Source organism: Schistocerca piceifrons, chromosome 2 (genome assembly GCF_021461385.2).
Source record: "Schistocerca piceifrons isolate TAMUIC-IGC-003096 chromosome 2, iqSchPice1.1, whole genome shotgun sequence".
Classification (NCBI taxonomy): domain Eukaryota; kingdom Metazoa; phylum Arthropoda; class Insecta; order Orthoptera; family Acrididae; genus Schistocerca; species Schistocerca piceifrons.
In genome coordinates, this window is record NC_060139.1 from 1,008,119,969 (window position 1) to 1,008,264,147 (window position 144,179).

The following is a 144,179-nucleotide window of genomic DNA, read 5'->3' on the forward strand; positions in this document are numbered from 1 at the left end:
TAATAGTTAATGGGCTGAGTAATTATTTATTGTTATGTATGTTTAAAGGCTGAAAGGAACAAATGTGAGTGACTGCGATTGTGAGTTGTTGATTTGTGACAGCGGGCTGGTATTTGTATTCTTCCGTATCGCATTGCTAGAGGTCCTGGTAGCACACCCTAACCTAACTGAGTTGTCGTTATTTTGTGGCTGTGTATAGACGGAATTTTGGCCTTGAGCGAAGTAATGTCACAGGTGCACTGAATTGAAGGTAACTCACCCCAGCATTAGATACCGGAACCTCATCTTGCTCTAAGAATGAAAATTCACCCTTGTCTAATAACTTCCTAAACGAATGTAAAATAGGGTGGCTCTATTATTTTACCTGTGCCAAGTGTTTAATGTTTTGTTGGTCAAATACCAAACCAAAGGAATGAAAGAATTATGAACGAATGAGTTTTCGTGTCTTTTGGACACGTAACTTTTAGTGTGTAAGAAATAATTGAAAAGGATTTCGAAAAATTTTATCAGAGTGAACTGGGTAAATTTTGTTGTATTCCAAAGATGTAGGGAAAGTAGTGAGTATGTGGTCTTCAAGTATCTGCAGGAGATATCGTTTAACAATATTACGAAGAGTTGAGCTTTATGGTTAGCTGAGAAGCAATGTATTGTGAAAGGGCAGGTGAGTGTAATGGCCCATGTATTCTGTAACTTTTAGATGAGTATCTGAAATCTTCACCATAACCCTATGCGAAAGTGCTTGGTTTATGAAAGTAAAATGTTTCACTAGTATTTTATACTCAGTGGAAACGAAAGTTACCCAGAAATTTGAATACCGTTGGAAAGTGGGGGAGGCTGAGTTAAGTAACAGCAGGGAAAGATATTTAAAGTTACGCAAGAAGCTCTAATCCTTGAAACAGGTAGGGCTTTATGGAGTATAAAAATTAACAAACATCAGTTCACTTTTCAAGGAGAAATTTTTATCTTCTCACACTATAGTTTACAAGTTTTAATTGAAATAGAGAAAAAGAAATAAAAATAGTTATGTATTTATGAGAGGTGTAGCGTTTAACTGTTAAGTCTTATACCTTAGAAGTTGGTGCACTCATCGCTTTCGGCAAGTTTAGTCGAGAAGGTGGCTAAGTGCTGTGCCAGGTCGCAAACACAAAATTGTTTTTTATTTATTCATCAGCTGGAACTTTGTTCCCTATGCAAGGAAACGAAAGAAATACTTTCAAAAGTTTTCCTACAGACTGAAGAGCCAAAGGAACTGGTATACCTATCTCTAATATCGTGTAGAGCCACCGCGAGCACACAGAAGTGCCGCAACGCGACGTGGCATGGGCTCGACTAATGTCAGAAGTAGTAGTGGAGGGAATTGACACCATGAAACCTGCAGGGCAGTGCATAAATCCGTAAGAGTGCGAGGGGGTGGAGATCTCATCTGAACAGCACGTTGCAAGGCATCCCATATATGCGCAACAATGTTCATGTCTGGAAAGTTTGGTGGCCAGCGAAGTGTTTAGGCTCAGAAGAGTGTTCCCGGAGCCAATCTTTAGCAATTCTGGGCGTGTGGGGTATCACATTGTCCTGCTGGAATTTCCCAAGTCCGTCGGAATGCCAAACGGACATGAACGGATGCAGGTGACAGACAGGAAACTTTCGTACTTGTCACCTGTCAGAGTCGTATCTAGACGTATCAGGGGCCCTATATCACTCTAAATGCACACGCCCCTCATCATTACAGAGCTTACACCAGCTTGAACAGTCCCATGCTGACATGCGGGGCCCATGGATTCATGAAGTTGCCTCCATATCCGTACACGTACATCCGCTCGATACAATCTCAACCGGCCGGAGTGGCCGAGCCGTTCTAGGGGCTTCAGTCTGGAACCGCGCGACAGCTACGGTCGCAGCTTCGAAACCTGCCTCGGGCACGGATGTCCGTGATGTCCTTAGGTTAGTTCGGTTTAAGTAGTTCTAAGTTCTAGGGGACTGATGACCTCAGATGTTAAGTCCCATAGTGCTCAAAGCCATTTGAACCATACAATCTGAAACGAAACTCCCCCGACCAGACAATATGTTACCAGTAATCAACAGTCCAATGTCGGTGCTGACGGGCTCAGCCGCGGCGTAAAGCTGTGTATCGTGCAGTCATCAAGTGTACACGAGTGGTTCTTCGGCTCCGAAAACCCAAATCGATGATGTTTCGTTGAATGGTTCGCACGCTGAAACTTGTTGATGGCCATCATTGAAATCTGCATCAACTTGCGGAAGATTGCACTTCTGTCACGTTGATCGATTCTCTTCAGTCGTCATTGGCCCCGTTCTTGCAGGAACTTTTCCTGGCCGCAGCGATGTCAGAGATTTGATGTTTTACCGGATTCTTGATATTCGCGGTACACTTCTGAAGTAGTCGTACGGGAAAATCCCCACTTCATCGCTACCTCGGAGATGCTGTGTCCCATCGCTCTTGAGCCACGTTAAAACTCTCTTAAATCGTGATAATCTGCCATTGTAGCTGCAGTAACCGATCTAACAACTGCGCCAGACACTTCTTGTCTTACATAGACGTTGCCGACCGTAGCGTCGTATTCTGCCTGTTTACGTATCTCTGAATCTGAATAGCAAACAGCGAAAATTGAGAAATTTAATTCGTTTTATTTAATTGATGACCGTTTTCGGGTAAGGTGGTTTAATGATATCACGGCGGCACCAAATTTCACCACAATTCCGCCCAATGCTAATGTGGACGCGTCACGTGATGGGATGGTCGTCTTCGAAACAGTGGTGTTCATTCCGCCCCTGTCTCGGATCTCGAGCCAGGCACAGAAACTGTATCGTTGTTTCAAAATAAGATTGTTTCAGTCCACCTGTGCCTGGAACGGACTAATTGTATCGAAACAGTGATGTTTCATTCCGCTCTGTGTCGGACGAGATTCGGGCTCGGCACAGGTACTGGTTCAAATGGCTCTGAGCACTATGGGACTCAACTGCTGTGGTCATAGGTCCCCTAGAACTTAGCACTACTTAAACCTAACTAACCTAATGACATCACACACATCCATGCCCGAGGCAGGATTCGAACCTGCGACCGTAGCGGTCGTGCGGTTCCAGACTGTAGCGCCTTTAACCGCTCGGCCACTCCGGCCGGCGGCACAGGTACTGAAACACAACATACCACTTCATGAAACACTTTCAAGAGTGTCGAAATCTTTTGACAAGCAATAGCATGAAGCTTAAGATATCCGAAAATAAAGCTTCGTTTCTAGCTGACTGTCCTATTCCGAAATGGCGTAACATCTGCTTTATAAACACTAACCAAACAATAAAACAACACATACTATTCACATTCAAAATAATAAATATGTGAAAATCATTCAGTTAAATTACACTCTTTTGATAACATACGCTTCTCTGTTCATGTACAGAAATCATATTAAGAAACGCAAGTAAGACTACAACATTTTAAATAAAAAAGGCGTAGAGTGACAGTTATTAGACATGTACATAAATTTGATGTAGGTGTAATTGCAAGCAATCTGTTTGACATATCACTGATAGTGTAATGGTGAACGGGAAGCATCGTAAATTTATAGTAACGGATCCAAACACGTTGAAACACAAAAAATTTTTCTGTTATATTTTGTTATTTATTCGAATTATTTGGTGTTATTTGTGAGTCTATAGTCGCTGTGTCTATTATCCACAATTTGTGTGCATGGAAATTAGAAGGATGGGTATATTAGCCATACTAATGGAATGTGGGAATCCCAGTAGCATATCCGTTGTTTCTGCGGTTTGCTCCCACCTCCAGTTCCGTTCGTGGTGGTTCTTCTGTCTTCAGCTATGGCTGTCCCCAGCCAATTGAAAAGTATGAAGGTCACACGACACGAAAGCAGCGCATTTGCTGAAGAAAATACTGCCAAGACGCCTAAGTGATAGTTTCATACTTTCTACGATATGATTAGCTCTCTCGCACCTCATTTATGTTTATGTGGACATACTTATACAGTAGACATTCAAGATGGTAAAATGTGTAGATTTATTAGATCACAAAACACAAACTGTTTCGAAACAGTTTATCGAAACATTACAACGTACTGTTTCATTACTTTCGAAACAGTTACATGTTTCAGTTTGCCCATCTCTAGCAGCGATGAATACTTGAGCTTTTCCAACCCTCCCCTGTTTCGCGCCTTTCTGAGGCATGATCACCGGGAGGTACGCCAGTGACACATGCATGATTAAAGTTACACATATGCCGGTTACAGTGGATATTAAGTGGTAAAACACACCAACTAATGTGCGGCGAATCATTAATGCCAAGCGTAGTATAAAATGCCTGCGAGAATTGGACGTTCCCTGCTACGGACGCATCTCTCTAGAATAAGTAACCAAAGATGTATATTTGAGGACTTGTGTGAAGTGATTACGGAGATCGGACGTGTTTTATGTTCAAGAGATTTTGCTATTGTTGTGTGACGCTATCAAGCTCCATTGTGAATGTTTAGTTAGTCGATGGAACAATAAACAAATTCAAGAAAATAATACGCATTTAGGGCGTGTATTTATCAATTTATAAAAGGTTTGACAAACATTCTTCAGATAACACGTGACGTAGATCGATCGAAAGTGCAGTGTGGAATGATAGAGCGAGCTTACATCTTTTCACGGTCAATATTCTTCCAGAGAACATCTCAGAAGCAATAAACTTTTCATTGATAAAAAAGTTGGACACATCAATCCATACGCATCATACAACATAGCACCTAGTTGTGCTGGACGATCTTCGTAGCGAAATAAGCATTTTAGAGATTTCAGGTGGAGCAGTTCCGACGAGGAGTACCAGCGAGATCGACGATGCGGGACATAATCTAGCTCTCCTGTGGTATTTAAAACCAAAGATTTACATTCTTTAGCTTTTAAAAGACTGAAGCTAAAACCTAAATAAAGTCCCGTGAAATCAATATTTTCTATACATCTAATGTAAGCTATGATGTTCATTGTCCATAGGTTACCTTCTGAAGAAGACAAATTTATATTTGTCGAAACCTTGGTAAAGAATTTCTTTATCCACTGCAACTGGTCGGCTGTTTATAATTACAATCCCTGGAAAAATATAAAAAAAATATCAAAAATAAATAAGAAACAGAGAATTTCTTTAACAAATTTCTTAAGTAAATAAATGAATTAAATAAAAATATAATAAACTGTTAAGACCTTCTAGTGTGCCAGCGTACTCCCTGCCATCTACCAGCTTTTGTTGAGCACTGAAGAGAGAATGTCCCGACGTTATAGGCGCTTGCAGACAGCAACCCCTTCGACACTCCTCCGGCTCCTGCTGCAGGCACAAGAACAGTAGCGTAGCCTGCCTGCAGACGCGTAGGACTCTCCTCACAGTTTGGTTCTGTACAGGTATATTTTTAAAGTGCTCAACGAAGGTAGGCGGGCGGCACTAAGGTTGGTACAGGACTACGTGGTCTTAGAGGGACAATTTTCCGTTCTTTTCACGCAAGTGTCAATTTCGTACCCCTCTGTGAACACCCCAGGGGAAGGCACGAAACAGAGGGTCTGGAAAAGTATAAACACTCTTTGCTGATTCGGATCACGTTCAGATGTCGTCGAATGGTTTTAAACGCACCTTAGAGGTTGGTTGGTTGGTTTTGGGGAAGGAGACCAGACAGCGTGGTCATCGGTCTCATCGGATTAGGGAAGGATGGGGAAGGAACTCGGCCGTGCCCTTTCAGAGGAACCATCCCGGCATTTGCCTGGAGTGATTTAGGGAAATCACGGAAAACCTAAATCAGGATGGCCGGACGCGGGATTGAACCGTCGTCCTCCCGAATGCGAGTCCAGTGTGCACCTTAGAGGTTCCACCCTGTACAGCACAGTAAAAATGGCAGCCGCAAAGTGCAATGAAGTTCTGTGTGGACTACTAATTATTAAAAAGAGATCAAGACATGACAATCAAATATAAAGTCAGGGACAAAACGTGACAGCATTCACTAGAGTCTAGTTCAGCTCCCACACTACAGTGTAATGCCAGATCAAAAATTTCTCCCTTAAAAATGCTAAAAAAAGGCAACAGCAGTTACGTAGATGTGTTCACATGTTATTAATGGATACAATAAAATTTGACAGAAATCAATTGCCTGCTAACAAACCTCCAAACTCGATAAAAATTTCGAAGCAAATAATACACCAGTCTTGTGCTTTCATTACTGAACGTTCTAGTTAAATCATTCGGTGCTATGGAAACTGGTTGACAATATTCCATACAATCTCACTTCCTAATGTGAAATTTTATATAGAACACTTTTGTCACATAACAATAAAAGGCGCAATAACATCTTATTATCTTAGTAACCTGCAAAATACTAACACGAATTCTTTCCAGACGAATGGAAAAACTAGTAGAAGCCGACCTCGGGGAAGATCAGTTTGGATTCCATAGAAACACTGGAACACGTGAGGCAATACTCACCTTACGACTAATCTTAGAAGAAAGATTAAGGAAAGGCAAACCTACGTTTCTAGCATTTGTAGACTTAGAGAAAGCTTTTGACAATGTTGACTGGAATACTCTCTTTCAAATTCTAAAGGTGGCAGGGGTAAAATACAGGGAGCGAAAGGCTATTTACAATTTGTACACAAACCAGATGGCAGTTATAAGAGTCGAGGGGCATGAAAGGGAAGCAGTGGTTGGGAAGGGAGTAAAACAGGGTTGTAGCCTCTCCCCGTTGTTGTTCAATCTGTATATTGAGCAAGCAGTAAAGGAAACAAAAGAAAAATTTGGAGTAAGTATTAAAATTCATGGAGAAGAAATTAAAACTTTGAGGTTCGCCGATGACATTGTAATTCTGTCAGAGACAGCAAAGGACTTGCAAGAGCAGTTGAATGGAATGGACAGTGTCTTGAAAGGAGGATATAAGATGAACATTAACAAAAGCAAAACAAGGATAATGGAATGTAATCTAATTAAGTCGGGTGATGCTGAGGGAATTAGATTAGGAAATGAGACACTTTAAGTAGTAAAGGAGTTTTGCTATTTGGGGAGCAAAATAACTGATGATGGTCGAAGTAGAGAGGATATAAAATGTAGACTGGCAATGGCAAGGAAAGCGTTTCTGAAGAAGAGAAATTTGTTAACATCGAGTATAGATTTAAGTGTCAGGAAGTAATTTCTGAAAGTATTTGTATGGAGTGTAGCCATGTATGGAAGTGAAACATGGACGATAAATAGTTTGGACAAGAAGAGAATAGAAGCTTTCGAAATGTGGTGCTACAGAAGAATGCTGAAGATTAGATGGGTAGATCACATAACTAATGAGGAAGTATTGAATAGGATTGGGGAGAAGAGAAGTTTGTGGCACAACTTGACCAGAAGAAGGGATCGGTTGGTAGGACATGTTCTGAGGCATCAAGGGATCACCAATTTAGTATTGGAGGGCAGCGTGGAGGGTAAAAATCGTAGAGGGAGACCAAGAGATGAATACACCAAGCAGATTCAGAAGGATGTAGGTTGCAGTAGGTACTGGGAGATGAAAAAGCTTGCACAGGATAGAGTAGCATGGAGAGCTGCATCAAACCAGTCTCAGGACTGAAGACCACAACAACAACATCTTAGTAACATTACAAAGCACTTTCAGTGGCAAGAAACAACACCATTCAAAGCAGTTCTACATACCGGTGCTCATTTTGTGATAAGATTAATAAGGTTGAACATCGATGATGTCAAAAGTTCTAACGTGGAACTCTCCATTACATAAGAGAGAGTATGAAAAATGGATGTAAACAAAAGTAAAGTAGAATCGGGCTACATAAGTTATTGTGCCTCCATGCTCGTCTTCAAATATATGGAGTCTAGGAATCCTACGTACTCGCTTCGGTAGACAAGCAATTCAAACAAATGGTATTAATGAGTTTTATTACAAAATGAAAAGATACAATACTTAACTTTGCAGTTACACACATGTGTCACAAGCAAAGGGTGACATACAAAATAAGGAATCTCATCAGTATAACAATTCCCAAGACTGTGTTACATAGAGTGTACAAGCGAAGTAACTGGGGCGTCGCCATTCGGTCGCGGCACTTACGTCCTCTCCACATAGGGGCCGCTGCTGCCTCGTTGTCGTCCTGGACAGGGGCCGGTCAGCGCGCTATTGGCTGACGGCTTTTCACAGCCATCTCTTCTCTATCGTTCCCGACTGACATGCCGGCGCTTGACTTTACGCCATAACATACATGACAAAACAATCGAGTCGAGCGGTAGACACACGGATTTCTAAGCAGGAACAAACATACATGAGTGCCGGCCGAAGTGGCCGTGCGGTTAAAGGCGCTGCAGTCTGGAACCGCAAAACCGTTACGGTCGCAGGTTCGAATCCTGCCTCGGGCATGGATGTGTGTGATGTCCTTAGGTTAGTTAGGTTTAACTAGTTCTAAGTTCTAGGGGACTAATGACCTCAGCAGTTGAGTCCCATAGTGCTCAGAGCCATTTGAACCATTTTTGAACCAAACGTACATGAGTCCACAGAACGCCATGCTGTGAGCTCAGGTTCTGTTTTGTGTCAAAGAAAAAATAAATGTGGAATGATTTACGCTTTAAATAATGAAAACTGCACCAGTTACTTATTTTTTGTTGCTTATCACAACGCTTTTCCAGAACTAATTAATTATCGAAACGCGTTGTGCCAAGCAGCAAAAAATATGTAGCTGCAGGCCTTCCCGTAACTTCTAATATGATGAACGAAATTAAGGAATCATTTACACCACCCAACATTACAGATGTGAGCAAAAATCAAGCATAATACGACCTAAATACTGACATTGAAATTCAAAGGGTTCAGTACACTTGCGGATTCCTAATCAGGAACACAACGATGTGAAACCGGCTTCTGTTTTGAACGAAGCAATTTCAAATACGAAAGACTAAATCATCCGATAAGAAAACGGAATGGTTAAGGTTTCTGCTGTCTAGCTGGCCGGTAACGAACCAAGTTTGTGTTATCGGAAATCCACATACAAGTTTCCGTCCCTTACTAACTACTATACATTGTTTCAAAATCAACCCGCCGATGTGCACAAAACCTGCCCGAACGCTGGTTGGTCAATAAGCCGGGAACTCATGTCCATAAGATTCCGCCCAACATCTCGGAGAGACGCCTTAAATATATATACGGTATATGTAGATACTGATCAGAGAAATATCTTTGCAAAGTGTCAGCCCATTAGTTTGCAAGAAAACGAAAGAATATTATAGAAAAACTGAAATCGGTTGTTTGACAGGAAACTTCCAGCGTCAACATACAAGAAAGGAAACAGAAGTAATCGACCAGTTTGCAGTAGGAAACGAAATACGTCGAAGAAAATTATCTGTTGACACATAGCCAGCAGGGTTTCAGAAAATATCGACCTTGTAAAGTCAACTGGGTTTTCATTCGTACAAGTTAATGAGTGCTAACGACAGTGGATCTCAAGCTGATTCAATATTTCTACATTGACAGAAGGCTTTTGCTACCTTTCCTCACAAGCGGCATTTAATCAGTTGTGTCACTGCAATCGTGAATCCTACCGGAAAGATGATAGTTCGTGGAAATTGTTGCGAAGTCACTGAGCGAGATCGAAGCGATATGTGGGATTTCTCTAGGTAGTATAGTTTGTCCTCCGTCTTTCTTCATTTAGAAAACTTCGCTGACTATCTGAGCCCCAGACACGATATCTAAATGGTGTGAAATGTGGTAGTTGATCCTAAGCAATAAAATGCATGAGGTCCCCCACGTAAGTACAAAAAACTGTAAAATTTCAGTCAAACGATAATTCATCTAAATACTTTTGGATTACAAATGCAAATACCTTAAATTGGAAACATCACAAAGAAAATTTTGTTGGGGGAAGCGAACCAAAGATGGAGTTTTACTGGTACAATATTTGGAAGGTACAACACATCTGCTAAAGAGACAGCCTACACTGCGCTTGTGATACTCTTCTGGAGTATTGTTGCGCAGTTCGGCATCGTTACATGTTATTATTGACGGAGGACATGGAAAAAGTTAGAAGAAGGGTAACTAGTTTTGCATTATCCCGAAACTGGGAAGAGGGTGTCCGGGAATGATAAATAAAGGTGTTTCCCTCTCTGTAGATATCTTTTTACGAGAATTCAACCACAAACTTTCTCCTCTGAGTACCAAAATATAGGAAGACAAGACCATCGTAATAAAATAAGAGAAATCAGAGCTCGCACGGAATAATTCAGTCATTCATTTTTCACACGTGCCATTCGACAGTGGACCTATTGACAGATAGTCTGGCACACACTTAAGCGAGAACTGTAGAGTAATCCTGTGCATGAAGTCTGTTTCATCCTTGCGATGAAGTGTTATTCTCTGCAGCTGATGCAGAGACGAAATCCATGGAAAATTAAACACTGGACCATTAAAGCGGATGACGGCGAAAAACAAGCGAGAAGCATTAATTACGCTGCTTGGTACAATCGGTGCGCTTCGTTAATTACAAGCTAGGCATGCCGATGTGAGGTGGGGATGGGGAGAGGGGTGGCTGCGGGGACTGGATGGAGGTGGTAGACGGGCAGGGGTTGGGGTAGGGGGGCGGGGCGGAGAGTGGGGGTGGCCTGGCACTACCGCTGGGGAGGCAACGCTAAACGCGGAGCGCGTAAATTGTTACGACCAAATTTTAATGACGCGCCCGCCTGCGCCTCATGGCTGATAAATATTTGAGGTGCTGCATAAACGGCGGTTGCAGCCGGCGCTTTTATACGTCGCGGCCCATCAGTCAGCAGTCGGGGCTGGAGTGAAGTTCTCGCAGAGACGGTCTGATCGGAACAGATTTATACGTCTGTCGAGTGTCAGCTTCAGGTGCCTCTCGAAATGCGCGCGAGCCGCCATCGTTATGTAAACAAACTCGTGAATGCAATCAAGAGGAGCAGAGTGTAGTGAAATCGCGTGGGTGCTTGGAGTGTTTCTCCAGCGGCCTACGCTGCAGAGAAGAGGTGTTTCGCTAACAATCCTCCGCAGGAGCTGGAACACGTTTGTTACTGGGACTGGATTAATAATGTATTGTGGAGGGTAAAGAGTTCAGACAGCCCCGACACAACCATTACGCCGGCCGCGGTGGTCTAGCGGTTCTAGGCGCTCAGTCTCGAACCGCGCTGCTGCTACGGTCGCAGGTTCGAATCCTGCCTCGGGCATGGATGTGTGTGATGTCCTTAGGTTAGTTAGGTGTAAGTAGTTCTAAGTTCTAGGGGACTGATGACCACAGTTGTCAAGTCCCATAGTGCTCAGAGCCATTTGAACCATTTTGAACCACAACCATTACGACGACTCGCAGTACTTGTTACGGCGACAATTTTCAGTAAAATACAGGCTGTTTCCAAAGAGTCGTCGGATTTTACAAGACCATACTTTCTATCTGTATGACGATAGAAATTAGAGACACAATGGCCATTCAAAAAGTTTTGCACAGTCCACTCTAATTTTTTTTTTTTTTTTTTTTTTCAGGAGGAGAATGATATTTTTGTGAACATACTTGGAACATTTAGCTACAAGTTGGAATATAAAAGTGTTTTTTTCTTTTTTTTTCTTTATTTACAGGTGAGCCATAATGGGCCGTGAAGTAGATGTCAGGTTACGACAACGGTCGGTGATGGAGTTCCTCTTCAAGCCCGGCGATGACTCCGCCACAATGATTCACAGGAAGTTGTTCCCTTTTTATGGGGAGGATACAGTGGATCGCAACAGTATCCAGCGGTGGTTACAGTGGGTTAAAGAAGGTGATTTCTCTCTACTGGACACTCCATGATGCGGTAGACCATCGACGGCAGTGAGTGATGTGAATAAGGAAACCATTGATCAAATCATCCAAAATGACAGATGTGTGACGACACGATAGCTAGTTGAAATGACTCGTTTATCATTGGTACAGTCACTAGGATATAGAAAAATCTGTGCACGTTGGGTACCTAGATTATTAACAAGAGAAATGAAAAAGATGAGGAAGAATGTGTGCGAGGGTCTCATGAAGACCTTTGCTGAAGAGTGGAAACAGGTTTTTGACGGCGTCGTTAACCAAGATGAAACATGGTTGTTTTTGTCCGAACCCGAGAGCAAAACTTAATCCATGAAGAGGCGTCCTCGGGAGAAGAAACCAAGACTTTCACGAACAGCAGGCCGAAAGGTGATGGCCTCCTTCTTCTGCAATCAGTGTGGTGTCATTTTGATTGACTTTTTGGAACCTGGCTCCACAATTACCCAGGGCTGTTACTGTTTGTCATTAGACAAGCTGCGACGTGCCATCAAGACCCACAGCTTCAGGGTCAGCTCATCAGACTACACCAAAACAATGCCATTCCCCATGCAGCCCTTATGACGCAGGAAAAGTCAGGAAAATGGGTAGGTAAATTGCTCCTCATCCTCCCTACAGTCCGGATTTGGCTTCGTCCGATTTTTACCTCTTTGGTTGGCTGAAGGCCCGCCTGCGCGGTAAAACATTTGATAGAAAGACCTTATTTCCTGTGTCAAGCGATGATGTCAGAGTCAATCCTCAGGATTTTGCCAAAGTGTATTTACATCATGGAAGGAACGTTGAGTGAGATGCATCACAGCTGATGGAGGCTACATTGAGTAGGCTCAATGTATAGCTATTCACAAAAAATTTCATTCTCCTGCTGCAAAAAATACAAAAATTAGAGGCAACTGTGCGAAACTTTTTGAACGCCCTCTGTAATTGTAACTTATGCATTCGATTACGGAGTTCTTATTTTTTTTTTAAAAAAAACCTGTCTCACTTAATGAGAGTATATATTTGACATGCATGAATCTCTATCTCTGAGATACTTTTTGCATACGGTTTAAGGTAATAAGATGGCAACGGCTTGCAAGAAAACTGCAATATTGCCCTGCTCTTTGAGGGTATAAAGTTGGTCATGGCACCTGGTATGCGGGGGAGGGCTAGAGACAACTGGCCGGTCAGAGAAAACTACACCCCTAAGCACACACATTCCGGTTACGATGAGGTGATTTGTTTCCTCGAAGGAGCCGTTGCAAAATGAGTGTCACTTTCCTCCCGACCCCCATCCTCCCTATCCTCATGAGGAACGAGACTTTCAATGAAAAGAACAACTGTGGGAACAGAATGCAGTGGGAAATAGCAAGTCCTCAATTAAGAATTACTAACCGACCAGCGCGAATATTTCCCAACACTATACTGATCAGTCACCGATTGATAATGGAGTATTGGAAAAATAACTGAATGCAAGTATTTATTGATAAAAGCAATTATATTGTGAACAGTAGTAACATCAATATAAAAACTTTGCATCATTATGTACAATATGGTTAATTTTAAGACGTATGAAAGTAGATATTGCCTTTGTCAGTTTAGCTTCATTTTCAAAAATATCTTTGAGAAGACTGTTAGCAGTTATAACATAATCATTGTTTACTTGTTCGCTGTGTTTGTCTTTAGCACAAACGTAAAGATCACTGAATATGCGAACTCGTGAAAAAGACATGTGTAGTTTTTCATGTGAAAAAAGAGGTTGCGGTAGATACAATCCTTGAAAGGAGGCTACACTGAGCCACAGCGCCAGAGATTGCGCCAAAGAGTATTATTCAACCGCCTCCACTGGCAGTGCTTGTCGAGGACTCGTAGTAGGCAGTTCTTGTCGAGATGTGGCAGTAGTCAGTTCTTGTCGAGAGGTCGTAGTAGGGAGTGCTTGTCGAGATGTCGTATTAGTGAGTGCTTGTTCCATGTTTTATGCAGTTGTTTGATGGGCTAGACACCAGATGTTCTAATGGAGATATTGTAATGATCAGAGTGCTTTTCGTCAATATATATGAAGGTAACAAAACTCCTTTTCTTTTTTTTCTCATTATTTCAATGTCCTGAATAATGCGTCATTACAGGTTCAGTCAACAAAGCATCTGGCTTGTGTTCTTGTATTAGAGTGTAATTCTGGTTATCTTGCGCAATTATAGTATTTCTAATTTTTTTTATCACTTCGGTATAAATGGTATTTGAAATTTCTTGTCTTATTGAAGAAGAACCGTGCCAGATGTGTACGTTGAGTCATAGTTCCACACACAGAACAGTTATACTTGTGCTTTGGTTTCGTAGGTTTTATAGTTGCTGGGGACTTAATTAATTAATTGTGTTAACGAAAATTTTCATTTCATTCTTTGTTGTTGTTCTATGCAGTCAGATTGCGTAATAATACTAGTCAGGGCCAACCGTTTACGAGACTTCGTAATCGGACAGACAGCTACCAAGAAAATTAAAAATATTTGCATTTAAAATAATAATTAAGCCCCCATGCATCCTGCCTTTTAAAACGTTTTCCCTTATGCTTTATTAATGGTCATCGCGAAAGCTAGGTTTATTGGGAACTGTGGTCTTACCATTTGCAAAGGCATGGTTGGTTCAGAAGGTGTGAAGTTAATGCTGGGTATGAGCGCAGTACTATCGGCGTCAATCAATTTAGCAGTGATGATGTAGGCCTGCTCGCCTAGGTGAGTAACACTGATCTTACACCAGTAATTAACCCCAGATTAGCGTTAGGTTTGAAAGTAACATAATACAGAATCATCCTATATATATATTATTTCTTAATGGTGTTTTTCCGTCGGCACGCCATATCTCTCGAGTTTCTTCATCCAGATTGAGGACTGAGACATCATTTACAAGATTTCGTTTACCACTAATGACAAAAACACCCAATAAGTTTAATGTTATTGTTTTCGTTAAAAACCTTTATTTTGAGAACATTTTTATGAAGCCAATGTAGAAGATGCCGTCTATTGACAATCTGTTTAGCTTACGTGCACGACAGCTGTTGAAGTTGTTTAGATTCTTTACGCAAGCAAAGTCTCCAGCACGACTTCAGTCGTACATGTCGATGTAAGGAATTCAGCAGGCATGATCTATGAATAACGCTATTTCACTGTTATGCACAACAGTGGTAGGAGTTGCTTACTTTCGTTAAGTAAGCATTGTGTACTGAGGGAATAAACTCAATTACATCAACGTTCATCATCACAGGAAAGTACCCGAGTCGTGCACGGCTCGTGTTCAAGACATTTATTGTTTGTCATCTTCCATTGCAGTACTGCCGCCTCGTTTTCTTATTCCATTTACTGGCGTCACTAACTTCCTGCCTTACTTGCCCGTGAGCGGCAGCAGCAGCACGTATCGATAAGCGCACTGTCGTACCATTCTGGAGCAATAGATAGTATTTCCGGGTCGTTGTGTTTCTGACTAGTCAGTTCGGGACGTACCAGCAGTGCAGTCGGGACGCAGCAGCAGTCAAGTCGGGGGACGGAGCGCCGGTGAGGCGCCGACAGCCAGTGCTCGCCGACTACTGGCGACTCACACGAACTGTCTGACAGAGGGAGATTGGAGCGAGACGACCGTTAGTTGGTCGTTCGGTTGGTCGTCTCATCGACAGACGTATACATGGTCCTTTCACCATTTCCGGGCCAGGGCAGTCGATTGGTTGGCGTGAAGCAGCGAGGAAATATACGCGGCTCGTGGTATGGCCGGGCCCGCTGGTGGCCTCTATGCGGTTTCAGAGTGTGTGTTGCTGTTCCCATTGCTACGAGATTCGTGGCTCACTGATCTTGGACGTGAAAGTTGAGTTTTGACGTAATCTACCAGCAAGTCATGACTGTTCACATTGTGTCGTTTGGAGTTCGTTGTCGGCTGTTGGGTTATTCCCGCGAGCAACAACGTGTGTTTTCAAGTTTGCAAATTTCCACCACCCTCTGGTGGAGTTTAATTGTACATGGTTATTTGAATTGAAGTGCACCAGCGGAATCTTCTGCCTTGTGGGCGTTGATGTTCCGGCTACCTGCCTTGGCCGTAGATGTAAATTCAGGCAGTGTATTTTCCTCATGGTGTTGTCGCTGTCCAGCAAGGTGTTTAACAGCTCAATGTATAACTGGTAATGGGCGCCAATACCTTCTACGTTGTTCCATTGAACTCTCTGTTTTGTGCTGGTCTGGTGAATCGGAGGTTATCTTGTCGGTGGACCCATTGACTGCCTGTCGGTTGGGTTGTCGGCGGATCGACAATGGTTGGGCCGACTGCCTGTCTCACCTAAGCGAGCGTTAGTGTTTGAATTCCAGGCCGACCCTCGGAACTTCTGAGCGCCCTTGGGTGTACTGCATTTTCTTGTTTATTCTTGTTGTTTGTACTTGTATGGCTTCTAGCGAATTTAAGGTTGTTTTGGCATGAAGGCGTCAGATGGTTTGGGGCCTCAGCCTAATTTAAGAACTGTTTTACGTAAAGCCTTTGGGATTTCTAAAATTAATGTTATTGAGTCTTAAGTGTTGGCCTTCAGCCGATTTTGAATTTATGTTGTTTGCTCTTAAAGTGTCAGATTCTTTGGGCCTTCAGCCTAATTAAGGAACTGTTTTAAGATAACGCTTTGCCTTTTAAATTTCTGATTTTGGTTGAGCTTTAAGTTATTGGTTTTCAGCCGTTTTTAAATTAAAGTGGTCTTGCGATTAAGGCATGAAATTGTATGGTGCAATCAGCCGCTAATTAAGTTCCAAAACTAAAACTGTGTGTTTTTGTTTTTTTTTAAAAAAAAATTTCTTGGCTCTTGTATTATTTGATCAAATAAAAGGTTGTATGTTCGAGTGTAACTGACAGCCGCCTATTTTGGGCCCTTTCCACAACTTAAACTACCTGCCCTGTACTGCGGGTTTAACAGGGCGTATCAGTACCATTTACTTTTACAACTTACTTTATAACTTGACTTACGTAACTTTTAATTACTGTTTTTTACAGCGTTTGTAAGTTTGGAACATTACGTTACACTTCTCCTAATCTCAGTACGATTAATCTGCGTCAGATTTCCTAAAAATTTTTATTGTAGCTACGACAGTTTTGTTATCACCACATCCAGCACCGCAGGAATCAAAAAGAAAGGTACCGTCACATCCGAGAAAAAATAGCCACAGCTCTAAAGTGGATTAATAGAGTCACACTGGCTCCGAAAGTTCGTCACAATTCAGCCTAACGCCGCGGTGAACGTGTCACAAGCTGTTAGCCACCTAAGTTGTGTAGAAAGGTTTGCCTGCCCTCAGGCGCCAGAACCACTCACTTGAATGGGTGCCGAAGCTTGACAGGTAGATTTTTAGCGTGTTCAACAAAGGTGCGTGAGTGGCATCGAGGGTGTTGCCGAACTGGAGTTCCTAGACGGACTCTTTGCCATTTTATTCACGCACATATCAATATTTCACCCCTCTGTGATCACGTCACAAGAGGCCGCGAAACACGAGGGCTGAAAAAGCGTAATCACCCATTGCTGATTCGGATCACATTCGTACTTCGTCGAATCATTTCGAAGGGACACTGTTGGTTCCACCCTGTATACCAGAGCAAGAGTTGCGGTGGCACTACACTCCAAAGGGATCAAATCACGTTCTGTGTGATTGCACTCGCCCTCTCCCCTCCCTCCCCCCCTCCCCTCGATGTCATTAGTGTAGGGTTGAATCGTCCAGGGGGTTTCAGCAGTATCGAACGTTGTCATCAACTGATAATTTCTATTTTGGCTGGAGCCACTGTCAAGGTAAACTTTTTTAATGATGCTTCTGCCATTTCACTGTAATAATTTTTGTTTCATTCTTACACACTCCAGATTTCTGTCTTAGGGTATTTTTTAAGTACCAAAACTTATTTATACGTCAAAAGACATAAGACTAGTATGAAATATGAGTCGTTGTTAGAAACGGATATCTGGTCATATAGTACTGATCAATTACTGGCAAAAGTGAGAATATTTGTGAAACGTCTGAATGGGTTGCAGACTTTCATTTCTGGACGCTATAGCGCAGCTGTCAAATGAAACTACTAACCAATAAACAAGTACGGGCCACACTATTGAATCTCAACAACCATATAAATAAGTTTTTGTACTTGATAATGGCCTAAGGCCGAAATCTGGATTGTATAACAATAAAATATAAATTATCACAGTCAAATGGGACCAGTATGCTTTAAAAACGTTGTCAAGAATGTCGGCGGCACTGAGAACTGACCGCGAAATGTGTGGGAATCAACGATCCAAGGAAAGGTGTTGTTTCACTGACGCTCTTTATGCCACCTCTTGTTGGTTTTTCGCGTCGATTCTGAACGGTGATGTATCTGAAATGTTTTTCTCTAAACCCCCCCCCCTCCCCCCAGTAAGAAAACCCTGTAATTTCAACGCTGGATGTCGCGTATATGACCTCCATAGCACAGGTGTCGAAAGAAAGAATGAAGTGTGTGTAATAAAGGATGTGCCAACCATCCCATCGCGTGACACGTCTACCATGGCGTTGGGAAGAATTGTGGTGAAATATGGTGCCAATTTGACGTCATTAACCCACTGAACAACTCGCAAGGCTGAATGAACCCCAAGCCAGTCGTCTCACAAAGGAAAAATTCTTGACAGCGGCGGGAATCAAACCCAGGGGCATGGAAGCCAGATCCTCCGCATGGAAGCCAACTATACTGACGTCTCAGCTACTACCCCTATACTCCTCCCCCCATGGCAAAATCCTCCTTCTCCTCTCTATCTGTTCATCTACTCCTCCCGCTCCTCTCTCCACGTTATCACCTCACCTCTATAGGTGGCTGGCGATTCTCACCGCTACAGTATTTCTTTTCGGATACGTGTACCAAATTTGACTGAAATCGTAACAAATTTGCCTGAAGTTGTTCCATGGATTTAGGATGGACTTCTTACCGTGCCTTTGCACGCGCAAGTTCGTGTCAAATGTATTTCACATATAGTTAAAATATTTCACACATGTCTGTACACATATTTCACATGTATCTGCAGGGAATTTCACCCTGGAGATCCACTTTCACACAGTCCAATGTTTATGACGTCGTATCTCCTGAAATATGCACCGTACAATGATATACTTTTGCAGGTACATCCACTGGTAGATGTCTCTACTGACTGCTAAATTTGTTGCGAATACAATTAGCAGTAAAGAAGTAATAAATTAAAATGTTATACATAATGCGTCGATTTTTCAGGCATCTCAGTATTTGACATCATATCTGCTGAAATATGCGTCGCACACTGATGCATTTTTGTAGGCACATTCGGATGTATATGAGGATCCTGTCTGCGAAATGTGTTGCGAATACAATTAGTGGCAAGGAAATAATACATTTAAGCGTCACGCATGATGAGGCAATTTGTCACGCATCTCAGTGTTCATGATGTCACTTCCCCTGAACTATGAGTCGTCGTCGTCGTTGTTGTTGTTGTTCTGGTCTTCAGTCCAGAGACTGGTTTGATGCAGCCCTCAATGCTACTCTATCCTGTGCAAGCTTCTTCATTTCCAAGTAACTACTATACCCAACAACCCTCTGAATCTGCTTATTGTATTCATTTTTTGGTCTCCCTCTACAATTTTTACCCTCCACATTTCCCTCTAGTACTAAATTGGTGATCGCTTGATGTCTCAGAACATGTCCTACCAACCAATCCCTTCTTCTAAATACACTCCTGGAAATTGAAATAAGAACACCGTGAATTCATTGTCCCAGGAAGGGGAAACATTATTGACACATTCCTGGGGTCAGATACATCACATGATCACACTGACAGAACCACAGGCACATAGACACAGGCAACAGAGCATGCACAATGTCGGCACTAGTACAATGTATATCCACCTTTCGCAGCAATGCAGGCTGCTATGCTCCCATGGAGACGATCCTAGAGATGCTGGATGTAGTCCTGTGGAACGGCTTGCCATGCCATTTCCACCTGGCGCCTCAGTTGGACCAGCGTTCGTGCTGGACGTGCAGACCGCGTGAGACGACGCTTCATCCAGTCCCAAACATGCTCAATGGGGGACAGATCCGGAGATCTTGCTGGCCAGGGTAGTTGACTTACACCTTCTAGAGCACGTTGGGTGGCACGGGATACATGCGGACGTGCATTGTCCTGTTTGAACAGCAAGTTCCCTTGCCGGTCTAGGAATGGTAGAACGATGGGTTCGATGACGTTTGGATGTACCGTGTACTATTCAGTGTCCCCTCGACGATCACCAGTGGTGTACGGCCAGTGTAGGAGATCGCTCCCCACACCATGATGCCGGGTGTTGGCCCTGTGTGCCTCGGTCGTATGCAGTCCTGATTGTGGCGCTCACCTGCACGGCGCCAAACACGCATACGACCATCATTGGCACCAAGGCAGAAGCGACTCTCATCGCTGAAGACGACACGTCTCCATTCGTCCCTCCATTCACGCCTGTCGCGACACCACTGGAGGCGGGCTGCACGATGTTCGGGCGTGAGCGGAAGACGGCCTAACGGTGTGCGGGACCGTAGCCCAGCTTCATGGAGACGGTTGCGAATGGTCCTCGCCGATACCCCAGGAGCAACAGTGTCCCTAATTTGCTGGGAAGTGGCGGTGCGGTCCCCTACGGCACTGCGTAGGATCCTACGGTCTTGGCGTGCATCCGTGCGTCGCTGCGGTCCGGTCCCAGGTCGACGGGCACGTGCACCTTCCGCCGACCACTGGCGACAACATCGATGTACTGTGGAGACCTCACGCCCCACATGTTGAGCAATTCGGCGGTACGTCCACCCGGCCTCCCGCATGCCCACTATACGCCCTCGCTCAAAGTCCGTCAACTGCACATACGGTTCACGTCCACGCTGTCGCGGCATGCTACCAGTGTTAAAGACTGCGATGGAGCTCCGTATGCCACGGCAAACTGGCTGACACTGACGGCGGCGGTGCACAAATGCTGCGCAGCTAGCGCCATTCGACGGCCAACACCGCGGTTCCTGGTGTGTCCGCTGTGCCGTGCGTGTGATCATTGCTTGTACAGCCCTCTCGCAGTGTCCGGAGCAAGTATGGTGGGTCTGACACACCGGTGTCAATGTGTTCTTTTTTCCATTTCCAGGAGTGTATATTCTAGGATAAGTTGTACGGTCAGTATCGCCGTGTTCCAACATTTCTATGGAATCCATACTGATCTTCCCCAAGGTAGGCTTTTACCAATTTTTCGATTCGTCTGTAAAGAATTCGAGTCAGTATTTTGCGCCGTGACTTATTAAACTGATAGTACGGTAATTTTCACATATGTCAACACCTGCTTTCATTGGGATTGGAATTATTATATTCTTCTTGAAGTCTGAGGGTATTTCGCCTGTCTCATACATCTTGCTCACCAGATGGTAGAGTTCTGTCAGGGCTGGCTCTCCCTAGGCTATCAGTAGTTCTAATGGAATGTTGTCTACTCCCGGGGCCTTGTTTCGAATTAGGTCTTCCATTACCCTGTAAAATTCTTCACGTGGTATCATAGCTCCCATTTCATCTTCAGTGACGTCCTCTCTCATTTCCATAATATTGCCCTCAAGCACATCGCCCTTGTATAGACGCTCTATATACTCATTCCACTTTTCTACTTTCCCTTCTTTGCTTAGAATTATTTTCCATCTGTGCTCTTTATATTCATACAAGTGGTTCTCTTTTCTCCAAAGGGCTCTTTAATTTTCCTTTAGACAGTATCTATCTTACCCCTAGTGAGATATGCATCTACATCCTTACATTTTTCCTCTAGCCATCTGTGCTTAACCATTTGCAATTCCAGTCGATCTAATTTTTTGTATTCCTTTTTGCCTGCTCCATTTACAGCATATTTGTATTTTCTCCTTTCATCAATTAAATTCAATATGTCTTCTGTCACCCAAGGATTTCTACTAACCCTCGTCTTTTTATCTACTTGATCCTCTGCTGCCTTCACTACTTCATCTCTCAAAGCTATCTATTCTTCTTCTACTGTATTTCTTTCCCCTGTTCTTGTTAACTGTTCCCTAATGCTCTGTCCGAAACTCTCTACAACCTCTTGTTCTATAAGTTTATGCAAGTTCCATCTGTTTAAATTCCCACCTTTTTGCAGTTTCTTCAGTTTTCATCTGCAGTTCATAACCAATTGATTGTGGTCAGCATCCACATCTGCACCTGGAAATGTCTTACAATTTAAAACCTGGTTCCTAAATCTCTGTCTTACCATTATATAATCTATGTAAAACCTCTCAGTGTCTCCAGGTCTCTTCCATGTATACAACCTTGTTTCATGATTCTTAAAGCAAATTGTTAGCTATGATTAAGATATGCTCTGCGCAAAATCCTACCAGGCGGCTTCCTCTTTCATTCATTACCGCCATTCGACATTCACCTACTACTTTTCCTTCTCTTCCTTTTCCTACTACCGAATTCCCGTCCCTCATGATTATTATATTTTCGTCCCCCTTCACCATGTAAATAATTTATCTTATTTCATCATACATTTCTTCAGTCTCTTCGTCGTCTGCGGAGCTGGTTGGCATATAAACTAGTACATCTGTGATAGGTGTGGGCTTCGTATCTATCTTGGCTGCAGTAATGCGTTCACTATGCTGATCGTAGTAGCTTACCCGCCCTACTATTTTTTTTATTCATTATTAAACCTACTCTTGCATTACACCTATCTGATTTTGTATTTATAACCATGTATTCACCTTACCAGATGTCTTATGTCTCCTGCCGCCGAACTTCACTAATTCCCAGTATATCTTACTTTAACTTATCCATTTCCCTTTTTAAATTTTCTAACCTACCTACCCGGTTACGGGATCTGACATTCCACGCTCCGATCCGTAGAACGTCAATTTTCTTTCTCCTGATAACGACGTCCTCCTGAGTAGGCCCCGCCAGGAGATCCGAATGGGGGACTATTTTACCCAAGAGGTCGACATCATTTAATCATACAGTAAAGCTGCATGACCTCGGCAATAATTAAGGCTGTAGTTTCTTCTTGGTTTCAACCGTTCGCAGTACCAGCACAGCATGACCGTTTTGGTTAGTGTTACAAGGCCAGGTCAATCAATCATCCAGACTGTTGCCCCTGCAACTACGGAAAGGCTGCTGCCCATCTTCAGGAACCACACGTTTGTCTGCCCTCTCAACAGATACCCCTCCGTTGTGATTGCCACCTATGGTACGGCTATTTGTATCGCTTAGGCTCGCAAACCTTCCCACCAACGACAGGGTCTATGGTTCATGGGATGGGGGGCTATGCGTCGTATAGTCGTGTAATTTGGACAGTACATTCAGTTGTAAGTTGAAACCTGCCTGAGAAACATCTCGGGAACAGACTTAGTAATGAAGAAATAGTAAACTGAAACATCATGCTTCAAGCGACAGTTCTAGTGCTTGAACAGCAAAAATGTAGTAAGCGATATACATTTCTGCTAACATTATTTTTGGGGGAGGGATGTCAGCGAAAAACAATGTTTCGCAAAGCTTTGAAGATATGTGTAATGTTTGTTGCAAGACACTAAGTGCTCTCATTCTCAAATAATGTTCGGATAAAATATTGGTAACCACGCGTCGTGTGCTACAATGCTTTTTCTCCCCTACCACCATCCCTTTGATAGATGGATGGTTCTTATACCCACAGTACTTCTTTCTAGATAGTAAATGATATGTGTACCAAGTTTGGTTGAAATTGGTCCAGTGGTTTAGGAGGAGATGTGCAAGATACGTATACGCACATACATACATACAAATATACATAGGTACCTCCATCCATTTTTATATTGTCTACGGACTTCTCGAAGCTTCTCGAAATTTCTTATGTTTGCAATGTTTGTATATTCTGGAATATTCGCTGTTTATACGAGAGCAGTTCAATAAGTAATGCAACACATTTTTTTTCTGAACGGGGGTTGTTTTATTCAGCATTGAAATACACCAGGTTATTCCCCAATCTTTTAGCTACACAACACTATTTTTCAACGTAATCTCCATTCAATGCTACGGCCTTACGCCACCTTGAAATGAGGGCCTGTATGCCTGCACGGTACCATTCCACTGGTCGATGTCGGAGCCAACGTCGTACTGCATCAATAACTTCTTCATCATCCGCGTAGTGCCTCCCACGGATTGCGTCCTTCATTGGGCCAAACATATGGAAATCCTACGGTGCGAAATCGGGGCTGTAGGGTGCATGAGGAAGAACAGTCCACTGAAGTTTTGTGAGCTCCTCTCGGGTGCGAAGACTTGTGTGAGGTCTTGCGTTGTCATGAAGAAGGAGAAGTTCGTTCAGATTTTTGTGCCTACGAACACGCTGAAGTCGTTTCTTCAATTTCTGAAGAGTAGCACAATACACTTCAGAGTTGATCGTTTGACCATGGGGAAGGACATCGAACAGAATAATCCATTCAGCGTCCCAGAAGACTGTAACCATGACTTTACCGGCTGAGGGTATGGCTTTAAACTTTTTCTTGGTAGGGGAGTGGGTGTGGCGCCACTCCATTGATTGCCGTTTTGTTTCAGGTTCGAAGTGATGAACCCATGTTTCATCGCCTGTAACAATCTTTGACAAGAAATTGTCACCCTCAGTCACATGACGAGCAAGCAGTTCCGCACAGATGGTTCTCCTTTGCTCTTTATGGTGTTCGGTTAGACAACGAGGGACCCAGCGGGAACAAACCTTTGAATATCCCAACTGGTGAACAATTGTGACAGCACTACCAACAGAGATGTCAAGTTGAGCACTGAGTTGTTTGATGGTGATCCGTCGATCATCTCGAACGAGTGTGTTCGCACGCTCCGCCATTGCAGGAGTCACAGCTGTGCACGGCCGGCCCGCACGCGGGAAATCAGACAGTCTTGCTTGACCTTGCAGCGATGATGACACACGCTTTGCCCAACGACTCATCGTGCTTTTGTCCACTGCCAGATCACCGTGGACATTCTGCAAGCGCCTATAAATATCTGAGATGCCCTGGTTTTCCGCCAAAAGAAACTCGATCACTGCCCGTTGTTTGCAACGCACATCCGTTACAGACGCCATTTTAACAGCTCCGTACAGCGCTGCCACCTGTCGGAAGTCAATGAAACTATACGAGACGAAGCGGGAATGTTTGAAAATATTCCACAAGAAATTTCCGGTTTTTTCAAGCAAAATTGGCCGAGAAAAAGAATGTGTTGCATTACTTATTGAACTGCCCTCGTACTAAAAGCTGTACTCTTTGTTCAGAAGGCGTAGTTAATAAACGATGTGACAACATCTGTCGTCTTCGACTCTGATCCCATGGGGCCTTGAGATACGACATGGCGGTGAGTATGCGCTTCGTAAACTATTTGATTTCATAAATGGATGAAAATCATGGGATTCCGAGCAACGAAACCATCAATGTCGCGGAACGATAAACCGCAGTCTCCTAGCTCCTTCTTACACGAGAGATAACTCGATCCTCTCACGAGCAAACAACATTCCAGTTCGATCTCTGAGTGAGAAACCACTCCATGATCTTTCCTTACACGCATAACATACGGGACGACCGAAAAGTCAGTTAACATTTGAAGATGCACTAATTCATGGAGTAGTGTAGGCAGAGGGGTAAAAATTGGAACACATACCTGCAATGCCTTGGCGTCTTCCTAAAACCAACGACGTGTGCAAAAAACTGGCCAACAGATGGGGCTGGACAGCAACACGTCAGCGACACCACATGAGAATCGCGTAGGAAATGAGCCGTAGGAGAGAGGAAGTCGGATGCGTCAGTAGTCGCAGCAAGTTGACTTTTACGGAAAAGGCACTGTTAGTAAAGTTTTGTTATCAGAGCGGAGAATCCGCTACTGCAGCTTTACGATCCTATCGCCGTCAGAAGGGTATTCGAACGGGTAAAGGTCCTGTGACAACTGTCGCTGTGAAGGAAATGATCACGAAGCTCGAAGCACCGGGTTGTGTAGACGATACGCCCCGTAGTGGGCGACCAGACACAAGTGCTACTGTTGCTCGGACCCTTCAGGACGAAATGGAGACTGTAATCACCCCACTCCTTCCTACTTCCGTCTATTGTCCACATTAAACAATGTCCACTCCAAGTAGTTAATAAACAATGTTTTTTATGAACCACACACATCAGGTCCTCGCGGTTGATTTAAACAAAATAAATCTGAAGATGGTTGTTGCAGCATTCTTTTACGAAAATATATTTTCTCACATTTTTGCATATCGTACAGTATTATGATTTTTCACGTTAACAAAGCGGAAATTACATTGTTCGCACAAAAATATAAAAATATATCCGATCACTTCAGTGGTGAGGTTACGACTCCCACACTTTGCGGAAATAACCGTATTCCAAAGGGTATACAATTTTTTATTACCAAATTTCTACTAGTTTCCGTTGCATTATTAATTTCGATTATTATTTTATAAATGAATCCATAATCATACAGAAATATAGTAACCGGTACAGTATTGCATAATTAATAATACACACATCAAAAAAGTTTTGCATCACCCCGGTTCCCAGAACTCCTGAAGACAGACGTTGACTGTGGATATTGTATCACAGACACAGTACTTTTGACTGTTCAGAGATGTCACTAAACCCGTCCAAAGATGTAAACAACCATGCATGAGCAGCGCCTATAAGGCGGAGGGGCCCGACAGCCGATCAGTTCCGGTCATTCCACCAGGAATGAGGCACACGCCTCATGCTGTGTGCAGTTCAACCATGCCTAGACGGTCAATACCGCGGTTCGATCGCGTGTGCATTGTTATTTTGTGCCAGGAAGGACCCTCAACAAGGGAAGTGTCCAGGCGTCTCGGACATGGAAGAGATACAGAGAGACAGGAATTGTCGATGACATGCCCCGCTCAGGCCGCCCAAGGGCTACCACTGCAGTGGATGACCGCTACCTACGAATTATGGCTCGGAGGAACCCCGACAGCAACGTCACCATGTGGAATAATGCCTTTCGTGCAGCCACAGGATGTCCTCTTATGACTCAAACTGTGCGATGCTGCCTGACGCGCAAGTTCACTCCCTACGTCCATGGCGAGGTCCATCTTTGCAATCATGACACCATGCAGCGCGATACATATGGGCCCAACAACATGCTCAATGGACCGCTCAGGATTGGCATCACGTTCTCTTCACCGATGAGTGTCCCCTATGCCCTCAACCAGACAATCGTCGGAGGCGTGTTTGGAGGGAGGCAACCGGGTCTGGCTGAACACCTTAGACACACTGTCCAGCGAGTGCAGCAAGGTGGAAGTTGCCTGCTGTTTTGTGGTGGCATTATTTGGGATCGACGTACGCCGCTGGTGGTCATAGAAGGCGTCGTAATGGCTGTACGATACGTGTATGCCATCCTCCGATCGATAGTACAACCATATCGGGAGCATATAGGCGAGGTATTCGTCTTCATGGACGACAATTCGCTCCTCCATCGTGCACATCTTGTGAATGATTTCCTTCAGGATAACAAAATCGCTCGACTAGAGTGGCCAGCATGTTCTCCAGACAAGAACCCTATCGAACATGCCTGGGAGAGACTAAAAAGAGCTGTTTATGGACGACGTGACCCACTGACTACTCCGAGGTATCTACGCTGAATCGCCGTTGAGGAGTGGGACAATCTGGACCAACAGTGCCTTGATGAACTTTTGGATAGTATGCCACGACGAATGCAGGCATGCATCAATGAAAGAGGACGCGTAACTGGGTATTAGCGGTACCGGTGTGTACTGCAATCTGAACCGCCACTCTGAAGGTCTCGCTGTATGTTGGTACAACATACAATATGTGGTTCTGATGAGCAATAAAAATGGCGGAAATGATGTTTATGTTGATCTCTATTCCAGTCTGCTGTACAGGTTCTTGAACTCTCGGAAACGAGGTGATGCAAAACTTTTTTTGATGTGTGTAGAATTTTCATGAGTGCCAGTAATTTTTAATTTCAAAAGTTTCTAAAAAAATAATTTTAACTGGACATTCAGAACAAGTTCTTATCGAAACTAAAGTATTTTATAAAGTAAGTGTTTTTCATCAATTTTAGCTTGAAATATGACATACGTTGTATGAAATTATGTGAAACTTTTCAGAAAAGCAATTGAGATAACACTGACCTGTCCAAAATTCGAAAAATAATACTGGCATCGACAACAACTTTTGAGGAAAAGTATTGCTAGAGGAGGATGTCCCGTTACGAGACATTAGCGAGCTCGTCTCCGCATGGCGAATTCAGCGCTCGTGCAGGCGCACGTAACACTGGCATTCCATACCCTACTGTTTGGAGAGCACAAAGGCGTGCCCCCCCCCCCCCCCCAATCCTATTATTACCAAATCCTGAGTCATCGAAAACTGTTAGCCACCGATTTAGTGAGGTGGAGAGTATTTGGGGTATGGGCACTTCAAAAAACCAGGGGAGAGGACCATCAGTTAGCGTATTGTGCACCGTCGAACCCCATTTCATACTCCAAGGGCCTGTCAACACACACAACTGCAGAATTGGTTACCAAAATCCTAGAACTGTTATGGAAACTCCACTGTATGATTCTAAAGTCACGGTGTGTTGTGGATTTATCACATAAGTCGCGATCGAACCCTTTTTTCTTTTTCAAGGAAATGAGGGGACCTACTTTTCAAATTGTCAGCGTAATGGGTGCGAAGTACGCCGATATGTTACAGAATCACGTCATACCTAGTGTACCTGATAAACACCTGCTGGAAGGTAACGTTTTTATGCAGGATGGTTCAAATGGTTCAAATGGGTCTGAGCACTATGGGACTAAACTACTGTGGTCATCAGTCCCCTAGAACTTAGAACTACTTAAATCTAACTAACCTAAGGACATCACACGCATCCATGCCCGAGGTAGGATTCGAACCTGCGACCGTAGCTGTCGCGCGGTTCCAGATTGTAGCGCCTAGAACCGCTCGGCCACTCTGGACGGCATATGCAGGATGGTGCTCCTCCCCACATTGCTACGTGTGTGAAAGACTAAAATGGGTCTGAGCACTATGGGACTTAACTTCTGAGGTCATCAGTCCCGTAGAACTTAGAACTACTTACACCTAACCAACCTAAGCACATCACACACATCCGAGGCAGGACTCGAACCTGCGACCGTAGCGGTCGCGCGGTTCCAGACTGAAGCGCCTAGAACCGCTCGGCCACTCCGGCCGGCTGTGAAAGACATCTTGGCGCATATTGTGTGGTGAGGATCGTGAGCTGAGCCGCCTCTTCCGTCAGGTCAATTTGGCCTCTCAGGTCCCCAGACCTCAGTCCGTGTGATTATAGGTTGAGGAGTTACCTGAAGTCGCAAGTCTACCGCAATCGTCCGACCTCGTTAGGGATGTTAAAAGACAACATCTGACGGCAGATTCTCACCACACCTACTGGTATGCTGTACACTACTGTTCCCAACATTGCACTTCGACTTCGGGTATTCATGATGAATGACAGCCAACATGTTGAGTATTTGTTATAAAGAACATCGTCTCTGCTAAAAATGAACTGTTATGCTAATTATTGTAATCTGTGGTCACTCTGTGCACTTTTGGTTATAAAATCTCATGTAATTTCAAGCATAAGTATCAATTTTTATCTCTCTGTGTACATTATACTGTGAAGCATATGATTTTAAAATGTTGTACGAATTTTGGATCACGCTATAAATGACATTATTAGTAAGTACGTAATTTGTGCAGCTGCGCTGTAATGCTAATAATTTGTGTATCAAAGTATTAGCCCATTTCAAGTTAATTTGACGGTTGTTGTACGCTATCTTCACAGCACTGCAGTTTGAGCGATAAGCAATATACTTTCACTAACCTCCACGTACTATGTAAGATTTCCATACACTTTCTGCCATTGTTAGTATTTCAGCCTTTTTTTACTGGACACATGCATGAGCGCGCTGCACAAGTATTGGATATGATCATTGACTCTGTTTTTAATGTAATCGCTGATGCACTTGGTCGCTAGTTAGTTGCGCAGCGCTAGGGCATTCTTATTAGAGCCGTAGTCGCGAGCAGTTGACTTCCAGAGAAAGAAATGTGATATTTGTGAATCTGCGGGAAATTATCTGGAGTACTTTATTATAGAGATGAAAATTTGTTTGTAAAAATATTTTCTTGACTGTATGATGGAGGAGGTTATTGGAGGAATATTTCAAGATAACCAAAGTATGCGATAGAATGAAATGTTAATGTATCAGAATTATCATTGAAGGAAATCTTTGTCCCTTAGATAACTAAGAATATTCATGATGAGGGTTAATTTGACCTCTTTCGTTTCATTATGTCACAAATAGTGCAAATGTGTGTAATTTTTGTAATCTCTAATTGTTAGACTTTTCCTATACTGTGCAGTCTTGTTTGACACTAATAAGCGCTTAATTTTTCGAAAACGCTTTTCTTTAGAGATTACTCCATCATTCCCAGTAGTTTTGAATAATTTGTCTTGCATGCATTGCACCTTACGCCACACGCAGCCACGAATTGTTTCTACAAACAAAGAAAAATTTAGTAGTGAGAAGATTATTTTTCTTTAGCTGCTGCATTTGCTGGTTTCAATTTGCTTTCGAGAACATCAGTACACCAGACACAAACCTGCTAGTTGATCAAGAGGTAAGTTACTTTCGTTTAGAGGCAGATCTCACTTTACATTTTACTGAGTAAACAGTATGTAGTCAGAATTTCCAGATGTTGTGCTAAGTTAGCAGATTAATTTATGTTGCACAATGAAACTAATCTTAAACAGTTATTTTCTTCAGACTTGAGAAATATTTTATTTTGTGAATATTTCAAGTCAGACATTGCACTTCACCTTCATCACGTACTTCAGTATTGTTATCATCAAATAGTTTTCACTATACGCAGTTCGTTTATTTTAAGGTTTAATTAGATTCATTTTCATTAATTTAAAATTCAGCATTTCACTGGGATTAAAGTTTTGTTTCGCGACACGGGTTACAAGATCAGCGTAGGGCTGTCCATCAGTCAGTATTGCTCAGCAGTTGAATACAATGTCTTAAGGACAGTTTACATGAGGAGAAATACTGTAGGGTGTATAAAAACGAATCTTACACATATATAATGAATTTTGTTTTTTGATGAACGGGAAACTGAACTTTTTTTTTTTTTTGCACACCGTTTCACAGGTGTTGAATATCCCTCATTGAGATGCACGGCATATGTTAATGCGGCATTCAAATTGTTCCCACATTACCCACATTACAGCGAGCATGTCTTGAGTAACAACTTCCACAGCTGCTGTCATGCGATGTCTAAGTTCATTCACTTTTGTTGGTAACGAAGGCATATAAACACAATCTTTTATAAATCCCCCACAAGAAATAATCACCTACAGTCAGGTCCGGTGACGTTGGAGGCCAGTAATCTAAAGCTGAATCATTTGATCCAGTGCGACCGCTCCATCGTTGAGTAATTCTACGACTTAAACATTCCTGGGCTTCCAGATGCCCCATCCTGTTGGTAAATGTAGTCGTTCGAATCAGTCTCCAACTGTGGGAAAAGAAAGGTCTCAAGCAGATCGAGATATGTGCTTCCTGTAACAATGTTCTCGGCAAAGAAAAATAGACCATAGACATTTTCCCGTGAAACTGCACAAGACACCTTATATTTTAGACAGTCCCTCTCCTGTTGCACAACTTCATGTGGTTGTTGTGTACCCCATGCTCACATATTATGACGGTTCACCTTTCCATTTAAATGGAATGTTGCCTCGTCACTAAACACTAAGTGTGGAAGAAAACTGTCAAACTCCATCTTGCCAAGAACGAAATTACGGAACTCCACACGTTGTTATCTTCTCGAAGAGCTTGCAGTAGCTGAATTTTGTATGGTTTCATGTGTAAACGTCGACGCAACACGCGCCATATGGACTTCGGGGGCATGTTGAGCTGTCGAGCTGCTCAGCGATCGGATTTCCTCGGACTCCTTGTGAAACTATGGCGGATGCGATCGACATCTGTTCAGACACTCGGGGACGGCCCGGTATTTTTCCTTTACGCAACACAACCTGTTTCTCGGAATTGTTCATGGCATCGTCTAATGCTTTATGTTGTAGGAGGATCCACACCATACCTAGCACGAAAATCTCGCTAAACAGTTATTACTGACTCGCATTGCGTAAAAGGTAGAACACAAAACGCTTTCTGTTGTCCCGACGCCATTTTTACTAGAACAGAAGTGAGCGTACACTGCTGCTATCTAGCGGGAACCATATAAAACGCAAGAGTTTGCTCTTTCTAACAGTACGTTGTTCACGCACATGTCTCTAATAACACAATAGTTATAATTTTTTTTAAATCGGATGATTCTTCTTGATATACCCTCTATTTTGAAAAAGAATATTCACTATTTTGCATATATAGGTAAATCACATGCAAAGCTTACATCTGATAGAAACTCACACATACAGTATGCTGCCAAAACTTCGTCAGGCACCTCCATTCGACGATACGGCGCAGAATTCCATTATTCTCGCTGCAGCCTCACCGATGCAGGTCACGGAAGGCAAAAGTGCAAAGTGGATGCGCTGGACGAGAAATTTTAAGGACACCTAATCTCTTGTGCAGCCTGGCCGAAATCTATCAATTTAAGGGTGAAATGCAACCGCCTATGAAAATCTGAGCTGCATAATACGCCACGCTGAAGTAGTGGTAATCCAAATTGAATTGACTCCGGCGGAGCACAAAATTGCGTGTCTAATTGGTTATCGGACGACGACGTATAATGAAACAACTTCTTCCTTTCTTCAGGAATCTGTCAATCTAAATTATTTCGCTCTGGTGTACACCCCTCGTTTTAATCCGCTTGCCTCTGCGCTATGACTAAGCGTCCCCTTTTTCTGATAAATGTATAGTGCAGCAAGATGTTTCAACACGCATGGTGTCGGTCGTGCGAAACGATGCAAACGCAAAGACGCGGATCGGTTCTGAACGGGCGATATTACTTTATATGTTTAGACATTTATTTTGGAAACGGCCAACTACCGACAGCAAGCAATATTCCGATGCCCATTAAATTTATGACCCCTTTCTGAAAGGGATAAACAAATCATTCAGCGAATTCTTCTTAATTTAAATCGTTATCCAATTTGGCAAAAAAAAGGTTTCTCTTTGTTACTCTCCGTACGAAAATGAATATTTCACTCTTTACGCTTGTGCGTTGCGCTGGTGCTCTGATTTACCGCGAGTGTAACTTGACCTTTGTGACGCCGTCATACATATTTTTTGTATTGAAATGTACTGGCGGAGGCGTGACCGCGCCGAGAGGTATAAGCACATTAAATCAGCATCGGAAGCGCGCCGTATATCACTAGCTACAACAATATAACTTTACGAGGTATTTTATGGCGTGTGGACATGGCCTCCTATAAAAATACGACATCGCCTCTTACAAATTTGGTCTGCTGTTCGCACCTACCGACACCGCCAACGCGGGCTTTGCATAAACCACTGCCACAGCAATACTGACACATAGCCCCCTCAGATCTGATATGTCGGCTTTTACTATTCCCTGAAACGTGTTCGTCTCGTAACTGAAGTATATATTCTGTTTTACAGTAGTATTGGAGGGGAAATTACGCCGTGAATTTTGTGGACATTAGAGAGCTTACGGAGATTTAATTTTTCTGATTCATTCGATTTTGGACATCTAGACGACTTGTAACAGTGACTCATTGCACTCATTTTCGTCAATTTGGATCTTCTTTTCTCTCTTCCGAACTGCTTTTATTGTGTCCATTTCCTCCTATCCTCCATTCGCCAGTTCTTTCACATTATTCTTCTCCATCTGGAAGCCACTGATACTTTCTATCGTATTTCTTTAGGTAAATTCACTTCATGTCATGTCTTCTACTCTATTTCATTCTACCGAGATTTTATTTTATTCCTGCGCTAAACTAGTTGCTTCTACAACATGACTAAAAATTGGTTCAGTGACTCTACTGCTGCCCATCCTTACTACACGACCAGTCTTATAATATCACTCACCTTTCTATATTTCTCATTCTTGATAAGATCTTCATATCTTCTGTGTATGAACTCTCTTTTTATCGTCTTTGGTACCGTAGGACTTTTTCAAAGTTCTTTTTCCCATCGTCCTCAAATATAGTATTTCTTCTAACATAATTGAGAACACCCAACCGAGAGCACAATGATCTGCTGATTTGACTGATGTATGGGTGATTATGATGATACTTCCGACATTTTTTTAAAAAAAAACATAGGTAGCTTTGGTCCATTTCCAGTTTTTTCTATTCTTGCTTTTTATCGTGTTTATTTAAATCTTTCATACCCATTAAGCCATCGACATATTCAAACGTGTAAGCATGTTGAATTATTCACGTTGTTCCCAACCATTTTCATGAGTTTCCTGATCATAAATTCGGTTTTCTCAAAAAAATTTTGAAAGTCCGTCCTTATATTTTCGGAAGATATGCTTTCCCAGCTGCTGTCACTAATTTTTCAAAAAAACATAATGGTGTTAACAATGAAGACTAAATCCGTTTGACCTTTGGTCTTGGTCTGAAGTAAGAATATTCCCTATTCTCGGTATTTCTTTTCCCAGACTATTACCTCCTTTCCTGATGCACAAGCTAACCACACGTTCTGTTAAGATCCCTTGAAAATTTCATTTTTAATTTATCATCGATGGGATTTTGTTATATCTCATCAAAGGTTTTTAAATGAATTACAATTTGTTTTATGATGTTATTAACGAAAAAGAATAATCATTTCCAGAAAGCTAAAGCACCAATATTTCAAAGTGGATCACAAAATGCTACTTCCTAGCACTTTTTCACTTTTTAAGTAAAAGTCCTGACGCCATACAAGAACTATTCGTAAGTATACGTGCATTGTTCAAAGACAGCGATGAGTGCCTTACCAATTCAGCTGCCTCCAATTCTTATATCATATTACTTTACACAAATTACGCTATTTAAACCTTGTAGAGAGGGATCTTTACAGTGCGCAAAGATGAGAAAGATTAACACTTTTTATAGGGCAATATGTATATTGTACTGTGGTGCCAATGTTAATGATATTTTAACATGTTACATTAATTTTGAGAGTCTCTGTGAAGATACTCTTCAATATTGTAGAGACAACTGAGTATCAGGAAGTTTTTATTTCACTCTTAAATTTAACTTCATTACCTATAATCATTAATACACTTTCACAAGTGTGTCTAAATAAACGTGTATGTGACTCCTTTTTGTGCTTATGTGAAACTTTTGTTGTTTTTAAGGAGGCTGTTTTCAGTTATAACAGTCATGTGCGCCCTTCTTAGTTAAATAGCGGAAATATTGGTAAAGATCATTAACAAACAAATATATTGTGAAACAAATGTCGAAACGCCAAACTTTTGAAACAGTATGAATAGCATATTCTAGAAGCAAAACGATATTACTGGGTGATTCAGTTGCCCCTATCACTGGGTTTTATGCAACCTGCTACGCCTTCCACTGACATATGCAAGATTTTCGTACTGTCCCGCACAACACCCCCCCCCCCCCCCCAAAAAAAAAAGTGAACCTTCATGTCTCGTTAAATTGTGTACTGGGATACATATTCGATAGACGCCGTAGTTTTCAAATTATTAAAACGAAATCAAGAGAGTACAAAAGAGACCTTCAAATGCATTTTTCTCGAATAACTCGAAAACCATGTCCTCCAGCGGAAACGTATCGCAGTATAAAATTTGACTACATTAATTTCTTGTAGGATCAATAGTTTGCACGTAGTGACCGAGAGACTATGAAAGAAAATTTTGCGTGTGGTATTTGAAGGCACTGCTAGCTGCATAAAACAAAGTGGCACGGACAGCTGAGTCATTCTGTGTTATTCCTACAGGAGTTTCCGTAATCCGCAAATACTGTATCTGTTGGGACCTTCCAGGGATTTTTTTTTTTTTCCTCACTGGAACAAGTTGGCACCGAAGATTTAAAATAGTACACGTGTATTAAATCGCAAAGTAATTATAAAAAATGATTCAAATGGCTCTGACCACAATGGGACTTTACATTGGAGGCCATCAGTCCCCTACAACTTAGAACTACTTAAACCTAACTAACCTAAGGACATCACATACATCCATGCCCGAGGCAGGATTCGAACCTGCGACCGTAGCGGTCGCGCGGTTCCAGACTGAAGCGCCTACAACTGCTCGGCCACACCCGCCGGCAAAGTAATTATATTTCGCCACTGCGCTGTCACCAGTGAAAGTGACAATGGGTGACCAACGAGACGCGATAGACAGGGATGTGTGTGACTGTGTGTGTGTGTGTGTATGTGTGTGTGTGTGTGTGTGTGTGTGTGTGTATGTACAGTATACCCAAGAGAAGCTGAGCTTCGTTCCGAAGCTATGATCGATAAATGTCGCCTTTTGTCTATGACTCTATAATCTAGTAGCATGGCAACGTCAGTGTTATGTGTGTCAATGATAAATAAATAACATTAGAAGCGTCTGAACACAAGCCTCTATATAGAGTACTTTGTCGAAATGTTGTAGTTTTATTGTTTCGATCGTAACAAATTATGATTTAGAAACCTGAACTTCCGAACAGTATTTTGTAAAACATGATTGCTCATTGTACGTTTTATCACGAGCTGTCAAGAATGGGAACTTCGGTGTATTGTGGAAGAGGCGCGTTCCAACACCTAAAACTTTGGGAATTAAGTAGTTCCCGTAGTCAAATATTACTTGAGAATTATGTCAACACCGAACAAGAAGTAAACAAAATAAAAGTTAATAACAGTTCTAAATGTACAATATGCTGCAGACAATAGATCATTTTTAGTGGACGATAGTATCAAAAACACAGATTTAAAGACGTGAACATCCAGAGTATTAAAAGAAAAGTTGAAAGAGTAAAATCGCAATGTCTCTTCGGAAAAGGAAACTCCTGCGGTCCCATGGAAATAGCTGGAGGTTTAAACGCAAATTATAACGCTACATTGCTGTTCAACAATAGAAGTCACAATATCTCATATTTAAAATCTTGCGTAAGATTTGCTTAAGATCCTTGTTGTAATTTAGAACGTTCCTACTATAACCAGGGACTTGCAATAGTCTCTTTCTAAGTAGATTGTTAAGGTGATTTAAAATTAACCTTTCCACTCGCAAGTACTTTTCGTGACTTGTCACTTCTCAGGTGACAAAATGTACTCTAAGTAATAGATTTGCAAGAGTTGACTATTGGGGGGGGGGGGGGGGGGGTGAGTACAGTTTGTTCTATCTCAGCAGTACTCTTCACACAGTTCGGTCCTCTGGACGACGGTAGTGACCTGTGGTCGCCGGTAGGGTCAATGAAAGAAGATTCAGAATTATTTGTTTGCTATATTTGTTTCCATAAAAAAAAGCAGATAGCATCTTGACATATGGTTGGGCCGGCCGGGATGGCCGAGCGGTTCTAGGCGCTACAGTCTGGAACCGCGCGACCGCTGCGGTCGCAGGTTCGAATCCTGCCTCGGGCATGGATGTGTGTGATGTCCTTACGTTAGTTAGGTTTAAGTAGTTCTAAGTTCTAGGGGACTGATGACCTTAGAAGTTAAGTCCCATAGTGCTCATAGCCATTTGACAGGAGGTTGGCATCGTCTGTCAATGTCCGCTGAGGAATCGCGTCGCAAGTGGATTTCAGTCTGCTCACGGCAGCTGTCACCACACACTTCGTTCCCGCCAGCTGGTCATTCGCCATCTGTCGTAGTAGCAGCTGTTGTTGTCCATAGTGTGTAGGAATTCTACAGCAGTCTTGTGCCAGACATCACTTCGCTGCAATCATAGAACGAAGTGTCCGCCCCAGTAGCTGAGTGGTCAGCGTGACGGATTGCCGTCCTCTGGGCCCGGGTTCGATTCCCGGCTGGGTCGGAGATTTTCTCCGCTCAGGGACTGGGTGTTGTGTTGTGTTCATCATCATTTCATCCCCATCCGGCGTGCAGGTCGCCCAATGTGGCGCCGAATGTAATAAGACCTGCGATATGGCGGCCGGACCTGCCCCGCGAGGGGCCTCCCGGCCAATGACGCCAAACGCTCATTTCCATTTCCATAGAACGAAGTGTGAAAGTCTTGTACGCCAGCGATCTGTCTGACCGACTTACTTACAAGATAATCTGCCGTGGTATTTATGGAGTGAAGTACCCGACGTCATTCGTCATGACGACATGGGGTTTTCTATTGCGAAGTTATCAGCGGTTTCCATCCTGCTATGGTTTCTTAATTTGTTTGTTATACGAGGACTCTTTGGAAAGTAAGGAACGATAGGTCACGAATAAACCTAAGACAAGGTACCCTGTGGCTTGACAAATAATAAATTTTGCAATCTCCCCGTACAAAATATACATACTGTAATTCCTCTTATATTGAGATTATTGGTTTTCGAAAAAGTAACTCTGAACTCACAGCGCCTGGAACTTCTTTATTTAATTTTCTGCTTATATTGCTAAGTGAAATAGAATGTATTGTCTCTTTGCTATTTTTTATCATCTCAACACTGACCTACAATATTCTAGCGCAACGCGATCCGACTGTTCTAGAAATGATGTCTGACTTCAAATAATTAATACAAAAGAATGGCCCTAAAACAGAAGAAATCCTAACAATAACCCATATATATCGTAAGTCACTTACCTCACAAAAATCTTCATTACACGAATTACAGAAATGCCACAAGCACCGATACTGCCAGCTAAATAATAGATTCTAACTACTGACGCCTCTAACTACTAATAGGCATGTGGTTAGCAAAGGGAAGATTTTGTTGCTGAACAATGTATTTACCTTAATAATGTGACAACCATTTAAAAATTATATAATCATCAGTAATAAATCTCAATGACAGATATATATTCAGACTGCCCGCTCGAGCTAATACTGCAAACCTCCAACAGCACTAATTATTAACCTCCAACCTCCAACACTGCTGACTACTCACCGCCAACTTCCACCACTGCTGGCTATTCACCTCCAACTCCTCTCACCGCTGACTGTTAACTTCCAACTGCTAGTGCGACCACCCGTAGAGTCTCTTACAGAGTGCACACAGTGCTGTCACAGTTATTAACGCACGGTGCTATATAGTGCTGCCAACATACAAACACATAAACAGCCGACTTACAATAGCCCCTCTGCTCCTCTCAAAACATTTTAGAAAATAGTTTGGGCAGTGGCCAAGACTAATTTGTTAAAAAAAATTTCATATTAACTGTGGTGTCACCGCCAGACACCACACTTGCTAGGTGGTAGCCTTTAAATCGGCCGCGGTCCGTTAGTATACATCGGACCCGCGTGTCGCCACTGTCAGTGATTGCAGACCCAGCGCCGCCACATGGCAGGTCTAGAGAGACGTCCTAGCACTCGCCCCAGTTGTACAGACGACTTTGCTAGCGAAGCTGCACTGACAACTACGCTCTCATTTGCCGAGACGATAGTTAGCATAGCCTTCAGCTACGTCATTTGCTACGACCTAGCAAGGCGCCATAGCATTTGATATTTATCTTGTGAAGCATGTACAGTCAAGAGAGATGTACACCAATTATGGATTAAAGTTAAGTATTCTACCAGTTACCTCCTGTTTTGCTAGTCTTATTTCTCTGACCTGTTCCAGACCTCACACCAGACTGCGTGAGCTTAAAAGCGTGCATTTAGGCCTTCTCTAGCAACACGGTGTTGGCTATTCCGCCAACACTTCATTAACAATATCAGATAGATCAGATGCACACAATTAGTGATATACTGTTGGTCAACAAATCACAAAATTCACCTCACAGTCCGTAAAGACAGTCCAATCATTCATCGGAAGAGTAGTCTACGACAGTTTTATGCACTAAGTCTGAGCAGTAAAATAAAATGCACACATAATTAGTGGACCTCCATGCAGTCTTGAAGAAGTAGAGTTGTCCTCCCAACGGAAACACAGTGTTGACTCTTGACAGGAAGATTGGTAATGGGCCACAATAGAGCAAACCCACAGCAGAGTCAGCCGAAGTCTTGAAGAATATTGGTAGAATTGGTAGGTTACCACAGAGGAGACCCACAATATTTCTTGCAGAAATTAGGGCAGTAATGGGCCACCAAAGGTGCAAACCCACTGTAGTCCTTGTAGAGACGGCCAGCAGTCGTCCGTTGCGACTGTGCGGGTGCACATTCACAATTGAAGAGTCTTGCGGATAATATAGCAAGTCCATAAATCACCACTTGTGCACTCACTAATTTTTTGCAATAGCCTTAGCACCAGCAATGCTGTTAACCAGTCCCTTGCTGAATTATCAACACACGTGCAAGCATTTACGCAGTCATATAACCTCTAAAATTTTATACATATAGTATGACCACCGAAATGTGTGCAGTAAAATGCAGTGCAATGCAATGCCAATGCGCCACTAGTGCAGTAGGGTTGGAGCAGCAGTGAGGTCTTCGTCAACATGGCTCGCCCGACCATTGCCGCCACGTGTGTGTGTGTGTGTGTGTGTGTGTGTGTGTGTGTGTGTGTGTGTGCTTCGACTCCCGATTTGTCATCATGTGTGTTGAGTTACTGTTGGGTATGGTTCAGATCTTCGTGTGAGGGTTTGTAATGTTGTGAGTGTAGTTGGCGTTATTTCCACTAACGACTATTCTAGATGCTGTCGGCATTCTTAGAGGGGTCAGTCGGATCGTGCGAGGAGGAGAGTTCACAGCGGCAGTTCGGGTCATGAGATGGGCCCTGGCAGTCAGTTGCAACACGTGTCGAGTGCAACCCGATCCAGCCAATTGCCGGTTTGCAACAGCAGTGAGCCCTGCGTGGACATCGCCCGCCCGACCGTTGCCACCACGCATTACTTAAGCCGGGCCTGACTTTTGGTGGATTGTTGGTCGGTCGGTTGGTCCGAGGACCCATGCGGTGTAGTCGACTAGGCCACTGGCGGTTTCTGCACAGTGTCAGAGCCTGTCTGGAGCTGTCCGATCGGTACGAGCATCGTCGCTCGGCGAGCCAGGACGTGAAGGTTGAGTGGTTTTGTGCATTACGATGTTGGTTCCAGAGTTGCTTTTGTGAAGGTTTTCCTGTGAACGAGTGAAGTGTTCGAGATATCCGCCATCAGGTGGAGTTGATCCAATTAATTTATCCATAGTGAAGTGCTCCAGCGGAGATTTCTGCCTTGTGGCCGTTAGTGTTCTGGTTACCTGCCCTGGCCGCTAACGCAAATTCAGGCAGTGTTCATTTTGGGTGACGTTAACCGTATTATCTTGTTTCATAGTTAAGTGAACCTGTGGAGGTTTCTGCCTTGTGGCCGTTAGTGTTCTGGTTGCCTGCCCTGGCCGCTAACGTAGTTTTCAGGCAGTGTCTTTTCCTCACCTGTTGTTGCTGCCCAACATGGTGTGTAGTTTTGGCAGCTCAGTTCACATACGCGTTTGTTTGGGGATGGTGTTACTTGAAATAATTTTTTGGGGTCCTAGAATTCTCGTGTACTCCGTCGTGGCAAGCAAGCGGTTGGTTTGTCGGTCCGTGACAGTCCCTTTGTTAGGTTCGTATGAATTAAGCGTAGTTGGACTCACCACCTGTCTTGCCTAAGTAAACGAGATCAGACCGGTCCACTGGGGACTCCTGAGTGCCATTCTCTTAATTATCCTTTTGGCAGTGTTAATGTTGTTGTAAATTAACTGTATTTTATATTTTTTAATTTGGCAAGGCTAGTTGTGGGCCTTCAGCCCTGGAAACATGTTCTCAGAGATTCCTTGAAGTCCAAACATTATCGCCTTCTGCTCTTGAAAGGTTATTGTAATTTCCTCTAAAAGATTTTACAAATTATTCTGGGCCTTCCGCCGTCAGTGTTGCAAAACGGAAATTTTTAAACTTAATGTATTGTTTTACCGATTGTTGTAAAATACATTTCCTTAATTTGCAGAATTTAAGTTTGCGGCCTTCAGCCATATTATTGTGTTTGTTTATCTCCTTCTGTGCACCTTGTGTGCCAGTAGCTCTGTTAGCATCTTAAAACATTGTGGCCTTCTGCCTTCAGTAACCATCATAGTATATTCGGAATTTTGAAGATTTAATCCGGCGGCCTTCAGCCGCTCCCCATGCTGACCTCATATATTTATATGATTTATCTTATTCGAAAATTTAACTGTGTGTCATGTCTTTTCAAAATTGAACTTATCCTAAAGCATCTATTTTGAGGCCTTCAGCCGCGAAGCAAATTTAATTCCTTCAAAAGTGTATTTGTGAACAAAATGATAATAAATTACAATTGTGAAATGAATCAGCCCGCAACTCCCTTGGCCCTTTCCACAATCCTAATTACCTGTTAGTCCTGCGTGATTTAGCCGACTTTTCACTAACCACTACCCATTATTCCCTGCCTTATTGCACATATATGTATTCGTCGATACTTCATCAATATTTCATCATAATAAATATGTAGGATAATAAAATTCCTCATGTAGCATAATCTCATTCATCATAAACATAACTCAACATCATAATACACAATGTCATCTTCATAACAGAGCAGTCAAATTTCAATATCGTCGTAGCTTCCTACAATAATCTCAAAACATCAACAACAAAAAAATGCTCTCTTGCTCATGTCAGTAGCGTAATGTGCCTCAAACGTACTTCAAAAATCATGATCCCATACAAAATACATCATTCAAATCTCTCATAGTATCACAATGGTTCCGAAAATATATTAACAATTCACAAAGTACATAGTACAATTTCCAAAATGGGAATTGATTCAACTGTGTAATTATATAGGCATGGGTCACTGACCTAGTGAAAAAAAGTTTAATTTTCTGTGCTAAATGCCTAGATAGCTCTGTAATTCTGTGTTGGAGAAATATGATACCGATGTGTAAAACTGTATAAGCAAATACCATATTAACTAAGGCTTCTTGCGCTTTCCACACACATGGTACACAAAGTAGGTGTACCCCCATGAGAGTTAATGTAATTATACCCTTAGATGTTACAGATTAAAACTGTGGAATGAAACGTATAGCCGAAAATCTTCTCTGTATCATAGTAGTTCAAACGTATTTCTAAAAATGTTCCAGGTACAAAAGGTAATCACTCAAATGCATGTCATGTAGTGCTAAACTACGTTGTTTGCTGTAGGGTAATTTCTATCATTGGGTAACGGTAAAAATGTGCCAAGCGTCGTAGCTACCGTCGTCCATAAGCAAAAATCTTTAAAAAGCAATGTACTTACTTTGCCATATACAAAAGTAAAGATCTTTGTTTATAGATGTAGTTATTACGCTCATTGACATGTCCTTGAAAGTACTGTACTGTAACGTATTGTTGTGTCACTGTAGCCATGCCACAAAAGTCACTACTAAAACATGTTTTACTTTCCAGAAGAACGTAGAAAACTGTGCAGACATAAAACAGATACAGTGCAAAAAGCAATAACGAAGATCGTGTCACTCATTAGTAGCGTCGTATTATAATCGTGAAGCTGTCAAACAAACCAAATACTGTGTCATCTGCTATCTCTCAGAAAGTATTTTACATAAAAAAGTCTTTTCAAGTAAACCAGAATGTTGCAGTAAAACCTCATTATCGGTAAATGTTCCAAGTATATAGTCGTTACGTAATCGTGCAACTAACAAGCAACAATGTACACACACTGAAACTGTGTCGTCTGTTCCCTATAAAAGTGAACTCGTTAAATTACTGTCTTAATAATCTCCATAGGTTCTTGGTTATGATTAGATAGTTAACTTTAAAACATCGCTGTATTTTAACAGTTTCTTAATGTAACAAAAAATGTTCAAATGTGTGTGAAATCTTATGGGACTTAACTGCTAAGGTCATCAGTCCCTAAGCTTACACACTACTTAAGCTAAATTATCCTAAGGATAACACACACACACACACACACAGACACATGCCCGAGGGAGGACTCGAACCTCCGCTAAATGTAACAAAGCGTAGTAGTAACGTAAATGTGGTGTAATTTTTTATTTTTTTTTTTGTACTCCAATGACTAATTAGGAGGAAAGCAATAAGAAAATTGATAAAGCCAAGCCTGTGGATTTATATCATTTCTATAATTCTTGAATGTTCTGAATTTACGCGTTGTGATGATAAGCTTATAGTCAAAGTCATCATAATGCCGAGTCGCAAATCGGTCATCCTTACCTCGCGTCGGCGATTCCATCTCAAGGTTCGATGCACCCTGCCAATTTCTTTCAAAATCACCAAAATACCCTGTATTATTATTTTGTGACTTTCCCGTAGTTCTAAACCCCTCTTCCCGTGTCAGAATGCGAGTATCCTCTAAAATATGTAGTTCTTCTCTTACATGTGCCAGCTGATCTTCTACTTACCACATTTCTCTTTTGTGTTGTGTATTGATTTGTTTCTGACTTTGTTTTGATTTTCTAATTTCTTCGTACTGCTCTGTGTCAGTAAGGCTACCAGTCGTGTATCATTCAGATCATCATCTACCTCCGTAGATAAATTAGTTAGCTCATCCGAAAGTTCGACTACTTTTTCCAATAATGTGCTGATTTCCTCCATGTGTTTTTCTGAACGAAGTTTTAGAGTATCTACTGTGTCCTTTAAGTTTTCCTGATTTAGTACAATTTGCGCGACCGTTTCGATAGATGCAACAGTGTCAGTTTTAGCTTGTAAGGTGTTGCGATTTTCGTGCACAATGATCTGCAGTTGTTTTATGGCTGCTTCATGATTCTGTAATGCGTTTTCATGTCGCGAAAAGATAGGCTGAAAATAGTCACAAATTATTGTTTTTACATCTTTACAAATTTTTTTGACATTTCGATTCGATTTTAAGTAACTCAGTGGTTAAACCCTCACGTCTTTGTTCAAGCGATGTGCGTAACTATTGAAGCTATTGCTGTGTTCATTCCATTTGTTGCTGAGTTTATTTCTGATTTTGTTCCGTTTGTTGATTTACCTGTTACTGTGTTTGTTTCTGATTTTGTTCCATTTGTTGCATTAATTGTAATAACAATATATTAGTGTCTGGAACATGTTCCCTTGCGCATTTCAGCAGTGCATTTGCATCGGCAATATTCGTGTTTTGAAAAGCTGAGAGTGAGTTTTGACTTAATTGAGAAAAGGGTGATGACACGAAACCTGAATCTACGGTATTTGCAAGATTTTGTTTTGCCATTTCACGTTCCTGAGGTGAACTATTATAAACCGATCGATCGACGATACTTCCCTGTTCACTAACTGTTTCACTGACTACAATATTACTTACTGCCTAGTCCATTTCCCTATGCACAATTGCCAAATTATTATGTTGAACATTTGTTAATTCATTATTAGGTAGTATTAACACGCTACGCTCATTGTCACTATCATTTCTCAGTTTGCTTTGCAGCTTAGTGTTACGTTTTTCACACGCCATGTTTATCATAGAAGCTCGCACAATAACACACAAAAACAATTTGAAAAGCAAAAATAAGAAACACACTAAAATAGCATTGGAAATAATCAATATCTAATTAATTGCAAAGGTGACTGCGAGATACTTGGTACAAATAAACAAATACACCACAACTGTTTTGCTCACTACAATACAGTACAACAATGAGAAACCACAACTACAAAGGAAATTCTCTATCAGTTACGCGCTAGCAATAACAATAACTGATTTCTAATTTTGCACTAATTATTCAAATTTAAAAAGTGCGAAGATTCCAGTGACATATCCTCGACTAAGGGTTGACAGGTGAAACATCTTAATAACAATTAATTACTTAAATTACTGAGTGACATTGACCAAACTGTCTCTTTGCTATTCTTTATCATCTCAACACTGACCTACAATATTCTAGTGCGATGCAATCTGACTGCTCAAAAAATGATAATCTGTCTTCAAATAAGTACAAAAGAATGGCCCTGAAATAGAAGAAATCCTAACAATAAACCATATATATATCATAAGTCACTTACCTCACAAAAATCTTCATTACACGAATTAAATCAATGCCGCAAGCACCAATACTGCCAGCTAAATAATAGATTCTAACTACTGACGCCTCTAACTATTAATAGGCATGTGGTTAGCAAAGGAAAGATTTTGTTGCTGAGCAAAGAATGTATTTACCTTAATAATGTGACAACCAGTTCAAAAATTATGTAATCATCAGTAATAAATCTCAGTGACATATATTCAGACCGTCAGTTCGAGTTAATACTGCAAACCTCCAACACTGCTAATTATTAACCTCTAACCTCCAATACTACTGACTACCGACTCCCAACTTCCACCACTGCTGGCTATTCGCCTCCAACTTCCATCACCGCTGACTGTTAACTTCCAACTGCTAGTGCGACCGGCCACAGAGTCCTTTACAGAGTGCACACAGCGATCTCAGAGTTATTAATGCAGAGCGCTACATATCGCTGCCAACATACAAACACATAAACAGCCTACTTATTCAGGACATGATCACCACCAAAACATGCTTGTGTAAGAAATAAAGCTTTTCAGTGACTCGCCCAACAATTTTTGTAACTGCTGGTGTGGCTCTGTATGAAAAGATTCATACAGCCTCGTGATGTAGATGCTGCGAGCGTCAGAAGCACAACCACTTCCTCACATCTATGGTATTTTGCAACACGTGAGTATTGGGAGGGCTTGGGCAGAGTTGATTCTGTGTCAGGAGGCACTATCCCAGTCCGCTCATTGCCAGTTTTCGTCGGCAAGATGGTGGCCTGGGTCGCCAGTAGGCACACTGAAAAAAGATTCAGAATTATTTATTTATTTCCAGAAAAACACAGGTAGCATCTTGACTCGTGGTTGGCATCGCCTGTCAATGTCAGCTGAGGCCCACGACAGCTGACACCGCACACTTCGTTCCGATCAGCTGCTGCACTGGCAGTTCGCCGCTTGTATTGGGTCCGGGTTCAACTGTACCGCAACGCCGCGGCAGTGCGCGACGGCAGTGTATGTACTAAACTTACGCACGCAAACTCTGGAGGTGCTCTGCCCCCTTCCACTCAGCTCTGTTCTTCGTCATCTATCGTACAGCAATGATGGTTGCCACATAGCCATACAGTACGACGATGCTGGCCTGCATCCAGGTAGGCCCTATTCAGTCCGCCGGAATGACAGGATCGCTGTTGTCTTGATGCTGGTGGAACAGAAAGTCCTACACGACCTCCCATTAGTGACAGAGGCAGACTGCAGTATGGACTCTGCTACTGGTGATTATGGTGAGGTAGCCATCTGTCGCAGTAGCAGCTTTTGTTGTCCAAAATGTGCAGCAAATCTGCAGCATACTTGTGCCAGACATCACCTCACTGCAATCAGGGAACCGAGCGTGAACGTCATGGACTCCATCGATCCGTCTGACCGACTAACTTGTCCGCCCCCAGTAGCTGAATGGTTAGTGACGGATTGTCGATCCTCTGGGCCCCGATTCGATTCCAGGCTTGGTCGGGGAAATTTCTCCGCCCAGGGACTGGGTGTTGTGTTGTCCTCATCATCATCCTATCATCCTCATCGGCTGCATGTCGCCGAAGTGGTGTCAAATTGTAAGACCGGCATCTGGCGAACGGTCTGCCCGACGGGAGACCTAGCCATACGATTAAATAAATAAATAAACTGACTGACTTACAAGCTAAACTGCTCTGGTATTTATGGAGTAACCCGACGTCATTCGTCATGACCACATAGGGCTTGCTATTACGAAGGTATTTGCGATTTCCCTTCTCTGTGCTTGCTTAACTAGCTTGTTGTAGCACATATTTGGTTCGTAAGAGCTCTTAGTGCCGCTTGTTGCATTCGTCTTAGCCTTTCTTTCGTCACATAACGAAGGTGACGCGACCCTGTTTACCTGCACTGATCCGTTACTTTCTACTGGAGTCTGCCGTTTGGTTCGCCAGACACGCCGATGTGTTTTTTCCCTGACCCAGTCCGGTGGCGAAATGTTTTCATTGCGGCCGCCTCGTTTTGACATTGCTGTAATGTAGCGCTCTGAGACTTCGAAAATGTTAACCGTTTCACTGCCCTGAACAAGGTTGGCATGCACATCTTTTCTATCACAAATCGTCAAAATCTGCTGCAGTAAATCAAAGTCGCCATAAATTTGTAAGATCAGAGATAGCTTTATCGTTATAAATTTGCCATAATATGTATAATATTTTTTATCTCAATATCATTACTGCATTTCAGACTTATGCTTCCATTGGGTAAACATTAAACATTTAAGATAAAACGGTCTTCAATAAAAATTTATCCTTAAACCACAGATTAAAGTTCAACACTTCATAAGAATTTATTGGACTTTCGCAATATACAGTGTGTTCCCATATCCGTAAGTTCTACAGTATTTAATAAAGGTGTGCACTCAAACATGGCGCGAAATTAACCGGTATAAGACTATTACAAGATTTATCTCATTTTTTTTTATTTTTGTTTTTTAACAATGGACCAGCGGCAACTAACACAGTTATCATGAAGAATGATGCTGGGAAGAAATTAACTTGGATCCAGCACATTGAAGTCTGCATCCGTGCATGAAGATACATTCTCTGCTGTCTACGCTCTGTGTGGAATGTAAAACATATAGTAAAAACACCAAAATTTTGTAATATTTTGCGAAGAACTTCTGACTTACGTCAACAAATACCCCGTAGCTGTACAGCTTCAGATGTTGAAACGCTACATAGACCTTCCCCAGTCCCAAGAAATATGACTCATAAGAAAATTCCTTACTAACCATGACTCATAAGTTTAAACTCGGCTTAGAACTTGGTGATATTTTAAATGTTTTCTCCATTCCTAGATTAAGAACTTCTCTTTGTAGTTGATGTATATGGCCAGAGCTCATTTATAATTAAATGTTGTTGCTACATAGTATGTACTCTGAACATCGCATTCAAATGCACTTCGGAAAAAAAAAACAAAGAAAGAAAGGGAAAGAACTCCCTTTTCCTTGTAATTGAATCTTCGGTCAAAGTTCCTCCAGCCACATCTATTTATACAGTGAATGTCTTGTAGTACTGTTATGTATATTTTCACAGTATAGTATCTAGTGCTAATACATGTCGTTCATCTCTCGTTCCAACAGTTCCTCCAGTGGATAGTTCGATGCGGTCGCACTGTGTCATCCACAGAACTGAAGTTAAGACTGAGTGCACTGCTGAAAAGACACACATGGGCAGGTAGTATATTGCCGCAATAACATTGGACGCTGAGCGCACCGCGTTCAAAGATTTGGAGCTCCATACGCCCACGCAATACTATGCATCATCACAATGCCTGGACTATCAAAACGGTCATATCAGACACTTCTCTTGCAAACATTAAGTACTGTCATATGGCGAGACAAAAAACTTCCCATAGAAGCCTCCACGACCAATGCCATGTAATAAAAGTTAAAGTCATTGACATGCAAGCAATCTTCGCTGACACGTCAAATGATGAATAATGGACGTTTAACTCTCATATCGTGATAGTTCAATTTAGAGATGGATGAACTCGAGTTAGAAAATTGGGTTAAATCGGTTTGACGGAATTTCAAATCAGTCGCTATGGATACGTCACACAGTCACATCTACGGAATGAAGTGATAACGGTTGATGTGCATGAGGATTTTCTGCTGCCCATATTCTGCAGTTCTGCTGGCAGATTAGCGGGAAGCAGCTCCTGAACATCGGCGATTTTGTATGCGTAGCAATGGAGGATGTTTCGTGGAATTTTGAGCACCGTGCCTGCAGCCATGTCCAAACGTTCGAGCAGTTCCCCGCGCATTGCATGTTTGCACACCACAGCTCCACCCTTCCTTCAGTGCTGTTGCCACATCTTCGACAGATGTCGGATGAACTGTTTTCCTCCCTCTGCCGCATTGTACTTCAAAATGACCTTTTCTTCTTTTAGAATTTTGTAATCATTTTCTCCAGACCCTTAGCAGTCACCGGACCAATGCCTGTTTTCATATCCTTGAGTGTCCAGAACTTCTCCAGGTCTACTGACGCACAGTCACCGATCTTGTAAAACAACTTTACCAACAGCGTGCGATCCTTCATGAAGACTAATGTTCCTTATTGGTTTATATACATACTGTATATTACCATTCCTTCCCTTCAGCTTACACCAATTTCTCTGGGAGCTTTTAACATTTTGCACAATTATATTGTGGAACGCTTCTTCTATGTCGACAGATCCTATGAACGTGTCTCTGTTTTTCTAGAGTGGATGGGACCTTAATAAGTTGTTAAGAGTTTCGAAGGGAGCATTGGGCAAGAGCTGAAGGAAACAGGCTATAGAAACACAATAAAATTCGCTGGACGATTTTGCGGCTTTCTATTCCTCCTCCAGTATTGCGACAACTCGACAGTTGCAACTTACAATAAAGAGGATTGAGAGGTGGGCTTCAAGGACTGATTTTACTTTTTCTTCTGGGAAATGTGTGTGTTTATTTTAAATTTAACCTTCCTCCTTGCATTTTTAATTTACCTAAATTTCCAATTTACTTTCTGCAATTTTTGGGCCCCATTTTTAACTCCGAACTGTCTTCGTTACTCCACGTGGAGGACCCAGAGGCGAGGTCCCAGAAGTGTCTTTGCCACAGGTCTTGGGGATTAAAGAGGATGCATCTGCTCCAGCTTTACAGAGCTTTCGTGCGATCGTGGATGGACTATGAACGCACAGTGTGCACGTTATCGAGGCCTTTGTACCTGAAGATCAGTGACGCTGTACACAACGAGGAGATCAGTCTGTCCACGGGCAACAACAGGTCCAGCCTCAAAGTAGTCTCTTCGCTGAGACTGGTGAACCGTCACCTACCATACGGCGGCAGCTTCTCATTCTGCGTCGGGCGTGTCAGTTCCTCGCTACTCCCACTCCACCAGCACACCATACCGCTGCTCGTCCGGCTATGGAACACCTCTTTACCAATCGTCCCCAGGCAATGAGATCTTTTGCGATCTGTACGAAGTGTGCGCTGGAGTCAGATCGTATGGGGCACATACAGGCTCAAATCCAGGGTTTCAACCTACTGCCACCGTGGTTACTGAAGAGGCCCCGAGTTATATTAGATTTAGTGCAGTGCAGGAGACACTGAACTCCAGCGTCTTCCACAATACGTTATTTTCCGACATTTTAAATGAGAACCACTACTACCTAGCTGTATTCACGAATGGGTCTAAGCAGGGGACTCTGTTGGTTGGTTACTCTGCTGTGTCCTCAAAATATAGTTGCCTCCAGAGTTAACCTTTTCCGATGCCGAACTATACGCGTTCATCTTTCATATGTGACGTACCATTCCTCGTCTGTTCTGATCCCCAGAATGCCCTCCCGTCTCTACAACGCTTGTATCCAGCTTATAAAGTAGTTCAGGGTATACAGGACGCCCTCCTCGAGGTACAAAGGGTGGGGAAGGAGATGGCTTTCTGCTGGATGCGAGGGCACTTGGTTGACTCATGGGTATATGGGTATTGCGTGGAACGAAATGGTGTATGTAGCAGCCAAGGAGGTGTGTTGTGTTCCTCGGTCAGTGCAGAGTGCCATCCTGTTGCATATTATCATCTCGCTGTTGAGGTACAGAGGCATCCGTCCATAGGAGTATGAGTGGTTGGAAGTGACAGACAACAAGCTCCGTCTCGTAAAGCCCACAACGCAGCCGCTCCCAGCCGTGTGGATAGGACTCCTTACTCGTCTTCGCATAGACCACAACCCTAAGACGCACACATTTTATTAGACTGTGTTTTATTTTCCAACCAGAGGGTAGCCGCAGCTTTGCCGACAGATCTGCCCTCCATTTTAAGTAACGTTCAAACGAAAGTGGTATGAATTTTAGGGCTTTGTGATTTGTCCCATTTGTTTCCTCAAATTTTAGGAAGATGTTCTTAGTGTGTCAACAAGGCGACTGGCTCAGCCATGTGTTTTGGAAGTGGTCAGCTAGTCACGTTCACCAGTGCCTTTCTTTTAGTTCCTTAACGGGCTTGCTTCTGTTTTCATCGTACGTACAGCACCTTTCACCCTTCCTCCACTCCCTTAAGGAGTTTTACGTAGAGTGATTTTGTGTCTCAACACGAGGGGGGGTGAGAGTGAGTGCACGATTGTCAATTTATAGGATTCCTCCTCACTGTGTCACAACTAGGGGGTAATTTTATCCACATTCGTTTACTTTAGCGTGTAAAACGACCCTGGAAACCTCGGCGTCGGGAGTCGTAAGGCCCAAACATACTCAAATGTAAACGGGAGAAAGAGATGGACAGAGATAAGGGTGAAGAGCATATGAATAGAGAAACAGAGGAGAGGAGGAGATAGACAGAGAGAGGGGGAGGAGGAGGTCGCCACAGAGAAATGAGGAGAAGGAGATGGATAGAAAGACGGGGGCAGGAGGAGATGCTTGGAACACGTGTAACATATTCATACGTTGGCGAAGCTGTCGGTAAAAAGTAAGTCACCATTCTACACTGAAGCGCCAAAACAACTGGTATAGCTATGTCTATTCAAATACTGAGATATGTAAAGAGGCAAAATACAGCGCTGCGGACGGCAACGCCTATATAAGACAGCAAGTGACTAGCACAGTTGTTAGATCGGTTACTGCTGCTACATTGCCACGTTATCAAGACATAACTGAGTTTGGATGTGGTGTTACAGACGGCACTCGAGCGATGGGACACAGCGTCTGCGAGGTAGCGATGAAGTGGGGATATTCCCATACGACCGTTTCACGAGTGTACCGTGAATATCAGGAATCCAGTGAAACATTAAATCTCCGACATCGCTGCGACCGGAAAAACATCCTGCAAGAACGGAACCAATGACAACTGCAGCCAACTACAGAGAATCGTTCAACGTGACAGAAGTTAAACCCTTCCAAAAATTTCTGCGCATTTCAGTGCTGGACTGTCAACAAGTCTCAGCGTGCGAACCTTTCAACAAAATATCGTCGATGTAGGCTTTCGGAGCCGAAGGCCCACTCGTGTATCCTCGATGACTGCTCGGTACAAGGCTTTACGCCTCGCCTGGGCCCGTCAACACGACTTTGGACCATTGATGGTGGGAAACATATTGCCTGTTCGGACAAGTCTCGTTTCAAATTGTATCGAGCATATGGCCGTTTACGGGTATGGACACAACCTCGTGAATCTATGGACCTTATGTGTCAGCAGGAGACTGTTCAAGCTGGTGGAGACTCTGTAATGGGCATGTGCAGTTGAAGTGACATGGTACACCTGATACGTCTAGATACGACTCTGACAGGTGACACGTAGCGGAAGCACCCTGTCTGATGACCTGCATCCATTTTATGTCCATTGTCCGTTCTGACGGACATGGGTAATTCCAGCAGGACACTGCGATAGCCCACATATCCAGATTGGCTACAGAGTGGCTCCAGGAACACTCTTCTGAGTTAAACACTTCCGCTGGCCACCAAACTCCCCACACATCAACATTATTGAACATGTCTGCGATGCTTTGGGACGGGCTATTCAGAAGAAATCTCCACCCCGTCGTTTTCTTTTTGGTCATCAGTCTTCTGACTGGTGTGATGCGGTCCGCCACGAATTTCTCTCCTGCGCTAACATCTTCATCTCAGAGTAGCACTTGCAACCTACTTTCTCAATTATTTGCTGGATGTATTCCAATCTCTGTCTTCCTGTACAGTATTTGCCCTCTATAGTGCCATAGAAGTCATTTCCTCATGTCTTAACAGATGTCCTATTATCCTGTCCCTTCTATCTATCAGTTCCTTTCATCTCCTATTCTGTGCAGAACCTCCATATCAGTCCACCTAATTTTCAACACTCGTCTGCAGCACCACATATCAAATGCTTCCATTCTCCTCCGTTCCGGTTTTCCCACAGTCCATGTTCCACTACCATACAACGTTATTCTCCAGACGTACATTCTCAGAAATTTCTTTCTCAAATTAAAGCTGGTATTAGATATTTGTAGAATTCTCTAGGCCAGGAATTCTCTTTTTGCCATTGCTAGTCTGCTTTTGATGTCCTCCTTGCTCCGTCCGTGATTGGTTATTTTACTGCCTAGATAGTAGAATTCCTCAACTTCTTCTACTTCGTGATCATCAATCCTGATAAGTTTCTAGCTGTTCTTACTTCTACTACTTCTCATTACCTTTGTCTTTCTTCGATTTACTCTCAATCCATACTCTGTTCTCAGATCACGTAATTCTTCTTCACTTTCACTCAGGATAGCGATGTCATCAGCGAATCATATCATTGAGATCCTTTTACCTTGAATTTTAATTCCACTCCTGAACCTTCCTTTTGTTTCCATCATTGCTTCCTCGATGTACAGACTGAACAGTATGGGCGAAAGGCTACATCCTTGTCTTACACTATTCTCAATATGAACACTTCGCTCTTGGTCGTCCACTCTTATTGTTCTCTCTTGGCTGTTTTACATATTGTATATGACCCGTCTCTCCCTGTAGCTTACCCCTACTTTTTTCAGAATTTAGAACATCTTGCACCATTTTACATTGTCGAACGCTTTTTCCAGGTCTTGATTTTTCTTTAGTCTTGCTTCCATTTTTAACCACAACATCAGAATCGCCTCACTCGTGCCTTTACCTTTCCTAAAACCAAACTGGTCATCATCTAGCGCATCCTCAATTTCCTTTTCCATTCTTCTGTATATTATTCTTGTAAGCAACTTGGATGCATGAGCTGTTAAGCTGATTGTGTGATAATTCTCGCACTTGTCAGCTCTTGCCGTCTTCGGAATTGTGTGGATGATGCTTTTCCGAAAGTCAGATGGTATGTCGTCAGACTCATATATTCTACACACTGCCACTTCCTCCAATGATTTTAGAAATTCTGATGGGATGTTATCTATCCCTTTTGCCTTATTTGATCTTAAGTATTCCAAAGCCCTTTTAAATTCTGATAGTAATACTGGATCACCTATCTCTTATAAATCGACTCCTGTTACATCTTCTACCACATCACAGAAATCTTCCCCTCATAGTGGCTTTGAATGTATTCTTTCCTCCTATCCACTCTCTCGTCTGCATTTAACAGTGGAATTGCCATTGCGCTCTTAATGTTATCAGCCCTGCCTTTAATGTCACCGAAGGTTCATTTGACTTTTCTGTATGTTGAGTCTGTCCTTCCGACAATCATTACTTTTTCGATGTCTTCACATTTTTCCTACAGCCATTACGTCTTAGCTTCCCTGCACTTCCTATTTATTTCATTCCTCAGCGACTTGTATTTCTGTATTCCTGAGTTTCCCAGAACATTTTTTTACTTCGTCCTTTCATCAATCAATTGAAGCATTTCTTCTGTTACGTATGGTTTCTTCGTGCCTATGCTTTCATTGCCAAATTCTGTGGTGCCTCTTTTTAGAGATGTCCATTCCTCTTCATCTGTACTTCCTACTGAGCTACTCCTTATTGCTTAGAGAACTTCAACCGTATCTCGTCATTCCTTAGTACTTCAGGATCCCATTTCTTTGCGTACTGATTCTTCCTGACTAATGTCTTAAACTTCAACCTACTGTTCATCACTACTAAATTGTGATCTGAGTCTATATCTGCTCCTGGGTACACTTGACAATCCAGTATCTGATTTCGGAATCTCTGTCTGACCATGATGTAATATAACTGAAATGTTTCGGTAACACCCGGCGTTTTCCAAGTATACCTCCTCCTCCTGTGATTCTTGAAAAGAATATTCGCTATTACTAGCTGAACAGAACTCGTCTTTCTCCTCTCTCATTCCTTGTCCCAAGCCCATATTCTCCTGTAACCTTTTCTTCTACTCCTTCCCCTACATTTGAATTCCATTCCCCCATGACTATTAGATTTTTATCCCCATTTACATACTGTATTACCCTTTCAGTATCCTCAAACACTTTGTCTCTCACTTTGTCTTCTACTTGCGACGTCGGAATGTATACCTGAACTATCGTTGTCAGTGTTCGTTTGCTGTCGATTCTGATGAGAACAACCCTGTCACTGAACTGTTCGCAGTAACACACTCTCTGGCCTACCTTCTTATTCATAATGAATCCTACTCCCGTTATACCATTTTCTGCTGCTGTTTTTCTCACCAGAAATCCTTGTCTTCCTTCCACTTCACTTCACTGACGCCTACTGTGTCTAGATTGAGCCTTTGCATTTCCCTTTTCGGATTTTGTAGTTTCTCTACCACATTAAAGCTTCTGACATTCCAGCCCGAATCGTAGAAAGTTATCTTTTCGTTAATTATTCAATCTTTTTCTCATGGTAACCTCCCCCTTGGCAGTCCCCTCCCGGAGATCCAAATGGGGGACTATTCCGGAATCTTTTGCAGATCATCATGATACTTTTTCAATTACAGGCCACATGTCTTGTGGATACACGTTACGTGTCTTTAATGCAGTGGTTTCCATTGCCTTCTGCATCCTCATGCCGTTGATAATTGCTGATTCTTCCGCCATTAGGGGCAGATTCTCACCCCTAGCACAAGAGAATGCCCTGAACCTCTGTCCCTCCTCCTCCCACTTTGACAAGGCCTTTGGCAGAATGAAGGTGACTTCTTATGGCTGAAGTCATCGGCCACCAGTGCTGATTATTAATTAAAATTTAAGCAGCGGACGGATTCGAGCACGGGACCGAAGACGTTTTCATTTTCAATCAAAGATGCTACCCCTATTTATTAAAAAAATGATAAAGAAAGGGATTCAACACTTTATTATGCGTTATTTTATTGTTGTTCATTTTGTTCTTATGTATTTATTTGCAATCCTTTTTTGTTCCATTTTTTTTCTCGGGGGGTGTCCATAACAGCCAGACGGTGGGATGTCCTGGTCGTCTTCTCGTTCAGCGAGGGTGAAACACCCTACAATTACCGTTGAAGTCTCTCATCAGTCCATCATGTGAATCTCTCAGTCTCTTCTCACACCTGGTACACTCCAATGGTCTGGAGGGCGCGTAAACAACGACCCCAAATAATTCGCCAGGAGCGTACCGTACGACGCATTGTGCCGTAAAATCGTGTAGATACTCGTTAAATAATGCCAGAAATCTAACAAACCCGCAACGCTCTCATTAAAAAAGTATGGCAATGCCATACCCTTAACCCATTGTAATGGGACGCGAAGTTAAAGCGTCACTCATCCACAATGATCACCTCAGTTTGCAGGTAAATATAAGTTTAATTTAGGGGTTTGTTTATGTATTTGTACTATTTTGTTATGTTTGTAAAATGTTTAAAGTTTTGTATTTTTGTTTTGTATATTTCATGTTTGGAGAGAGCAGCGCAGCTCGCGAAAACAGTATCTTCACTGCTGGAACCAGAAAGAAAATTGCTGGCCACTGGACGTCGCGGGTCAACGGCCAAAGAGCAGCAGAAGATCCTGTGACCGGGTTGTTGCGTCGAACCTCCAACATTCAAATAAATAAAAATTTGTAATTTTCCATTGTAATGACATCACGTAATGTTTAGTTCATGTTACATTTTGTTCAGTTCTGTTTTGTCGAGTATGATGTTCACATCCGTATGTAGCATATACGAAGACAATAGAACATTGTATGCTCTAAAGCTTAAATACGTGTTCGAGAATTATTTATGAAGAGTTATATTATGAAAGAATTATTACTGAATTTTTCCAAGATATTAGTTTTCAGAAGAGTTTGATTTCGATTTTTGAATCTTAAGGGTTTTACAGTCTGATTTTAATATGGGAAAAATACGATAACTTGCAAGAGTGTAATTTCCAAGAACAAACAAACGGCATCTAAATTTCAAAAGTTTGCGAAAACCAGTTGGACTGAATGACGTAATTTTGCACAAACGACTCAACTGAAGGTGTTTTAATTACAGTTTCGTTCAAGAATCTTTTATAGAGAACTTTAAAAGAATTTAAATAATTTTTTGACGTGTTTTGTAAACGACGTAGGTGACGAAGTCTGCACATGGTCATATTTCAAACAAAAATCAATGAGTCATACGCGTCGTTACACTACACCATACCGTGGCGTTGTGACGAGTAGCACTGAAGCAAGTGACGTCGGGATGGATTAGCTCGGTGGGCTCTACGGACGTCGCAGCAACGATGCAAACATGCGCCGTGTGAGGAGCCAGCAGTCGGTAGCCGTACCACAAATGAAAAGGTGCATGTCGGTGCTGACAGCGTCGCATCTGCTGCAGAGAGGATTCTCCACAAGATGGATCATGTGTAAACGTCGTTGGGTGCGAAATTTTTCAGTCGTTATCCCATCCCACAGCGCTCTGACCGGTGGGAAAGAAAGGGGATTGTATGTTACTACACACCCGTCTCCAGCCAACCGCCGAATGTCGGTGTTCAACCACATTAGTAGACAGCGTCCGTTCAAAGTAGGGGTAGAAGTCCTTGGTTCTAGGATCCCGTGTGGTTGGCAAGACATCCAACAGATAACTCATATCGACCAGATAGGTGCGAATATGACACAGTGCTGGCGTGATATGTCCAACAGGAATCGGCGGAGAGAGGGACTGAGGCATCATCTACTGAATAAGTATACCAGGGAAGGTGTCCTTGTCCGAAGTACGTAGGCGATGCATCGTCCGCAGGAAGAGAGCGCGCGCTCTGTTGTGCACGTTTATCGTTCCAATGCCGCCTCCGTGTGTCCGCCACGTTAGCGTCTCGTAACGGTTCTTGAACACCCTACCCTCGCTGGCGAAATGACCGAAGGTCGCCTGGAACTTGGCAGCTACCGTAGCTGTCATCGGGAGAATGTGTGTGTAATGAGTAATTTTCGGAGCGAGGTAGACGTTGACAAAATGTACCCGCATGATCAAGTCAGGTGTTCGAAAGTTCGCTGCACGTGCCCTTGGAAGGTCACTCCCAAACATTTCATCGCCGGAACTTTGGTAATGGGCACTGGCGTACTCATTTGCAATCCTCTGCACACATCCATGTAGTGCGACTTTCGCAGGTTGATACGGCTCCCGGCCACCTCGCCGTACTGCTGAAGCCACGCGATCTCCGTACGTATATCTTCTGCCGACCTCGCCAGGAATACTAAATCGTCCGCATAGGCACAACATTTAAAATGCACATCGCGGAGGCGGATGCCCTCCAAACGCTGTCGTAGACCATGAAGTCCAGGATCGAGGGCGACGGCGAAGAGAAAGGCTGACAGGGGACATCCTTGCCGCACTGAACGCTCAATAGTGAACGGTGGCGAGAGGAAGCCATTGACCAGAACAGTGGAAATGGCTCCGTGGATGAGACGGAGAACCACACCTGCCGATACTGCGAACAGTCCCATCTTCTCTAAGACAGCCTGCATGTAATGATGGTCAACTCGATCAAATGTGTGATCTAGGTTAACCGCCACGAGGGCGCCTTCTTAGTGGCATGCTGACATGAGCGTCACCACATCTCTATAACAGCATAACACTGTGTGTATATTACTGCCACCTCCCAGACATGTTTGGTCGGCGTGTATGGTATCCTTGACAATAGCGAGGAGGCGAGCACGAAGAATGCAGGCGAACAGCTTGTAATTCGAATTTAATAACGTCAACGGCCGGAAGTCTTGCGGTCTCCACACCCCGTTTGGTTTTGGCACAGGTATGATCATGCCTTCCAAAAAAGTTCTGGGGGGGGGGCGGGGGGGAGGGGGAACGCGGAAGTCCGGATCCAGGAGTTCGCAGCACATCTGCCACCAAACGTCCCCCATCAGGTCATAAAAGGTGCTACAAAATTCAAGCGGAAGACCGTCAGGCCAAGGTGATTTGTTTCTCGCACCCCGCGAGAGGGCCGTGCGCATTTCTTCTCACGTGACGGCCTCCAAGAATGTGGCGTCGCCTTGCGTAGGCAGGTGGCAGGTCGTGCAGGACGTAGTCAGTCTCATTGTCACGCCATTGATCTGCCAGATAGAGAGTGCGGTAATAATATGTGAGGGCACGGGACATGGTGGTGTGTGTCTTTGCGAGTTGCCCGTCTGCAGAAATAACTGCCGTGATGAGTGGTCTCTTACGGTGCCTCCGCTCTCTGACGATGTGATAAAGGGAGGCACGTTCCTCTGGGATGGAATCACACAGTCTCGATCGAACCCGCGTGCCGTCCAATCTGTCAGCCGTGATCTGCAGAAGCCGTGCCTGTGTTCGGTGGGCAACCATTTGGCGTTATGGCGAAGGTGGTTGTGACGCTAGTTCCCGCAAGACCGTGTAGTAAAACTCAGAGGTGGACCGGAGCCAAAGCGCCCTGTCTCGTCCATATGGCATGTGCGTGCGGCGAAGAACTGGTTTGGCGCAGTTATGTCCACCATCGTGTCGTGGAATCATAGGTACGACGCCGTCGCTCACATTTGTGCCCGGTGTCAGTGACGGCTACACGGCAAGCCTCTTCCCGGAGAATGTTAACGTTAAGAGTCCAAGGTCCTCTGTTACGGCTCGTTTGTTGTCGTGGCAGAGTCACGGCGCAGATGAAGGCCTGATGGCCTGTGAATGCATAAATTCTGTCCAACCTGCTGGCCGAGAGGCTGGTGAAGTGTGTATATCCGAGTCTGTTACCGTGGATTAGCGTCCATGCATCATGCAAAGCGAGATCTCTGACCACAGCATGTAGGCTGGACATGGGACATGGATCTGATCCTCAGGGCGTAAGACGCTGTTAAGTCCCCGCCCACCACCAGGTGCTCTGCAGCGCTCTGAAAAAATGGAGTTACCTCAGTGGAGTAATAGAGTGTTCGCACGCGACGCTTCGCGGTACCAGACGGGGCATACAGATTAACAAGACGGACTGCGCCGATGGTGGGCGCAATGCCTTTCGCTGATGGCAAAAACTGAATATCTGTTGGTTCGATGACATCGCGTAGTAGTATGGCCTTACCGCCACCACCGTCGGAAGTTTGGTTGACGTAAGAATCGTATCCATAAACATCCCGTCGCAGATCAGGCCGTACCTCTTGAAGAAACACGATATCGATGTCCGCCGCTCGAATCATGTCCTTAACAACTGAGTTTTGATCGTGGAGCTAATGCCGTTGACATTGTCTGTACCTATCCGATACAACTGGGTCATTTGATAGGACGACGACGTATCCTGAAGTCGTTTAAGCCAGTATGCCCCACATCGTCCGTCCGACCATCCCTGTCACCCGCACCGTGTATACAGCATTATTGATCGCCTGAGACAAGATGTCCGTCCGACGATCCGCCAGCCGCGAGCATCTGGTTGTCGCTCGAGTCTGACATAATTCTTTCCATAAAATTACCAAATATGCAGCAAACAGTCGTAAAATCATGTTTTATTTATTCACTTTTGCAAATCGATTTCAATTGATTAACAGCCATCATCGGTGCTTTCAACCAATTTGTGGCCTCACTAGTAATACTGAAACTTTATGTTTGACCTCTGCTTAAGACAGTATTACTACTCAGGGCACATATTGGTTGAAAGCACCGATGATGGCTGTTAATCAGTTGAAATCGATTTGCAAAAGTGAATGAATAAAACATGATTTTACGACTGTTTGCTGCATTTTGGTAATTTTATGGTTTACTATCGCTGCACGACTTGGGAACCACATGGAGCCCACCATTCATAATTCTTTCCGTCTCCATCTCGGACGCCCAATCAGCAAGCTGGAGGTGTGGTACGTTAGGTGACGCATGACGTTCTTCCGATGTCTTAGCCGCAAAATCGCCAAGGGGTCGTCGTTGAGCTGAGCATAGTCAACTTGGCTTTGTACTTAGGAGGACGTTCCTAGCAGTGAACCAGGAACCGTTGGTGTGAGGTCCACAGTCCTGGCCGCAGACGGATTTTCCTCATCCTCCTGCCACTTGTCACCATATCGCGAAGCATTTCCTGCAGACAGCCTGCTCTTCTTTCGTCGCTTGGGTGACTTCTGCATGCGGGAACGCGTGTCCGCGTCCTGTGGATCACGGCAAACAGTAGGTGTCCGAACTCGAATCGATTTGCTGATGCTCTCCTTCCTCACACGGCTGGGGTGCAGACGTGGTCGCTGCTGTCGAGCACGGCGACGTTTCCGATGGAGGCTTCGTTGTCGTGGGCGCGGAAACCGGGCCGCGGGCGTCGGCAACTGGAACGGAGCGACGTCCGCGTCCGACATTTTCGTCGCTGCCTCAACGCATGTAACAGTCAGAGTTGTCGGTAGTGATATAGGCGTCGTGTCTGCACGTGGTATCTGGACTAGGCGTCGCTGCAGGCATTCGGGGCGTACAAAAATGGTTCAAATGGCTCTGAGCACTATGGGAATTAACTTCTGAGGTCATCAGTCCCGTAGAACTTAGAACTACTTAAACCTAACTAACCTAGGGACATCACACACATCCATGTCCGAGGCAAGATTCGAACCTGCGACCGTAGCGGTCGCGCGGTTTCAGACTGTAGCGCCTAGAACCTTTCAGCCACCATGGCCGGCTCAGAGCGTACATACCGTTCCTACCCGCACCCTGAACAAGTCCGCGGTTGACCATCATAAAAGACGATCGCTTGACAGCCACCAACGGTCACGTACGATGGGATGTGTTTACGCAGATCGATTCGCACCTGACGCACTCCATTCAGTACAGGATACGTCTCGAACATATGCCACTTTTCTTCCGCGTGACTTAGTTCTTCGAGTGGTCGAGATCCAAACGCCACCTCGGCTCCAGGCGCAGGTTCGCGTTCACCTTGACCTCAGCTCGCTCCCAAAGGAGGTTACCCCAGCTTCGGTATACCACTCGCGGTTTGTCGAACCGTTCGCAGTTCATTAATACGATCTTCACTTATACAGATGGCTCTAAGACCAATGACGGTGTCGGGTGTTCTTTTATTGTCAGGGCACACAGTTTCAAATACCGGCTCCATGGCCATTGTTCGGTCTTCGCAGCTGAGCTATTTGCCCTCTACAAGGCGGGCGGTTCTTTACATCCGCCGCTACCGACATTCTGCTTATGTCATCTGCTCTGATTCCCTGAGCGCCATCCAGAGCATCAGAGATCCATATCCGGTTCACCCTTTCGTGCACCGGATCCAACGCTCTCTTCAGCAGCTGGCGGACGACGGTGCTTGGGTTACCTTTATGTGGCGTCCTGGTCATGTCGGTATCCCTGGGAACGAAGCTGCAGGTGCCGCGGCCAAGGCTGCGTTCCTCCAGCCTCGGACAGCTTCCTGTTGTGTGCCTTCATCTGATTTTAGCAGAGTTATTTGTCAGCGCATTTTATCGCTGTGGCATGCCGATTGGTCTACACTTACTGAAAACAAGCTTCGGGCCTTGAAATCTCTCCCTACGACTTGGACGACCTCTTCACGCTCTTCTCGGCGGGAGGAGGTAGTTTTGGCCCGGTTACGGATTGGACACTGCCGGTTCAGCCACCGCCATCTGATGACGGCTGCGCCGGCGCCGTTCTGCCCATCTGGGCAATTGCTGACGGTACGCCACATTTTAACGTCCTGTCCGAACTTTAATACACTGCGCATTGATCTTGGCCTGCCATGAACTCTGGATGAAATTTTAGCGGATGACCCAGGAGCAGCTGCTCGCGTTCTTCGTTTTATCCACTTGACAAACCTGTTTAAGGACATTTGATTCTAATGTTTTCTTTTAATCCCTTGCCTGTTTATGTGCCTTTTATAGCGTTGTCCTTTTTAGTTGCTGTTTTAACATTGTGCCTTGCAGTGCATTCATAATTTAGTCTAGGCGCTAATGACCACTGTAGTTGTGCGCCCTAAAACCACAAAAAAAAAAGACTCAGTACTTCACCGTAAGGCTGCAGCGCGTTCACGACAAGCGTGGCCGGAACTTCAAACGGCAGTTCGAATATTCGTGTGTTCCGAACGCCGAGTCCTGCATGGTCGACAGTCACTACACCAAAAAAATAAATAAATTTCCAAATGTGTGTGAAGTCTAATGGGACTTAACTGTTAAGGTCATCAGTTCCTAAGCTTACACACAACCTAAATTATTCTAAGGACAAACACACACGCCCATGCCCAAGGGAGGACTCGAACCTCCGCCGGGACCAGCCGCGCAGTCCGTGACTGCAGCGCCTGAGACCGCTCGGCTAATCCCGCGCGGCTCACTACACCCACGTTGCCGTCCGAGTAGTGGAAACGATATCTATCGGTGGAACGTCGAAGAAGTCGTTCGCACGCTTTTTCATCGACAAATTTCAGGTAAACTGTACTAGAGATTATCGATGTACACCGATAAGTTTCTGTAGATCAACGTGCATTACATCACGCAGAAAACGCTCTACTTCGTATGCCTTAGGTCGTGCGTACTGGGGATCGAACGTTACATTAATCATGGTCTTTCTATAAGGAAGCGCCATCGTCGTTCGAGGTGATCTGTTTACACTGCAATACCCGCGCGGGTAAACAACGGCCCGCTTGCGGAGCGCCGCACAGAGCTTCGCGCACGTCCGCTTCCCAACACGGCTGAGAGCCGACTTCCCCTAGACCCCGTCGTACACTTACAGATTTATGGACAGCCCTGCAGGATTTATGGTGTCAGTTAACTCCAGCAGCACTTCACACATTATTCGAGTCCATGCCACGGCGTGTTCCGGCACTTCTACGTGCTCGCGGGGGCCCTACGCGATATTAGGCAGTTGTACTAGTCTCTTTGGCTCTTCAGTGTATATGTATACCATCTCGTATACACAAATATCTTGGCAATAATGTCATGTCATGTACAAATCATTCCTTAAAAAGGAGCTAGAACGTTAAAATAAACATAACCAAGCACGGAAATTTCCAGCTTTCATAATCTTTCTAAGATGTTGACACATAGCATAGCAATATCGTAGATGTTTAATAAATTAGGGTTTCTACTGACATGTATAGAGATTTTGGTATTCTTACCGTATTCCAGTTTGATACTTCCGTGAACACAACGGTATCTCACAGGTATCCTAACCCACCATCTGATAAATTTTGTTTGCATGTATATTAAGACTATCGACGGTGCTATTAAGTTTCCTTGGGCACATTGGATGTTACTTTCCATGTATTGAGAATTCCTAGTGAAGATAGTTTATGAAGATACCCTGCGTGTTTGAATGTTGCTCATCAGTCAACGTTGTTGGTACTGTGTTTAGCGACTATTGGAAATCTGTCTGTTCACCTGTATGAAAATGGGATAAACAAACTTCAGAATGCCACGATCGTAGTGACTGAGATTACCGGTTTCGGCAACGCCATGTTGCCATCTTCGTGTCTTATGTGCTAAACTTCAAAGCATCTTACCTATGGGCACAATAATTTGTGTCACATAATAAACAAAAAAAAAAATGGTTCAAATGACTCTGAGCACTATGGGACTTAACTTCTGAGGTCATCAGTCCCCTAGAACTTAGAACTACTTAACCCTAACTAACCTAAGGACAGAACACACATCCATGCCCGAGGCAGGATTCGAACCTGCGACCGTAGCAGTCGCGCGGTTCCAGACTGAAGCGCCTAGAACCGCTCGGCCACCGCGGCCGTCCATAATAAACAGGCATTCGAAGAACATGCGTGGCGTAATACACTGAAGAGGCAAAGAAATTGGTACACATTCCTAATATCGTGTAGGGCCCCCGCAAGCAAGCATAAGTGTCGCAACACGAAGTGGCATTGACTCGACTAATGTCTGAAATAGTGCTGGGGGGAACTGACATCATGAATCTTGCATGACTGCCCATAAATCTGTAAGAGTACGACGGGGTGGAGATCTCTTCTAAAAAGGACGTTGCAAAGCATCCCAGATATACTCAGTAATGTTCATGTGTGGGGAGTTTGATAGACAGCGGATGTGTTTAAACTCAGAAGAGTGTTACTGGGGCCACTCTGTAGCAATTTTGAACGTGGGGGTGTCGCATTGTCCTGCTGGAATTCCCCAAGTCTGCCGGGATCCATAATGGACATGAATGGATGCAGGTGATCAGACAGGATGCGTGTCACCTGTCGGAGTCGTATGTAGACATATCAGGGGTCCCATATAACTCCAACTTCACATGCCTCACACTATTACAGAGCCTCCACCAACATGAACAGTCAGCTTCTGACACGCAGGGCCCACGGATTCATGAAGTCGTCTCCAAACACGTTCATCCGCTCGATACAATTTGAAAAGAGGCTTGTCAGACCAGGAAACATATTTCCAGTCATCAACAGTCCAACGTCGGTGTTGACAGACTCAGGTGGGGGGGCGTATAGCTTTGTGTCGTGGAATCATGAAGGGTATGTGAGTGGGCCTTCGGCTCCGAAAGCCCATATCGATTATGTTTCGTTGAATGTTTCGCACGCTGACAGTTGTTGATGGCCCAGCATTGAAATCTGCAGCAATTTGCGGAAGGGTTGCACTTCTGTCACGTTGAACGATTCTCTTCATCGTCGTTGGTCCATATCTTGCAGGATCTTTTTCCGGCCCCAGCGACGTCGGGGATTTAATGTTTCACTGGATTTCTGATATTCACGGTACACTCGTGAAATGATAGTGTGGGAAAATCACAACTTCATCGGTACCTCGGAAATGCTGTGTCCCATCGCTTTTGCGCCTACCCCCACGTTCAGATCCTGATGTCTTACATAGGCGTTGCCGACCGCAGTGCCGTATTTTGCCTGTTTATGAATGTTCAAACTGCTGAGGTCATCGGTTCCAAGACTTACGCACTACTTTAACTGAAACTGACTTAACGCTAAGAACAATACACATACCCATGCCCGAGGGAAGGACTCGAACTTCGGCGAGAGGGCGCAATCCGTGACATGGCGTCTCATACTGCGCGGCCTCTCCGCGCAGCTATCTCTGTATTTGAATACGCATGCCTGTACCAGTTTCTTTGGCGCTTTAGTGTATATCGGTGTGTCAAAGATAAAAACATTCATTATATAAAATATCACACACATTGCGCCAAACGTACATGCTGATGCTCCATTAGAAGTAGCATAGAGACTCTGTGAGTCGCGCAGGAGCTCACCGATGTCAAGAATCCAGATGAAAACAGAAAACTTTTATACCCACGTTGTTGATAATATATCACGCTAAACGTCGGTTCTACCCAGACATAGAAACGGCTCAAATTATACTGCACAATCAAATTTGCAACACTGAGGAAAATTTTGAACTTAATTAGCAGCCGTTGGAACACAAATGTTCACATTTACAATGTAAATGAAACGTAGAATTATATGCTTCGGTTACTAATTGCCAAAACATTCACACTTGATATTTGACGATTACAGCGTTATGTACCATGAATGGGAAATAATTGTTTGAATAAGCCATAAGTATATTTTGGCGTACAATCCCAGTATGCAAACCGGCAGTTGTGACCGAGCGGTTCTAGGCACTTCAGTCTGGAACAGCTCTCCTGCTACGGTCGCAGGTTCTAATCCTGCATGTATGTGTGCGATGTCCTTAGGCTAGTTAGGTTTAAGTAGTTCTGAGCCTAGGGGACTGATGACCTCAGATGTTAAATCCCGTAGTGCTCAAAACCATTTGAACCATTTCAACCCTATACGCAATAAAGATGACGTGTTCCCTTATGAAAAATACAAAGTTGGGTCTCCCACGCAGGAGAGGCTTTTGAGAGATGGTCATTTGTAGCACAGATAGATTTCCGCTTTACAGATTTTAACTTTTCGCGAACACTATTTTCGTTCTGCGGCGGGGCGGAGTCGGTCGCCTGCAATCTCTCTTTCACTTGTCGAAATTCCACCTACCTCGATATACTTCTTTCCAACGTCCTTTCACTCTGTAGTAGCAGATACGTGCTAGACAGTGTAAACAGCATTGATGGAACCACTACATGATACCTACCACACAGATGCCGCGCAACTCGAGTGGAAAGTCAGTTCCTGAAACTTCATTTTAAAAAATCGGGCGTTCGGAGGATGCAGTCTATTTGCAGAAAGAATTTTAAATTAGATAGAATCTGCTTTTTATTCATATGGAAACACATGAAATGATTATGAAGTCCGTATTTAATATGGTAATGCTCTATCATTCAAAGTTCACTGTCTGTACAACATAGTTTCACTAGAAAAGCAGCCAGAATTTTTGCAAATCCGACCCGGCTAATTTTCACGGTCTACCAAGTACCGACCCACAACTATTCGCGAATTAAACGTTCGGACGTTTCAGTGGTGGCCGGCCGTTGTGACCGAGCGGTTCTAGGCGCTTCAGTCCGGAACCGCGCGGCTGTTACGGTCGCAGGTTGGAATCCTGCCTCGGGCATGGCTGTGTGTGATGACATTAGGTTAGTTAGGTTTAAGTAGTTCTAAGTCTAGGGGACAGATGACCTCAGATGTTTAGTTCCATAGTGCTCAGAGCCATTTGAACCATTTTATTTGTTTCAGTGGTCTTCTTCGAATGAACTGCTCGCCAAAATATTCCATACAGAGCACTTAACATGCCACATGGAATTGTTACTACGACCAGAAAGTTCACACACTCATAACTCTCAAACTATATAATTTAGAAACACCAAACTGCTTCAATCACTAGGTATCTGAACCGCAATCAACTCACTATTTCTTCATTTTACAGAGTATTTTTCCGTAAAAACATAGTGTTATCGATAGGCAGGTAAGCAATCGACTCTCTCGAACTATTCTACTCACTGCCCACTTGATTATATTCTCGCGGAAACAGCTTAATTCTGACTGGCTGTTGATCTAAACGACCAATCAGCATTTTCCTTCCAGATCATTCTCGCGGTAAAACTTGCCGTACCCAATCAATAAACTGATAGTAATTAACGTCATTAAACCTTCAATTTCTAGTACATTGTTTAGTCAAAATAAGCGAAGTACGAATTATTCTCCATACTAACTTTCATTCTGGCTCCTTTTATACAAAAGCAAGCTCACGCCGACATACGTCATCTGAATCATGGTTGCACCATAACTTTCCCACGGTCTATTTGTACAAGGTTTTATGATAAATGAAATATTAAGTTTTATCTTATGTCCCACATACACTCTCTCAATTATTCTCACGCACTCACACAACAAAATATAATCGAATAATAATTTTGACCGATTTTTGTATTACGTAATGCACAGTGACTAAAGCGTTAAAAAAGAAAATTCTAATTAATTGATTTTTATGCACTGGTAACTTCGTAATGTCTTCAAATGATGAGGGAAGTCAATCTGTATTTGTTACTAACATGGTTTTAAAACACAAGCATTGGTTTTAGGACTTTTAGGTAATTTTCTGCCTCTCCGGCACTATAATAAATAAAAATCTGAAATTTTAATAGCATCTTTCTATTAATAACAAAAGGCTGTGTACCAAATTTGAACGAAATCGGATAATAACTAATATGGATTATTTATTTTCGTATATGGTATGAATCCTTGTATTGACTGACTTACGCTATGCAGTTCTCACGGCAGGCAACGTCAGCTGTGCTGTGAGCAAAGCGAAGAAAAACGTAGCCATCCTGCAGCCACCTTACCAAACGGCTGCGTGCCGTACTGAACGAATTGCATCTCGTAATAACTTGCTACGTTACAGTACGATGCGTCGTTTCCGAGATACTGACTTGCCTCAAGTTAAAACAAACATCCTGTACACTCTCTTCAAGATATCGTGTGTGAATGAGTTTCGTACGGATGCGATGTCTTTGTGAGAATCTTCTTTTCCTTCAGGACCGTCATAGCGTCCGGTACTAAGATTTGCATCCGTTCTTGTATCCTGAGTTATTTAGTTCAGGAGTGAGCTGATCTCTTTCCAGATATGTGCGACCGTGTACAGCGTCTTCAGTGATGGTGAATCAGTATTTGATCTCGATGATCAAATACCTACAATAAGCTTATTTGTGACCTAGAATGTTCCTTCGATATACTATAGTGTCAATGAGACTGCCTAATTTAATGGTCTCATATATTATCACTACGCACGTTTCTTCTTCGATGAAACAAGTGTAACTTAGAGTGTGTATGTTGATGTACTGAAAGAATTCCCAGCCTTTCCCAAAGTTGCAAAAATGCAAAAATGAACCAGTATGTTACTTGCGAATTATATGGCCCCTTCTTGACTTCCATTAACTTCGTACGGGACTGACAGCCATTCGATGTCGAAGCATACGCCTATGCCTCCTAAGCGACAATACGGTGTGTGGCGAGGAGTACACCACATGCCGTTCATATCAACTCTTTTCTTTTCGAAATTGCAAGTGGTGTTCGAGTAGAGCTGCTGTTGTTAAGCCTCAGTATAAGCTCAAATATACACCCTAAGAAAAAAAATTCTATGCACCACGAAAGAATTATCCGAATGTGATGGATATCGATAGATCAGATGTGCACGTACAGACAAAAAGCCAATTGAGATTTCACAAAAAATGGATGAATTATTAGAGAAACAGCTTCGCAAATGGAGCAACTGAGTAACACGTTGGTCCACTTCTCGTCCTTATGCGAACAAGTTGTTGTTCGGCTTTCCATTAAGCGACTACTGGGCCAACTGAACAGAATTTGGTACGATATCCTTCAGCGGGAGATCCAACAACTCTATCAATCGACGTCAAGCCGAATAACTGCTTGCGTAAGGGCCAAAGGTGGACCGTGACTTCAATTTGTAAAGCTCCTTCTCTTGAGCAAATGATTAAATTAATCTGCAATTCTAAGCAATTGTTTGTCTGTACATGTACATCACGTTTACTGATTTCTATCACTTTCGTATTATTCCTTCGTGGTACGTTCTTCTTTTTCTTTTAGTGTAATTTTTACAACTATAGAGTTTTCACACAATAGATGTAACAGAAACTAAAAAGTTCCATTGCTTCTCTTGGAACGTGTGATTGGATTACTTTAGCACTAAAATTCTCCTTAATGGGAAATGCCTTTCTCATAGCACCTGTGCTTGTAGTTGGACAAGGGGCACCGTGACAACTTTCACACTTAATATACGAACCCAAGCACTTTATTTGGAACATCTATATCTTTTACATTAATCCTACTTCATATGAATCTTAGACTGGTGAGCAACACTAAGGATTCAATCAAGCGATAGATCTTTAAGTTATTCATAGATATACATCTGTTGTGACAAAACTGTCAATCGTGTAATCAAACGCCAAGGATGTATCGTCCTGTTCTTTGTTGAAGGCCAACTTTCAATCGCTGTTCTTATAGTCTATACTCAGGCGCTGCTTGGTGCGCAATGGATCGAATAGCTGGGATACGTTGCCACTGCTTCCGTGTTATCTGTATCTGATTTTATTTTACGGAGGTCATAAAAGTTAAAAATGCGTTGTTATGCCACTCCAGCACCAGATCACATACCTGACTTCACAAGCACGATAAGGCGATTGTGCATCAGTTACCGCAGAGATGCTATTCAGTCTGTGGGAAGAACTCTCGTAACGACAGAATGTATACTTTGTGGTCAATAGTGTTGACATTGAACACTTCAGGACAAACTATTTGAACTACTTTTTGGTTTCATGAATCACTCGTGTCTTCATAAACACGGCCCAAGGACCTTCGTAATAATAGTACGTATTCTGTGTAATCAACAGTTGTCACACTGTATACTTTAGCATAAACTATTCGAAATACTCTTTGGATTTACATATCACTCATCCCTTCACAAACACTGTTGGAAGGACTCTCGTAATGACAGGAAGCCTGCTATGGAGACAACAGTGGCCGCATTGTACATTTCACGACAACTGATTCGAATTACTGTTTGGTTTTATATATCACTCATCTCTTCAAGAAAGACGGCGGAAGGAATCGTCGTAATGACAGAATGTGTACTGTGTAGTCAACAATGATCACGTTGTAACTCCAGCACAAACAATTACAATTATTTTTTGATTTCATGAATCACTCACCCCTTCACAGACACAGTTGAAAGAACTGTCACAATGACAGGATGCGTTCTGTATAATCAACAGTGTCTGCATTATACATTTCAGGACAAACTATTCGAACTACTTTTTGGGTTCATGTATCATCCATGCCTTCAGACACACGGCTGAAACACATGTCGTATAGAGCACTCTAGACATTTTGATAGGGAAATCTGTTACTGACAGCATGTGTAACGTGTGGCCAATGGTGCTCGCATGGTACTATCCGAATTACTTTTTCATGTCATGTATCACTCGTCAGTGTAAGACAACGTTGATAAATACTGTTTGATGGAACTTTCTGACAGATTGAAACTGTGAGCCGCTCTGGAACACCATGCAGAATTTTTTGCCTCTCGAGGCATAGCGTTTACAGAATGGCTTACAGAATGGGACGTGCAGGTAAAACTCATGACCCAGCCTTAACAGCTTCAGTTCTGTCACTACGTTTCTCTTGCTGTCTTCACTGCAGAATGATAGATTCTTTCTCAATCGGTTTCCACAATTATGATAAATATTAAATATAACATTATGTGATACCATAACCTGCTTTTTGAATTATCAATTGTTGTGTTAGCGGCTTCGGTCAAAGACCTTTATTCAACATCTGTCGTACAAAAGGTCAGGAATAAAGAAAAATTCAGGCGAATAGGATAGTTCAAAAGCGTTATACACATACAAGAGACACTTTCAGCATCACTACGCATCATTTACAAATACAGGTACTATATTTTTAACGTTATGTGCTTTCTTGATGTATGTATGAACTGTTGCTGTTACCCCAAGCTGTAATACTGTTCATTTTCAATTTTAGAACCTCACTTTTACGTGAAACTTTTCTACATTCATGACGTTTGTACAACAGATAGTGAATCTACATCTACAGCTAGAAACATATTCCGCAATCCACTATACAGTGCATGGCGGAAGGTACTTTGTACTACTGCCAGTGTTTCTCTTTACTGTTCCAATCGCTAACGGAGCGACAAAAAATCGATTGTGTGCCGTCTTTCTTACGAACCCTGATTTCTCTTGCCTTGTCTTCACAGTTCTTGTATGACTCGATGGCAGTAGGGCTGTGCTGGTTGTTTAAACTCTGTCAAAAGTGTTCCTCTAAAAGAACGTCTTCTTTCTTCCAATGATTCCCATTTGAGTTCAGTTAGCATTTCCGTAATATTCACAAGTTACTCGAATCTGCCAGCAGCAAATCTAGAAGTATGTCTCTGAATTGCTTCGATGCCTCCCTTTAATCCGACCTGGTGAGGATACAAAAAGTCTAGCAGTACTTCAGAATGTGTCGCACAAGTATTCTGCACGTTGTATCATGTGTCATGCAGCATACCTAAAACACTACAAGACTGTTTTTCTTGCTTACCTGCTTTATATACATTGTACCACATTTTAGCAAGCTGTAGTTCGCCACACAAAATAGAAAATTTCTCCAAATCATCCCGTGTTTTTCCACAGTCTATAGGACACCAAGAAAATTTTTCTTTCTTTGTGTATCTTGTGAAATACGAAACATATTGACCAGAGAATCCACAAATGTTAACAAGTACTTGTAATACTTTCTGTGATCATAAAGGAAGGGGCAGCCTTCAAATTTCCTGTGCTGCCAGCAAGGGGGTGACTTGCTGTTTCTTATCGTCTCTTGTTCTCCAGCTTTCGCTACGTAAGCGTCTATCTTGTTAGCTCTTAGGGACCATGAATGTATTTACATATATTTAAATTAATACCCGTCAGATTTATTTATTTAACAACTCAAACATACCCCTTTATATTAATCTCTTTTAGCTAACAGCCTTGTTTGCAGCTATTCCTGACAGAAATTCAAGAGCGCCAACGCGGGGCCGGTCCGCCATTGTTGTAATCGAAATACTGATTAGAAAATTATCAGATCTTTTATCGTTCACAAATGAACTTGCAGTTTCTCAGAAGTCCGATACTCGGTTAACCATAAAGCATATCGCGATTGACCGATTGCGTTATGCGCTCGCCTTTTCCAAATTATGCTGAGCCACGTCTGTAACTTTGTGTTTCTCTCCAGCACCAGTCTGGAATTACAGGAAATCACAACAGGAGTCAACAAGCACTGCTCGGCTAATTTCAGTTAACATTACAGAGTTGATTTTCAGATGGAAAGTGGTAGGTGATTGCGACTACATTCCTTACATTCTCTATTTTCCTTCCACCTTCTAAAGTAGGCAAGATAGTGGTTACAAATCAAGTCACCTAGAGACGACACTGTCCGAAACAACATGTAGCACAGCAAACAGTCGTGGATTGTTACTTATACTTTGATCAGAGCTTTTATGTGTGTTGAGAACAAAAGTGGTCGTTATTAGCAAACAGTCACAGATTGCTGCTTGCCCTACTAGTGAGAACTTTTATGTGTTTTGAGAACAAAAGTGGTCTTAGCACACTTTCCTCCGCACTCCTGTCGATACTTTTGGATCCGAGAAACATTGGCCATCCAAACAACGTACGGAGATCTATTACTTCTTCTTCCTTTTCTTTTTCTCGTATTAAGGCCTCTGTAGAATCAGGCATAGCACTTAGTTCTTTTCTTCCCAAAATCTATTCATTGTCCCTTTGCTTCTCTCACCCTCTTCTTCCGAGATCTTCAGTATCCTCTTCTCTTGTCTGCTCCATTGGTGAGTCGCTGTCCTTTCCCTTTATCCTTCCCTGTCATCGATCTCCAGCATATTGGACGGTGTGTACTCCTTACTCCACTTTTCCATTCATTTCACTTTGGCCCCAAGTCCGACCAGTCCTTCCGGAGTTCAACAACCCAGTTGGTTTCTGTCTTTCTTCTTCTCCTCCACGTTGTTCCCCATACTCCTTTCGTCATTCTGTCCATATTAATCCTGATCACATGTCTGGCAAACCTCGCCCTTTTCAGTCTGACTTCTCCTGATATCGTCCTCATGCTCCGGTACAGTTCTTCGCTAGGTCTCTGCATCCACCTCTCACCACCTCGTTTGGACCAAGTATTTTCCTCAGTATTTCTCTCTCTTCTTTCTTCTAGTTGTTCTGCATCATAACTTCATAGTGTTGCCCTCTAAGCAACATATAACACTACATTTCTTACCGTTGGACTACTGAGGATCACCTGAAAGAACTTACGTCTTCTTTCTTTTCTCCATCCTTTTGTTCCACTAATTTTATATTCTTTCCTATGTTTTTCTCTTATACCTTCCGTCCATATTGCGGTTGTATTTCTCTTTGTTTCCTCTTGGAAGTCCTTGAAACTTTTTACTTTCGCTCTGAATTTATCTCTTTCTACTATTATTTCTCTGTTATTTCCATTTCCCTCAGTCTGTTTTAAGTTCTTTGATCCACGTCATTACGTCATTGATGTTTCTGGACTTGTGTTATAAAAGTTATTTTTTTTTCACCTTGCCATTTTAGATGTCCACATAGAATAGAACTCGTTATGTCTAATGTGTCGGATATTCCTTCTGTAATTTCATAAACTTTACGTTTAAGTAATAATTTCCATTTCTGGAATAGTATTTTGGTCTTCAGACCTTCCTTGTTATTTTCCTTTATTCTTTTATATTTCACTTAATTCTTTGGCTGTTTTGAACGAAAGACACTCTGAAGCATGAGAGCTTTCTGGTCTAATGACAGTGTTGTAGTGTCAGAGACGTGCATTAATGGAAGCAGACTTCACGTCATATAAGTTTTCCGTTAACTGAAAAACCGCTTGCCCTTCCCAAGTTAGCCTCTTTATCCAAAGCATTTGTTGCGTTATTTCACCAAGATATTTCAGTTTTTAAAACTCAGTTTCCATGTATTTAGGTACCTCCTTTGAATCTGTCATAAGCTCTGTTACTTCGGAAGATATAAAAAGGCCTGCTTTTGAAACTTTTTCTTGACAGATTTATCTACATTGTTGCAACATCTCAAAAATGGTTCAAATGGCTCTGAGCACTATGAGACTTAACATCAGCCCCTCCTTAGAACTTAGAACTACTTAAACCTAACTAACCTAAGGACATCACACACATCCATGCCCGAGGCAGAATTCGAACCTGCGACCGTAGCGGTCGGGCGGTTCGAGACTGAAGCGCCTAGAACCGCTCGGCTACACCGGCCAGGTGTTGCATCTTCTGTACTGGGCGGTTAGAATTAGTCTGGAAAGCATGTAAGGCTGTTATAGAGTATGTTGCGATAAGAAATAATTGTAACTGTTGAAGAATGGGACTTTACCCTTTCTAGATGAGCTAGTACGCCGCAAGAATGATGGGTCGTTGCGACATTCTGTGTACATAAAACCTACGTACACAGATCTTTATGTGCAGTCGTCTATCTGCCATCACCCCGCACAAACCGCCATTGTTCTTAGTACCTTAATACATCGGGCGCACGTAACATCGGACGATGAAAACCTTCGCGCTAAATTAGAACACCAGGAGAAGGTTCTTAAAGAGAATTGCAACACTTCACGCCAAATAAGGAAGGCCACGCACAGCTATTATAACAAGAAGCAACGCACTGAGGCACAGCTGACGATTATAAATCAACTACGTTCCTTCTACATGGCGGGAATGTGTCTTCTAAAACAGGCAGATTGGTTAGGAAAAATAATTTCATCGTTGTCTTCAGTCCACCAGTGAAGAGCTTCGCCCTAGTTGGATCCGTTAAAGACGACTTGCAGTTTAATAAAGCGGGCATTTACTAAATTCCCTGTGGTGCTGCCAGACGACACGAAATATCCAGGAGCGTTATGCAGAACACGAAAGATGCACCCGTCTTCGGCAACTGTTAAAATCAGCAGTAGCAAGGCACTGCATTTCCATGGGACACTCATTGCAACCGAGCGAGGTGGCGCAGTGGTTAGCACACTGGACTCGCATTCGGGAGGACGACGGTTCAATCCCGTCTCCGGCCATCCTGATTTAGGTTTTCCGTGATTTCCCTAAATCGTTTCAGGCAAATGCCGGGATGGTTCCTTTGAAAGGGCACGGCCGATTTCCTTGCCAATCCTTCCCTAACCCGAGCTTGCGCTCCGTCTCTAATGACATCGTTGTCGACGGGACGTTAAACACTAACAACCACCACCACCACTCATTGGAATACAATAGAACAAAAAATTTAGCACAAGTTTCCAGTTTTTCGGATTCAGCAATCAAACAATTGGTGGAAATACGTCATGCAGACAATCTTACAAATCGTGGCAACGGCTTTCAACTGGATAAATATTGGAATCCTATAATGAAAACCATCCAGTCACAGCGGAATCGACGGGTTCATTCGATACTCAGTGATTAATCATCTCTCACTTCCACCACCGAGGGCAGCACATGCAACTCGCCTATACCGCGCGTTTCATCACCTGACGCATGCGCCGGAAGACGCCAGCACATCTCGCATGCGCGAGATTCGGCATAAATACGGTGACTGTGCCTGGGCTCTTCAGTAGCTTTCTACTCAGCTGAAGGTGGCTGGATGTCTCTGGGTCGAAACATAGTGGCAGAATGTCGACAGGATCCGGCTGCACATTCGAAAATTATTATAACTGAGAAGTAATTGTTAAGAGAAGTATTCGATACGTTGCGCCGTTTCCGAGTTAATTACTACTGAAGTTAGTCTATCAGGCCTTTGCACGTGCTAATTCAAACGGGCCACCAGATACACTTAGTGTCAGTTGTTCCCATAGCATAGTCGATACTGCTCAGCCTTTGCCTCGTGTTCGATCCTTACTAGTGCCATGTCAATTTTTGTATCGATGTCTTGTTTGGTTTTGGAAACAAACGAAGAACACGTTTGGCGACACAATCTATAGCGGCCGCTTGAATTTCCGTGCGCGAGCTTGGTTGTCTAACTTACGTGCTAATTAACTCGGAAACGGCGCAACGTAGCGAATTATTTTCTGAACAGTTAATTAATTTTTAGTTCCTTCAAGGACGTAGCCAAGGGGGGGGGGGGGGGGGGTGTCCACAGGGCCCGCGCCCTCCTATCGAATGCCGGACATTTGCCACGCCGGACATTTGCCTCACTTGCCCCTTCGCCAGGTTGCGATCCCTCAGGTAAGGGACGCCCTTCGTCGTACTACTTCTGTCCGCTTTCAAACCGCCGCCTCCACATCTTACTCGTTACAACCAGTACGTAAGGAAACTTCTTCTTCGACATCTTGGCCAAATACAGAGCTTCTTGTCCGAGATCGAAACAAAAGCAATTCCGACGATTATGTCAGTATGTAATTAGTTCTGCCAAGTATAAATATAGATCCCTCTGTCTGTACGGTAGCTTCCTTCCACGCTTACTTATTTGCGATAGAAACAGTCCATCGCCATGGGAGCAACAAGAAAGGAACGATGTAAAGAGAATGCGAATGTACGCTAATAATTTCTTTTTGATCACTGCATTTGTGCCTACTTCAATTACTACAACTGCATGCCCAAAAGACTATAAGGAAAGAAGAAATAAGTATTTGAATGTTTGAAAAGAAGAACGATATACTCCATATTAACTTACTCTCTAAAATGCGATATCTCTTGCGCCGAAACATTAGTTAACAAACTGTAGCGGGACAATGTTCAAAACATGACTGAAAATACTTGCACTAAACAGAGATAAGAACGCCTATGACTGATATGTCATCTAAAGTCGACGTACAATTTTAAAATGTTAGAAATAAGGAAATGAAGTAATACAGAATGCAATGCTTGTAACGTTGTAAGTAGGCTATTTAGATTTTTATGTTGGTTATACAACGTAGCGCTCTGTATGAAAATCACTGACTGCGCTGTGCGCATTCTGTGGCTGGTCTGCATTGTTGGAATATTTGCTTGTGTAGCGTTGGGCAGTTCGATGTCAACAGCGCGTAGCGTTGTGCAGTTGGAGGTGAGCCGCCAGCAGTGGTGGATGTGGAGAGAGATGGCAGGATTTTGAGAGCGGACGATCCGGACGTGTGTCCGCCAGAAAGAGTAAATTTTTAATACTGTATATTATGAACTGATATATGACTTTTGAATATTATTAAGGTAAATACATTGTTTGTTCTCTGTCAAAATCTTTCATTTGCTAACTATGCCTATCACTAGTTAGTGCCCTCAGTAGTTAGAATCTTTTATTTAGCTGGCAGTATTGGCGCTCGCTGTATTGCAGTAGTTCTAGTAACGAAGATTTTTGTGAGGTAAGTGATTTGTGAAAGGTATAGGTTATTGTTAGTCACAGCCATTCTTTTGTAGGGATTGTTGAAAGTCAGATTGCGTTGCGCTAAAAATATTGTGTGTCAGTTTAGTGTTGGTCAGAATAAGTAAAGAGAGAAATGTCTGAGTACGTTCAGTTCCGCTCAGTTGTTTGAAAATCAAATAACGTAAGGGGTTAATCAGTACAGTAATTGATAAATTTTTCTGAGGGGACGTTGCAACGTACGTTGTTGTTCTACATTGTTTAGTTCTGGTATTTACAGGATCACGGGGAGAGCATCCTAGGTTTTGGAGGGAAAAGCCGTAATTGTAATGATCTACACTACAACAGAAACAAGAAGCACAACTTAAGGAAAAATGATGTAATGTGTGTATCAGCTCACAAGCGACATTGAAGCAGGTAGTTCCTGTGACTTAGTATGGGCAGAGGTTATATTCGACAACCGGAATAAATTAATAAGTGGCTCCTTTTACCGACTTCCGGTCTCAGATGAAACAGTTGCTGATGAGTTCAAAGAAAACTTGAGTATCATCACAAATAGGTACCCTGCTCATACAATTACAGTTGGCGGTGACTTCAATCTATCTTCCGTCTGTTGACAAAAATACATTTTCAGACCCTATTGCAGATAGAAAACAACTTCCGTAATTTTTCTAAATGCTTTTTTAAAAATTATTTTGAACAATTCGTTCACGAGGCCATTCAAATTGTAAATGGTTAGGAAAACACACTTGATCTCTTAGCTAGAAATAGCCCTGAGCATAACGGCGGATACAGGGATTAGTGAACACACAGTCGAGCGAGGCTGAATTCCGTAACAAGGAAATTCACCAAAACTAAACGCAAAATATATCTATTTGTAAAAGCAGCTAAAAATTCGCTTGACGTCTTTTAAGAGACAGTCTCCAATCCTTCCAATCTACGTAAGTGAAGACCATATGTGGCTTAAGTTCAAAGAAATAGTCTCAACAGCACTCGAGAGATTGATACCAAATAAATTAATAAGAGACGGAACTGATCCCCCATTGTACACAAACATGACAGACAGCTGCTGCAAGAGCACCGAAAAAGGCAAGTCTAATTTAGACGGATGCAAAATCCCCAAGATCGACGAAGTTTTACTGAGGCTCGAAATTTAGGGCGGATTTCAATGCGAGATGCATCGTGCCTTTCTGACGTGGAAGCGTGTATTATGGCGACGTTATTACCAAATACTTCTAAACAGGATCAACGTGCTCTTATTCTTTTCTTGGTAACCATCGGAGAACTAAGAGTGTGTATAGGGCAGCACGTCTGACGAAAACCACCGTTGTGGAACTGTGTGACACGGGGCGCCGCTACTTCATGATAACGCACGTCCCCATATCGCAAATGTCGTACCGCAGAAGTTACGCCAACTCAAGCGGGAGATTCTCGAGCACACATCCTATAGTCCTGATCTCTCGCTGTGCGATTATCACGCATTTGGCTCCTTAAAAAAGCCCTTGAAGGATCGGTGATTGCTGTCGGACGAGAATGCGCAGCAGTCACTTAAGCACTTCTTCACGCATCATGAAACAGTGTTTTATCAAACGGATATCTTCAACATGATGCGTCGGTTGAAAGATTACCTCCACGTCTAGGCGATTTTTCTTGAGTGTCAGACATATTCTGGACTGTACGTCCTTCGAAAGGAAAAGTTTTGATCGACCCTTGTAATTTGTTTTCATTGTTATGAAGACAAAGGTAAATACACTATCGATAGTCAAGAAGACCGTCGACAGATTTAAACCATCGATATATCGATTGTGTTGTGTCTAGGCAAGACAGCCTAGACACAAGGAGAGGAAGCCGAAAGGCACGCGCTTAAACTCACGCAGGATGGCGTGAGGTCTGAAACAGGATACGTAATGAATGCTATCAAGAAAAGTACGTAGCTTCTGGAATACTTAACTTTAATCCACATTTGTAGAACATCGCTCTTGATACATTAATAGAATCTCAATATCAATTGAATACGGCGCCTTGCTAGGTCGTAGCAAATGTAGCTGAAGGCTATGCTAACTATCGTCTCGGCAAATGAGAGCGCAGTTGTCAGTGAACCATTGCTATGAACGTCGGCTGTACAACTGGGGCGAGTGCCAGTACGTCTCTCTAGACCTGCCGTGTGGTGGCGCTCGGTCTGCTATCACTGACAGTGGCGACACGCGGGTCCGCCGTATGCTAACGGACCGCGGCCGATTTAAAGCTACCACCTAGCAAGTGTGGTGTCTGGCTATGACACCACAGATTGCACTACCGGCTGTCACCTATCCCTACTTTAACCAAGGCCAACTGTCATACAGTTTTGGCCTTATTTGAGTTCAGTTGGTATTTTGCTAATCAGTTCAGTCCTTATATGTAGTTGAATTTAACGTAAGTGCTACCATTTATTGTTTTTGGTTCAAATGGCTCTGAGCACTATGGGACTTAACATCTGAGGTCATTAGTCCCCTAGAACTTACCACTACTTAAACCTAACTAACCTAAGGACATCACACACATCCATGCCCGAGGCAGGATTCGAACCTGCGACCGTAGCAGCCGCGCGGTTCTGGACTGAAGCGCCCAGAACCGCTCGGCCACCGTGGCCGGCTTATTGTTTTTGTGCTGCGTGCTGTTCTGACAGTTTTTAACTTTGGATAACTTTGTATTATGAAAGAAGAGAAATACCGAGTTCGATTCTTCCACCCGCGTTTTGGTACGTTGAAAATATGTATGCAGTACTATAATAGCATAATTTTCTATTTATAGCAGTATAATGCCGGCACTGCTGTCGTCATTAGGAGACTGGTAGAACTTTGGAGATGTAATATTTCAGTATTTTACAAGGCAGTGGTGCGATAAACAGCATTACTAGTAGCATTGCAATGAGTGCATAAAAATACACTTTGATTTGTCTGTGTCGTCGCGAAATATCGTTGATCAACAAAAATATCGCTCAGTCGGCGAGTGTTACGTTTATTTAAAAAATGTGTTAAAAGTTCTATCATTTATATCCCAAATGGTAAAATATTGCCCATTCTGGTGACCCGGGCGGTACTCTTATTACGAAAAGACGGGGAAGTGTTTGTGGAGAAAGGCAGGGATATGTGATGACAGGACATTCTATAGTTCTTTCGTTTCTAAAATTTATTTTCAGTAGGCTGCTCAAACTTCTCCGAGCCACCACGATCTACATCAATCCTCCCTCTTTTCGTTCAAAATATTTTCGCTCTTGTAATACTGTTTAACTGAAATTACGGATTCCTTACGCTATTAAATCTTTAGATATGCATGCATTCATGCACTATCATACGACGAAACATGCACATCTAACGGAAAAACATGGAATATAAGAATGCCATCTTTTGGTGCGATGCATTTTATTTTATTTGAAAACAGTTTACAACCACCAGTTTTTCCAAACTCTCCACCGACCGGGGTAGGTCTGCAGCTTGAGGCGCTGAGCTAGCGATCTATGGAGTCAGAAAGCGAGGTGGTTGGAATGCATCCGTCGACAACATTGAAAATGGTTTTTAGTGGTTTCCCATTTTCAATTTTGGCAAATGCCGCGGTTGGTTCCTTACTATAGGGCACCGTCAATTCCTGCCGAATTCTTTCTGTACTGGCAGATTTCAGCCTCTGTGGTTAAATTGAAAGACCTGCATCGAAGGCCAGGCTAACATCTCTTGGGAGACTCTGAGCACTAAAAGACACATTTACATTGGAAGGCGACTGTCAATTGTCACTTTATACTACGTATCTCGACATAAAGATGCCTCACTTGAGGAACGGCGATGTATCATGTCTTCAAGTTTTACTACAACAATTATGTTCTGCTGTGAAATGTCTTATTCGCCATGTCCTCTAAACAGTGAGTCCAACCGTCAGAGCTCTAACGTATTTGTAAATAAAAGTCGTATTAACGACGACGTATGTTGTACATCATAGAGCAGTTTATTAGTATCAAACACGGTGTAATCACATTATCATGGAAAAATAGAAACTGATTTATGACGTCGCATACATTAGACACTATTTGAAATTAACATGTGAATCACGGTTAACATTCCAAAACTGTAGCTCATAGCTTCTGTGTATTCCGTTTCATTTTGTAAATAAGGTCAGTTGTTATACTTTCGGGCTGACTGTTGAAATAATAAAGAAGTTCTTCATCTTCCAAGGAAATTGAAACATTTTAATGAAATGAAAGAGATTTAATAAAATTTGAGCATGAATCGAGGATTCTGGGATGCTTTGATGTGCTGAAAAAATTCTGGCTTTGTTTCAGATAAGTTGTAATTTTAAATAGGATATTGTAATAGGAGAAAGAGCACTATTGTCAAAAAAGATTTGAACACGTTTAAATTTATACGTTATCCATCAGAATGTTCAGATTCTTCTGCTCTGCGATAGCGAAGCTTATATTACAAGATTGAACTGTGTTTTGTTAGCAAAAAAGCAATACAATATATTTGAATTTTAATTGATTTGGCAATAGAGTGAATGTATCATATTGCCGAATATGGAAATATTTCATTGCGCATTTGGGTTTTCTTATGTATATACTGTTGAGAATATATGTTATAATGCAATACATTTTTATGAAATACTTTTCTTGTTAATTTTTATAGACCACTACAATTTGTATGAAGGCAACCGGAAGGCAAATTATCTACGTGTACATAAAATTAATAAATAAATAAACAAATTTTCAGAATAAAGCGTTAAACAAGAGCCTTCTTAAGGTATTCTTTAACCAGTAGGTCTCCCCCTTTTTGATAAAATCCTGACTTTGTCCTCGATTCCTTCTTCTTCTGTTGCGTTCCTCCATTCCCTGATTACCTTTTCTAATACACATCTGAATTGGTAAGCGAACAATCCATGTCCTCAATTTACTTTAGTTTCGAACTCAAAATGCTTGGACGTTTCAGGCAAAATCTTTTTTAACCTCTCTGTTATTTCCTTACTGCTCCTTTTTCTTTCTGTTATTTACTCCAAGGTGGTTCTGTTACTTGCGAAGTCTTCGAGCCACCCTGATATAGATGATAACGAACTTTGACACAAAGCGGTCAGATATTAAGGAATAATTGAAACAACAACTTACGATATTGTGTAATGTCCTTTGTGGAATAGTACAGACCCTTTAAAATTAAATCTTGTTCCTGCAAAACTCTGTACACTTTCAAACAGTAACGCGTCGAAAACCCAGAAATCACATACGATCACAGCTGACAGTTTGATTCCAGTTGAGACGACAGACAGGCCGGTGCTCAGCTGAACATCATGAGGTGGGAGGCTCGCCTCGAGTCAGCCTCTCTGTCCGGCCGCCCCTCGCCGCAGCCGACGCAGCCGCCGCCCCCGCCGCTGCTGCCCGCGCCGTCGCCTCTCCCCCTGCCCTTACCCTTACCCTTTGCCCTGGCCCTGGGTTTGGGTCTGGGCTTGGGTTTCTCCTTGGCGCGGCGTGACGGAGCAGCCGCGCGCCGGCCGAGCCTTTTTACGGGCTTGGCTCGCGTACTGCGCAGGCGCCGGGCGACGGAGCGGCATCGCCCACTGGACAGCTGGCGACGTCTACTCGTCCTGGAGCAACAGGTGCGGCGCCTGGCTGTCGCTCTCGCTGGGACTCTGTGGTGACAGGTACAAGCGGTTAGCGCACACTGTCGTCACGCGTTTACTGCATGCGGTGACAAAACATATTCCGGGCAGCAATATGGGATTGTTGGTCCGCCTTGATGCAAAACGCTTTTGTCATATACACTGGGTGATCAAAAAGTATACATTTGAAAACTGAATAAATCACGGAATAATGTAATAGAGAGATACAAATTGACACACATGCTTGGAATGACATGCGGTTTTATTAAAACAAACATATGGCGCTTCATCTGATCAGAATAGCAATAATTAGCATAACAAAGTAAGACAAAGCAAAGATGATGTTCTTTACATGAAATGCTCAATATGTGCACCATCATTCCTCAACAATAGCTGTAGTCGAGGAATAATGTTGTGAACAGCACTGTAAAGCATGTCCGGAGTTATTGTGAGGCATTGGCGTCGGATGTTGTCTTTCAGCATCCCTAGAGATGTCGGTCGATCACGATACACTTGCGACTTCACGTAACCCCAAAGGCAATAATCGCACGGACTGAGGTCTGGGGACCTGAGACGCCCAGCATGACGAATGTGGCGGCTGAGCACACGATCATCACCAAACGACGCGCGCAAGAGATCATTCACTCGTCTAGCTTTTTTTTTTTTTTTTTTGTTCTAGTAAAACCTCATGTCATTCCAAGCATGTGTGCCAATTTTTACCTCTCTATCTACATTATTCCGTGGTTTATTAAGTTTTCAAATTCATACTAACTTTTTGATCACCCTGTATATATGAGGTGGTCCATTGATCGTGACTGGCCCAAATATCTCACGAAATAAGCATCAATCGAGAAATCTACAAAGAACGAAACTCGTCTAGCTTGAAGTGGGAAACCAGATGGCGCTATGGTTGGCCCGCTAGATGGCGCTGCCATGGGTCAAACGGATATCAACTGTTTTTTTTTTTTAAATAGGAACCCCCATTTTTATAACATATTCGTGTAGTACGTAAAGAAATATGATTGTTTTAGTTGAACCACTTTTTTCGCTTCGTGATAGATGGCGGTGTAATAGTCAAAAACGTATAACTACGTGGTATCACGTAACATTCAGCCAGTACGGACGGTATTTGCTTCGTCATACATTACCCGTGTTAAAATGGACCGTTTACCAATTGCGGAAAAGGTCGATATCGTGTTGATGTATGCTATTGTGATCAAAATGCCCAACCGGCGTGTGCTATGTATCCTGGACAACATCATCCAAGTGTCCGGACCGTTTGCCGGATAGTTACGATATTCAAGGAAACGGGAAGTGTTCAGCCACATCTGAAACGTCAGCCACGACCTGCAACAAATGATGATACCCAAGTAGGTGTTTTAGCTGCTGTCGCGGGTAATCTGCACATCAGTAGCAGATAAATTGCGCGAGAATCGGGAATCTCAAAAACGTCGGTGTTGAGAATGCTGCACCAACATCGATTGCACCCGTACCATATTTCTATGCTCCAGGAATTGCATGGCGACGACTTTGAACGTCGTGTACAGTTCTGCCACTGGGCACAAGAGAAATAACGGGACGATGACAGATGTTTTGCGCGCGTTCTATTTAGCGACGAAGCGTCATTCACCAACAGCGGTAATGTAAACCGGAATAATATGCACTATTGGGCAACGGAAAATCCACGATGGCTGCGACAAGTGGAACATCAGCGACCTTGGCGGGTTAATGTATAGTGCGGCAGTATGGGAGGAAGGATAATTGGCCCCCATTTTATCGATGGCAGTCTGAATGGTGCAATGTATGCTGATTTCTTACATTATGGTCTACCGATGTTACTACAAGATGTTTCACTGCATGACAGAATGGCGATGTACTTTCAACATGACGGATGTCCGGCACATAGCTCGCGTACTGTTGAAGCGGTATTGAAAAGCATATTTCATGACAGGTGCATTGGTCGTCGAAGAACCCTCTGGATCTGACGTCCCCGGATTTCTTTCTGTGGGGAAAGCTGAAGGATATTTGCTATCGTGATCCACCGACAACGCCTGACAACATGCGTAAGTGCACTGTCAATGCATGTGCGAACATTACGGAAGGCGAACTACTCGCTCTTGAGAGGAATATCGTTACACGTATCGCCAAATGCATTGAGGTTGATTGACATCATTTTGAGTATTTATTGCATTAATGTGGTATTTACAGGTAATCACGCTGTAACAGCATGCGTTCTCAGAAATGATAAGTTCACAAAGGTACATGTATCACATTGGAACAACCGAAATAAAATGTTCAAGCTTACCTACTTTCTGTATTTTAAGTTAAGAAACCTACCTGTTGCCAACTGTTCGTCTAAAATTGTCAGCCATATGTTTGTGACTATTACAGCGCCATCTATCACAAATCGAAAAAAGTGGTCCAACTAAAACATTCAATTTCTTTACGTACTACACGAATATGTAATAAAAAATGGGGGTTCCTATTTAAAAATAAAAAAAAAACGCAGTTGATATCCGTTTGACCTATGGCAGCGCCATCGAGCTAGTTTCCCCCTTCAAGCTAGAGAAGTTTCGTTCTTTGTAGTTTTTTCATTTGACGCTTATTTCTTGAGATACTTGACCCAGTCACGATCAATGGACCACCCTGTATATATTTTCGTCACATATCATGTCATCTGCAACTTCGTTGGATGGCTTGCAGCTACTTTTAGGTACAGAGAAACATAAAGACCTTGGTCGAGATCCAAGTCTGGACCGGGAGACTTGCTTTTATTAAGTGATTTAAGTTGCTTCACTACCCCGAGGATATTTACTTCTACGTTACTCATGTTGGCTGATGTTCTCGATCCGAATTCTGGAATATTTACTTCATCTTCTTTTGTGAAGGCATTTCGGAGGCTGTGTTTAGTAACTCTGCTTTGGCAGCACTGTCTTCGATAATAACTCCATTGCTATCGCGCGAGAAGGCATTGATTGTTTCTTGCCGCTAACATACTTTACATACGACCAGAATCTCTTTGGATTTCCTGCCAGGTTTCGAGACAAAGTTTCATAGTGGAAACTGTAATAAGCATCTCGCATTGAGTTCCGCACTAAGTTTCGAGCTTCTGTAAAAGATCGCCAATCTTGGGGATTCTGCGTCTGTCTAAATTTGGCATGTTTGTTTCGTTGCTTCTGCAATAATGTTCGAACCCGTTTTGTATACCAAGGAGGATCAGCTCCGTAGTTTGATAATTTATTTGGTATAAATCTCTCAATTGCTGCCGATACTACTTCTTTTAATTTAAGCCACGTCTGGTCTACACTTAATTATTATTAATGAGGAATGAGTGGAGATTGTCTCTCAGGAAGGCGCCAAGTGAATTTTTATCTGCTTTTTTGAATAGGTATATTTTTCGCTTATTTTTCGAGGATTTATGGATTACAATACTCAGTCTCGCTACGACAACCCTGTGTTCACTAATCCCTGTATCGGTTTTGATGCTCGTTATTAACTCAGGATTATTTGTTGCTAAGAGGTCAAGAGTGTTTTCACAATCGTTTACTATTCGCGTGGGCTCATGAACTAACTGCTCGAAATAATTTGCAGAGAATGCGTTTAGCACAATTTCGGATGATATTTTATGCGTACCTCCGGAACTGAACATGTATTTTCGCCAACACATCCAGGGTACATTAAAGTCGGCAGCAACTATTATTGTATAAGTCGGGTACGTGTTTGAAATCAAACTCAAGTTTTCTTTGAACCTTTCAGCAACTGTATCATCTGAATTGGGAGGTACGTAAAAGGATTCAATTATTATTTTCTTCTGGTTACCAACAATGACCTCTGCCCATACCAAGTCACAGGAAGAATCTACTTTAATTTCGCGACAAGTTAAACTACTTCTAACAGCAACAAACACGCCACCATCAACCGTGTTAGCCTATCCTTTCGGAACACCATTAGGCTTTTCGCAAAAATTTCGGCTGAGCTGATATCCGGCTTTAGCCAGCTTCCAGTGCCTGTAACGATTTGAGCATCAGTGCTTTCTATTAGGGCTTGGAGCTCTGGTAACTCCCCAACACAGCTACGACAATTTACAACTGTTATACCAATGGTTCCTGTATCTACGTTCTTCCTGTGTTCAGCCTGCACCCTTTGTGACTGAAGCCCGTCTTATGTTTTCCCGAGACCCACTAACCTAAAAAAACCGCCCAGTCCACGCCACACAGCTCCTGCTACCCGTGTAGCCGCCTCCTGCGTATAGTGGACACCCAACCTATTCAGCGGAACCCGAAACCCAACCACTCTTTGGCGCAAGTCGAAGAATCTGCCGCCTACACGGTCGCAGAACCGTCTGAGCCTCTGATTCAGACCCTCCACTCAGCTCTGTACCAGAGGTCCGCAATCGGTCCTGTCGACTGTGCTGCAACTGGTCAGCTCTGCTTTCATCTTGCAAGCAAGATTGGCAGCCTTTATCACTTCTGTTAGCCGCTCGAAACCAGAGAGAATCTCTTCTGATCCAAAGCGAAACACATCATTGGTACCGACGTGAGCAACCACCTGTAGTTGGCTGCACCCTGTGCTCCTCATGGCAACCGGGAGGACCCTTTCCACATCTAGAATGACTCCACCCGGTATGCACACTGAGAGTGCACATCGGTTTTCTTACCCTTCTTGTCAGCCAAGTCTCTAAGGGGCCCCATAACGCATTTAAAGTTGTAGCTCCCAACTTCCAACAATCCCAACCTCTGTGATAGCCCGGATCTTGCACGCTGAGAGGCTTCCTCTGAAACAGGACAGGCGACAGCATCTGCCTGAATATCGTTTTAGAGATGTTGCCGAAAATGTCGTCCTTTCCCGTTAATGATCAACTGGTACCTACGTGTTAATAATTGCCTAACATGCTCAGAGCAACCAGGTACTTCAAGAATAGTGGCTGCATATTCAGCCAATCGGGCAGCTAGACATTCTCGAGTATCTGTCGGCATCTTATACACCAAACGCTTAATCTTCCTCCAATAAAAATAAATGCATAGGAGAGAGATGGGGAGATTATTGTGACCACTGTACTGGCCTACCTCTCCCGATTCAACAGCAAGGCAAATCATTGTCTAAATGTGCGCTGAAGTCAACGAGAAATTGTGGTGGAACCCCGGTCATGCGGAATCATAAACGCTGCGAGACTGCTAGCGGGACGTTCTCCAATATATGTAATAGTACTTCACGGAAAAATAAACGGTAATTTTCTCTACATAGCCTGGTGGGCAGAACATACGCCCCAACCAGATGATCGTGAACACTATCGGCCCACACATTTATCATAAATCTTTGACGGTGGTGGAACACACGAAATGCGGTGAAATTGTCCAGCTCCCAGACATAGCTGTTTTCTCTTTTGAATATTCCTTGTCTTGTGAAGTGAGCCTCGTCAGAAAACAAAAGACACATTTGAAACTCAGGGATGTTTACAGTTTCGTGTAAATACCGTTGGTACAATTCCTTGCGCTGTGGTGTCATTGGTTGACAGGTCTTGTACCTTCTGATACTTGTATGGATGCATGTGCGCCCCGTCCAGGACGTTGCACACATTAGCACTCGAGGTATTTAGTTCCTTACCTCTCGATCGTATACTGGTGCTTGGGATCTCCCCAACACGGTGTAACAAAGCCTCCTGAAACTGAGCACTTCACACACCATGATGTCTACCAATTTGTGGTCTTTCAGGTGTAAGGGATCCCATTTCACAAAGACGCCCATCAAGTCTTTGAAATCTGACTACCTGGTAACCACATCCCCTACAATGAGAGGTATTTCAGATAACACGGTTGGAGTCTCAAGATCCTGCAAATATCAATAGAAATTTTCATGGAAAAACGCAACATAACATAAATAGTAACAATGTGATTGTGGCTGCGCGGGGTAGCCGCGCGGTCTAGGGCGCCTAACCACGGTTCGCACGGCTCCTCCCGTCGGAGGTTCGAGTCCTCCCTTGGGCATGGGCGTGTCTGTTGTGTGTGTGTGTGTGTGTGTGTGTGTGGTTTGAGGTTTTCGGGCGCTAAACAGCGTGGTCATCAGCGCCCAAACGCATAGAAACAGGAACACATGCGGTGAAGGGACGAAGACGGACAGCGAACAAGGAGGACGGCTAAAAGACATAGACCTGATTCAGTTCCAAATCCTCACATACAGAGGCAAAACAAGAGGAGAAGAAACGCACTAAAAAAGGAAAGGAAACACAATGAAAAGAGAACAGAAATCGAAGTGAAACAAGTAGGTAATCGTAACTGGCGGACCTCTTACCTAAAGCCTGGGTGAGCCAGTCACCCAGCAGCACATTAAAATCCTCTCCCTAAAATCCGAGGCAACAAATTGGACAGAACACAAAACCGTAAGACTTTAACCACAGTAGTTGCGTCGTCTTGCAAAATAGAGGGCAAATCCGGTGGCAAGGAAACCACCGCCCTCTGGTCAGAGAATAAAGGACAGTCAAGTAAAATGTGGCGGACAGTAATCTGGACGCCACAAGCACTGCAGATTGGGGGGTCCTCCCGCCGGGGTAAAAAACCGTGCGTTAAGGGACTGTGGCCGATGCGGAGGCGAGTGAGGAGAACCTCATCCCGCCTGCATGACTGGTAGGACGTACGCCATGGCCGCGTGGTGGCCTTGACCAGACGCAGCTTATTTTCACCGACTGCCAGCCACTCCTCTTCCCATTGACGCATAACACGAAAACGCAAAAGGGAGGTAACAGCGTGGAGGGGGGCGGCACATTCAACAACGTGAGGGAGGTAACATGCATCTTTGGCAGCCACATCCGCCAGTTCGTTTCCCCTAATACCCACGTTCCCCGGCACCCAGCAGAAAGAAACCTCCTTCCCCTGCCGTTGCAGGTGGAGTAGGGCATCATGGATGTTCTGGACGACCGTATCCGCTGGGTACAAGTGTTGCATGGTCTGAAGGGCACTCGGGGAGTCAGAACAGATGAGAAACTTAAGACTGGGAGCACATCTCATCTGCTCCAATGCCCGTAAGATCGCAAGATCGCAAACAATTCGGCATCAAAGATGGTAAACGCTGCAGGAAGCCGTAACTTGACGACTCGATCAGGGAAAACAACAGCACAACCAACAGAGTCCCACTGTTTAGAGCCATCCGTAAATACTGGTACATGGTCGGCATGCTGGTTTAAAATATCGTAAAATACGGAGGTAAAAACTAACGCAGGAGTGCAGCTCCTCCGGTATTCTGACAAGTCTAAAAGGACGCTGGGCCTCTGGAGCAACCAGGGAGGCAGGCGGGTAAAACCCTGGAGTTGGGGCGTGTCTGTTGTCCGTAGCGTAAGTTAGTTTAAGTTAGATTAAGTACTGTGTAGGCCTAGGGACCGTTGACCTCATCCGTTTGACCCCATAGGAACTTACCACAAATTTGAAAATTTCCAGTGTGATTGTTTATTCAGGGGCTTGGTTATTCCTAACAGTAATTAAAACTTATCGTTGTTGGCTGTAGTATGTAATAGTGTTACAAATCAGAGCACAATATCAACGAAGCAGTCGAAACAACTGTGAACGTCGCCCAGGGGAAGTCCAGCGCCTGCCCCTTCAAGGACCCCAAGAGTGAAACGTTGCACCTGCTTTTTTATCTGTTCTAATAACGCTACAAACTAGTGTACATAATGAAACTTCCTGGCAGATTAAAACTGTGTGCCCGACCGAGACTCGAACTCGGGACCTTTGCCTTTCGCGGGCAAGTGCTCTACCATCTGAGCTACCGAAGCACGACTCACGCCCGGTACTCACAGCTTTACTTCTGCCAGTATCTCGTCTCCTACCTTCCAAACTTTACAGAAGCTCTCCTGCGAACCTTGCAGAACTAGCACTCCTGAAAGAAAGGATATAGCGGAGACATGGCTTAGCCACAGCCTGGGGGATGTTTCCAGAATGAGATTTTCACTCTGCAGCAGAGTGTGCGCTGATATGAAACTTCATGGCAGATTAAAACTGTGTGCCCGACCGAGACTCGAACTCAGGACCTTTGCCTTTCGCGGGCAAGTGCTCTACCATCTGAGCTACCGAAGCACGACTCACGCCCGGTACTCACAGCTTTACTTCTGCCAGTATCTCGTCTCCTACCTTCCAAACTTTACAGAAGCTCTCCTGCGAAGGAGAGCTTCTGTAAAGTTTGGAAGGTAGGAGACGAGATACTGGCAGAAGTAAAGCTGTGAGTACCGGGCGTGAGTCGTGCTTCGGTAGCTCAGATGGTAGAGCACTTGCCCGCGAAAGGCAAAGGTCCCGAGTTCGAGTCTCGGTCGGGCACACAGTTTTAATCTGCCAGGAAGTTTCATATCAGCGCACACTCCGCTGCAGAGTGAAAATCTCATTCTAGTGTACATAATATTTTTGCACCACGCATAGTTGTTGGTCCATCGCACACTTAACACTTGAGAATCACTTACCCTGCAATAACGGATATAACGAGCTCGGAGAGGTCGTGATTGTCTACATTTCTGAGCAGGAAGGAGATCTGTTCACAGTTAGAATCGTAGCCAATGTCACGGAAAGGCCACTTTGATCGCCAAAGTACGTATTTGAACGTGAGATTTTACCACAGTTCCATATATTTATATCTATAGAGCCTTCACCCCGAAAACATCGCCTCAAACAGCGCAAGAAACATCACTTGTGCAAGAAACGGCTTCCTCAGAGAATATTTCGTCTCGCCACATTACCACAGATTTCGAGAATTTGGCGTCATTTCGATGGAAAAACTGATGTCTACCCATTAAACTAGCTCATAAGGTGATGGAGTGAGACATGTTTTGTATCAGTGCCATCTAGTTCTGACTTCCAAAATTCAGTCGTCATACGTTGTATGTAACTCTCCAACTCCAGAATATTTAATGCTACGTTTAGTCGCCCCTCCATCACTGACATAAGCGTAATTCTGTTCCAGCGTTCCACTATATGACGGAAGGGTGATTTGCATCTTCGTCTTCAGCAGCAGATTTTACTTGGCAGATCTCATCAACTACGTTCTTATCACGGCCGCTGTACATTTTAAAGAAAGCTGTTGCTGTATGTTGGATTCACAGCAAAGGCAACAATGAATAAAGTAGTATGAGAGAAGTAGATTTCACAAGCGTATAAGTTGGGCACTGACACTATTAGGAGTTACTGGTGAATGATTTCGAAGTATGTGGACAGGTAATATCTGCCGTCTCCCAATCCCGAGCTTGCTAACTGCAAAGGACCTTAAAAACATACTAGTCACGCTATGAAGTATCAGATCGACGACTAACAACTCGAGCAAAACATAGATATCTTCGAAAATATATCAGTTGCCGTTATTTCACAGTTTCAGAGTGGGCGGAGAAACTGTAAATACAAACAGTTTAAATGAATACATAAAAACATTATTGAAATTTTTTAGCGACAATGGACTTTAGAATGTAGTTGGATGATTAAGGTTCCAAGAAGATAATTGAAGAATAGTTCGATCGCATAGAAATGTATTATCTGCAAAGGAAAGATGCCTTCTTCGAAAGTTGGCTTTGAGATGTAGGGAAATGAGTATTTGTTACTTTCATTTGGTAAGTAATTCCAAGTGTTTATTATTTTTAAATAATTCATGCTGTCTACAGATTAGTATAGGAAATGTAGTAATAGGGTTGATCTGTTCTTCACCAGCAGGTTAACGAGCGTCTTCTGGATTCCACCATTTACAGTCAGAAGTACCGCATAACTCTGCCAGGTGCTGCTCTCAAACCTCGCCACAAGTGAAATCAATTTCAAGACGGAGAAATTCAGTCTTCTCGCACAGAATCAAGTGTACGCAAAATAATGCTTAAGTCATATACTTTTTAATTAACCTATTACATTCTAACACTTGGTTCAAGAGCTAACACTTGGTTCAAGAATCATAAAAGAAGGCTGTATACATGGAAGAATCCTGGAGATACTAGAAGGTATCAGATAGATTATATAATGGTAAGACAGAGATTTAGGAACCAGGTTTTAAATTGTAAGACATTTCTAGGGGCAGATGTGGACTCTGACCACAATAAATTGGTTATGAACCGTAGATAAAAACTAAAGAAACTGCAAAAAGGTGGGAATTTAAGGAGATGGGACCTGGATAACCTGACTAAGGCAGAGGCTGTACAGAGTTTCAGGGAGAGCATAAGGGAACAATTGACGGGAATGGAGGAAAGAAATACAGTAGAAGAAGAATGGGTAGCTCTGAGGGATGAAGTAGTGAAGGCAGCAGAGGATCAAGTAGGTAAAAAGACGAGGGCTAGCAGAAATCCTTGGGTAGCAGAAGAAATATTGAATTTAATTGATAAAAGGAGAAAATATAAAAATGCAGTAAATGAAGCAGGCAAAAAGGAATACAAGCGTCTCAAAAATGAGATCGACAGGAAGTACAAAATGGCTAAGCAGGGATGGCTAGAGGACAAATGTAAGGATGTAGAGCCTTATCTCACGAGGAGTAGGATAGATACTGCCTACAGAAAATGAAAGAGACCTTTGAAGAAAAGTGAACCACTTGCATGAACATCAAGAGCTCAGATGGAAACCCAGTTCTAAGCAAAGAAGGGAAAGCGGAAACGTGGAAGGAGTATATAGAGGGTCTATACAAGGGCGATGTACTTGAGGACAATGTTATGGAAATGGAAGAGGATGTAGATGAAGATGAAATGGGAGATACGATACTGCGTAATGAGTTTGACAGAGCACTGAAAGACCTGAGTCGAAACAAGGCCGCGGGAGTAGACAACATTCCATTAGAACTACTGACGGCCTTGGGAGAGCCAGTCCTGACAAAACTGTGCCATCTGGTGAGCAAGATGTTTGAGACAGGCGAAATATCCTCAGACTTCAAGAAGAATATAATAATTCCAATCACAAAGAAAGCAGGTGTTGACAGATGTGAAAATTACCGAACTGTCAGTTTCATAAGTGGCAGGTGCAAAATACTAACGAGAATTCTGTATAGACGAATGGAAAAACTGGTAGAAGCAGACCTCGGGGAAGATCAGTTTGGATTCCGTAGAATTATTGGAACGCGTGAGGCAATACTGACCTTACGACTCACCTTAGAAAAAGATTAAGGAAAGGCAAACCTACGTTCCAAGACTTAGAGAAAGCTTTTGTCAGTGTTGACTGGAATACTCTCTTTCAAATTCTAAAGGTAGTAGGGGTAAAATACAGGGAGCGAAAGGCTATTTACAATTTGTACAGAAACCAGTTATAAGAGTCGAGGGGCACGAAAGGGAAGCAGTGGTTGGGAAGGTAGTGAGACAGGGTTGTAGCCTTTCCCCGATGTTATTCAATCTGTATATTGAGCAAGCAGTAAAGGAAACAAAAGAAAAATTCGGAGTAGGAATTAAAATCCATGGAGAGGAAATAAAAACTTTGAGATTCGCCGATGACATTGTAATTCTGTCAGAGACAGCATATGACTTGGAAGAGCAGTTGAACAGAATGGGCAGTGTCTTGAAAGGAGGATATAAGATGAACACCAACAAAAGCAAAACGAGAATAATGGAAAGCAGTCAAATTACGTCGGGTGACGCTGAGGAAATTAGATTAAGAAATGAGACACTTAAAGTAGTAAAGGAGTTTTGCTATTTGGGGAGAAAAATAACTGATGATGGTCGAAGTAGAGTGGATATAAAATGTAGACTGGCAATGGCAAGGAAAGCGTTTCTGAAGAAGAGAAATTTGTTAACATCGAGTATAGATTTAAGTATCAGGAAGTCATTTCTGAAAGTATTTGTATGGAGTGTAGCCATGTATGGAAGTGAAACATGGACGATAAATAGTTTGGATAAGAACAGAATAGAAGATTTCGAAATGTGGTGCTATAGAAGAATGTTGAAGATTAGATGGGTAGATCACATAACTAATGAGGAGGTACTGAATAGAATTGGGGAGAAGAGGAGTTTGTGGCACAACTTGACAAGGAGAAGGGACCGCTTGGTAGGACATGTTCTGAGACATCAAGGAATCACCAAATTAGTACTGGAGGGCAGCGTGGAGGGTAAAGATTGTAGAGGGAGACCAAGAGATGAATACAGTAAACGGATTCAGAAGGATGTAGGTTGCAGTAAGTACTGGGAGATGAAGAAACTTGCACAGGATAGAGTAGCATGGAGAGCTGCATCAAACCAGTCTCAGGACTGAAGACCACAACAACAACAACATTACATTCTAAAATAAGTTGAAAGCATCTTCAACTGAAAAACGAATTTCAAAAACAGACCACACTTGCAGCAAGCATTTTGCCCTGCACTTTGGTTTATTAACTTGAGGAGCGACAATTTCCTTTTAATTTCGAACTAGTAACTTATGGCTAAAACAACTTATGGCTAAAACAACTTATGGATAAAATAAGTTATGGCTAAAATAACTTATGGCTAATGCTACAGAAAGCAAGAATTTAAGTTATGTAGGGAGCATCAAAAAGTTTCTGTTTGAGGACGTTGTTGCAGCGTGTATGCAACATTGCGTGATTTCGATTCGGGTACATAAGCACCGACAAGTAACCAGGGGATTAGTGTGGCACTCGTGTATTTCAACAGCGCGTGCGGTAAGTACGGCAACGTGAACTACGGCGACGTTATTACCAAATGTGTCCATACAGGAGCAACGTGCTGTTTTTCATTTTTAGGCTGCTGAAAGACAAACACCGGCAGACATCCATCGGAGAATGAAGAATGTGTATGGAAAGCATGTCTATCGAGAACCTCCGTTATGAAATGGTGCACCAAAGACTGCTGCTGGTTCATGATAACGCACGTCCCTAATATTGCAACTGTCGTAACGCAGAAGTTACGCCCAAACATGTGGTAGACACTCGAGCACTTTCCCTGCAGTCCTGATCTCTCCCCAAGCGTTTATTAAGCCTTCAGTTCCTTAAAAAAGACCTTGAAGGGTCGACTACTCCCATTGGACGAGGATATGCAGCAGGCAGTTACGAGCTTATTCACGCAGCAGCACAGGTGTTTTACCAAAAATATATCTTGGACCTGGGGCCTCGGTGGGATGTGTGCCTCAATGCTGACGACAATTTTGCCTCACTGGCATACAAATTCTGGACACTATGGCCATCGAACGGCAACTTTTTGACCAGCCCTTACAACACGGGTTTTGTTTACACTAACTTGTGAATTGTACGTTCTGTCCATATTTTGTTTCTACACTGACCCGCACACGTGTTTTCTATGCGTCGACTGTAAACACATAAAATTGCCACCAGTCACTTTTTTGAATAGTTATTTATTATTCTACGAACCGGTTTTCGAACCTTTTCAGGTCCATCTTCAGATGTTTTTCTGGGAGTGACATCACTATCTCTGGCATAATGCTGGATATTGTCTCTGTGACAAGAAGATGGAACATACTTTAATGTATCGCCATGAGTATTGTTTATCTGTCGATGTGGATGCAAAATTTTAGTTTCCTAGTTGGTGTGATGTACCAAATGTCCATGAAAATAGCAGCAGACATATGAACACTAACAGAACAAAGCCGCCCATACTGTTGCAGTAACTACAAAACTAGTTTTGCATCAATATCGACAGACAATCAATACCCATGGCGATACATTAAAGCATGTTCCATCTTCTTGTCACAGAGCCAGCACCCAGAATTATGCTAGAAATAGTGATGTAACTTCCAGAAAACCATCTAAAGATTAACTACAAAAGATTCGAAAACCGGTTCATGGAATAATAAATAACTATTCGGAAAAGCGGCTGGCTGCAGTTTCATATATTTAGATTCAATTAACAGTCACGCGTTCTAACAAATCCGTAATGGATAAGCTTAATCTATCTGTCGACGGTTCTGCTGATTCTTCATACAATTTCGCTCTTAAACCGACTAAGCTTCCACCAGCGCAGTAATGTGACGATTTGTATAACTGGCCCCGCTGACTGATCGGAGTGGAATGTATACTCTATAAACTGACGTCCCGTATACACAACTATTTTCACGTTCTCGCGAAATTAAAAATAAACACTACTGGGCAAGGCCGTCAAAACGAAATTTATTTGGAAAGCTTTGGATACACAGAACCACTTAAGCTCAGGGAGATGCAGCAGTGGTAAGGCGGTAAAGGCGCATCTGGGAGTCTGACGGCTCAGGTACCCGTTACGCCTTCCAAAACCAGGTTTTCTGTTTGTTTTCTGAATCGCCTAAAGGAGCCCTAACATGGAAATGCTCAGGAAATTGAATTTTTCGTTTCATTTGCTTGAGAATAAGCATCTTTTTCTGACTGGAAAAATGTATGTTTTAGAAATATTTGAAATATTTCTTTGATCTTCAGGGCTGCGAATAGTCCACGCCCCCTCTCTGTTCATCGATGATGCACGCCAAGCGAAAAGTAGTGCTAGAGGTCTGGCTGTCGCTCTGACAGAGCGTTGCCATAGTCGTCTTCAAGAAGACTGTGACCAGTAACACAGCTTATATGCGCGTCGTTTTATTCTTCATTGTCGTGTGTTAGGATATGATTATGTATGTGTACCGAGAATGATGTCATCATTTATTGTTGTGCCTATGATATTCAGAGTCGCTGGATTGAAGAAATTTTGTAATAAACCTGAGTTTCACGAGAATCATATTGCAACTGCAGCAGTTACCTACGATGCGACGGAAGATTTATCTGTGCAACATCATAAACGGTTGGCCTTCGTTCCAAACAGAGCTACGTTCATCAAAGTCACTAAACTGAAGATTATGAAGGCACCTTTGTATTACGCGTAATACTTCCTAGCGATTTGCTGGTATGGGTGTACTACGTACCACTGTTGAACGTAATTCATAAACAATATAGTGATTTGGTAAAATAAATTGTTATTACATAACGGGTCCGTTATTGTTACCTAATACTAGCTACATTTATGGCTCAAATGGCTCTGAGTACTATGGGATCATCAGTCCCATAGAACTTTGAACTACTTAAACCTAACTAACCTAAGGACATCACACATATCCATGCTCGAGGCAGGATTCGAACCTGCGACCGTAGCTGTCACGCGGTTCCAGACTGAAGCGCCTAGAACCGCACGGCCACACCGACCGGCCCTACATTTATGTACGAGGAGCATTCCCTATACAGTGTTCTCTACATAACTTCTTGCTTGCAGGCACATTCATTCGGTTTTTTCCCCTAGATGGGCGAAAGTGCGTGAGATTCCGACCGTGAGCCGTCATGAGCACAAGTGTCCTAATGCGAGCCTTTGTTTCATGTCTGGGAAGAAGTCGTAGATTCGTCTTCCTTTTTCAGTGTCCTCTCAGCGTTTTGCCAGACAAGGAGAACCTGGTATTCTACTTCTTTTCTGAGTACACTGTAACTAGAATCTGAACATGACAAAGTGACAGTCATTCCTCTTATATCAGCAGATAGCAGCTTGCTTTTGTATTTGCAGGTCGCGTGGAGGTATTACAAGCACTAGTTGAAGTGACTCCACAGATACGGTGCCCAACATTCTTGACAACCTGATGAGTGCTTCTCGATGTATTCGGTTTCGTGTATATTCTGGTCGTTACTAGTAGCAGCCTATAATACGAGATACAGCTGTTAGCATGAGTGACATAAAAGTAGATATCTTAGGTGTTGCGAAACAACTCAAATCAGTTAAGAAAGGCAAGACTTCCGGTCCAGATGTAATACCAATCAGGTTCCTTTCAGAGTATGCAGACACAATAGTGCCTTTCTTAGTAATCATATGCAACCGCTCACTTGACGAAAGGTCTGCTCCTAAAGACTGGAAAGTAGCACCAGATCACACGAATATTCAAGAATGGAACTAAAAGTAACCCATTGAATTACAGACCCATATCACTGACCTCAATTTGCAGTAGGATTTTGGAGCATATACTGTACTCAGGCATTATGAATCACCTTGAAGAAAATGACTTATTGATACGTAACCAACACAGATTCAGAAAATATCGCTCATGGGCAACACAGCTAGCTTTTTATTCCCATGAAGTAATTAGTGCTGTCGACAAGGGATCTCAGATCGATTCCATATTCCTAGATTTCTAGAAGGCTTTTGATACCGTTCCTCACAAGCGACTATTTATCAATTTGCGTGCATATGGAGTATCGTCTCAGTTGTGTGAGTGGATTCGTAATTTCCTCTCAGAGAGGTCACAGTTCATAGTGATAGACGGTAAATCATCGAGTAGAACAGAAGTGATATCTGGCGTTCCGCAAGGCCCTCTGGTGTTCCTGATTTACATAAATGATTACGTGATAATCTGAGCAGTCCCCTTAGATTGTTTGCAGATGATACTGTAATTTACCGTCTAGTAAAATCATGAGACGATCAATTCCAATTACAAAATGATCTAGAGAGAATTTCTGTATGGTGCGAAAAGTGGCAATTGGCACTCAACAAAGAAAAGTGCGAGGTCATCCACATGGGTACTAAAAGAAATCTGATAAATTTAGGGTATACGATAAATTGCACAGATCTAAGGGCCGTCAATTCGACTAAATACCTAGGAATTACAATTACGAGCAAGTTAAATTAGGAAGACGACACAGATAATATTGTGGAGAAGGCGAAAGAAAGACTGCGCTTCGTTGGCAGACGGCTTAGAAGATGCGACAAACCCACTAAAGAGAAAGCCTACATTACACTAGTCCGTCCTCTGCTGGAATATTGCTGCGCGGTGTGGGATCCTTACCAGGTAGGATTGTCGGAGGACATCGAAATAGTGCAAATAAGGGCAGCCCGCTTCGTGTTATCGCGCAGTAGGGGTCAGAGTGTCACTGACATGATACGCGAGTTGGGGTGGCAGTCACTGAAACAAAGGCTGTTTTCTTTGCGGCAAGATTTATTTACGAAATTTCAATCACCAACTTTCTCTTCCGAATGCGAAAATATTTTGTTGACACGCACCTACGTAGGGAAAAACGATCATCATAATAAAATAAGAGAAATCAGAGCTCGAACGGAAAGATTTAGGTGTTCCTTTTTCCCACGCGCCATTCGAGAGGGGAATGGTAGAGAAGTAGTAAGGAAATGGTTCGATGAACCCTCTGCCAGGAACTTAATTGTGAATTGCAGGTTAACGATGTAGATGTAGATACTTGTACATAAACCACAAAATTGCAATTTCGTCATCTACAGCGGATACAAATACTTGTATGGAGTGCCCCAGGTAAAAATAACAGGACCATTCCTGTTCTCAGTATACATAATACATCTGACGGATAGGTTGACAAACAATGTGCGGTTGTTTGCTCATGATGCTGCTGCGTACTGGAAAGTGTCGCCTTTTAGTGACTGTAGGACACAGAATGACTTGGGTACAATTTTTATTTGGTGTATTGAACAGCATCTTGCTCTAAATGTGGGAAAATGTAAGTTCATGAAGATGAGTGGGAATACCATGCTGTAGAGATCGGATACAGTATTGGCAGTGCGCTGCTTTACACGGTCACGTCTATTAAACACCTGGGCGTAACGTTATAAAGCGGTATTAGATGGATCGACACATAACGTCCATTGTAAGGAAGGCGAAATGACGGCTTCGCTTTATTGGGAGAATTCCAGGAAAATGTAGCTCATCAATAAAGCAGACCAAGTACGGAACGCAGGTACGACCCATCCTTGAGTACTGCACGAGTGTTTGTGATCCTCACCATGTAGGATTAAAGGAAGACATCGATGCAGTTCAGAGGCATACTTCTAGATTTATTATCAGTAGGTTCGAACAACACGTGAGTATTAAAGAAAATCTCCGTGAACCAAAATGGGAATCCCCAGAGACAAGAAGACGTTCTTTTTGCGAAACAGAGGTGAGAACGTGCATTTTCGACAGACTTCATAACGATCCTACTGTCACCAACACACATCTCGCGTAGTGACTGCGAAGACAGGATAACAGAAATGTGGTCCTGCACAGAAGGATATAAACAGTCGCTCTTTCCTCGCTCCATCTGCGAGTAGAACAGTAAGGGGAATGAGTAGCAGTGGTGGGAAAGCTTTGTTGTCCGGCTGCCTGTCTGTCAGTCTAACTGTTAAGACCACTTTTTATCGGGAGTGGGTAGACGTACCAAGTTGAAACTTATGTCACATACTTCGGTCTATGGTTCCTTGGCGGTGCGATAAAGTTAAGCTCCTAAGTAAACGCACTCGAAAGATATTGGTCATTTACTCGTCGCATATTTTGATTCTCGCAAACTCACTCATCAAAAGCTATAGGATACCCCGTTGACCTAGAATCATGAAACTTCGCAGGAGTCAAGATTTTACCATGTAAGTAAAGGAAAAAAATTCGGAAACTTTAATTTGTAGTTATACCAGAGGAAAAAAATTGTTTGTCATTTGTTATCCGACTGTCTGTTAAATACTGTTAAGTATCAATAGCAACAAGAGACAAAAGTCGGCGTAAATCCGCACATGCTCGCCGAAGTATGGGGCGAGTTTGACTATTTTCTAGAAGCTTGTCGTGTGTGACGTGATGGCACATTGAGCATTTGTTGAATGTACCAGGTGGTTATAACTGAAGTGCACCTACTCAGAGTGGTGCAGCGTGAGCTGTAACCATCGTATGGCAGCGGAACTTGGTAGATATGCTAATTGTCGCGGATATGTGAACATACATTTTCCAGCGTGCATAGTGGCGCACAAAGTATGATGTGCAGAGTGCATTAGACTCTGTGGAGTATACATGTTCCGTGTTTGTTGATGGGGCAACGTAATATAACTTGGTAGTCAAATGTATTAATGTGTGTTGTGCGAATAAAGCATAAGTTTATTTTGTCCGTTAAATAGTTATTACCTGTGATTTAGCTGCGTTAATCTGCATAACTAAAACAGGTTATGGGCCCAGCTACTGGATTAAAGCGAAATAATAAGCTTTAAGGTGTCGTGTATTTACGCAAAAGGTGCGCGGAAGTTCGTATAAAGTTGGATTGTGTGCGCTATACGAAGAAGAAAATACCTGTAAACTGAGTACAACACAGATACCGCAAACAGAGCGGCTTGTAGGGCGCGAAAATTGCGCGACCTGCAAGTTTGCTGTTGAGGCGTATTTTCACTTGGATGGCATATGGGACGTCGTAAACGGTAAATTGGCACCTACGGAATCAAGTTTGCTACTAAGGATCGGAAGACGAAATCAAAACTAATTCTTCTGATTGATCCAGTGAATTACGTTCACATAGAAAAGGCTATGTCAGCAAAGGAGGTATGCGACAAACTGAAAAACGCATTTGTAGATGGTGGTTTAACCAGAAAAGTAGGATTACTTCGTGAGCTGATAACCACAAGATTGAGTAAGTGTAAAAGCGTGGATGAATATGTGAATAAAATAATTTCAATCTCCAATCTTCTGAGGAATTTTGGTTCTGAAATTGCTGATGAATGGATTGGTACTTTATTGTTAGCTGGACTACTAGAGAAATATTCGCCAATGATTATGGGTTTGGAATGTTCGGGAATACCCATTACAGCGGATAATGTTGAAGTAAAGGTTCTACAGGACTTGAAGAATGAACCAGACTCTAATGCTTCAGAAAAAGTAACAGCATCGGCTTTTTACTCTACGTACAAGAAGAAGAAGCCAATAAGATGTTTCAGATGCCAGAAAAGTGGACATATTGCTTCAAAGTACAAAAGGAAAGAAGCATGTTAATTCTAGTAGTCCTGAGAGAAAGGCTACCGACAAAGGTAAGACATTTTCTGTTTTTTACTCTTTAAATGAAGCGAGTGACGATCATACAGAATGGTTTCTGGATTCAGGAGCATCTGTGCACATTACCAAAGCTCCGTCAGGTTTGTATGATGTTCAGTCAAGGACTGAGATTGGAATTTCCACAGTTGACGGATTTAAATAATGTGTGAACTCGAAGGAAAAGTGGATCTTAATTTGCTTGTGAATTGGGAAAAGGAAATTGTTACTGCTCATGATGTACATCGTGTAAAGAATATTGCAACTAATTTGTTGTCAGTAAGCGAAATCGTAAAGAAGAGTAATAAAGTTATCTTCGATATAGAGGGTGCCAAAGTGACAGATTCCTGTGGTGATATTGTAGCTACTACAAGTAATTTAACAGGTATTTACAAAGTGTATACCGTTCAAAATACTGCTGAAACAGGAAATCACTGTTTATGCTGCAAAAGGTTTCTTGTGGGACAAGAGACTGGGACATTTGAATAGGAAAAGTATGACTTTACTGAAGAATATGGAAACTGGAACGGAAAATTATGGAATGAATAATGTTCAATGTGAGGTGTGTTTGCATCAGACCGCCATTCGCTACAGTCCTTCTCAGAATGGAGCTGCAGAACGAGCCAACCGAACCATTGTAGAAAAGGCAAGAAGTATGTTAGGTGAAACGCGTATATTCAGTACCAGCGATGGCGAGGCATGACAGAATATCTGACCAGAGAGTTGTTTATCGTTGCTGGTCTGCGCTTGACTGCGCGAGTGTTCAGTTGTGAGTTGGACTCAGTCGGAGTTGTGTGTGAGGAGTCGGAGGGCGTCGGCATGGGTCGGTGGCGTGCGCCCTTTACATCTCTGGTCAAGGTTCGGGACGAGGTTTATTGTAAAATAAGGTAATGAAGCAGCATTGCGCACATCTAATAATGTAATGTATGTTAACTGTAATTAATTTGTTCAAGAAATGCCCCAATAATAATTTTGTTTTCAAAGCAATCGTTTTTAAGAAAAGAATCATTCCAATTGGAACAATATTTCCTATGTTTTTCCTCCCAGAATCAATTTATCAGATTAATTATTGCACAGGGCCTAAGGTCAGCGATGCTGCCCTATTATTGTGGGTCTAATGATTAATCTTGATTTCTTAATTTTAGTTTGAGTTTACGTTGTGCCATTATTTTTCAATATTTTTGTAGCGAAGGTACAGTCGCTTTTATTACAATTTGACGATGTTTTGTGGGAGCTCAACAGCATTTGGGTCGTTATTATTCAGTAATCTTGTAGGAAACTAACTTTTGGTACGTTTTCATTATCATAGACTTTTCTTACATTTCTGCGGGGAGGTTACGTTTAGCACGATGTTCATTAACATTTAATTAATTATTTTCATACATTTCTGCGGGGAGGTTACATAGGTGATGGTGAGCTACCTAAGTGTTTTTGGACAGAGGCTGTACAACAGCAGTGTATTTAATTAACAGACCACCAACCAAAGCTGTGAGACACAAGACACCATATGAAGTATGGACTGGGAAGAAACCGGATCTAAAGCACTTAAAAGTCTTTGGATGTGAAGTCATGGTTCAGATTCCGAAACCATTAAGAGGAAAGCGGGATGCAAAATCTCAAAAATATATTTTTGTTGCCTACTGTGATGATTCAAAAGGCTACAGATTTAATAAGAAGATAATAAGAAGTAGAGATGATTTTTGGAGGATTATAGACCTAAAATAAAGGAAAGTAGTCAGAATGATACAGTAATTCAACCAAGCATAGTGTGTGATAGTGCTGAAACAGAGATGTAAACTGAAACAGAGGAAGACGAGAATAAAGAGGAAGCTGATGTGCTAACCGAGAATCAAATTGAGGAAGAAGATTCAACAGAGGAAGTGAGTTTAAGGCAGTCTTCACGTATAACAAAACCAAAAGAATATCCAGATTATGAAATGTATGCTGCCCAAACAATCAACAATGAACCAATCACAGTTGATGAAGCTTTAGCAAGTTCAAATGCTCAAGATTGGAAAAAGGTTACTGAAAAGGAGCTGCAATCTTTTGTGGATAATGATGCATAAGAATGGATTGACATGCCTGAAAATAAAAGACCACTAAGAACAAGAAGGGTGTTTAGTATTAAAAATCCTGAGAATGCAATACCAAAATTCTAGGCCAGATTGGTAGTTAAAGGATATTCCCAGAAAGAAGGAATAGATTACAATGAAACTTTCTCACTAGTGGTGAAGTATTCATCATTAAGATATCTCTTAGATCTTACAGTAAAGGAAGTCTTATTAATTTATCAAATGGATGTGAAAACAGCCTTCCTGAATGGAAGACTGGAAGAGGAAATATATGTGATTCCATCTGATGAAGTTAAGCGACCTTATCAAGGGAGAAGGAGAATTTGGCGTTTGAAGAAAGGAATATGTGGATTAAAGCAAAGTGGCCATTGCTGGAGTAAATGTTTGCATAAAAGGCATGTTACAGTCAAAGGCAGATCCCAGTATATATCATAAAAGGAGCAATGACGAAATGGCAATCATGGTCATATGGGTACATGATTTTTTTATTTTAAGCAATAGTGAAAGCCAGATGGACTTTAAAAAAAACAGTTAGGTTAGAATTTAATATGCATGATTTAGGGGAAATTAATCAATACTTAGGCATGAAGATTCTAAGAAGTGCCAACAGAGAAGAATTATGGATTGATCAATCTCTGTACACAAGGAAGATCTTAGAAAAGTTCAATATGTAAAATTGTAAACCTGCAAAACAATGCAAAACTGCTAATAACTGATGATGGCAAGTAATGTAAGGAAAGTGTATCCTATTGGAAGTTGTAGGAAGTCTACTGTACTTAGCACACACTTCCAGACCAGACATCGCATTTGCCACAAATGCAGTGATCCGAGAGAAAAACATTGGATGGCAGTCAAGAGAATATTCAGGTATTTAAATGGAACTGCTGATCATAAGTTAAAATGTTCTAAAACTGGAAATGTAAATTTGGAAGGATACAGTTATGCAGACTGTGGAAATGAGTTGGAAAGCAGGCACTCCATCACTGGAAGTTGTCTTACATTAGTCAGAGGATTGACATCATGGTCATGTAAGAGACAAAGAACTGTTGATTTGAGTACTGTAGAAGCTGAATATATGGCCTTGTCCTCCACTACCCAAGAAGCACTTTGGATCCGTACACTAATGTGTGAAATAGAATCTCCTCCATCATTAAAGACAGCTGTGGTATTTTGTAACAATATGGGAGCTATTAAACTTGCAAAAAATAATGTCACCAGTGTAAGATCCAAACATATTGACATAAGGCATCACTTAATAAGACATTATGCGGAACAGGGGAATATAATCCTCAGTTATCTATACACAGAAGAAATGTTATCTGATCTCCTAACCAAGCCTCTCAGTAAGGACAAATTTCAGAAGCTGATGAAACATCATGGTTTAACCTCGGATGCATAGTGCTGAGTATCTGAAAAAATTTGTTCAAGGGGCAGTGTTGGGGATATGTGAACAAACGCTTTCCAGCGTGCATAGTGGCGCACAAGATATGATGTATATGATGTGCAGAGTGCATTAGACACTGTGGTATAACATGTTCCGTATTTGTTGATGGGGCAACGTAATATAACTTGGTAGTCAAATGTAATAATATGTGTTGTGCGAATAAAGCTTACGTTTATTTTGTCCCTTAAATAGTTGTTACCTGTCATTTAGGTGCGTTAATCTTCATAAACTATAACACTAATGCGTTTATGCAGAATCGACTTAGGCTGGAAAAAAAATTTTTCCAATTTTGTCCACAAGGTGCAAATTTGACGCTGTGAATGCAAGAAAAATGTATAGTAATGTTTCCGAATGTAATGGATTAGAAGCAGGATGTGGGTAGAAAAAGTCAAACAAGAGAGAAAAGCATAATTCTGATTTTATTATTACCCGCTGCTTACGCAATTTGTTCAGTGTGAGCACCAACAAACAGTTGCTCTCAGCATTTCCGATGGAATCTGAGCAACATGTTCCTGTATACTTGCCTTCAGATCAGGTAGAGACCGAATGTGTCCCTTGTAAACGCGTTCTTTTAGATATCCCCACAACTAAGAGTCATGTGAGTTCAGATGAAATAATCTTGCAGGCCATGCATCTGGAAAAGCTCTACAGTTAGCATCTTCATGGAAGATTGCATTAAGCAAATCTTTCACTGAGCGAGCTACATGAAATACTGCCTTATCTTGTGAAAACAATTGTTTCCACACAGTTGCGCTCATCAAAACCAGGAATCACGCGCTGCACAAGGAGGTCTTGATAATGTGAGGACGTCAGTGGACACCTGATAAGCCATCTTGGGAGCATTTTCATCAAGAAGAACGGACGGAGAATAAAGGTGCTTATGAATGCACACCACACAGCCCCATACGCCAAGTGCAATGGCCCTTTGTGCGCAATGCTTGGTTTTGTAGTATCAGAAATTCGCCAGTTCTGCATGTCTGCTGCACCCTCCAGTGTAAAATGTGCCTCACCACTGCACAGAAAATTTTTCGACCACGTTTTATCTACTTCACTCCATGCCAGAAACCGAAGAGCAAAGTCAGATTGTTGCTGCAGATCATGAGCTTTAGTTGCTGCACGATTTGGGCCTTGTACGGATACCTGTGTAAAATAGACCACAGAAATTTCTGTACTGTTGACTAAGGTTCACAGTTCTCGTATCACTGCACGAGCACAAGCACTGCGTGGGCCACGTAATGCGTGATCAGTTGCAGCAACAGCACTACTTCTTCCAGGTGCTCACCCGCGTTTTATAATGTAACTATCATCTTCTTTAAACCACTTAATGACATCGAGCCTCTCCTCTGACGTTTAAGTCGGCGATACTCTCCCAATGCAGCACTGTAATTGCTGCCGTACACATAGAACAGTTTTACAGCGCATGGTCTCTCTTCTCGATAACCGTATTATTCGCTCACGTTATGGCTTGTCAAATGACAGCGTGGTTGCCATATCGTCATACAAATACAGTGCAGCGCCAGATTTACGACTCGTGGGAAAAATTGGAACTAATTATTTTCCAGCTTATATTTGTACTAGGCAACGGCCTTGCCGCAGTGGCTACACCGGTTCCCGTGAGATCACCGAAGTTAAGCACTTTCGGGCGTGGTCGGTACTTGGACGGGTGACCATCCAGGCTGCCATGAGCTGTTGCCATTTTTCGGGGTGCACTCAGCCTCGTGATGCCAGTTGAGGAGCTACTCGACCGAATGGTAGCGGCTTCGGTCAAGAATACCATCATAACGACCGAGAGAGCGGTGTGCTGACCCTACGCCCCTCCTACCTGCATCCTCCACTGAGGATGACACGGCGGTCGGATGGTCCCGGTAGGCCACTCGTGGCCTGAAGACGGAGTGCTTTTTTGATATTTGTTCTGCATTAACGCATTAGCACATCTGTCATACAATAATTGCAGCCTACACTGGACCTTCATGAGTAGTTGCACTTTAATTATAGCCACCGAGTAGATTAATCCTTCATGTTAAAAGTAACAGTAAAACTTACCCCAAGCTTTTATACGTTTGCTTATAAAACGCACACCCCTGTGAAATTGGTTAGTTCTTTGAAAAATATTCGTAGTTTATAATTCACCACAAGTTTATATCTTCATTCTTGTAGGAGATGGATTGTTGTGAAATCAACTGTTTTAAAATGCCGCGTACTCTGATGGTCAACATGACGTACTACAGTGCTGTGCAAGCAGTGATCTCTATACTACCTGGATGTTGAACTTCAGCTGCCTGATCGTGCCAGTCACAGAAGCTCATACTTCGTTTCTTGCCAAATTACAACATGGCTGGTAGGATATGTCACGAGAACACGAAAAGAAAATACTTCTCGATTCCGCTCCCACATCAGCCTGTTACATCACATATCGACATAAAGTTTAAAATAATAAATCAGTCTGCAATTGTTTGTCACGTACAGTCCGATGGAAATTTGTTTGCCAAGCTGCAACATGGCGGACGATGCAAGGCACACGTGTCTGCACACACGCTCCAGTCCTATACTCAGAGACCAGACTTCTACATTCAGCATGTATAGAGATCACTGTGTGCAAGTAAGAAGGTGGCTGCCTTGTGCGTTGTGTGCAGATAGGGACAGAGAATACCTGCAATGGAGCCAGTTTTCCCTATGTCTCTGCCCAACGCCACACGCTCCAGCCAATACCTATCCTGGCAACTGGCAATGTCAAAATAAGCGGAAAATTGTTTCCACTAGTGACACTTCGTAGAGACGTTTTTCTGCGTGAAAAATTATCACAGTCGCTTCTAAGGATAATACTTGTCATGTTTGCTTTTTGCCACCCATAGTGCATACTGTAGTTGCTAAGCACCTTCACCAAACCTAAAGTAACGTGAAAATCAATTATGCATGTTCTACAATCAATGGTGAATGTTCTACGTGCACCCTCAAGCACATGGCACAGATACACACTGTAGAATACTAAAATGTAGACTTTCACGGCCGGAAATGTCATGCCCATTATGATTTCCGGGCTGTTATGCCGTGGTCGGTTAATGAATTTTGTCTCAATTCCCAACGTTTTGTCCCCGTCTGCGGGAGACATCTTCAAGGAGGTCTGTAGCTCGATGGAAGGTCCAACACACCCGCTACTAACTCGCGAGCCAGCGGGTGTGTTGGATCTTCCATGGAGCTACAGACCCCCTTGAAGGTGTCTCCCGCAGACGGGGACGAAACGTTGGGAATTGAGACAAAATTCATCAACCGACCACGGCATAACAGCCCGGATAATCATAATGGACATGACACTGTAGATTGACGCTGTTCATTGGAGCGTCATGTGGTACCCTACTCTTGCCACTGTGCACTGCCCCACCGCCAGCCTTCTTGGTGCACACCGCTATAGTAGTAGGGTGGTGGTACCTGTGCGTGCTGCTGGAGCGTGTGCAAGCGCAGCAGCGCCTCTTGGTGCTGTGACCCTTCCGCTGGCGGCGGTTGCCCGTGGTGCTGGAGCGTGAGCAAGCGCTACAGCGCCTCCTAGAGCTGCGACACTTCCACTGGCGGCGGTGTCGCGTGGTGCTGGAGAGTGCGCGAGTGCGGCAGCGCTTCCTGGAGCTGCGACACTTCCACTGGCGGCGGTGGCGCGAGCTGCTGGTGGGTGCGCGAGTGCGGCAGCGCCTCCTGGAGCTGCGACACTTCCGCTGACGGCAGCATCTGACCCGCGGTCGAGCGTCTTGCTGCCGCCCCTTGGGGCGACCACCTTCCATGGCCAGCTTGTAGCGGCATCCGTGCTTCTCCAGGACACCTTTCATCACACCATAGCGTAGGCCAGTCAGCAGGCGAGCCTTGTCCTTCCGCATCTGGAACGCCAACGCGAATTATATATCCCAACAAATATTAGAGATGGACACACAAGACAAAAAAAAATAATCACCCTTCAGGAGGCATGGTGATAGTACTGTTTAAACCGCCTCTAGCTTTGATAGATACCTCAATTCGGCGAGGAAGTAGTTCATGATGAACCATGTGATCAGAAGGGAGGTGCACTCAGCCTCGTGTTGCTGACTGACGTGATATTTGACAGAGTAATAGCAGCTCTATGGCCTGGAAAATCACCAAAACGGCTGGGGGAGCCGTGCCCTGACCACATGCCCCTCCATACCACATTTGCATGGCTCCAAATGGCAGAGCATGCCACAGCAGCTGGCACACATCCCCTGAGCCTTCACCTGCTGGACGAGGAGCTCATATGGTAAAAATTATGTGGACACCCATTACTGCACTTTTATATGGCGTATGTTTACCCTAAGCTTTTATGACAGCTTGAACTCTGCTGGGGACACTTTCAGCTTTCAGTGATGTGTCTGAATGCATGTGGAGGAATGGCAGTCCGTTCTCTGAAGCCGGAGAAACATAAACGTTGGACTCTAGGGTCAAGAGTGAAGTCGACGTTCTAACTCAAACCAAGATCTTTCATTGGTTTCAGGTCGGGACTGTGGACAGACCAGAACATTTCAGGGATGTCAATGTTCACAGACTGCTTCACAGTTATTTCTTTATAACAGGCTCCTTTATCATGTTGATACAAGCAGTCATCGTCTCTGAACCGTTCCTCTTCTGTATCCAGTACAGAAAGCAGTAAAATATTTTCACATCCTTCTGAATTAAGTGCAATAAAGCGTCTGCATGCTAACAAAGAGAAACTCCCTACTATCATAACACCACCTTCTCCATACTTCACCTTTGGTGGTACACGTACTGGTAGGTAACGTTCTTCAGGCATTCGACAGATCCAAACCCATCCCTCTCACTGTCACAGGACATAGGTTGGTCGTCACTCCAAATCAACTGTTTCCAGTCACCCACCGTGCAGCGGCTCCGTACACCGCCTAAAGAGTTGCTTGACATTGCCAACAGACATGTGTCTCTTATGAGGAACTGTTCGACCACTGTAGCTCGTTCTCTTTAACTCCCTACGCACAGTCCTTGTGATACCTGGACTACTGGTAGCACTTTGGAATTCACCAGTGGTTCATTCCGCTTTTTTGTTTACACTACTGGTCATTAAAATTGCTATACCAAGAAGAAATGCAGGTGATAAACGGGTATTCATTGGACAAATATATTATGCTAGAACTGACATGTGATACATATTCACGCAATTTGGGTGCATAGGTCCTGAGAAATTAGTACCCAGAACAACCACTTCTGGCCGTAATAACGGCCTTGATACGCCTGGGCATTGAGTCAAACAGAGCTTGGATGGCGTGTACAGGTAGAGCTGCCCATGCGGCTTCAACACGATACCACAGTTCGTCAAGAGTAGTGACTGGCATATTGTGACGAGCCAGATACTCGGCCACCATTGACCAGCCGTTTTCAATTGGTGAGAGATCTTGAGAATGTGCTGGACCTGCAACATGCGGTCGTGCAGTATCCTGCTGAAATGTAGAATTCCGCAGGGATCGAATGAAGGGTAGAGCCTCGGGTCGTAACACATCTGAAATGTAACATCAACTGTTCAAAGTGCCGTCAATACGAACAAGAGGTGACCGAGACGTGTAACCAATGGCACCCCATACCATCACGCCCGGGTGATATGCCAGTATGGCGATGACGAATACACGCTTCCAATGTGAGTTCACCGCGATGTCGCCAAACACGGATGCAACCATCATGATGCTGCAAACAGAACCTGGATTCATCCGAAAAAATGACGTTTTGCCATTCGTGCAGCCAGGTCCGTCGTTGAGCACACCATCGCAGGCGCTCCTGTCTGTGATGCAGAGTCAAGGGTAACCGCAACCATGGTCTCCGAGCTGATAGTCCATGCTGCTGCAAACGTCGTCGAACTGTTCGTGCAGATGGTTGTTGTCTTGCAAACGTCCCCATCTGTTGACTCAGGGATCGAGACGTGGCTGCACGATCCGTTACAGCCATGCGGATAAGATGCCTGTCATCTCGACTGCTAGTGATACGAGGCCGTTGGGATCCAGCACGGCGTTCCGTATTACCCTCCTGAACCCACAGATTCCATATTCTGCTAACAGTCATTGGATCTCGACCGACGCGAGCAGCAATGTCGCGATACGAGAAACCACAATCGCGATAGGCTACAACCCGACCTTTATCAAAGTCGGAAAATTGATAGTACGCATTCCTCCTCCTTACACTAGGCATTACAACAACGTTTCACCAGGCAACGCTGGTCAACTGCTGTTCGTGTATGAGAAATCGGTTGGAAACTTTCCTCATGTCAGCATGTTGCAGGTGTCGCCACCGGAGCCAACCTTGTGTGAATGCTCTGAAAAGCTAATCATTTGCATATCACAGCATCTTCTTCCTGTCTGTAAAATTTCGCGTCTGTAGCACGTCATCTTCGTGGTGTAGCAATTTTAATGGCCAGTAGTGTATTTAACAACAGCACTCCGCGAAGCTCTACGGTCCCTGCCCATCAGTACACGAGGTATGCCTGGACGTGTGATTGTTCCCTTGGGTTTCCACGCCACAGTGACATTACCAACAGTCGACAGCTTTAAAAGACCCTGATGGATAGGTTATTCACGAATCATCCGATGACTAGTTCACGTTCGAAGTCACTGAGGTCTGCTGACCAACCCATTCTGCTGTTACTGCTTCCCTACTGACATCGTACTATTCCCTGCGTACTTTTATCCTAGTGGATATCTAGTGGTCCATTCGACTTTGGGGGGGGGGGGGGGGTCAGGATACGTCTGAGCAGACAGTGTAATCGTATCCAGCGGAAACGGTTCATTGAGGATTATGTGCCATTGCGTTACCAAATCGCGGGTCTGCTGCTTGCTACGTTTCTGTTACAAAGAATTTCAGACATTTTATGCGAGCTGGAAATCGAGTGACATAGCGGTGCACTCGAGATACGACTGCGTGCTTGAGTGTGCATCAAACTAGGAAAGTTTATGTGGAACCTTGTTAACACGGCCGTTATCGTTGAGCCGTGGTAAAAATTGCTCTTTTGAAGAGCGCTCCGCAGCACGTAGTGTGAAGTAGTCGTCTTCCGTTTCTGGCGGTGGCGCCGCTGTGGTAATAAAAAAAAAATGGCTCTGAGCACTATGGGACTAAACTGCTGAGGTCATTAGTCCCCTAGAACTTAGAACTAGTTAAACCGAACTAACCTAAGGACATCACAAACATCCATGCCCGAGGCAGGATTCGAACCTGCGACCGGAGCGGTCTTGCGGTTCCAGACTGCAGCGCCTTTAACCGCACGGCCACTTCGGCCGGCGCTGTGGTAATCGCAGCTTTGGTGTCCCCCTCTGGTGGGAAAGGGGAAAGGTTGTCTGTTCACGTGCATTTAAGGGGCGCTATGAGCTCGCCAGTCGGTCTGTTTGAGTCGGTCTAGGTCAGTCTGTGTCAGTCTCTCGTCCCCAGCTTGCTAGTTTGTCTCTCGTCCGCATTTGTTAGACAGTTAGTGTCTGTCTGTCGTTTGGAGTGCTAGGATGTCTGTCGTTCGGATCAGCGTTTAAAGCCGGCAAAGTGGAGTCTTTCCAATCCGCCAGTAACAGAACTCAGCGTGTGGTCGCCCGGTCGGGGCTTAGTTCCTGCATCTGAGTCTGCGCGTTAGGACGCCAGGCTGCTCGACTTTGCTCAGGGAATTGTCATTGGCGGTTGGATCGAACGGTTGGTCGGTCGCGCACTGAGACACAAGATGACTTGTCCGCCTTGAGCGTCGGCGCATGTGAGGTCGCCACGCGAGTCCAGTGGGCCACATCGTATAGCGAGGCGTAGAGGCTTCGCGGTCGACATGAGAGCAACAGGAGTCAACCCACGACATCAGTCTGGCCTGTGCGAGCAGCGACGCCGTTGTGTAACTGGTTGTCCGAGCGCTTCTGGGCCCCTTCAGTTCCAGTCTGGTGGAGCTTTTCTCGGTCCTTTGCTGGTGCAGGAATGTCATTTTGCCAGTGGGCGTGTTTCCTCTGCATGGTTGGGTCCGAACCAGTATTTCCGCCGTCGTGTGTCTGGAAGTGAGTTGGAGACGCACCAGCAGTGTAGTCGCGACGGAGCAGCAGTCGCGGACGGAGCAGCGGACAGTCGGTCGGTTGGTGCGGACCAGGAAAGACGGGAGATCGGCGCGCCTTCCTGCGTCCGTTGAAGCGGCTGACAGCGGACGGTTCGGGAGAGCGATTTGGAGGAGCTGCGCCAGGTCTTCTCGAGAAATCGCTGTTTATTAGTAGAAGTTAAGGGATTGGTGATATATTGTGTGATTTACTCTTGTTAAGTTCTACTTGTTTTCTTGGTCAGTCTCTGGTGCCCAACTTGCTCGTCTGTCTCTCGTCCGCATTTGTTAGTTAGTGTCTGTCAGTCGTTCGGAGCTGCCTCTGTCATCTCTGTCGGATTTGCTGTGTTAACGAATTTATTGCTTGGAGTGTGAAGGCCTAATTCCTGAAATATGTTTTTATCTTGCCTATCATCTTGAGAGGCGGTATCTGTGTACTGTAGAGCATCTTAACTTGTTTGGCCAACCCTGTAAAATTTTATATAAGGTTGCATTTCATGGGCTTTTATTAATATGATCATTTTAGTATATAAAGTTGCCATCCTTTCGCCGTAAAACTTTTCTTAGAAGTTAAAATGAAGTTGCACCTTTGGTGGCGAAGTTAATATTTTAATTTTTAGTGTTTTGTACCATTTCCTTCCCTCCTATGGGGGTGCATAGTTTGTGTGCTTGTGTAAATTTTTAAAACTTTTTGATTAATGTAATCTGGTGTGTTGCAGAGTTGCATCAGTGTAGTCTTTCAGTGGTTGTTGTGACCGGTCGTGACTACGGCCGTGTCAAAAGGGAGCGGCAAGGTTCTCAGCCCGAAAGCTCATACACTCAAAAATTTGTATCTTTCTGCCTCTGAATAAATTGTAACTTGATATTTAGAGAGTGCTTTGTGCTTATAATTTTAAATCTTTTCTTTAAAAAAAAAAAAAAAAAAAAAAAAAAAAAAAAAACTTTTAGGAATAAAATTCCCATTTGTTAAAAGCAATGTTATTTTGATTTCATCAGTTACTCCCTGGCAACTACTTCCACGCTCACATAGTGTGATTAAATGTCTTAATGTTCTTGATGAATCACTAGTAAATAAAATAAATTTTTAAGAATATTCTTTGAAAAATAAATCACGGTTCAATCGTCTTGGAAGGTGGGAATGTCCACAGCATACTAATCTCTATACATAATATTCAATTGCCTGACTGACTCATCATTTCTGAAATTCAACCCTAAGGGGGTGAAATAGGGGCTGAAGTCTATTTTTAAAAAATACCGCTATTAAGACAATTTCGAAGCTAGACCTACGAAAATTGGTATATTGTTCCTTGGTGAGAAATAAAGAAACACCAGATTCAGCATTTTTGAAAATTTAACCCTTTGGGGGTGAAATGTTGGGTGAAATCTTTCTTTGAAACTATATCATTATTACAAAACTGCTGAAGTATTTTTAAAGCTAAACCTATGAACACTGGTATTTGACGTCCAGGTTACAAGTAAATAAATACGTCTTTCAGTGTTTCTGGAAATTAACCAATAAGTGGGTGAAATAGGGGATCAGATCTTTTTATGAAATATTTTAGTATGAAATCATTTTTAAAGCTAAATCTATGAAAACTCAAATTTGGCTTTTGAGTTAGAAATAAAAAAATGTTTTTTCACTGTGTTTGGAAATTTGACACCAATGAGGGTGAAATGGTGGATGGAAGTTTTTGCGGAAATCTTCCATTGCACAAGCAAGCATTTTTGAGGCTAAATCTATGAAAATTTGTATTTGGCGTCTCTGTTGGAAATAAAGAATGCGGGTGACACTGTTTCTGGAAATACAACCCCTAGGAGCGAGAGAAAGGGGGTGAAACGTTTTACGAAAATATTTCATTGCGAAAGAATTTTTTAAGATAAATCTTTGAAAATTGGTTTTTGGCTTCTCAGTTAGGGATGAAAAAGTACGTGGTTCATTGTTTTTGGAAATTCAGCCCCTAAGGGGGTGAAGTAGGAGCAGACTGATTCACTGACTCATCATCAACCACCCCAAACCGCTAAGGACAGAAACTTGAAGTTTGGAGAGGGTGTGGACTTATACTGCAGACATCACTTAAGAAGGAATTGCCCGAAATTTCACTCCTAAGGGGTGGAATAGGGAATGAAAGGCTTTCTGTAAGTATGTTGCTACCAAGGGAATTTTGAAGCAACAGTTAGTATTAGGTTTCTCAGTCAGAAAATAGAAAATACTTATTTGGAAATTCAAGCACTAAGGGGGTAAATTGTGGGTGAAAGGTTTTTTTTAATAAATAATTACGTAAGAGCTACTAAAGGAGTTTTAAGGTCACATCTTCGACAATTGGTATTTGACTTCTCGGTTAAAAATAAAAACAAGAGGTTTCCAGAAAGATTTTCACTCTGCAGCGGAGTGTGCGCTGATATGAGTCTCGGTCGGGCACACAGTTTTAATCTGCCAGGAAGTTTCAAAAACAAGAGGTGTTTAAGTGCCACTGAAAATTCGAAGCCTAAGAGAGTGCAATAGGGAATGAAAATTCTTAAGAACATATTTCGTTACAGTAAAAAAATTCAAAGCTAAATTTATGCAAAGTGGTGTTTCACTTCTCAATTAGATATAAAGAAACATTTGTTAAAGGATGAAAGTTGTTACGGAAATATCTCCACAAGAACGCAAAAGGCGTTAACTTTGGACTTCAGCTAACAGAACCGCTTTTTGATCAGAAGCACATTCGGAAAAGACCATGCTTACATGGTCTTAATCAGCGTGAAAATTCGATTAAATAAAAACGAAAAACCATCTGTGCGGCCATGCGGGCGCTAAGCTATTCTCTCTTCATCATAAGAATAAACCCGATGTGAACATTACGCCATGTATTCTTCCGCTTTTACTTGAATTTCATCGAATACCGGTGCACTTGGAGCGGAAGCCAAGCTGTGACGAGTACAGTCATGTACGATCATAAGGATACGTTTTATGCTGTTGCACGCACATAGGCTGAGCGATTATGTAGGGGACAATAGCTTTACCGGCGCATTAAACTCGGGCAGCACTGGCCAACCAGCGGTCCAACTAGCCTGCAATGATGTGAGCTGTTGCAGTTCAGACGTAAGACGAGACGGGCAAAGAAACAATACAGCTTCGAATGTCATTTAATTTTTAAAGAGAATGAAATAATATTCGGCAAAACTTCAGCACTACCGCGCGCTTCTTAGGTGACCGGACGGAAAGCAATGCTCTCGTTCTCACCTGACATGGTATTCTAATTACGAAGACAGGGTAAGTTTTATGAGCGAGCTATGAGAGATGCAAAAGCATACTGCGTGGATTTCACAGTATGTTGAATACTGAAGCCACTGAAGGTATTAATTAAAGTCAGTCGTCTAGCATTCTCTTAGTTCCTTCCTTACCCGAATCCGAGAAATACATTTCAGTACTGGAACTGGCATGTGCTACGTTAATAACGAGTCTATCAACAACAGAATCCAAGAAGCCATCCAGGTGCCGCGTTTTCTCCTCTTCTTTTATAACGTGCCGTTCTATATCCAGCCAGTGTTCGGCAGTGAGATTGAAAAAGCTGCGTGCGTTGGTTCCAGTACTGGCAGCTAAAGTCTTGTTACCACTGTGGCCAAATCCCTTAACTTGGCTCCACATCAGTTCTGTTGGGTTCTTCTTGTAATGGTGCAGTGGCAAATGTAAAAATTCAGCATTTGTATTTATAAAACAATTGACGTAGTCCAAACAAATAGTAATTTTTCATTTCTGCCTTAAAATTGTTATGTTTTCTTAATTTAAGCAACCTTTATTAACAGTCTTTCATAAAATATCGACAGTTGAGAATTTATATTTGAAATGAAAACAGTATGTAAATTTAAACAAGAAGACATGCATTATTCATAAAAAATGATAATGACGTTTACAATTACGAGATGTAGGCAGTTCAAATCGAACGAGGAAAAAAAAATGACACAGGGGAAACTCGAACCAGTTTTCCATTTACTGCAATCAGTTACCAACCTACTGCACTACCCATTCCGCTATACACGCATATGCGCTAGGATTTTAACTGTATCTAATATAGTCGGCCGGAAAACTTCAAAGCCGATTGTCTCTGTAAATTTATGACAAACATTAAGAACAACCTATTTCTCAGCATTTTTCAACCGTGTTCCACACGAGTGTTTCACTACGGAACAGGAAGCAGCCTCAGCCATTTTTAGACTGCGTATTAGCAGCGCAACAATCGGAGCACAACAGTGCATAGACTGCGACTACACACGATTTTTGAAATAAAAATAACATAAATAAAGAGTGGTTAAGAAAAACTTTGACGGCTGCTAATACATTTGAATATCTTAAAGTTTCATTTAACATAACTTAATAATAATATATCTAATACTTAAGTAGGACCAATTTCCAAGATCGCAGCAACACTAGTGTACGTATATTACGACTTCTGACCAATCATCGCCTTTGTCTTTGTTTACATCAGGTTTATTCTTATGATGGACGGAGAAGAATGGGGCAACACTTGGTCACTGTGAATGTTGAAAAACAGATAATTGTTCAGCTTCATGAAAACCAGAATCAGTGGCCCCAAGGCACGGTAGAGAAAAAACACCCAAAATATCAGAGAAACACCTTAGACCTAAAAAATAAAATGGTTCAAATGACTCTGAGCACTATGGGACTTAACATCTGAGATCATCAGTCCCCTAGAACTTAGAACTACTTAAACCTAACTAACCTAAGTACATCATACACATCCATGCCCGAGGTAGGATTCGAACCTGCGACCGTAGCGGTCGCGCGGTTCCAAACTGACGCGGCTAGAACCGCTCGGCCACACCGGCCGGCTACCTTAGACCTGATATGCACTCTCCACAAAATGTACATTAAACGCCTTATTGGGCCGGCGTTACACCCCACGCTTTACATAATGTGAAAAAAGTAATACCGCTACTCTGCGGACCACACTGCGCTCCTTGAAATAGCAACTCCCCAGTCTCTGTGTTGTTTCGCTCCTGCCGCTTCATATGCCAGTATGAGGTGTGGCCCTTTGCGAAGTACCTGACTTCGCATGTCCATTTCATGCTGCTCGAAAACCGGTTGATATGGGCCCCTCATTCACTGAAAACAGTGATTCCTGTCGGGTATGTAATCGACTTTCATTGACAAGGCGTGATTCCCGTGTCCAGTGACTGTCGATTAGCATACTTTTACGACTACTGCTCTTATGTGGTGTGACACGTCTGGGAGCAGTGTACCATTCCTTATACACACGTTGTGTAGTCAGCGTTGATAAGACAAGAAATTGGGCCATCGCATTCATGATGTGGTCATCGGCACACCAAAACACGAAACCTCATCATACAACTGAGTCACGTCTCCAAAAATGGTTCAAATGGCTCTGAGCACTATGGGATTTAACTTCTGAGGTCATCAGTCCCCTAGAACTTAGAACTACTTAAACCTAACTAACTTAAGGACTTCAAACACATCCATGCCCGAGGCAGGATCCGAATCTGCGAGCGTAGCGGTCGCGCGGTTCCACACTGTAGCGCCTAGAACCTCTCGGTCACTCCGGCCGGCAGTCACGTCTCCCTTCGAACCTCCGTCTTACTGCGCTGAATCCATACAACTTGAGTTTCGTGCACACGACTTCACTACCATGATTTATATCAACGGTGGAGCACTATATGGCCGCCTCGTACCACTTACACACTATCAACAGTGCACCAGTGCGACCACTGTATACTTTTAAGGGGGTGACTATTATTTGGCTGGTGAATTTATTGTGAAATGTAGAAAACTGATACTTTATGCGATTTACGTTTAATGCAGTGAGAAATTGTACTGACCAAGAAAATAGTGCAGTTTGTTTCTCAGTTCCTGTTGCACACATAACCATTGCAAGGAATTTCATCAACAATAACTAATACATTTTGCGTCCCTGATACACGTTAGTCTGTGGCAAGTCGGATGTTTCGAGGACAACATTCGTGGCTGCCGTAGTCCAAGGAGCTGAGTGCTTTATGCTTTTTCGTGTCGATAAAGATCTTGCTCTTTGGGTCCCTTGTACAGAAGAAATCGCGCAGTATACATCAGGTTTTGGGCCAAATGTTTCAAAGCTTACTGCACAGGTAAAATTCGTGGAGTAAAAACACAGTGGCTGTAACGTATGTTAGCTGAAGATCTTGAATATCAGTGCGAGAGTTAAAAAGTGAGTAACGTGGGAATAGACTCAGCGGATGTACGTTACTACATAAAACCACGCGGTAAGTCGGTCTACAGCTTGTAGCCGTCTACATTAGGAACTGCTTAACAGTTTGTACGTTATGTAAAGCTGTCCTCAACTCGATGGTTGCTTTCAACACGCAGTGTCTTAGTATGTATGCTTCTATTATAATCGGTATTCTATCGTCTTCCTGTGATCATTGAAACGACTTATGTAGCAAGTTAGAGGAGGAACTACAGCTTCTTCCCTTAATAACATATCGTCAAACGTTAGTAATGTTCTCTCATTCCAGTTTTCACCTCTTGTTGTGAAACGCATCCCGGCCCGGCAGAAAAAGTGACACAATTCGAAACCAACGTGAACGAAAAATATAATGGAATTTTCTGGCTACAGTATTTACTTGAAAGTTAAAGGAAGCTTATAATATTTCTATAAGAAGTTTATAGAAGTAATTCTTTAAGTTGAGTTTTCAAAAGTACTGCATTTTTTAGTTCTGTCAGAAAGGTTTATAGAATTAATTCTATAAGTCGAGTTTTTGTAGGTACTGCATTTTTGAATCGTGTCACTGTTATTGCCGGGATGCGATATATATGACGTCCAATTCATTAACCTGTTCGATTTCTCTACCACACGCTGAAAATGTTCGTGGGAGTGATCAGAAACAGTGCGGGTATCTTAACGGGCGTAGTATCAACGATTAAATCCATTGCACACGACTACTGATGAAAAACGATACGAAAAGCGTCTACACGTGACATTTTTATGTCTAGGATACTCAACTAAACCCCCCATGACCTTATCTGGCGAGCTCTTCGTGGTGCCTATGTGAGCTCAGTACAGCATTTGTACCGCAATCTCACTCGCATGGTATCCAGTCCAGCTGGAATTTCTCCACCTTTTGATATAACTGTTTATGGTTCTTCAGGGCCCTGTCCTATCACCTCTGTTATTCATCCTTTGCATGGACAGAAATAAAAACCAAATACATCGACTTGAACCACACGAAGAAAGCTGATAAAGCAAGAAAATAAAAGTTCTATGTGGAAAAGTTAGGATAGTTTCATGCAATTTATGAAGTGGCCAATGGTGCTTATGTTACATCGGAACCAGATTTTATTACGTAGAATTTAGGCTATGACGAGCAAAGCAGTTTTCATTCGTAGCAGTCCATTTGGAGTAGGTCGACTGATCGCAATCGATGTCGGATTTCGGAAAAGGGCAGAATTACCTCGCAACTGGTTGTGCCTTTTTCGAAGGAACTATACCGGCAATTGCCTTGGACGACTTAGGAAAACAATAGCCAACCTGGTTCTTATCGCCCACGGAGAGGGGGCGGGGGAGTAGGGGGGGGGGGGTTGCAGCTTTCATGGAGGGCATTAGACAGTAGCAGTTTTAAAAACATTTTCATTAGATTCTCGTAAAATTCCCCGTGATAGTTGAAATTTGATAAACTGTATTATTTGTACCGCCGATGCATTAGTTGAGTTCACGTTACATAAGTTAAACTAAATCTCACTATAGTGCTACTGCAAACCAAAGAGCCCCGTCTCAGAATAGCTCGCGCTTCTCCCCTCCTCCCTCTCTCCCTCCCCCACCCCCCCACCCCCCACCCTCAGCACACTCAGCTGTAACAAACGAGAAGAGATGGTAGCCGGTACATCCCAAACCCAATCCACGAAGTGCGAGCGGCATGCGCGGAAAACGCTGCACGACACGGGCTCGTGTTTACACTCTCACAGGGCGGTATGCACCTAGGTTTGTGTCAGTGAGAGAGTGCCTACAACTTAAAACAATATTTTGTGAAATATTGTGAGCTCATGTCTCAAAACAAGTAATAAGTTTGTGGCTATTTGCCAGAGTATCTGAAAATATTTTTACAAAATGTCTTGTAAATAAGCAACACCCAACATTCACTATAGTCAACGTAAACGCATTGTTGGAATTCAGCAACTGTATACGAGTAGATGTTTAAGATAATTTTCGTCTATTGTTCCGTCTCAGTTCCATACGTCTATAATTCGGCCACATCTTTTGATCACACTGGATCATCTTCATATCTAAGTAATTGCATCAGCAATCGGTGCTGAGCAGACAAGATGGGTTTCTAATACAGATACTTAGATCTGAAGGTGATCCAGTGTGAAAGACACATGTAATCGAATTAAAAAAGTGTGCAACTACGGAACAATAGATAACAATTATCAATATCAACATCCATTATTTTTACTGTCTCATTAATCATTATCCATTGAGGTGTTGAAGGCAAGTCGATTGTAAGAACATCTTTGTACAAGGCATCCAAATGATAAGGACAAGTCCAGTCAATATTTTCGAGAATATATAAAAAATTACAAAAACGTTCCACAACCGTTGCATCGTTTAAGAAACAACCATAGCTGGAGTGAGCATTCAGATGCGCAGAACAGATTTTGTGTTGTCAACATACATTGCCGGCCTGGTCACGTGTTCTCGGAACGTCGTGTGTTTGTCCGTATAGCGCCCTGTATGTTTCGAATGTCACTACATCCCTAGTACAGACGGATTCTTTTCGTACGTGTCGTGGATTATTTATATATATTGCGCAGACAGTACCCATTTGATACCGGGAATAAAGCAGCTACGTAACTTTTAAGGGCAAGTGATATTACATTCTGCTTCTTTGCGATAGGTGTCACAGTTCATATGTACTCGATTTTTGGTATGATAACTATAATTAGAGCTACATGGTATGTACCCATGAAATGTTGCTATACCTCCTTTCACGTATTTTTCTTTGCATCCGTAGCAACAACAGTAATTCACCATCGTTATTACACTATCAACAAACGGTGAAACACAATAAAAACTCTTGATATTAGAAACTTCAATCGCTGCAGAAAGCACACACGCACAGCGAAGCCCCGAAAACACGTGACAATTCTGGTTTAATGTTGACACGATGCGCAGAACGCAATGCTCACTCCAGACATATTTAATATATGGAAACAACAGGTAGTGAACTACTAAGAAGGATCAATTTCCAATTATCGTATACCTCAGTTAATTGCGAAAAGTGGTAAACGCTGTCATATTGGAGAAACGCTAATAGTTTCCTCTATAAAAGGATTTGTCTCGATAGTAATGCATGAAGGTAACATACAATTTTGAAGACATTGTCCGCAGGTGACTTGACGAAATGTTAGTTACTATTAAAGATTAGTAAATATTCTTCAAAACTCTTCATTTTCGAAGCAGCTGGTCACGTCTACCATTATACAGAATATTATTAACGGCATACATTACAAGAAGAAATGCTATTCACAATATTCACAATAAATGTCATTACAAATGCAACAGGATTATCTATTTTAATACCGTGATATCATACTTTAAAAAATAATATTCCTTCACATAATATTGTGTAATATGCTACTGATGGAGTATTATCAACGGTAGGTCGCTATCGTTGCTTTGTTGCTTAAGTGAAGGAAGAATTACCAGATGTTTTATGTACTAATTGTGTGAAGTTCGCCGGTCGAAGCGGCCGTGCGGTTAAAGGCGCTGCAGTCTGGAACCGCAAGACCGCTACGGTCGCAGGTTCGAATCCTGCCTCGGGCATGGATGTTTGTGATGTCCTTAGGTTAGTTAGGTTTAACTAGTTCTAAGTTCTAGGGGACTAATGACCTCAGCAGTTGAGTGCCATAGTGCTCAGAGCCATTTTTTTTGTGTGAAGTTCAGCCAACATCTTATAGCAAAATATTTAAGTACAAGTTGCAGTTCCTCGTTACATATTATAAATTGAGCAGTAAATAAGATGAAATCCAGTTCAAAAAAAGATAAACTGTTTCGATTGCTTTGCCAGGATAACAATGAAGATTTTGTTAGGCTACTTTCGTACATAGCCGTTCGGCGGCTGTCAAAGTGTAAATCATTACCTCGTTTTATGGCATTATGTGATACTGCCATATTGTTTTTTGAAACTAATAACGTTACCAATTTGTGTCAACAATTAAAAACAGCAAAGAATTATGCTTTTTATTTGGAAGATATTTTCAAGAGAATTACTGATGTTAGTTTGCACATTCAAGGAACTGTTAAAACTCATACAGCTTGCAAAAGTGTTGTGTCATTATTTATTGACAAACTTGAACTACTTTATTACTACCTACAGAAGAGATAATTTTATAATTTTCTTCAATTATAAACTATAAAAGGTGATGTAACTCCTGAGGATATAGATAGATTTAGTAGTCACCTCAACAAATGTAAACGATTCCATGAGATTTTGAAATTGAAGGTGAATGACTGGATGCAAATCCCTTTACCGCAAATACTGAAGAGGTTGGTACAACTTGCGAAGAAAAACTGTTGCGAATTAGATATAACGAAGGAAGTGAACATCAATTCCCTAGAGAACCTATAAGAAAATAAAGTCTATTGTTACGTCTAAATGTTCGTAAAATGGTATTTATTTTTTGATACTTTTCCTTCCCTCATATCTTGTGGACTTAGGGTTCAGTGTTGTTAATACTATTATGGCCAGAGAAAGAAACTGCCGGAATATTTCCGAACGAGAATATCTTCGTCCAGCCGGCCGTTGTGGCCGTGCGGTTCTAGGCGCTACAGTCTGGAACCGCGTGACCGCTACGGTCGCAGGTTCGAATCCTGCCTCGGGCATGGATGTGTGTGATGTCCTTAGGTTAGTTAGGTTTAAGTAGTTCTAAGTTCTAGGGGACTGATGACCACAGATGTTAAGTCCCATAGTGCTCAGAGCCATATCTTCGTCCATTCTTTACAAAAATCGAGCCAGAATTTAGTTTCACGGCGTCAGCTTCAGGAACCTTATTAATAACAACTTCATCAGACCTTATGCTTATACTTACGCAAAGAATAAACAGATAGATTTAACTGGAGTAATTTATTTTATAAAGGTTCATTCTGTCAAACTTAACGAAAGACCCATATAAAGAATCTGGTAAGTAATTATTATTACGTGCTTTAACTTTCTGTGTATCTGCTTTATCAATTTTATAAAGTAACATTATTTCCCTACTTTATAGATCACCAGTACTGTGAAACCTATGGATGATTGGGAAATGTTACAGCTAACAGTGATACAAAAGTGGGTGTTAGGTATAAAAAGGCCACTATCCCTCAAGTTCAGGGAAAACAAGGACTGGGATTTGAATCCCACTGCTCCTGAATGTGAGTCTTGTGTGATGACCATCGTGTTAACGGGCTTGATAATACCCAGAGAAGTAAGAAATACGTATTTCCGATTCCTTATTAAAAGAATTTTCCTATTTATCTTCCTTAAAATGTTACCTACATACATGTGATTACAAATAAATCACATATTTCGTCCTCAACTTTTTTAAATGACTGGCATGTTAAGTAACGTATTCCTAAATTGCGAATATGCTTATAAAACCGCTATGAAATTTACTAGAAACATATGAACATTTTTACCACGCCGGGTCTCAGAACCGGTTTTCCCACTTGTTGCGAGTGGTCGCTTAAACAATTTCCGGTATACGAGCACGCCTCGATGACCGACCCATAGGTCTTCGTGCCCACGCCCCATAGTGCTCGCACCCTGCATAGGGTGAGACATTGTTTTCCCGTTAGGTTGCCGTGCTTTGGCATGAAATGTGGCAGTTTGTATGTTACAGCGTCCGTATTTTGCAGTGTTTATTTAGTTTGATGTAATGTTCGTTGGTATGCGTGCATATTCATAGGAACAGAGACTGTTGATGACTGTCAGTCGTATTATACCCTGAAGCGCCAAAGAAACTGGTATAGGGATGCGTATTCAAATACAGTGTTATGTACACATGCAGAATACGGCGCTGCGGTCGGCAAGGCCTGACTTAAGAAAAGTCCCTGGCGCAGTTGTTACATCGGTTACTGCTGCTAGTATGGCAAGTTATCAACATTTAAGTGACTCTGAAAGTGCTGTTATAGTTTGCGCACGAGCGATGGCACACAACATCTACAAGGTAGCGATGAAGTTAGGATTTTCCCATACAACTATTTCACGAGTGTCGCGTGAATGTCAGGAAACCGATAAAACATCAAATCACCGACATCGCTGCGGCCGGAAAAAGATTATGCAAGAACGGGACTAACGACGACTGAAGAGAATCTTTCAATGTGACAAAAGTGCAATCCTTCCGCAAATTGCTGCAGATTCCAATGCTGGGCCATCAACAAGTATCAGCGTACGAACCATACAACGAAACATCATCGTTATGGGCTTTCGGAGCAGAAGGCCCACTCTTTTACCCTTGATGACTGCACAATACAAAGCTTTAAGCATCCCCTGGGCCCGTCAACACGGAAAATGGACTGTTGATGACTGGAAACATGTTCCCTGGTCGGACTAGTCTCGTTTCAAATTGTATCGAGCCGATGGGCGTGTACGGGTATGGAGACAACCTCATGAATCCATGAAGCCTGCATGTCAGCTGGGGACTGTTCAAGCAGGTGGAGGCTCTGTATTGGTGTGGTGCGTGTGCAGTTGGAGTGATATGGGACTCCTGATACCACTAGATGCGACTATGGCAGGTGACACGTACGTAAGCATCCTGTCTGCTCACCTGCATCCATTCATGTCCATTTTGCATTCCGACGGACTTGGGCAATTCCAGCTGGACAATGCGACATCCCACGCGTCCATAATTCCTACAGAGTGGCTCCAGGAACACTCTTCTGAGTTTAAACACTTCCGCTGAGCATATCTGGGTTGCCCTGCAATGTGCTGTTGGGAAGGAATTCCATCCCGTTGTACACTTTCAGGTTTATGGACAGCCCTACTGCATTCATGGTGTCAGTTCCCTCCAGTACTACTTCAGACATGCCACGTCATGTTGCGGCACTTCTGCGTGCTCACAGGGGCACTACACGATATTAGGCAGGTATACCAGTTGGCTCTTCAGTGTACATCATGTTTAGTGTCACAGGCCACCGCAATTAATTGTTACTGAGGTACTTACTGTGGGAAATATTAGATTTCCGACAAGCGAGTCCGTTCCCTAATTAGTAATTCAGTGCAAACAGACGTTTTTAGAATATACGTAGCGTTGGAAGATCTAAAGAGATAATACATGTTGGAAAATTACGTCTAGCATTATGAAGAAAGACGATCCGACAACGAAGTAACCACATACGATTTCTCTTACTATAGACTGATGGTGCTGCCGAGTGAGGTGGTGCAGTGGTTAGCACACTGGACTCACCATTCGAGAGAACGATGGTTCAGTCCTGATTTAGGTGTTCCGTGATTTCCCTAAATCGCTTGAGTCTTTTGAAAGGGTACGGCCGAATTCCTTCCCCATCCTTCCCTAATCGGTGCTGTGCTGCGTTTCTGATGACCTCGTTGGCGATGGGACATTAAACACTAGTCATCGTCATCACCATAGATGGTTAACTGCTTTTTTTGTAAGAAGGACCTATCTCTACTTCTGTTCCTAACTGTTCCTAGAATTTTAATGTTACTTTATTTATTTCGTAACTTATTTTTTGATTTTTAGTCTTATCTTTCTGTTTGAAACTCATAATTCTTGTCATTTCGTTAATGCAACGTTTTCGTTGACTTTGTATAAGTGATGATTATATTATTTCTTCTTACAAATCTCCAAGACACTACCTGTTTCTCCGCAACGATTTGGTGTTTCGTTCAGCACACGTTAATGTGAAGTAAGAAATGGTCAGCAAGTAACTAAAATAATTTCTATGTTTGCAAATCCCAGAGTATAAATACGAATAAACCACATTAGGTAATTTAAACGTGTGATAAAGCGTGCACCTTTGTTATGTACAGAGATGACACTATACATTGGAAAACATACAGCATTAATCAAAAATTTCTAAAAATTAGAAGTGAGATAATCAATTTCAGAAGTCTTTTGTAGGAAAAAGGATGAAGCTATTGCGGGCACACAATAGCAGTTAGAATGGGTGAACTTCAACAAATGTATACATGTGATCTCAGAAATAGGACTGGCATAAAGCGATAACACGACGTTTCCACAATATAAAAATTCAATACTGAATATTTTACATTAAGCAATACAGGAGGCTTAGACAGAGTGCAGAGTAAAATTGAACTAAAACTATTACTGAAGGATATGTAACGAGAATAACTAGGAAGTGTTAACACTGATAATTAGCTGGATGAAAGATGACTTACTGTAATCCAAAACATAGGTTGGTCATACAGCGATAAAATGCAGTGGGATGGCCTAGTCTGCAACAAAATTCAAATAGAATTAAACATGGGCGGCATACACTTCGGCACAGCACCACAAAATAAAATAGTTTACTAAAATACTGCATTTTAAAAAGAGCAACATGACACTAAGTGCTTCATCAATAGCTGCTACGCAATATACCTCATACGTGTGTAAGATTGTACTGGACTACGAACAGTGACACCTCGCGGCCGTGTGGTTAAGGTTGAGGGGCATAATATGCTCTTTGTGTGTGTACAAATAATATGATATTATCTTGAAGATTTGGAAGAAAAAATAATATAACCATCTCTTATACTAAGCCAACGAAATACTTGCTTTAACACTAGCTTGGCAGTAAGGACGAAATGACAAAAATTACAAGATTCAACCAGAAAGTTAGCACTAAAAACCAATAAATAAATTACGAAACACATAAAGCAACATTAAAATGCTGAAAAATAGTATTTAAACCTAACGTAACCTTTTCCGTGACTGCTGTTGATTGACATGGTGTGCTACAATAGGTACGAGGCAAGTTTACCTGCTCACTATCAGTACTACCTCTTAAAGAGCCCTCGAATACGGATTAAAAAATAGAGAGATTAAAGGTTGGGTCTTCTGCCTTTACATGAATTAGGTAACTTGTTACGTGTAGATAACCATGAATTAAAAACAGTATGTGACCGTGTTACTGAAAGCAAATCTATTGCAATCAAATATGAGGTAATGTAGACATGTAATTTTCCATCACGCTTCTTAATAACAGTAAACAATATAAGTGAAGGATACTCAATGCAAAGGAATACTAAGAAGATAAGAATACATGGGCTGTGCACAAGCGCGAACCGGACACATATTTAGTTTTGCGTAATGATGAGTGTAGTAATTAATCTGTGATAAAAATACAGTAAGCCAGTACACTAAACAATGTTCATGCCAGACCCCATAGACTGCCATTTCTTACTCTCAGCAACTAATACAGAAATAAAAATACCCAGGTAAAATGAAACTATTAGAACATTTAGGAATAGAAATAGCAGTGCCTGTGTTATTATGAAGTACGAATTAAAGTTCCTTCGGACATGCATGCCTGTCCGAAGGACCATTGCATTGTACATCTTAATGGCAGCCACTTCTATTTCGTATTTATCTGCCACTACCAGGCTTTCGACTCTCAATAAATATGTCCTTCCTGGAAAGGGAATTTACGTAACGTAATAGCGCAGGTCGTGACACGTGGAGGACGACACATGGAAGTTGGTTTCTGGCTGTGGTTCGTACTCGGATGACCGAAGATTGTAACCCGACCGCTCGCGTAAATCGGGAAATCCGGGTTTGAATCGAGGTTCAGCACAAATTTTCAGTGTCGTCATTCCAATATATAGTATCGACAGTGGCTGATACTCGCAACTGCAAATACATCTCCACATAAAAATATTATAAAACGTAAAGGATAAAGTGATAATAATGATAATAACAACCAACGACAACAACCGATACAACTAGCCGTTGAATACGAGCTGAAGAATCAAAATTCATGACTAATATGGAAGATGCACGTACACACTTACAGACACAAATATGTAATATAGAGCGATTGGTAGATGTAAATGTCTTAGTAAAATCGTATAGCGTAATGGACGAAAAATTTTTAGTGCTGTAGATGCAAGAGTTATAAAATGGAAAGAGCAAATGATTTAACTAAAAACTTCCGTAAAAAAATACACCTCTAGAAAGACAAAATTAAAGCACAACATCAGAGTCGTAAGGCCAGAATTTTTATATGAGTATATAAAAGCTTCAAACTAAACTACAAGCTGGACATAGTAATTGCGACCCTTGAAACACGAATTACTGATCAACTAACGAGAGTAATACAAACTGCAGATGGTTGGAAAATATTAAGTAATTAGGAAATTAATAAAATATTCGGAAAGAATCCTTAGTTAAGGGTAATCTTCTTTAGCCAACTCTACCAAATAAACGACTGAGTGCAGCCAAATGTAACACATTCCTGTACTTCTGCAAAAAGAAGATAAGAATAATATGGATTACAGTAACAAAACATAAACTAAAAAGAAGTAACAACAAAGAATCGTAAATATTAGAAAGAAAGTTCATTCAAAATCAATTTTAAAAACCTTAGAAGTCATCCAAGACCGAAATAACAAAATTAGCAAAGTGCGACTAGGACTCGCGCAATTAGGGTTTTCTACAAACTTAATTATGTTTATAGCTAGTGCATCAGTCACCAGAATAGCGAATTTCGACAATTTTAACCTGTTATAGACATTGATACTGGCAAGATATCAGTCTCAGAGATACCAGTATTTTCGAGACTGTTTTAATTTCAGTAACATAAATGTGACATAAAAACATGCAAGAGGCAGGCTACCATTATTACAATAATCAGCAGTTCTGCGTGTATGCTGACTGGGTCGAAATGGTAAAAGTCAGACATCAGGTAAGGAATTTATCTATCATCAGATATCCACGAGCGATTACTGCGCGTAGATATGGCGCTTCAAGTTGTATATGAAACAAATATCCGCAGACTAGTCATGTGGGCAGTAAAGTCATTCTTTGCCTGCTGTATGACTTTTACCGTTGTGACCCAGTCAGCCTGAATGCAGAACTACCGATTGTTTTAATTTCCAAGTTTGACGTTGATTAACAAATGACAAAAGGAATACTATTTTCGCGTGATACAATTACAAATTAAAAGTTTTTGGATATTTTTTTTTTCGTTTACTTGTTCTGTGAAACCTCACTTCTTGCCAAATGGCAAGGGAAGTACTACATAGCTTTTCATGAGTGAGTTTGCGAGTATTAAAATATGTCGCCTAATTGTTCATAGCTTTTAGTGCATTGACTTAGAAGCTTACATTAATTACACCGCCAAGGGTCTATAAACCTTAGTATGTGATACAAATTTCATTTTGATACGTCTCTACCCGTTCCTAATGAAAAAAGGGCTTTAACAGACGGACGAAGTAACAGAGCCAGATAAGAAACGACAATTTTTTCTCGTGTGACATAATTACATATTTAAAGTTTTCGGTATTTCCTCTTTGGTTGCTTTGTAAAACCTTTCTTTTTGCCAAATTTCATGATTATAGACCAACTGGAAGTACCATATAGCTTTTGATGAGTGAGTTTGCGAGTATAAAATATGTGACATAATAGCGGTATATCTTGATCACATTGACTTAAAAGCTTCAGTTTTTTTTACATTGCCAAGGAACCATAGACCTCAGTATGTGACACAAAATTTCAGCTTAGTACGTCTACCCGTTCCTGAGAAAAAAGTGTTTCTTAACAGTTGAAAACACAGATGGGAAACAAAGGGATCCTATAAGAGTTTCCTTTCTATCGACTGAGGCAAGGAACCCTAAAAATAAGAAATTAGCTACAAAATGGACAGAGGAATAGTAGCTGGTCAGTACGAAGATAAAAAGAAGGTAGAAGGCACATGCAATGCCTAGGTACCTCGCTGTCGTTGATGGGCAAGTGATGACAGCGGTTGGTGCCACAGGGGTGGTGGGCGTTCCACTCGACGATTTCGTGTGCGGTGGAGCCTTGAGGGTTGCAAAGTCCAGCGACGGCCGCCACCAGCTTCCGCAGTGTGCGCAGGCGGCCTGCCACCCTCAGCGCCATCGCATATCAGCAGCGCTGGTCCGCGCCGCCCCACCAAGTCTTCAGCGACACCGCACCACGCCTGCTCTCACCACACCAAACCGACGTCGCGGCCTGCGCGCAGCTGCTCTTCTGCTGTCTCCCTGACGTCACCAAGCAGTGCTTCTTCTGTCTCTCTCGATTAACAAATTTCACATGCGACAGCGCCGCTGTGATGCTACGTTGTGAGTGTGGAAAGAGATACGTGCTTTCTTGCGGCACCCTCATAAGTAGTACGATACCGTAGACTGTTTCGAGTAAAAATAGACGTAGGATTAAGACAGAGGCCTTACATCTCTGTAGCTTCAAGCGTGTGACGAGTATATATATCTTTGATTTACATATTAGAGTAGAATATCTATGGAATGATCATAGCGTACTGCTACTGTCGCGTCACGGGCAATATCGACAGTCGTAGAAACTACTATCGACTTTGTATCAAGGAAGAATTAAACGTAACTGCTCCTCTCTTCACTCGCAGCAATTTTAGCTGTCCTTCTTAGACTCCTGCCTAACCACACATTCGGAAATCACCATGGATTCGGAAATAAGCAGCAAGTAATTGTCGGAAGGAAGAACATGAATTTATTGCATTTTAGCTGTCTAACTACACACTCGGAAATCGCTAAATATTTGTTTCGTTGTTCATTCTCTGAGCTTACGGAAATACAAATATCATATAATATTACAGAACATACTCGTATTACATTCGTAAGAAAGTCTCAGAATGTGTTAATAACACTAAGATGAAAAAAAAACATTGTGTCTTGAGACGAGAATTTACATCCTGCGACACCATAAACCACAGTGTTATCCATTAAGCTACCACTTTGTCATGTAATATTAGTCTCCTGTCTTCGTTATAATTGTATGTCCTGAAGGCTTGTATCATTGAAGCATTTTTAACTGACATTTAATGATAATGGTCACACGTTTGTGATAAACTTTCAGTGCACGATTCTCTGGAACGGCATCCTGCTAGCTGTAACACAGGTGTGTTTCATGAAAATTTCTTGTAGACTAAAACTGCGTACCAGATTGGCGAACTTTGCCTTTCGCGGGAAAGTCCTCTACCGACTGAGCTATCCAAGCACGACTTACGACCCGTCCTCAGAGCTTTACTTCTGCCATTATCACATTCCCTATATTCCAGAATTCACGTAAGTTCTCCTGCGAAACATGCAAGATTAGCACTCCTGGAAGAAAGGGTATTGCGGGGTTATGGCTTGAAATACCACGGGAAGTAAAGCTGTGAGGACGGATCCTGTGTCCGGCTTGGGTAGACCAGCTCAGTAGAGCACTTGAGCGCGAAAGGCAAAGGTCCGCAGTTCGAGTCTCCGTCCGGCACACACTTTTCATCTCTCATAAACTTTCATATCTGCACACACTCCGCTACAGAATGAAAATTTCATGTTGGAAGCGTATTTTGTGCTTAACTTGTAAATTATTGACGATAACATCTCGCTTCTCAGAGAGCACTCTTACATGAAAGCATCAACCGTCGATAAGCCATTATGTGACATTTAATTATAATAATAATTATAATAAACCGTACCAAGAACAGCGTGTTTTTATAAATCTCCGATTCGTATGCATGAAGTCGTGTGAGAGGCCCGTATTGAACGCTAAAGAAAGTCGACAGCAGTTCTGCAGCCATCAATAATGTTGTCACATTTGCAGGAAGTCTTGTGAAATGAGTGTTACCAGTCGCCAACGGGTAGCATTCATCTCACGTTAGGTGAGGAGAGCCTTAAGTCATAGTGACGTAATGCTACATCATCGTGAGGTAAGTAAACCTAAATCGATTTCATGAGCACGTGTATCGATCTTTGCAGTTGTACCACAGAGGTTGCACGGTAACGTGAAAGCTAAATGTAAATACAGGTGTAGAAACGAAGTTACAGCAGTTGTGTGATATGCTCATCCCAGTTGAATTACTTATTAAGCTGTAATCTCAACAGTTTTGTATGTGATTGTGTGTTTCTTGACGTAATGAATGTCTGAACGAAGGAACCATAACAATAACGAAATTCAAAAATAGCGTCTAGTCAGTTTGTTTTTTTTACAAATAAGATTAATTGTGCATAATCATGTGGATAGAAATGTCAAATAGAGAGAAATTAAAGTGTTTCGTATTTTTATAAAGCCAATGGATTGTACATAATTCTTTTGGGCAGAAACATTAAACTGAGAAATTAATGTGGTTCAAAAGATAATTCCAAATGTTGCTGGAATTTCAATTTTGCCTTCATGCTGTATATCGGCACAGAAACTTTTGCTCTTCAGAAATAAGTTATTGCTGATGATTATAATGTACTGACTCGTTGTAGCACATGTCATTATTTCTCTTCATACGTTGTATACTGTGAAAAAACAAGGACGTGCAAGTCACATTTTCCAGAATTTTAAGCATCTGAAAGCAGTGAGTGCTGTTGCCATTTTTAGCTACTTTTTGTATGACTCTTAGGCAACATGGAAATAGCTATAGTAATCATGCCAAACACCCCCAAGATTTATACCATGTCGATTGAAAGAATAAACAAACACAGCATTGCACCATCGCATATGAAACATCACTTCGTGCTGCTAAAAACTGTGGGCTGTTGAGGTTATTTTGTAAAGTAGCTCACCCATTGTGACAGTCAGTGTTCAACATCATATGGAACTACCACGAAACTTATCCTTTTTATAGTTGATACTGCTTGAATATTAAAATGTGGGTAACAATTATACATGAAATATCATTGTTTTTTCACAGTATACAGCGTAAAAAGAAATTAATGGAATATGTTATGAACAGTTTACATTATACATTGTAATCATCACCAATAATTTATTTCTGAAGAGCAAAAGTTTCTGTGCTAATCTACAGCATGAGAGCAAAATTAAAATTCCAGCAACATTCGGAATTATCTTTGGAACCACATTAATTTCTCGGTATAACGTTTCTACCTAGAAGAATTATGTACAATCCATTGGCTTTTATAAAAATACGAAACCCTTTAATTTCTTCCAATTTACGTTTCTATCCACATGATTTACGGACAATTAATTGGATTATTTTAAAAAAATTACTACTCGCTTTCTTTTTACTTTCATTGTGGTTATGTTTCCTTCGTTCAGATATTCGGTATGTTCATGAAACACACAATAACATCCCAAATTCTTCGGAATAGAGCTCAATAATTAGTTATGTCCCGTTTCTGTCGACACAATCATGCACGATTCGTGGGATTTTTTTTAAAAATGGCTACAAGCATTTTTTGACTCGTTATGTTCATGAAATACCCAATTACATCCCAAATTATTTGGATTGCAGCTTAATAATTATTCCACGTTTCTTTCCACATGATTTATGGACGATTGATCGGATTTAAAAAAAAATTACTGCAAACGTTTCTTTTTTTCTTTTGTTATGGTTCCTTCATTCAGACATTCATTATGTTCTAGAAACACACAATAACATACAAAATTGTTGGGATTCCAGCTTAGTAACTAATTCAACTGGGCTGAACATACCACACAACTGCTGTAACCTCGTTTCTACACATGTATTTACATTTGGCTTTTCACGTTACTGTGCAACCTCTTTGGTATAGCTGCAAAGATCGATATAAGTACTCATAAGGTCGATTTAGGTTTAGTTACGTCACGAGGACGCAGCGTTACGTCATTATGACGTAGGGCTCTCCTCACTTAGCGTCAGATGAACGCTACGCATCGCCAACATCCAAAGAATACCTCCATGCCAACACCAGTCTGTGAATGTCAGTTGACTTTTTGCATAACGCTACTTGTTTCCATATTGCATTAAGACCGAAATTTTGATATTACACATATGTGGCCTGTTTTTATACATTCAATTGTCAGAAACAGCTATTGTTGCTGCTACCGATGCCAATCGAAATATATCAGAGGACGAAAAATAGTCATTATTATCACAATGAGGCGCTATATATGTTGAAAAATATCGAGCGTAATACCGTAGCCCTGGACTCATATAAACGTATATACAACTGCGAGATAAATGAAGTTGTGTGGGAGTCAATAGTTGAACAAATAAAACGAGTAACGTCCTTCTGCAGATCAGATGTTTAGAACAGTTTGAGTCATTTCCTCTACACTGTACAGATCTCGAAGCAATTATGCGTGTTTTTAAGTATAAAGGCAATTGTATCAGAACCTAAGGATGATGAAAGTTTTAAAAAAATTGTACCAGAAAGTAAAGAGAGAAAAACTTTGTCCCAAAAAATACCTGAAAGTGTGACAGATTGCCTATTTGCTGCATTTCATAGATCCAAATTCAAAGTTTTTTGAGACATTTTTGCATTATTGCACAAAGAAGTATATTCAGAATGCCTCCGAAGCATAATTTATTGAAAGAGAGAGACGGCAGTGCAGTACAAAAGGCAACAATATAATGGTTGCTGTCTATTCATTTACTGTAACAAAAAAGTGACGATATGCGAACTGTGACACTTCAAACTAGTAAAATGCCCTTTAAGCCAAGTTTATTCCAGATATTAGTTACAGTTCGTCAAAATGCCACTGGACAGTGTATACAGAATGCACGGTGGTTTTGACTGGGTATGTCTGCAGTAGAGGTGTAACGACATTCAAAATCTGCATGAGGCTTACGGGCAAACTTGAAGTCGGTACATAGTTACGTGGTATGCTGACGACGAAAATTCTGTTCCGCGCAACTGAGGAACTAATTATCAACATCTGTAGTAACATTATTCATAGTTTTGTTCAATGTTAAGTCATATGTTCAAAACCATACCTTAGAAGCCCTTGCATCCCACTTTATATTTTGGTTTTTCATATACCAACATGTCTCTTCTGAAAAGTGGATGGTGTTGGTACTACGACACGAAATTTAATCGGCAATTAACAGCGAAACGGTAAATGTTGATATTTGTAAGATCTGTACTGCTTCAACCTCCACTTCCGATCTCGCGATGATTATTATCTTTGATTCACGTGACTGTTTGTTTGGTATTAATCAGTTGCTTTCAACTTTCGTGTACCCGCATAAAGATATAAGAATTTTCGTAGTTAGAGAAATTTACAGTTTTCTTATTTAGGTGCTTACTTTTAACTTTTGTGGTGCGGTTATTTGCTATTTCGTTCACTGTTAAGCCAGTAAAATCATTGCTTTTGAATCTTTCGCATCCTGTGTTAAGTATTTTGTTTTTTGAGCAACAAATTTTCTCTCTTGAATACCGCAAAGATTTAGGAACATGAGACAAAATTTGACTTACAATTTAACGGCGAAATGCAGCAATTGACATTAGCATATTTTACGCTACTATGAGTGCCTATTCTTGTTTTATTGAACAGACGCGCGGGCTGGAGTTTTTGTCTCTAACATAGGCTACGTAGTCTCCAAAGGCACATTGGCATGGAAGGATGTTACGTTTGGCGTAAGCATACTGCAGATTTTGAACTTCATTGAATCGTTCTACAGAGAGATCTTGTCCAGAAGTATCATGACGCACATAGATATCTTAACAACATGCATTCAATATCCGGAATGACCTTGGCTTAAACACAGTCTAACACATGGAATCCCTACACTCCTGCTCACTTTTGTTATACTCTGCGACAGCAGCGCTCCAAGCGGTCAACAAGCAACACTTCTAAATACGATATCTGACGAGTGTGATTAATACCGTTTTTATTGATGTACAACATAGTTTTTCCAACGAAGAGCATATATATAGGGCCATAAAAATCGGCAACAACTACAAATTGTTCATCACATTTGGGTTTCTTTAGTTTCCTAAGGACCGTGGAAGGTACGAAACAGTACATTACAGAACAGTTTATTTACGATTTTCTTGCGACCAACAGATATTTATTGAAGAATGTCGTTTCCTTTTAAGAACAGAAAAATAGTTAGTAATCAGAGAAGACCCGAACATTTGCAGAAAGACTCATATCTGTTCAAGTACGTGAAGTTTTGTTCGCTACACTTCCAGTCAAATCAGAGAATTTGGAACGAAGGAAATTTATATGGCATGCAACACCTAAATTATGTAACGTACTAAGAAAGCCACCACAACTGCAGTTGAAGGGAAAGCCACACCGATGTGGTAGTAAAGTAATAAGACTTTTATCCAACAGGGAAGACACCAGTTTCACTACTGTTGCTACATCTGAGCCACGAACAACAAAAACATTCAACGCTTTCGCTTTTGAAGCAAAAATAGTTACATTTACAAAAATATTCGTACATTGATAAGTAGAGTGAAGTGTAATAATGTGCGAATCATAAGACTCAACACAGAACTGTTAAATGTCAAAGAAAGTGTCTATCATAACAAGAACAAACAACGACAAAAATCTATATTCCACATGCATGAAATACGAGTTTATATTATTTTGATTTGAGCAGTATAAGCTGCAATTATTCGCATGTACGAAACTATTTCTTCAAGAATAAGTTGTAGTTTACGGCACTGAATCAGTGGTATCCGGCAGTTTTTAGATTTATTTCACGATACTCCACGTCCTTCGATAATTTAACAGTGCTTTGAACGCAACAATATAACAATTACTTCGTTAATTAAGAAGAAAAATAATTTGAAAACAAATGTTAGTTTTACGGTTGCTTTCTCGCCGCTAGGAGCGCTAGCTTTGTTCCAACTGTTACACGGTAACAATTTTCAGAGCAGGGAGTGTCGTGACTATGTATATTAAACTGTGGCTTGATGATTTGAAGAGATAAACGCAAGCGCATTTCAGCTGTTTGTGACGAGAGGCACAGCTCACATGTTGCTGCCTTTTTTTCCTGCAATTTTTCACTTTATATATTGTACTTTATTGTGTTGTTGGGTCTCTGTTTAACAAATTATGTGACGGCGGCACTGAGAAATTCATTCCCAGTACTATAAAATGAAATAACAGCAATAAAATGCTGCAAAATGGCGACTTACCTGATTTTGAAACTTTTGAGAGACAAAATTCTTCCATTTTAACTTTCTGTTACGATCAGTTTAACTTTTGTTCATGCTTAGTAAGGTTAAAATATTAATGATACTACGATTGTCCTTGCCCTAGGTACTCTAGTACGGTTTCTTGTTGTGGCTAGTTTAATACCTCAGAATAAGCTTATAGGGTTGAAAAATTGTATAACCTGAAGAAAATGGCAGTCAATAAAACTGTTTAGGGTATGTACCCGCATCATCAATGTGTAAAATTCTCCGACGTTTCGGTCACTGTTGCAAGTTGCCTACCTCAGCCTGATTTTGCTAACGTGAAAAAATAAGTCACTGTCGTACATGCTGTTTTCCTGCTGGTGAAAATTACTCGAATTGTTTCTACATCCAACGTCTTGAGTGCCAGCACACTCTCACACTATGGAATTTATCCAACAATGTCTGTCCCACAAATATACGGCCATGCCAACATATAAGTTGGTCGTGCGGTATTAATCACTTATTACACTATACCTCGATATTTTTCAGTGTATAATGCACTCAGTAATTGTATCTTGAAACTCTACCGTTGGTACGTGTTTGGATAAAAAAGATATGGAATAGTGTGTTGACCTTGATGACAAACACTTTTGGTTTATTTTTATTTCCTTTCCAAAAATAGTTTCAGCGACAATATCATCATCATCAGTTGGTTTTTCTGTATTGTAAAATCGCAAAATTAACGTAGTTACAAACATTACAGAACGCTATTACATGTGTAATTTATGTTTCCTGGCCAAGAGAAGTTCACTTGTATTGAACATAGGCCATAATTTGAGGAAGAAATTTCTGAGAATGTACGTTTGGAGCACAGCATTGTGTGGTAGTAAAACATGGACTGTGGGAAAACCGGAACGTAAGACAATCGAAGCGTTTGAGATGTGATGCTACAGAAGAATGTCGAAAATTAGGTAGACTGGTAAGGTAAGGAATGAGGAGGTTCTGCGCAGAATCGGAGAAGAAAGGAATATATGGAAAACACTGACAAGAAGGAGGGACAGGATGTTAGGACATTAGGGACTAACTTCCATGGTACTGGATGGAAGTGTAGAGGGTGAAAACTGCAGAGGAAGACAGTGATTGGAATACAAAAATGGTTCAAATGGCTCTGAGCACTATGGGACTCAACTGCTGAGGTTATTAGTCCCCTAGAACTTAGAACTAGTTAAACCTAACTAACCTAAGGACATCACAAACATCCATGCCCGAGGCAGGATTCGAACCTGCGGCCGTAGCGGTCTTGCGGTTCCAGACTGCAGCGCCTTTAACCGCACGGCCACTTCGGCCGGCGATTGGAATACACCCAGGAAATAATTGAGTACGTAGGTTGCAAGTGCTACTCTGCTGGCACAGGAGAGGAATGCTTATCGGGTCGCATCAAACCAGTCAGAAGACTGATGACTCGGCAAAAAAAGTAGGCTGCCATTTAACACTGTAACACAAACGACTGCGACTGGAGAGGTGTCTTAACCAGGAAGCGTGGACTGCCGATAAATGACGTCGAACTGTATTTAGCGATGAAACGCGGTTATGCATGTTTCGGCTGACCATCGTCGGCAAGTGCGGCGGCGACCTGGTGAAAGGTCCCGTTCTTTGAAACTTTTGGAAAGGCTCAGCGGTGTTACTGTTGGCGGTAGGGTGTACAGAGACGTCCGTGTGATTTCAGGTCACGCCTGGTGGGGTTTGAGGGAACTCTGACGGTACGTCATAAACGTCCAGAGTCCTCACTTGTTACCTTCCAAGCGAAAAATCGAGGTATCATTTTTCAACAGGACAATGCTCAGGTCACACGTATGTCTGTGTGAAGTGCTCCCATGGGCAGCAAGATTTCGAGATGTGTACCGTGTACAACATCTGGTGGACCAGCTCGAACTTCAACTTCGTCTCACTACCAGTATACAGAATATCCAAAAAACGTTCAGATGTCTGTAAATTCCTAAGGGACCAAACTTCTGAAGTCATCGGTACGTAGACTTAGACACTACTTAAACTAACTTATGCTAAGAACAACACACACACACACACACACACCCATGCCAGAGGGAGGACACGAACCTCCGGGGGGAGGGGCCCATCAATCCGTTACATGGCGCCCCTAACCGCGCGGCCATTCAGGGTGGCATACAGAACATTATGGGCCAGTTACAACAGCTGAGAGTTAGCTTGCCTCAAAAAAGGATACAGTGTCTTTATGACAGCCTTCCCAAACAAGTTAGTGCAGGCTTGCAGGTTAGACAAGGTTTTGTTTCATACTGATAAGGGGGCTCATACTTCTTTGTAAATGTGACTCGATTTTGTAACCAGTGCACTAACGTCGCATACACTCTCAATCTGTGATCTTACATCTTACTTCGTCCTCCCTTTCTATATGATTCACTCTTTTTTCATGTAGTATAACACGACGGTAATGTTTGCCCGTCCAAATGGTTGACTTTCTTCAGCTATGAGTTGATTGTTTAGGTACGGACTATATCGATAGCGGAAGTGCGTTCTTCAGCTAAGAGTTGAGTGTTTAGGTACGGACTATATCGACAGCAGAACTGCATTTTTTCCCTTCGAAGTCCAGCTAAACAGTGACAACGGCTGTAGTCCATGGATCCCTTCTGAAAGTCCCTCCCTATCAAAAACAGTGCACTGACAAGTCTGCACTAGTTTTTTTTTAGCTAAAAACATCTAAAGAAATCACTCTGATGACCAGACGTTGGCGACATGTTACGTATATTTCAACATGCAGCTGCACCTCTGCTCAAGAAGCAGATTGTTATTTTCTTAGGTTCTGCAATAAATTTCGGATGGTAATATCGAATATTCCATCCAAAAATATCAAGAGAAGGAGGTATACCTGGAAAAGTTTGGGAGACATTGGAATGTTCCATCTGGATTACATCAAGGTCAGACAGAAATTTCGAAACCTGATATCGGACTTTGAGGCATACGCAGGTGCAGATTTAGACTCCGATCATAATGTAGTAATGATGAAGAGGAGACTGAAGTTTAAGAGAATCGTCCGGAACTATCAGTGTGGAAGGGAAGTGGGACACTAAAGTGCTGGGGAACGACGAGACGTTTTTAAAGTTCGTTCAGGATGTGGATACTGCGATAAGGAATACCAGAGTAAGAAGCTCACTCGAAGAGGAATGGACATCTCTAAAAACGGGAATTACGGATGTTGAACAGAAAAATGTGGGTCCAAGGAAGCTAACTTCGAAGAAACGTTGCAGTAGGAATACCGCTGTTAAATGTAGAGAGCAGATAGTTGGAAAGGCCACAATGATGGCCTCTATGGGAGGGGGGGGGGGGGGCGGAGAGGGTGGACATGTCTTAAGACACTTTAGGTGCAGGAATTGCATTTGATAGGGATGGCATAGGAGATTCAGTGTTAGAGTCAGAATTGAAGGCGCTTTGGAAGAATTGAGATGAAATAAGGCAGAAGGAGTAGACAAATACCATCGGAATTTCTAAATTAACTGGAGCGAGTGGCAATAAAATCACTCTTCACGTCGTGTAGAATCCATCAGACTGAAGATATACCAGCAGTCTTCTG

At 42.5% G+C, this 144,179-nt stretch overlaps 1 pseudogene; it reads left to right on the plus strand.

Annotated features, from left to right (window-relative positions):
- Window positions 1-109,088: 109,088 nt before the first annotated feature.
- Window positions 109,089-109,206, plus strand: LOC124778407 (annotated as a pseudogene).
- Window positions 109,207-144,179: the final 34,973 nt, after the last annotated feature.